This window comes from Barbus barbus (genome assembly GCF_936440315.1).
Source record: "Barbus barbus genome assembly, chromosome: 11".
Taxonomy (NCBI): Eukaryota; Metazoa; Chordata; class Actinopteri; order Cypriniformes; family Cyprinidae; genus Barbus; species Barbus barbus.
The window spans coordinates 1,360,709-1,504,887 of record NC_136739.1 but is presented as its reverse complement, the minus strand read 5'-3'; the positions used below and the strand labels follow the sequence as shown (position 1 = coordinate 1,504,887).

The 144,179-nt window shown below is 37.5% G+C and overlaps 7 protein-coding genes across 7 annotated transcripts; 5 read left to right on the top strand and 2 right to left on the bottom strand.

Annotated features, from left to right (window-relative positions):
• The first annotated feature begins 52,689 nt into the window (after nucleotides 1–52,689).
• Nucleotides 52,690–58,882, top strand: zc3h15 (zinc finger CCCH-type containing 15). The gene is made up of 10 exons (XM_079427867.1): nucleotides 52,690–52,901; nucleotides 53,392–53,493; nucleotides 53,565–53,673; nucleotides 54,386–54,538; nucleotides 54,755–54,846; nucleotides 54,945–55,130; nucleotides 55,239–55,385; nucleotides 55,526–55,663; nucleotides 55,832–55,964; nucleotides 57,123–58,882. Exons 1-10 carry the CDS (start codon nucleotides 52,827–52,829, stop codon nucleotides 57,308–57,310), a joined length of 1,323 nt encoding a protein of 440 aa, XP_079283993.1. The 5' UTR covers nucleotides 52,690–52,826; the 3' UTR covers nucleotides 57,311–58,882.
• A 3,260-nt stretch (nucleotides 58,883–62,142) lies between these two features.
• Nucleotides 62,143–87,149, top strand: itgav (integrin, alpha V). The gene is made up of 30 exons (XM_079428663.1): nucleotides 62,143–62,576; nucleotides 63,412–63,548; nucleotides 65,691–65,782; nucleotides 66,479–66,593; nucleotides 66,912–66,973; nucleotides 67,826–67,871; nucleotides 68,958–69,080; nucleotides 69,679–69,723; nucleotides 70,453–70,496; nucleotides 70,597–70,653; nucleotides 71,237–71,289; nucleotides 72,539–72,744; nucleotides 73,036–73,227; nucleotides 73,374–73,419; nucleotides 74,302–74,409; nucleotides 75,397–75,452; nucleotides 77,239–77,393; nucleotides 78,069–78,206; nucleotides 79,647–79,714; nucleotides 79,815–79,962; nucleotides 80,743–80,835; nucleotides 80,971–81,050; nucleotides 81,538–81,618; nucleotides 81,910–82,015; nucleotides 82,112–82,270; nucleotides 82,561–82,686; nucleotides 83,253–83,366; nucleotides 83,475–83,582; nucleotides 83,802–83,921; nucleotides 85,366–87,149. The coding sequence occupies exons 1-30, from the start codon at nucleotides 62,410–62,412 to the stop codon at nucleotides 85,462–85,464; spliced, it is 3,144 nt and encodes a 1,047-aa protein (XP_079284789.1). The 5' UTR covers nucleotides 62,143–62,409; the 3' UTR covers nucleotides 85,465–87,149.
• Nucleotides 86,966–90,797, bottom strand: LOC306877132 (alpha-aspartyl dipeptidase). Its single transcript, XM_079428665.1, has 9 exons — nucleotides 90,637–90,797; nucleotides 90,425–90,562; nucleotides 89,924–90,012; nucleotides 89,213–89,287; nucleotides 88,188–88,267; nucleotides 87,938–88,111; nucleotides 87,695–87,754; nucleotides 87,447–87,529; nucleotides 86,966–87,352 (listed from the first exon to the last, which is right to left on the bottom strand). Exons 2-9 carry the CDS (start codon nucleotides 90,517–90,519, stop codon nucleotides 87,286–87,288), a joined length of 723 nt encoding a protein of 240 aa, XP_079284791.1. The 5' UTR covers nucleotides 90,520–90,562; nucleotides 90,637–90,797; the 3' UTR covers nucleotides 86,966–87,285.
• Nucleotides 90,798–91,021: 224 nt separating this feature from the next.
• On the top strand, nucleotides 91,022–96,488 carry umps (uridine monophosphate synthetase). Its single transcript, XM_079428517.1, has 6 exons — nucleotides 91,022–91,256; nucleotides 92,068–92,221; nucleotides 92,670–93,341; nucleotides 94,508–94,683; nucleotides 94,830–94,944; nucleotides 95,713–96,488. Exons 1-6 carry the CDS (start codon nucleotides 91,107–91,109, stop codon nucleotides 95,886–95,888), a joined length of 1,443 nt encoding a protein of 480 aa, XP_079284643.1. The 5' UTR covers nucleotides 91,022–91,106; the 3' UTR covers nucleotides 95,889–96,488.
• A 4,294-nt stretch (nucleotides 96,489–100,782) lies between these two features.
• Nucleotides 100,783–102,957, top strand: LOC306876775 (beta-crystallin A2-like; the record flags this gene model as incomplete). The annotated part of the gene is made up of 4 exons (XM_079428178.1): nucleotides 100,783–100,943; nucleotides 101,754–101,895; nucleotides 102,003–102,145; nucleotides 102,810–102,957. 4 exons carry the CDS (start codon nucleotides 100,783–100,785, stop codon nucleotides 102,955–102,957), a joined length of 594 nt encoding a protein of 197 aa, XP_079284304.1.
• A 3,846-nt stretch (nucleotides 102,958–106,803) lies between these two features.
• fev (FEV transcription factor, ETS family member) lies at nucleotides 106,804–108,824 on the top strand (the record flags this gene model as incomplete). The annotated part of the gene is made up of 3 exons (XM_079428944.1): nucleotides 106,804–106,891; nucleotides 107,337–107,408; nucleotides 108,277–108,824. The coding sequence occupies 3 exons, from the start codon at nucleotides 106,804–106,806 to the stop codon at nucleotides 108,822–108,824; spliced, it is 708 nt and encodes a 235-aa protein (XP_079285070.1).
• Nucleotides 108,825–113,411: 4,587 nt separating this feature from the next.
• Nucleotides 113,412–115,530, bottom strand: cdk5r2b (cyclin dependent kinase 5, regulatory subunit 2b (p39)). Its single transcript, XM_079428344.1, has one exon. It carries the CDS (start codon nucleotides 115,277–115,279, stop codon nucleotides 114,404–114,406), a length of 876 nt encoding a protein of 291 aa, XP_079284470.1. The 5' UTR covers nucleotides 115,280–115,530; the 3' UTR covers nucleotides 113,412–114,403.
• Nucleotides 115,531–144,179: the final 28,649 nt, after the last annotated feature.

Below are 144,179 nucleotides of genomic sequence, written 5' to 3'. Positions count from 1 at the left end.
CTACATGAGGGTGAGTAATTGATGACATAATTTTAATTTTAGGGTGAACTATCCCTTTAAATTACAGTTATCGGTGCTGCGTTTATAATACAATGGCTGAGGGAGTGATGGCAAATTAATGTAATCAGTCTCTCAGTATTTATTTCATAGTTTGGAATACTTTATCTAAATGTTTAATTTATATATTTAGCTACTGGGGCAAATGTGGAAGCAAAAAATATTTGTTGTAGTTTCCAATCACCACTATAGAAGTTTAGCCAACTATCACGACTTCTGTCCAATAGACCCTTTTCCTATTTCCCAGAAGTTTGTCAGAAGCGGAAGCATCTCAAGAGGCAGATATGATTGAGGGAAAGTATTTCTAATGAGTTATCAGGTGACTGCATAGTTAAATATTTTGGTTCAGTCTATCCGAAGGATTTAAGACTACCACATGCTAGTCATTCAGCAGCTGATGTCTAACAAAGTTACTTTGAAAAACACATTATGTGTAATCTTTAGGATCAATATAAAGATTATATCCAGCCATTTTCCTAGAAATGTATTAGATATACAGACATTATCTAATAAAATGTGCCCATGTAACTTTATGTTCATATGGTAAGATTGTTGTTCTTGTCCTGGGGTGAGCACTGAGATAGTATTCCCAGTTATGTCTTCCCTGCACATCTGCTTTTGGGCACTGCACCAACATCAAATTAGGAAACACAAAGTGGGATTGATAGGACAGCTGTCAGACAGGGCCAGCCAGGAAAACTCATCACTGGCCCAGAGCCTCTGTGCTCTTTGATTGGCTCCTCAACTGGAAACATGGCTTCATCCAGCCAAACAAATGGCCCATGAGGAACAGGAGGAGAGTGCTGGCAGGACCGCTGGTAATGTTGAGGGAAAACATCTTGAGTCTTGTCCTGCGTGCTTTTCCATCATTTTAAATCTGACGCTAACTTTACTGTTCACTGCAGTTGGATTCTCTACAATGCTTATCACTGTCAGAAATATCTGACATCGAAATAATAGGAAAAAGCTATTTTTTAGGTATTTTTTTCTTTAGCACAAAATAAAAAAAACTATATTGTGGAAGTAAAAAAAAAAAAGAAAGGCAAATATGTTTTAGCTAGCATTCTGATATCCTCCAGTTCTCATTAAAATATCTGAAGATTATTTCTACCTTCAGATTTAGCATTGTAGTTTAATTTCTGCATTCAGTCTTAATCACACAGCACTATGTGAAGTGACATACGGCCAAGTATGGTGACCCATACTCGGAATTCGTGCTCTGCATTTAACCCATCCAACGTGTACACACACACACACACACACACACACACACTGGACATTCACTCCCTTCTACAATCCCGAGACTCGAACCCACAACCTTTGGATTACGAGTCCGACTCTCTAACCATTAGGCCACGACTACCCCTGCACTGGCATTATGTGTGAGCTATAAATAATATGCAATACAAGTCTGCTGGATAGCAGCATAATGATTACTCTCTGAAAATAACAATCTACTCCTTTTTTTTTTTTTTTTGGAATGGAAATTAATGTGAAATAATTTGTGCTTTCTGTGACAAGCTTTAGGAATGTAACTAAATTATCACCTACTATTGTTTTTACGTTTTTTTTTGCATTTGTATGTGTGTTATCCGTTTTCTTTTTTTAGCAAGGCAGGAACCACCACATCTTTTCATTTAAATCCAACACCTTCTTTAGAAGATGTGCAGTGGTTCTTTCTTGTTCTCAGGTTGTCACTTCATGAGAGCAGACACAGCACATGAGTTGGAAGGCCAGACATGCAGACAACTGTGTTAATTAAAATGCTCATAGGAGGTTTGCCATCCAAGAGGAAATGCCATGAAGGCTACAATGAAATGAGCATGAGTTCAGTAAGTGTTATTTCTGTGCCTTTTATTTCTCTGCTGTTCTGCTAGAGTCTTTTCTAAAACATCTCCTGGCATTTAGGGGAGAATGGGGCTAGTTGTCACATTTTTTATTCTTTATTCTTAATAATAAATCTTTGCAGTGTGGGTTTATTTTCTGTTTAAGTCAGTTTCTATGTAGGCAACTTTAAAGTCTTGGCTACAATAAATAAAAAATAAAAAACTATTGAACATTTCCACTATCTTTGCTAGAAAAAGTTTCTGTTCACTGAAAACAATCCAATGGCGGGTCAACGTGTGTAGAATAGAAACATTTGAAAGGTAAAAATCATCATTGTTTTGCCCAACAAATATTGTGATGTACACTACCGTTAACAAATTTGGGGTCAGAAATATTAGTTTTTTGTCTTTGAAAGTCTCTTATGCTCAATAAGGCTGCATTTATTTGATCAAAAATACAGTAAAACCAGTAATATTGTGAAATATTATTTTTCAAAACTTAATGTATTCCTGTGATGGTAAAGCTGTATTTTCAGCAGCCATTGCTTAATATTTTGTGGAAACCATGATACATTTTCTTTGATAAATAAAAAGTTCAAAATGACGGCATTTATTTGAAATAGAAATATTTAGCATTTTAATATTATTAATATCTTTCACTTCTGATCAATTTATTGTGTCCTTGCTTAATAAAAGCATTAATTTCTTTTGTTATTTAAAAAAGAAAAACCTTTGCCAGACATTTCGACGTAATTATGTAGATTCAATTTTTGGTGTTCAGATTTTTAAATGACATTTTAATCCTGTCATAATCACATATTATTTCCACCACATCATTTACTACTTTTAATAATATAAAGTTTTTCCAATGAAAATAACATGCAAATATGTTTTGGAAAACCTTGTTGCCAGAGGTCTAAATTACATTCTTGCTTGTTGCTTTGGCAAACAGATTCTGTTAATATAAAAGGATTTCAGCTTCTTGAAAATATGCTGGCTGCATCACAAACAATTTTCTGAGCACTGCATATAATATAGAACTGACAATTAGAAGTATTATGTCTACCATCTGTTGCTAATTGTGTGGCTGCTAGCTTCATAAACCATGGCAATGTTTGAGAACCATCTTGAGCAAAATAAGTGAATATTCATTCCTGCCATCATCGCAGAGTTCATCATCGCAGAGATTATGCATTTTGATGGTAGCATGTAGAAATTGGCAGTGTCAAAAATGAGGCTCAGAGATTTTTTTACTTACAACTAAGAAATTAAATGTTCTTTGGCGTTTCATTTTATTTAAAAAAAAAGATTTCACTTTTAAAGTAGTTTTCCTCTTGAATGGCTATACCAGCAATTCAGTTTGACGTAACAGTGGGTGACAAATTGATCTACGGTTTGCAATTGTTGCAATGATATCGAAACAATTAGTGATATGAGCAATGACATATTTTCAGAAAGAAAGCTGTCAGCTATATCTTGTGTCCTCAGGTCCTCTGTGCCTTTTCTACAGGGAGCAACTTCAGTTCACCTGTCACAGTTAGTACCTGTTAGTCTTAAGCCAGACCACAGGATGTCAGTCAACAGTTCACAAGTGACAGAGACGAATACTGCGCTGTCTCCCTCTGCTCTCAAAGCATACTGAAGAAAGCTGTCGGTATGATTTGGGCAACCTTTTCATTTGCAAAAGACAAACCATCCATCAACAGCTGAAAGCCAGGTAAATGTCATTTTAAACAATCAAATGGCTGCAAGGTTTACTGAGGTCCTATTATTGACTGTATGATATCTTTGTATATTTATATTCTTGACATCTGGAGATATACTATCTAGAATCTAAAATAGATATTTTAAAGCACTGCACACTGATCTCTGCTTACATACTTATTAGTATGAAAGAGGACCACGTTAACAATTACATCTGGTAATATTTTTGCATTTGATAACATTCTCATGCTGCAGTATGAGCTTTTTTTAAAATGCAAATATATGGCAGATGGGAGCAGGTGCCATGGGTCGTGTATCCTCTGACTTTCTCAAAGTTGGTAGGTTGCTATGCAGGTTGCGGCTGCAAGAATGAGACAGAGAAGAGCAATAAACTGTAAAATAGCCAATTGTATTAGTAACTGATAGCTTCAAGAACATCCTATATATGTTAAGCAAACCTATTTAATTAAAAAAGCTTAAGGAAGGTTTCTGCTATTCTCAAATAGAGATTTAGCTTCTACTAAACTTTCTGGAGACCAACAATCATTAGCTGGGTTATGCAAGAACACTGTTCTCATTATAGCATTTATTAGGCCTTCACCAAGTGCACTGCCCACACGGTTACATTTATTAAGACCTTTGTCTTTCTTTGACATTCTGTACCTTTCTATTCAACCTTTTGATTTACTGGCAAAACCAGTGCAAGATCTTCCAAAATGAAGCTATACAGACTAATGAATTAGATTTGTTTCTGTTGGATTCTCAAGTAGTTTTATGAGGTTGTGATACATCTCCTTGGTTCCCCTTATAACTCAATGTGAAATAAATATCGGAGATGTGTGGGGTATGTATTCAGAGAAGCATAGCGTCTCTCCAAATTATAGCTCTTTAGCGTTTCCCAGTCCTAATGCGGTTCATGTCTGATGGTTTTAACTGTGACCGCCTCAATTAATGCATCTTCAGACCTTTAATGTATCAGCTTTTACTGGTACTAATACACGCTCTGTGCTCTAATGTCATATTTACTGGAAGCCCGTCAGCGACGAGTCGCCACCATCCATCTCTCTTAGATCCCTCTATCACTCACCCCCAGGGGGCCATTCGGTATCAATACCGTGCATTATAGTGATAGAGTCGGGTGGCTTTCTCCTTTATCAGCATGACTTCGACTACGAATGTTAGAATGTTCTTGTCAAAGCCCATTATAGTTCAATGCTTTATTAAAAATGCTGATATGGGGTAAAGTGGCTGCTTGCCACTTGCTGCTTTTCTTTGAGCCATTGTCCATTGGCTGAGGGAAAGCTCTTTTCAGACCAGCTGCTGAAACGGGCTTGTTAGGCACTTAGTGAGATTGTTCATTAGCCGTCGTGATCAGGGTGAGGTGAGAAAAATGTGGCGGGAATAAGAAACAGAAAGAAAAGGCGCTGTCTATTCCTGTTGATTGTCTCACAGAAGAATGCAATCAAGATGGAGTGTTATTCTTTAGGCGTCGGGAGTGTGTGTGGCAGTGGGGGAGGGTGGAGATGGGCAGGGGAGTGGGGGGATGATGGGTTTGGTAGGTTATGTTTCTAGCATTGGTGGTTCTGAGTCTTTTCCTCCCTATCTCTCTCAACTGAGACGGCACATCAGAATGTAAGATTGTATGTAATTGGGGTGACGCTTTTTGTGTGAACTCCTATAGGTAAGCTCATTAAACCATAATCCAGCAGTAACACACTCGGTGGGTGACCTGATAATTGAGCTCAAGTGATAATAAGGTTAGACACGGTGCACCATGGGCACGGATCCGCAATAGGGCTACTGCTCACTCCTTTGAAGAGGGCAGAGAGGGCTTGGAGAAAGAGAGAGCACTACGGCGTCACACCACTTAACGACGAAACCGCAGAGACTGCAGAGTGAAGATCTTGATTACGCAGATGAGAGCATTCCTGCTATGACAGCAACAAATCATACCTACCTGTTAATTATCCACAGTTTCAGCGGCTGAATAATGCCAGCGTCTTATTCGCTGCCAGCCACAATTTGTCTCTTCCTTGTTTGTTGCGGACTTGAATGTGGAAAATGTTGTAATGTCAAAGTGTATTTGTGTGTAAGAGTAATGCCCATTACCATAATAGCATAATAACGTCCATTAACATTTTCAGAATTGCAACTGGACCAGATAAAGCATCCTAATGAAGGCTTTAGCAATTAGGAAAATGGATTGGTCACCAATAAGATTGTTTACATGGCTGCCTCCGTTAATGAAATTGTTATCCTAGAGGCTGCAAACATTCTTAATCATTGCGAAAGTAGGGAACAGGCACAGATCGTCAAACATGAACCGATAGCTGATAAAACGACACAACGCTGCAAGTCACGAGAGGGGGCGGCATTTAGGTAACTTTTGCTTCTGTGAACAACATATGTGTTTTTTTACACATCTGATTTAGTTAAAAGTCAAACAAGGATGTGAAAAACATTGTATTTTTGAAACTGACTAGGTCTTAAAGTCGTGGTATACAGATCTTTTATATCCGTGTTTTTTTTCGGGTGAGACTTGGTTCAGTCCATCAGTTACTTATTGGTTGGAGGCAGCTCTGAATGCACTGTCTATTGTAAGACAGTGGTGGGTTAATTTTTGTGAAATTCCTTATTTTATCTCAGACAATTCCATATTATGTTAATGTTTTTTCATTAAAACAGCAATAACTTGTATTGTGGCACAGAAGTCGTGTGCGTTTATTTTGCAGCCACAATCACAAACAATATAGATTAAATTTATGTTCAGATATATTTCAGTTCATCACTGAGATTTGCTCACAGATTTATAGCAAACAGACTGTCTGAATTACACTTTCATTTGAGCAAAATATCTCTGATGGGGGAAGATTGGGGGATTTAAACTCTTGACATCTGGCAACCGCGAGCATGAAAGCTTTTGAAGGCTTGTTACCAATGCAAGATAATGCAAATGTCAAATAAAAATAGAGTTACTTGAGTTGACACAGTGTCTTAAAAATGAAATGCTCATGGTTAGATGCTCAGAAAACAGTGTAATGCAACAACAAACGCAGTGTTAATCTTTGGCAGCAAAATTACAGTCCAAAATGTTCACAGGGTTCAAAGAGGGGTTTTCTTTTGTTCCATCAATAATGAAGATGAGGCTAAATGTGTCATTGTTATTATTGAAAAGGAAACATCTTTAAGATGAGATGTAATTAGTAATTGTGTGTAAGTCATGCTGTGAATACAACTACTGTAAATATCATGTCAGTGTTGGTCCTATTCAACCATACTAATAAGCAAAAATGACTATAGATTTGTGTTTGTAACATTGTAACATTTGCTACTGTTCAGACATGAATTTACATTTCCTTCAGTCTGGGGTTTCTTCATTTCACTTTTGGTGTGAAAGGGCTTTTACATTTGCCAAAAATATATTTTTTTATATTAAAAACAAACAAGCGAGTCCAGATTGAAAAAGTAACATAACGCATTAAAGGTAACTGATTAATGCAATTAGTTACTTTTTAGGGAGTAACATAATATTGTAATACACTACTTTTAAAAGTAACTTTCCCTAATACAGACAATTAATAACTTAAGCATTAATTTACTATTACTAATATCATTCTACAATGTAATGTTATTTCAGACAGAGTTTTCACAGCAAGGACAGTTTTCACATGATAAATATTTATACAAGCTTAAATTAATACCATTTTTAAAAGTTTGGTTAAATATTGTGAATGTTTTTGACTAAATTTAAAGGATATTTACATCAAAAGACTATTGTATTTTTGATGAATTCATTATTTAAATTGTATTTTTATTAATTAATTTACTTAATGACAAAATCAAAACTTTAAGACAGATATGCTTGTCTGGAAATGTTTTATTGGAGATGAATTTAAAGGTGCAGCTTTTACAAGAAGATTTTACAGTGCAAGCTGCCTAACGGATAAAAAGCACAGCATGCAATATCAATATCAATAAAATATGAAAAAACTCAGATAAAGTTGTCAACCTCATTCAACAGCCAACGGTTACCTATACATGACCTGTCCCTAACCCCAACCTCTGTAGTTTAGAGTGTTTAGGCTGTGAGAAAACTTGAACAGTAAATACACTTTGGCACAGCAAGAGATGGCATTCAAGCATGAGAAATGGCATTTAGCATTGCAGCGAGTTTGACACTTGGAGCCATGTCAGAGTGGGCGTTGTACACGCTTGAGCACTAATGGGCTACCCCAGAGTGCTAAGCCAATATGAACGGCATCCATATTCAGAGCCGCTGTTAATCACTGGCGTGGCTGCGGCCATATTTCAGTGCTAGCCCTTTCTGCCCCAGGAATCTAATCCCGCCGAGCGTCTGCGAGGTGAGGGAGATTGATGGATGCAGGGGGGAAGCCTAACCGAGCAAACCCTGCCAATGCTGCCTCTCCTTCTCTCTCTCAGGTTCTTAACACAAGAGGTACGCTTCCGTCCATGGACATCTGCCAAACCCTGCCTTTCCTCCGGCCATAAATGCAACGTCTTTACTGAAGGGAACTACCTGTGTGGGGGCAATAAAGCTCATTCCTTTCAAACGTAATCAGACGCAGACAGAAAGAAATGCCCTCAGTCCAATTGACTTGAACAACTGAAGCACACTGACTAATCCATTTCACAGTTCATTTCTGTCTCCCTGGATACCCGGAGCAGCGCAATTACGAGAAATAGAGAAATTATTACAAATGGTTTCTTTTTGGATGGCACTGTGAAGACACGAATGCATGCAGGAAGGGGAATACAATTCAAAGAGATTAACGCAGCTCGGTTTTCCCAAGCACAATAATTCTCTCTCTGTCTTCAGCGGGGTCACCATTGTACAGTCTAAATCATGCCTTATCAGGGCCAAACAGCCCCCCTGACTCCTGCGGTGTCGTCAGCGACCTGTTGTGTGAATCATACACTGAGCCGGGGACGGGGATCTCTGCAGGTCGTAGTGGGCAGGTTGAAAGGTAGGGGTGTGGCAAAATGTCATTCCAGCTGACAGAGAAAGCTGTTGATGACAAACTGGGCAGGGTAATAAGCAAATTTAGACATATTCTTAATGGTCTATAGTTGTATTGCAGTTATTGTTTGATCCTAAATATGGTTAAATGCAGTATTAATTAAAGCTATCGAAGAAGCTAAATGTTTTATTGTCCCTCTCATATTAAAAGTGAAATGTAAGTGCTTTATATGACTCTGCCTCTAGTAATTATTCAAATTATAATGTTTTTTGCTGGCTAACTACACAGACTGGAGCTTGAGTATTACCTACATAGCAATTTTTAGGCCTGTAATTTTGCAATGCAAATGGAGCCATTTTGCAGACTGTGATTATTATTTTATTTTATTTTTTGCACAAACCCCACCCTTGGCCAGGGACCCTGACCATGACTGTTAAAAAAAAGTTGGTTCTATGTAGTACGAATGTGTGTTGTATAAATGTAATCTGGATGTAGGGTAGAGTGGGAGAACCCCTCCCAACCCCCCCCCCAAAAAAAAAACAAACACTAGATAAAGTCAAGATGAATTTTGATTGTAAATATGGGCTACAAGAATGGTGTAGAAGTATTCACCATGAAGCTTACATGTACCTGATAGTAAATGGATTTCAAAAGTGTTTAATAGCTTTGTAGAACATCACAGTTATATATGATATGAGAATAGTGAGGCCTGTAGATATGGAGCATGTGTTATTTAAGAAAAATATAATTATATTTTCAGAATGGCATATTAAAATGCCCCCAGAGGGCATGGCTTAATTACTGAACATCAAAAAAAGGTAGGTAGCTGTTAAATTTAGGTATTGGGTAGGATTAGGGATGTAGAATAAGGTCATGCAGAATAAGGCAGTAATATGTACTTAATTACTACTAATAAATGGCTAATATTCTAGTAATATGCATGCTAATAAGCAGCTAGACCCTAAAATAAAGTGTTACCCTCTTTTCACATACTTTTTTCACTTACTATACAGAGGGGGAAGTATGCAACTTCGGATGCAGCCCCTAGCGTTTACCTCTGTATAACATTGATAGCAAAAATATTTCAAGACTTTTAATGACAATGAGCCTTGATAATGACTTTTCTGAAATGCCACCAGAATGTAAAGTTCTCAGACACTTAAATGCTTGTTAATTACAATTAAATGACGATGGTAGTATAATTTAAATATATATTTAATGCAGTCTGCACTGAACTTTTGACCCACTTAAGTAGGACTAAAGTAAAAAAAAAACTACAATGGATTACAACACGTCATGTCATCCAAAAAAAATGTTTGTTTGTGACACAAATGTCATAAGCAACAACTAGGGTTGCACTGACAGTTTGTAATGAATTAGATTTGATTAATGCAGCTGGGAGTGGCAGATGCAAAATCCTGGAGTGGAGTGATTATAGACTATTGTTAGAGAAGACATTTCTGTCCCACCACTCACATTTTTTACTGTGTTTCAGTCTCTGTTTTGCTTGGTGACATGCAAAAGATTGATGCTTCAGCTTCTTTTGGAACTATTTGCATTGATAGAGGAAACTAAATATACAAAGTAACTGAACAAATTCACTCTGAAATGTGTGTTACTCAGTATTTTTATAGCACTTTTATGGCCTCTGTGACTTTCTACTGTATATTAGTAAAAGCTGCATACAGTATCTTGGAGATGGCGTAAATACATTTGTGGCATAAAACAGTATATCTGTATATTATAATTATAGAAAAATAATGAAAATTCTGTGTCAGGCAGAAATGTCTTTTTTTCCTAACTTCTTTGTAGAAATTCTTGTTACTCTCAGTTTCTTTGTCTGCACAGGTCCCAGAAAGAACCTCTTTCCGCTGATAAAAGAAACCTTTCGTCACACCCCCTCTTTTTCGTCATGCTCACAACTCTGAGACCCATGCAGAGCCTCGTACCTGCTCAGTATAACCTCTGCCATACACCTGCTTTGTGGTTCAGGGCCTTTGGACCTCCTACAGGAGGAAAGTACAGTAAATGTTCGCTTGAGCCCAAAGAGCACACATACAGTATGACTAAATGCCATCCGTATATTACTAAAATGCAAGCCAGAAGGACTGTAATTGATTGGTGGTATAAATTAAATAAATAAGGACATGCATGCAAACAAACAGACTCATATAGCCATATGTTCCATCTACGATGCACATAATTTTTCCTATAGCTCTGCTGTTTGATCAGCAACCCTGAATAAATATAAGAACTTGCAGAGAGAAGAAGTGCTGAGAGTTTCTCTTATCTGAGTTTGTGGCCTGTTGGATTTAAATACATCAATGGTGAATGAAATTGAATGTTTCCCGATGCCTGTGCTCGGAGGAAATGGATTTCTTGCTTGCTGTCACTTTTTTCGAAAGTCTTTAAAAGACATCAGTTTTTTGCGACTGTTGTCTCCTTCCTTCCCAAAGCTTTTAATTTATATGCATGAAAAAGAAGGAAGCCCAAGAGACGAAATATCACAATGATAATCGTTTGTATTAATGTTTAATTATCAACCTAATTATTCAGGGGTTTATCACCCCCTTCCCCCCCCAGCGATGCTTCAGTGCAATCAAGTTGACTAGATTATATCCGTGACAATAATGTGCAAATTTGGTTGAATTCACTTCTCACAGATTGCTATAATAACTTCAAGTCAGCTAATTAATTACCCGAGCTATGGTATGATTCATTTAGCTGGCGTTTTTATTTGGATTGTTCTATCAGGTGTGTCGCGCTAAAATGGATGGGTACCTCGTGTGAATAAATCATGGCGTACATAATGCAGGACAAACAAACAAAAAGAGCTTGTCATCAGGAAGATGAGATGTCTTTGAGAGCTACTGATCCAGTACTTTGGCAGCCTGCGATTATTGTAAATTATACCCCTGGAATCCTTGCTGCGCAGAATTAGAATTGGTTCAGTGTCTAATTTGGACTTTGCAATCAGAATTTTGATTAAGCTTGATACTTTGTCTGCAATTAGAACTTCAGTGATTCAGAATAAACAAAGGTGCAGAGAAAGTAGTGCTTCTACAAAGAAGAAAAAAAAAAAAAGTGCTAATATTTTCAGAATCGCAATCAACAAAATTCCCTGCGTAGATCTGCTCTCGGGCCAAAATAATATTTTTCTTAACCACTGTCTGCTCCCATCAAGCAGACTTAGTGAGTAGAGGGAGCACCAGGGAAATTGTTTTTAGATTACATTTGGGCGGAGTTGGTTCCACTCCTGCCTTTTTCGCTTCCTCTGAGGTGAGACCGTGGTCACTTTTCATTAGCTCTGAACTTCCTCACGCAGAACAAGTGTTAGTGAGGAAACGTGCCCTGACATTATGCCTGATCTGAAGTGTAAAATGTAGCTTTTCCACCCACTGAGAAGTCATTTATCAGGCTGTCTGAAGGCTTAGCGAAAGTGGAACATGAGGGTAAAGTTTGATGGACTTCATTAAAGAAAGAACAAACATGAGAGCAACACATCAAGAGTTATTAATTACCCCTAGGGTGATTTGTCTTCAGACTCCCACAATCCATCTAAATTAGACTAATTTAGGAAAAGCTGTCAAGTAAACAGGTTTAATTTGTGAAGTGACCCATACTTGGCATAATTTGTCTAAATGGCCCACTGTTTGTGTATGTATAGCAAGTGTTATATCACATTATTTGTCCTCTCATCAGTTGCTAAGCAGTTAGTTAACATGAGAGAAGGTCATGTGGAATGATGGGAGGTTAACATTGAAGAATTAGCTTAATATGCTTACATATAACTGTATAAACATGATGAGATAAATCATTATTGTTTCTGTAATCTGAATGACAGCCACTGGTTATATTATTACACTATACAACACATTTCTATGACATCTAAATGTCCCACATTTATTTTAGAATATGGGTCAGGTTTGAATATTATATTCAGTTCTGTTGTCCCAAAAGAAAATTAAAAAGTTATTAAATGATACATTAACACTTTTAATGAAATATACAACAAAATACCTTAAAATTATAAATACATTGCAATTTTCTACACAGTATACCTTACACAATCATGCATTTTAATTATCATAAGATACACAAAGCTGATGAATTGCATCTTATACAATAATACATTCACAAACATGCAAAACATGTCAAACACCATAAAATAATGATAATTTTATTAATAATGATAATAATTGATCTGAGGTTACTTTAGCCAGTGTTTAGGTGTTTATGTCACTGAATATGACCATTCTCACAAAAGGTACTCTGAGCTCATGAAACTGCATCTTAACTATTTAAACATTAAACATCAAATACATTCACATATTAAAAATGTCAAAAACACCATCAAATGTAAAGAATGGGAGGTTACTTCACCCAGTGTTTAGAGTAATTTGTCATGAACTATACTATCCTCCCAAGAGGTGATTTGCATGAAATTGCATCTTTTTTGCATTTTTTTTTACGTATTGTCAAGTATGGTGACCCATACTCGAAATTGGTGCTCTGCGTTTAACCCATCCAAGTGCACACACACAGCAGTGAGTAGTGAACAAAATGCACACACACACACACACATGCGGAGCAGTGGACAGCCATGCTGCGGCGCCCGGGGAGCAATTGGGGGTTCGGTGACTTGCTCAAGGGCACCTCAGTCGTGGTATTGAGGGTGGAGAGAGCGCTGGACATTCACTCCCCCCACCTACAATTCCTGCCGGCTCGAGACTCGAACCCGCAACCTTTCGATTACGAGTCCGACTCTCTAACCATTAGGCCACGACTTCCACTTCAAATGTTTGCCAAAAAAAAAAAAAAACTCAAAAGAGGTACTTTGAGGTTAAAATTCTTTCATTCATTATCCTCATGTTGTTCCACATCCGACCGTTGTTTCATCAATTCATTATTGTATTTCATCAAAAATATCTTAATTTGTTTTCTGAAGATGAACAAAGGTCTAACGGGTTTGGAACGACATGAGGTAATTAATGACATAATTTTAATTTTTGGGTAAACTATCCCTTTAAGTCCTTGTTGTCCACCAGGACGAGTGCATACAATAGACCAAAGAAGTACATTAAAAGTAATTACAAAGTCTTCTAAGTTGTGAAGCACCAGCTCCTCTTCCAGGACAGCGGAGACATTCAGCACACTTGAGAGGGCCCTTGAAGTGCAACTGCTGCTGTTTACTATTTCAATAATTCCCATTTTCATTACAGTTGTGTGGTTCTCCAAAGGCTCTGTACTCTGTAAAAAAAAAAGTCTAGATTAGAATTAGCAGCCTACATTACACCGAGCCATGTCTAATAAGAGCTAATAGTATAGAATAAACATATATCCAATAAGAACTACTGTTAAATACTCACTGTGAAATTCGTAGTGCTTCCTTTTCTATTCCAAATGGTGCCTCGTGAGCTCAGACCTAGTAATGGTGGGTTGCACTAATGGAAACACAAAAAAAATGTTATAGCAGAAAAATATTCCTTGTGTCTCATACATTTCATATATTCATCATAAAGTGAGATAATTCAATAACTTTAGGTAACTGAGAGATAGGGGTGTGCGATATTGACAAAAATTATATCGCAATATTTTGGATTTTATCGATAATGATATTAGACAATATTTTGCTGTGTGTTATTGCGCTGATATCTTAAGGACTACTGTGGACAGCTGGCTCCTAAAATTGTTGATATGAATGATTTTTTGTTGGCGAAATAGAGCAAAAATAGGCAATAATGTTTCTGAAACTCATCTTGTTTATTGAACTGTTAAAAACTGAATAATGCAGTGAAAAAAACGCACTGTAAATGCACACATGCACTAGTCTAATCTTCATCACGTAACATTACTGTATCCGTGCACTCTGTAAGTTAGGCGTGTTTTGTTTGGTTCTTGCGATATACATGATAATGTCAAATCCCACATCGTTAAAACAACAATCACAATATTATCACAGACGATATAAGTATACTCACCATAACTTAACTTAAGACCTTCAGCTAAAATTACCACAATGCATTTTTTTGTTTGGGGGGCAATTATTGGGAAGCAATTTGTTGAGTCAATATTTATTTGTCAGTTCACAATATTTTTCAAAATGTAATTTTTTTACAGTGTTGCTAATAGGCTAAGCTATTCTATGTTATGTTAGCAGTATGCTAACGCTAGCTGAGCAGTTAGCTTGCAAAACATAAGCTAACTAACACACACACAAGATCTATATAACTTTGGTTATATACTATTATGAGTAAATGTATTAAGAGGGTGGAGAGCGCTCTTACCACGACTGAGGTGCCCTTGAGCAAGGCACCGAACCCCCAACTGCTCCCCGGGCGCCGCAGCATAAATGCCCACTGCTCCGGGTGTGTGTTCACGGTGTGTGTGTGTATGTGTTTGTGTGTGTGTGTGTGTGTGTGTAAATAAGGACTGCAAAGTTTGTCTGATTTGTCAAGCACATATCTCACATATTTGTGGTAGTTGTAGTCCTTATTTAGCCATTCTAAAACAGATATTCAGTCCCAAAAGGAACTCAAAGAACTAATGCTCTTCCAGGTTTCAGGACTACATTGTCCCAGCTCTATATCAGTGTATCGCTATTATAGTGGTTATGTGTAACACATAACCAAAGGTAATATGCTAATCCCATTGTTCTCTGAAACCTCTACTTGATAGCAATGAAAGCGACGTCTCACCCTCCCTGCAATCGCCATCCACGCCCCCTGAACGCTCCAAGAGCAGAATGCCAGAGACAATGTTAAATTACTACAATAGGCTACATCAATGGTTTCCAATTACAGTCCTCGCGCCCTCCCCGCTCTGCACATTTCATATGAATATCTTATCATGTCCGATGGTTGTTCTATTCGACCGTAAGTCATAAGTGCCCTGTGAAGTGGACATCACCAAATATTCCGTCATGATTCCAGTTCAAAGCGAGCGTGCGTGTTCCATTCAAAGGGCATTAAAGTGTGCGAGACGTGAATTTAAATTGTATTTATTTACAGAGGTATATTATGTCACACTTCACACTTTTCTAATGAATGTTCCGAAGTGAAATAAACTTCAACGGATTTTCCCTGCTCAGGGAGTAGGGAGCAATGAACACTGTGTAGGGAGCATGTCAATCAGAAAACGGTTCATGCAAGTAGCTCTCTTCTAATGAGCTGGTTATGTGAATTGGGTGTGAATCGACAATCTCCTAGTGCACCTTTAATGCAAATAACACTTTGAACATCAGATCAATACTGTTGCATGGAACAAGCATGGTCACCTTTCCGACCCATGTAAGGGCAGGTCTTTGAGGTTTCATCTAAAAGCAATTTCTAGCGAGGTCTGGGAAATGCTAAGCCAGCTTTATCCAGCTTGCTCTGGCGTTCTGGTTTCAGTGGAAGTCAAGGCCCTGCACTTTGTTCTCTTGGAGGACATGATATTGATCTGGTTTGGTGTCAAAGTAAACTCGACTGTAATGCTTCAAAAATGAGCGTGTGGTTTACTAAGTCAACACTTTCAGCAGTTCCGTTAGAACTTTTGGATTTATTTCGGAAAGGGTCCATACATCTGTAGAGTAAATCAATTGCACCCCGGGCAGGTTATTAAACGCTGAGAAGAAACGCTTCTGTGATTCCAGACATCATCATTATTTCTGCCAAAAAGAAACAAACATTTGTTCTGGGTTTCTAGGAGAGGCCGGCTATTTCTGCTTCGCAAGTATATATTCTTCAGAAACCCAGCACACATTTGTTTTCTTCAGGTCAGGCTCAAAATCATTTTACATCACTGTCCTCTCTAGTCCCCATGTATTACAACATCTATAGCAGTAGATTTAGAGGGGTTACTGAACTGTTGTATCAGACGATATCCATTTACAGTGCTTTAAAGAAATAGTTAAACCTAAAATACCATCTCTGTCATCATTTACTAAACCTTATGATGTTCTAAACCTGACTTTTACAAAAGGAGATTTTTTGTGGGATATGAATAATTCATTAGTCGATCTTTTCCATGCAAGGATCAAACATATCATAATAGTAGTCAATACAATGTTTATGTTATATTTTTAAGCATTCTGAAACCATTTTTGTGAAAAACAGGCTGATATTTAAGTCACTATTTCTCTAAGGCATGTCTATTAAAGAGTTCATGAGAGAAATTAATTTCATTTGTGATTTATGAATATGTGATTTTTATTATTTTGTGTCTATTACTTTTAAGATATCATATGGACATTGCATGAGAAAAAATGGCCAGTGCGTCAAAATTTCTTCCTTCATGTTTCATGAAAATGATTGTTATACAGTTTTGGAATGACATTGGGGTGAAATATAATTTATTTCCCTTTTTTCTGGATGAACTTCTCCTTCGCACAGTCACCAGTGTAGTTTGTAGATGAGAAAATTGTGAGAAACTTGTGATTTTCCGCCAAAATTTCACGTTTGATCGTGACGTTTTTTAAGATAACAAAAAACCAACCGCAGTAGATCGAGCAGCTTTTGCTTGTAAGTGACAAGTAAACAACAATCACACAAACTTACCTTTTTTTTCTTGTGGTTAATTGGAACCTTAATTTCTCGTCTCTGATGTACTCATTAAAACTCTCTGAACTGATTTCAAACATAACATAATCAACAATTCAGATGGAACGAAACACACCGCCGTGGCCTGCCACTGCTTGCCAAAGGGATTGGTTTCAAGATGGTGAAATATTAACGAGGGCTTGTGTTTGACACATTCACTCCCTGGCTGTCATGCTGTCCTGCTGCCAAATGCTTGGTGTACATGACTGTGGTTCATCATGCTTGTTTGTGTGTGCGTGTCGGTGTATGTGCGTGTTATCTATAGTCTGGACAGACTCAGGGCATCGCAGCAGGCAACACTGTGTTCCTGGTAAGCAGACTTGTGAATATAACACAAAGCTTTGAATCATGGAAGATAACAGGCCAGTTCACTAACGCACGCATGCACTCCTTGGCTCATTTCTCAGCACAGTGCAAAAGCAGCAGGATGAGGGAATGCAACAGGACACAGCTCCACAAGGCTTTCATTTACTCCCTAGGCAACAGAGCATGTCATACAGTTAGCGCAAAACTAAGCGTCTACTGCAGGGGCACCGCTGAAAATTCAGTGCAAAAATAAAAATATTAAGAAAGTGAAAGCAAATAGTGTGCAAAACTTGTTTTTCTGAAGTAGCACTGTGCAACAGTGACACCATGTTTCAGAGCAAGGCAGTGACTCTTCTGCCTCCTTTTGAGCTCATTAGGTTCCCATTGAGCTCTAAATCATGGCGTGAATGTGAGGGGGCTCATGGCAAGCAGTGCTCCCACCTCACTGTGATTGCTCCGTCAATGCGATATCAAGTTCGCAGCAGGTACACAAATTTGCCTGAATGGGTCAATCTGGTTGTATGGAAGTGCACTGACTAATTACAAAGTAAACAACTCACCCACTCAAACAGCATGACCTTTGGTCTCGTCCAGTTCAGAAGTAACTTGAAATGACTGAAATCATGATCTGTGAATGAGCTGTTTTTTTAGTGAGCACCCAGATGAGTAAATTAATGGTACTTGTGATCATCTTGAGCATCTGTTAATAGTAATAATCCTGCAAAACGGAAAATTATTTTGAAATAATTTCCCAAACACATAGTTACAAAGACAAGCTACATAAGACATGCTTTTTAGTGTATTATTTTTGCATTAAAACAAACATTTAAAACACTTTTACTGAGAATGTACTCACCCTAAAGCCGTGCAAGATGTGGATGAGTTTGTTTCTTCTTCAGAAGAGATTCAGAGTAATTTAGCATCACTTGCTCACCAGTGGACCCTCTGCAGTAAATGGGTGCCGTCAGAATGAGAGCATAAACAACTGATAAAAAACAAACAAAAAAACATCAGAATAATCCACAACACGACTCTAGTCCATCAATTAATGTCTTGTGAAGTGAAAAGTTGTTTGTAATAAACAAATCCATCATTATTAGGATGTTAAAGTATAAGTGCTCTATATTGCTTTCTACAGTGAAAAAATTAATCTCATCTGAATCACGAGAGAAGTGTGTATATAATACTAAATTTCTCAAAATCTGTTCCAATGAATAAACAAAATACAATCGCAATGCTATCTCACGACTAAGTTGTATGAATTGTATGAGGTGGCTAATTCATACTAATTCGTACGACCTCACTCGTTTGATTTTGTATGATTTGTCTAGACCCCAGTGACGGGTAGGGACGAGGTTAGGGTTAGGTCATTCATACGAATTCGCCACCTTGTAAAATATGTATGAATTGCCGTGAGATTCGGTTGACAATCTACATCTTGGATGGCCTAAGGATGAGTACATTTACATTTTGGGGTGAACTATTCCTTTAATGTAGCTGGCACAGAGTTGAATAATTATCTAATTACTATTTCCATATCAATAAGGCATTTTGATATGTTTGTATATATATATATATTCTTTAGAAATATAATATTTCATCAAGTCTGCTTAATCAGTTATCAAAGAAGCATGTCAAAAATATTCAGTAAAATAAGGTTTGTGTTACAAAAATTAGTACACCCTCCTGTAAATTACAAAATTAATCTAGAAAAAAAAAAAAAAAAAGTTTAAGTTTTAGTCAATTCAACAGGTATGTTAAACCAAAACTTAAAGAGAAGTAATTTGTTGAAAATGAAAAGTGTTATAGCCCACTGAATCATTCTCAGACTTAATGTTGACAACAATGGAACGACTTGGGAGAAACTGTCAAGAGACTTATTTCTTAGCACAAAAGAGGACAATGATAACAATTCATTGTTTTAAGTGTGAAAATACAGCTAAAGTAAAACAGAAATTCTAAATCAATGGATTTGTGACAAGGCCCCTGTTTTTTTTTTTATATAAAAAGAGCTGGAGAAATATCAAGCAAGTGTCTCAGAGCCGGCAAAGCTTTGAAAATAGTGACTGTTTATCTCACAGAGTAAGATGCTGCCTGCAGAAGTGATATGCATGGTTGTTGTCTACACTCACACTAGCCAAAGCACAATAAACACATGTAACCTTTTCCAGGGCCCATATTTACAAAATATAGAATTCATACTCTGGTCTCATGAGACCAAGTCAATCATTTCAGATCTAAAAGCATTCCAAATGTTATGGTGTTGCTAGAGGAGGAGTACAGTGAGAAGTGCAGCTCTTATAGGGATGTATGAGTGCTGAAGGTGTGAGGGAGTTGTGCTTTATCAATACTGTCATGAATTCACACACCACTGTGTGATGTAGTTAAAAAATGTGAAACATAAGATTTTACCTTCTCCTCTTTACCTGTGTTGTTGGGCATTCAACATCACAATGACAATATGCACTCTCCCAAGGTGAAAATCCTTCGGTGGACAAGTATTTCACCCAGTCTTCTTAACACTCTTGAGAACCTGTGGGGGATTCTGTAGAGATGAGTTAAGCAACACTCTTCATTAAAGACCAGGGCATTTAAAGAGGTCATCCTCCAGGGGTTAAAAGATGTGACAAGTTGTCATGAACTTGTACACTCAGTGCCAAGAAGGGTCATAGCAGTATAGAAGATGAACGGAGGTCTTACGGGTTTGGAATGACATGAGGGTGAGTAATTAATCACAGAATTTTCATTTTTGGGTGAACTATCCCTTTAAATCTAGGGTGTAATCATTTCTGCAATCCTTCATTTAAACAAAATTGGCTTATTTACTTATTTTACATATATCAATGACACATATATCTCTGTTTTTATTAAGTGTATGTTTAATACATTTAAATTTTTCATCTTTCCATGAATTGTATTTGTGATCATCTAGAATATGTGTGTGTGTGTGTGTGTGTGTGTGTGTGTGTGTGTGTGTGTGTGTGTGTGTGTGTGTGTAAATAAATTAAATAAATAAATTTTATAGTACTGCTTTCCCATTGCTATTGTAAGGTGAATGCATGTAAACATCAAGTAGCACTTGTCAATGAATTTACATTTCAGAAGTTCACCACACACCCACTGCTCCTACTATATGGTAAAGGGCACAATCCTCAGTTGTTTGTTAAACAGGACCAGATCTGAGACACCTCATTGCATAGCAAGCCCCTTTGAGTGACAGAAAGCATGTCACACTGTTGAACACACATGTGCACGGTAATGTTGAGCGTTCAAGGAATCAGCAGTAAATGCCAACATTAACCCAAAGCCCCGATATTAATTTGCCTGCTGAAAAGAAAAGTGCAATTATTTGTGCAGGCACTTTTCTCTCAAGCAGTGTGGCCCAGTTCAACCTTTCAACATCAACAAATCAACTGCATGCAATTCATTATGCTTATAAAAGGTTATGGCAGCCTGATAAATGGGAGCCTCTGACTCATGTATTAAGTCCCTGAGATAAAGCAAAATTATGTCATGAATTATTAACTGCAATTCAATAGGTTGAGCTTCTAATCTCACAGTCCGTCAGGGCGGCTTAAGAAAGAATTCTCAACAAGATGAGGGCGGCACAGGCAGAAAAGCAAATTCATTGCCGTGTTTTAGTGTAAGCATCTGACAACCCCAATAGCAGGAACCCTCAAACAGGACATGCATGAAGCGAACAACTGCATTTGGGTATTTTTGGGTGAAGAAAAACAGATGTATTACCGAAGGCTCCGGAGAAATGGATTTCCTATCAGTGTGACAAGAAAATCTGACACAGCCAGCAGAAATGCTTTGCTGTCGCTGCAAACCTGTTCAGGGAAATTTGTGTATTTATTCTCCCGGTGACACGGGGTAACACTTGAGTCTGGTGATCGGTCAGATGTGTAAAGAATATGTGAAATCTCTTGTTCCTGAAAAACTGGTAATGCTGTTCGCTGGAAAGCACTCATATCCCCTGTCAGATCCAGAAAACAGAGAGAGAGAGAGAGAAACACTCTCCGGCGCTCTCTTTTGTCCCCTGCAGAGCTATTGCCATGTGATTGAGGTTGAACTGGAAAAAAGAGAAATGTCATAGCTGCTAAAAATATAAAGTCCAAAAGCAGAGCTATAGGCGTATTTTGTTCTCCTCCAAATATTAGAAGTGCATTACAGATTCATTATTCATGAGGGTTGAGATGGATGGGGGGGCAGGGACATATGGTGCACACTGCGTGTGGTGAAATATTAAAAAGCCGTGTCAGCACTGAGGCCACAGTCCCAGCAGGTGGGCAGATCTGCCGGACGAAGACAGCTCTCTCCTGACAACGGGCCCCGGCGGACGCACGTCCCGTGGTTCTGTGCACAGAGACAAAGGCAGAGGGGACAGGCAGGTAGAGAGAGATGCTGCCGAAACATCCCATAGAGGTCAGACGTGGCGGTCAACGGTGCGACATCTGTGGTCTTGGTGGAGATTGGAGGGGGCAGAGGGAGAGAGAGTTAGGGGCCAAACAAATTAGAATAAAATGAACAGGTCAGAGGCTTGATTATTTGTGCGACCGGAGGTGCATTATAATCATCCTGCAGTGTTACTGTAGAGTTAGTGCATCCTAATACAACTGACTGGAAGGCTAAATGTGGTCTATTTGGGAGGCGACAGAATGATAGGAGAGAGAGATAATCGTTAGATGTGCTCTTCACCGTAAAAAAACAAAACAAATTGTAAGGTTTTACAAGACAATATTATTCTAGTCTTTCTATTTCCTAATTTCGTATTTAATTCAATGTGTTATTTGCCATTTATTTGTAATTATGCATGCAATTCGCTTGCAATTCGTGAGTAAACATTGTTTCAAAATAAACCATACATCATTTTCAGTATATGGACATTATCCTAAAAATAATACTTTTCTGGTAGATTACGGGAGACACATTATATATTAGAAATAAGGGGTGTGTTTGTAAGCCGTTGTTTATTAGGAATGAAAATGAGCAGGTTGGTAAATGACCATAATGAGTCAATAAAACCTAGCTCATTTATTGTTAATGGGAAATTTACGCAGATTCATGATGATGGATGCCTGTCCATCATATGCTCATTTGGATCATGCCCTAACCTGAACGGAGCACATTGGGCTACATTGAGACACAAAGCATGCTGGGTAATTAAATGAGAGCAGTCATAAGATCCTAGACACAAAGGTTTTGTTAAGCAGTGATGAGGACAGAAAATGGGTCTGCTCTAATTTAGGTACCTTCTTCTTTGCATGTAGTTAATGCTTATTCTATTTTACAGTTTTGCACAGCTGAACAATTAAATTATAGGTCTATTGTAGGGACACATCAATATTAAAATTATGGAAGCAATGATACACTTTTCTTAATTATTTTTGTGCCCATAACTGACAAACCAAAAAAATGTATATATATATTTTTTTTTTCATTCTGCAGAAAAATATAATTTTGCCGCCAAGCATGTGTCATATGAATTACGGTAAATAGACCTTTGACAACCCAAGTGCTGCTCAGAAGTTTGGGAGTCAGTAAGTTCTGATGAAAAGTAATACTTTTATTCACCAAGGACACACTGAACTGATCAAAGTGACAGTAAAGACTTTTTATAATGTTACAGAAGATTTCCATTTCAAATAAATGGTGTTCTTTTGAACTTTCTGTTCATTAAATAATCCTGAAAAAAAATTATCACTGTTTCATATCATATAAAAATATGAAACAGATGAGAAAAAGAAATGTTACTAGAGCATCGTATAAAACATTAAAAAACAAAATTAAAATTAAAAAAAACATTTTTTCAATTGTAGTAAAATTTCTAAATATTACTGTTTTTACTATATTATGGATCAAATAAATGCAGCCTTGGTAAACAGACTTCTTTCAAAAATATTTTTTAAAAATTATTTATTTCTTTGTGTAATTATTAGTATTATCTATATGCATTAGAGCTTCGAATGTTCCTCAACGAACTCAAGACAGAAAAAGAGAGAGACACAGACAGAGAGACAGGGATGCAGAAGGGGGCTAAGTATGTACCCACTCCCTCTGCCAAGCCTTGATCAGACCCTCATAAAAGGCTCTTTCCATGGCAAGCCAGCTTTCATGGATAGCGCTGATGACAGCCCCCAAATTTCCAGGCGCAGTGAAGTACTGCATGGGAATCACTGGTGGCGCCTAGCTTCACTGCTCTGATTAACCTCTTCCATACTGCTCGTCTGCTGTCAGATACTGTATTTCAGGAGGGACAGCCAGAGCCTGGCAAGATGATAGATGAACCCATCTGAAGAGCGGGATCTAAAGAGACTGAGAATGACGAGGTTTAGAGCTCCATCATCACTAGCTGTGTCTTTTATGTTGTAAATGGTTAAAGCCCCAGCAAGTCCATAAGGTGCCCGCGAGGGAGCAGTAAACAGGAGGAGACTGTAACTCAGAGGTCTGGGGACAGATAGAGAGGAATGTTCTCAACAGAGAGTGCAAATGTGAAATATCCATGATGCAACAAGATAAAGACAGCTGAGCCCCTGAAAACCTCTGAGTGAAATATAAATCTCTCTGTTCAGTTTGAGTTTCTGTCTGGCCGAATGTGAGCATTTGCCCACTCAAGTTGGTTTTGACGACGAACTGCAGTCAGGTCGAGACCCCGATGAGGACGACGAGCATGCAGATGAGATTCCTTGAGACGGTTTGTGCAGAAATTCTTTGGTTATGCAAACCGATTGTTGCAGCAGCTGTCCAGGTGGCTGGTCTCAGACGATCTTGGAGGTGAAGATGCTGGATGTGGAGGTCCTGGGCTGGTGTGGTTACACGTGGTCTGCGGTTGTGAGTCCAGTTGGATGTAATGCCAAATTCTCTGAAATGCCTTTGGAGACGGTTTATGGTAGAGAAATTAACATTCAATTCACAGGCAACAGCTCTGGTGGACATTCCTGCAGTCAGCATGCCAATTGCACGCTCCCTCAAAACTTGTGACATCTGTGGTATTGTGCTGTGTGATAAAACTGCACATTTTAGAGTGGCCTTTTATTGTGGCCAGCCTAAGGCACACCTGTGCAATAATCATGCTGTCTAATCAGCATCTTGATATGCCACACCTGTGAGGTGGATGGATTATCTCGGCAAAGGAGAAGTGCTCACTAACACAGATTTAGACAGATTTGTGAACAATATTTGAGAGAAAAAGGCCTTTTGTGTACATAGAAAAAGTCTTAGATCTTTGAGTTCAGCTCATGAAAAATGGGGGCAAAAACAAAAGCGTTGCGTTTATAATTTTGTTCAGTGTACATTGTTGTCATCCCGAGTTCCTAAAACTAAAAGCCTGATTTAAATGTGGGTGTGTCGAAACTATTTGCTAATTGGGCTGTAGTGTATGCACAGTTATACTTAATTAATCGCAGTACGTTCACAGAGTGCACACACACAATGTGTTAGGCTGCGCAAGCGAATTAGTAACATTTATTTGGGATCTCAGTAAATATGGGATACTGCATGTATCCTTTATTTAGAAATATTTTTATCTTGCTGTGTATGGTTTTTGACTGATTACACTCTCAGGGAAATGCTCATTGTTTTTTGCAGTTTTAATTTACATTGTAATTAGAACAGTGCAATTAATTAACCTCCACTAAGTACCACTTAATAATCCACATGGAGTGCTGTTAATTACTTCAGTGTGATAATAATAAACCGGTCATTCAGTCACAGCCACAATGGCGATTATTTTGTCCCAGATGGGGAAAAGCCCACTGTCCCAGATTTGGAGAAAAATAGATTAAAACTACCATCTACAGTAAAGCTCTCTGAGCACAGACGAGAATTTTATTGCTGGGAGGTTGTTCATTCATAGCTCTGGAGTCTCAGTGAGATTTCAGTTATAGTTCATATAACTTCCCAGCTGACAAAAATGTGTTCTAAGAACATTTAGCTAGTTTTTATTAAGTTCTGGAAATTTTATATGTTCTCTGAATGTTCAGTACATTTAAAAATGTGTTTTTCAATGTTATACAAACGTTAAGGGAGCATTCCATTTAATAATTTTGCATAGAGTTACTTTTGAAGGGTTTCTGAAACAAATAAAAACATTCAACAAACAATGTTTTTTTTTTCTCTCATCATTCTGTATATTTATATACAGAATTATAACAGAAATGTGTGAGCTCAAAAAATCACTCTTGGTGTCTGAGCAGCCAAATTTGAGGACAGTGTGAGACATCACTGAAATCTACTGAAACGCTATAGGAGACATATAAGTCTTTTCTATCTAGTTGCTGTTTAGGTGAAAGGGTTGAGATATTAAGGAGATCTTGTTTGTGCGTTATGTTTGGTTTTGGCATGTGGACCACTTTAACACCTCCACACTTTATAAGTTATATCATATCTCTGGCCATATCACTTAAATTCATGCAACCCTCATCACGAGCTCTGCATGCTGTTTCTGCATCTGTGGGCTGTAGTATTGAAAGACTGATCTGAACTTCCCTCTCAGGCCAGTAGCAAAAAAAAAATGCTTCAAAATCATGCATTCACAAGCAGAAGTGGAAGCTTTGAAAACCTTCACTGTATGCTTAATTAATGCAAGAGCAGCAGAAAGAGCGAGAGAGAAAAAGCATGACTGACCGGCAGAATTTTGGCTGGGGACAGAAGAACGGAAGCTGCCCCGTCATCAGCCCTTCACAGGAAAGCACAGCCACATTAGGCAGCGTGGCAGAACCACTTCGTCATGCTGCAGAATAATGTGGCTGCCATTGCAGTCCCATGCGTTCCAGCCGTAAGCCACAGGAGTGTGCGGCACCAAGCATGTCATTAGAAATTATAGTGCAGACACATAGATGCTAACGCTTTAACTTATCGTAACACACACACTTGCTCACGCGTACTTAGAATATTAATGATTTCTAAATGGAGTGGATAGTTCTCGCTTTGAATGTGGCTTATCCAATACAAAATAGATAATGTATGAACCCATGTGACTGTGCATCCTTTAAATTCTATGTTAATGTGTCAATAATTCGTTCACAGAATGATCTTGAATTGTTAAGATGCTTGGAAGCAGTAATGCATTGTGGTACATTAATGCTCTATCACAACAGTAACAATCAGCAAACCACTGAAACATTAAATTTGTTCAAATTGAAATGTCATTTCACTGATACGTCTGTGTAAATGGTTAACATGGAATATGAATTGCTGGTGCCTTTATCAGGTCACATGTCACAAAGGAATTATTGATACAGTTTATTATTTATTGAACACTGGCACTCGACTTTGCATCCTACCTACCAGTGCTTCTCAATTTATGGCTTTACAGACTGATTATTCTTATTAATCGTGATGCATCCAGTCTTGCACCCTGAATATGGAGTTACGTAATATATACGGCCAAATGGCAGGAAGTGTGGAGAGCGTGCTCGTGTGTTTTGGCTCAATCTGTGCTTGCAGTGTTGTGCCGTGGCATGACCGTCTGGACTGGACACAGGGATTACAAGCGTCCACTGTGAAGAGGGATGGGTCTCACAGGAAGTGACACGTGCTGTTCGCACCCCGCCCACTCTGTGCTAGCGGTAGAGTGACTGCTGGAGACGTTAAGGTTACTATTGCTGTTGAAATGTTTATCACACATAGGTCTCCCCACGTTTCATCCTACAACAGAAGCATATGCCTGTCTCTTAAAGGGATAGTTCAAATTTGTGTTTTTTTTTTCTCTTATGACGTTCCAAACCTGTATGACTTTCTTTTGTGAAATTCTAAAGAGTTGTTAATCACAGATTTTCTACACAGTGAATGGTGACCACTGTGATTTTCAGTGAATAACGGCTTAAATTTCTGTGCGTTTATCACTTAAAGCAATTGTATTGCTACAAAAGACATGTATATGTAGTGCATGTTTGTGTTCTTTTATAGTGTTTTTGTCCTTTATAGGATAGAAACAACATGAGGGTGAGTAAATAATGAAAGAATTGTCTTTTCTAAAAACAATTGTCCTTTAACTCATGCTGATTCTCCTTTGTTTGTCTCCATGAACATGTTTGTGATGGTAGCTGGTGACAGGCATCCGGTGCGGATGTCAAAAAACTGTCTCGGAGCCCAGGAATACTTATTTGAATTCTGACACTTGGGGATAAAACAGGTCAAGGCACATTTGTTTCAAGGACATATTGCAGAACAATTCCCATTTATCAGTGCATGTCCCCATTATCAGGGCTTTAGCCAGAGAAACTTTTGTCCACTGTATTTTACTAAAGTTTTGCTGTTAACACCAGTGGAAGGAGTTTGAATTCAAATCAGTTATTTCTAACATTTCTGGGCTCAGCGAATGTATTTGATTTATAACGTGGGTAATGTTGTTTGATGATTGAGCCCTTTGCAATATATTAAGACTCAGTGTGTTTGAGTCAATGGGTAGTTCTAACAGCAGTTGCAGACTGAGAAACTTGCTGTGTTGTTGAAGGTGCAAACCTGAGCCGTCTCTGAAGATAAGGCTTTTCCTCCATCTGCAGTGTCTGATATGCAGCTCCACTGTAACAGGCTTTGCGTTCAGAGAGTTTCCAAGCCGCTTTGGTGCCACAGCTGTCAGGGGACATCAGCCGAGGTTTCCTAAATTGATCAGGCGCTGAGAGATTATTGGTCAACAACAATCATTTCCCCCCAGTCTCTCAAATCTCTGCCCACACACACATACTAAAGCCTGGCCTCTAATGGAGGATAAATAGACAGGACTTTCTCTCAACATGAGCCTTCCTATCTAGACGTTGCGATACAAATGAGCATTATCGATCTGTCTTTTTTTATCTCGTCATAGGTTTATGCCATTCCATATGTGTGGATTTGATATACATTCAATGTTATTTTACTGTTTTAACTTTTATATAGAAGAAATTAATAATTTTATTCAACAGGGATGTATTAAATTAAAGACATTTCCATTGTTATAAATGGAATAAACTTTCCATTCATCAAAGTGTCCTGAAAAAAATGCATCAAGGTTTCCACAAAAATATTAAGCAATTCAACTGTTTTCAACTTTGATAATAACACTAATAATATTATTTTTTTTTAAGTTTATTGAGCAGCAAATAAGCTTATTAGAAGACTGGAGTAATGGCTGCTGAAAATTTCATACAACAAAAGACACTGGCTGCATGCTCCAAAAAGGACAAATGGGTTACACTTTATTTCGATAGTCCACTTTAGACATTCTACTAACTATAAGTAACTTTATAATGACATGTCAACTAATTCTCATTAATTTGCAGCTACATGTCTAATAACTCTCAGAGTAGACTGTTAGGGTAGGTTTGGGGTTAGTAGAATAAGTTGACGTATACTTGCGAAGTTTCTCATACTCAGTATGTTGTATGTTGTGGATCCATCAAAATAAAGTGTTAGAAGATATTAAGCAGACAGTCTACTAATACTCTAATGACTGATAGTTGACATGTAGTTGCAAAGTTACTTACTGTTAGTAGAATGTCTAAAGTGGACTATTGAAATAAAGTGTTACCGACAAATGCACCATTAAAGTATCATTCAAGTGTTCATATGGCTCTTTTACAAGTTGCCAAATCCTCTGAAGGCAGGCATATGATAGCTTAGAGGATCAAAGGCATTGTTCACCAAAGATTCACTGAAAAACTGTCCTTTTAGCCATTTATTTGTTTGGATATCTTCATTGATTCTTGTGTGTGTTTCTTGACATACCACATTTGCATGGTTTTCTTTACAACTGTCAGAATGACAGGCAGAATTTGGAATTAACCGTCAAGATTTGGTAAATAACAGAAGCATTTCGGTTACCACAGCCTTTGTTCCCATCTAACACTTGGATATATCATTCCCAGTCAACAAGAGCCAGAACATCCAAAACATGGATGTCATGAGCAATGTAAGCAAATTCTATTATCGTCAAGACAAGCAATACATTTTCACCACGTTTCTAAGAATAGATGCATTTTTCTCTGTTTTGGAGACACGTGCATCTTTATTTGGGTCGTGTTTTCCCCGAGCATGGAGCAATCTAATGAGAGTCAGGTCTTTTTCAACTCATTTTGCTTTCTATCGATTTTTATCGGCAGCTCAATTTTCACATCTGAAGCTTAATTGTTCATGCAATCCCCGTATGCCATATTCCAATTCACAAAGAGATGAAGCAGTTGGGAGGAAAGGATGTGTAACTCCGAGGGGGCTGTAGCTGTGCTGGTGACAGTGGCCTTGTACCATAGATTACAGTGCCCTCTGTTGACAGGTCCTTGAATTTTTGCAACATGCCTGAATGCAAATTGAAGGGAAATGTATTTATTTTATGCCACAAAACCACATTATGTCATCCTAGACTTGGTCTGTTTTCACTATCGCATTGATAATAATAGTATTTCTGGTGCTCTCATGTTATGACTCATGCATGAGGGAGAAACAGTGGGCAGTTTACAAGCAAATCCTCCTCCTTCCAGTAAAAATAAGTCCAGCTTTGATACATAACATGATTTCCCTTCTGAAACATGATTTGTGAGATGCCTTGAACTTGCTTTTGTGTGCACCAGATAAGCAGCGTGCATTTATTTCCTCTATAATTATCATGCGGGTCGGTGCAATCTGTGGTCAGGGACACAAAATGAAAGCATTAGGAAAAGAAACAAGCTTTCAGAAGAAGTATTTTTCCTGAATAAGCATCTATAAGGGCATTGACCTGTCAGTCCTTTCCCATGATCCATTCACCCAGGATATTTCATCACAGTTTTTTTTCTGAGTCATTCGTTTCAAGCACTCTAGGTATGGATAAAGGAGGAAATATGATTTCCACCGCTGTGTGTGGCAGATTTATCGACTTTCTTATGTGCTTGAGAATAATGAACTTCCATTCTGGGCTGAGGTTAAGTGGCAGTGTGTTTGTTTTGATCGCATGAATATCAAGCACTTTTGAACATACAGTGCTGCTTGAAAGTTTGTGAACCCTTTAGAATGTTCTATATTTCTGCATAAATATGACCCAAAACATCATCAAGTCCTGAAAGTAGACAAAGAGAACCGAATCAAACAAGTGAGAGAATTTGTCATTTATTTATTGACAAAAATGATCCAGTGTTACATATCTGTGCGTTACAAAAGTATGTGAATCTTTGCTTTTAGTATCTGGTGTGACCCCCTTTTGCTGCAGTAACTGAACGGAAAGTTTCTTGTAAATGCTGATCAGTTCTGCACAATAACATGTAGGAGTTTTAGCCCATTCCTTAGTGCAGAACCACTTAAACTCTGTGATGTTGGTGGGTTTCCTCCTATGATATGCTTGCCATTCCAAATTAATAATTCAGAATTTATTGTTCCATCAATGATGGCAGGCTGTCCTGGCCAAGATGCAGCAAAACAGGCCCAAGCCATGATACTACCAGCACCATGTTTTAGAGGTGGGATAAGATTCTTAAGCTGGAATGCAGTGTGTTCTTTTCTCCGAACATTCTTCTCATTTAAAGGAGCCATTGAATGCATCGATGCAATATTTTAAATTGTTCTCTGATATCTACATAGAAGGTATGTGGCTTAGGTAAGTGCAAAAATTCTCCAGAAACATGTCCATTTACAAACCTAAGATTTCTCCCCAGAATGAAATGGTCTGTTATTGGCTTATGTGGAAGGGTCATGAATAATAATGTTGAGCTCTACTCTGATTGGCTGTTTCACAGTGCAGCCCATTTCAGTAGCTCACAGGTAGGAAACACAGGGAAAATATATATTTCAATACTTTCTCGCGCAGTTATATCGTTGGGTAATTATAATGTTAATAAAATGCGAGCATCAGGGAGCCGCTATTAATATGCTGGGCATTGAAACTGTTTACGAATGCACGATCGCTTTTTACTTTCACTTTCGAGATTCGCGATCGCATGAACTCTATACTATGGAGTGGCAGCACTTACCACACATTTTACACGATCAGATGCTTGTCAGTGGTGCTCAAGATCTGTAAATCATTCGCCATCATCTCTCCTTACTCTGTTTATGTGGCAAGTGAAATCTTATGTACTGCAGTGTAACAGGCTACCGCTAGCAAGCAGCTAACCATGTCCCTTTAGTGGCTCGTGTTATTTTATTAGAACGCTTTATTTGCTTTCCGTGCCTTTCTGAATACAGACACCAACACATCCCTGCACTTCACATCTCCTGCACAGCCTGGAGCATTTATTTCCATGATCTGCCATTTTCGCTGTTGTCCTCGCTTGTTTCTTGACATTACCTGCAGAACTTCTGATGGTTCAGCTGGCGGCTGGCCTAGAACATGGGCAGGTTTATGCAAATGTTGGGGGTGTAATTATTAGTGATCCTGACTGTTACGTAACAGTCGGTGTTATGTTCTGATTCACCTATTTTTCAGTGGTCTTTTTTATTCACGAGATTTACATAAGAAGGAGGAAACAATGGTGTTTGAGGCTCATGGTATGTCACTTCCATGTACAGAACTCTTATTATTCAGCTATGCCAAGGTAAATACAGTTTTCCATTCTATGGCACCTTTACACCAATAAGTTTTAATTTGGTTTCATCCATCCATTAAACCTTTCTCCAATAGTCCTCTGGCTTGTCCACATGATATTTAGCAAACAATTTTCTTTTTGGAGAACAGTGACTTTCTTCTTGCAACTCTGCCATGCACACCAAGTTTGCTCAATGTTCTCCTGATGCTAGGCTCATGAACATTAACATTAACCAATGTGAGAAAGGCCTTTAGTTGCTTAGAAGTTACCCTGGGAGCCATGTTCTGCTTTGGAGTGATCTTTGTTGGTCGACCACTGCTCGGGAAGGTAACAGTGGTCTTGAATTTCTTCCATTTGTACACAATCTGTCTGACTGTGGATTTGTGGAGTCCAAACTCTTTAGAGATGGTTTTGTAACCTTTTCTAGCCTGATGAGCAACATCAACTCTTTTTCCTAGGTCCTCAGTAATCTCCTTTGTTCGTGACATGATTCACTTCAACAAACATGATCAGACTTTGATAGATCCCTGTTCTTTGAATAAAACTGGTCACATACTGACATTTGATAGTCATTGCACTGACTGAAAACACCTCTGTACAGATAAACTCTAATTTCACCTTTAAATTAACTGCTAATCCAAGAGATTCACATACTTTTGTCACTCACAGATATGCAATATTGGATCATTTTCCTGAATAAATAAATGACAAAGAAAATATTTTTGTCTCATTTGTTTGATTGGGTTCTCGTTGTCTACTTTCAGGACTTGTGCGAAAATCTGATTATGTTTTGGGTCATATTTATGCAGAAATATAGCAAATTCTAAAGGGTTCACAAACTTTCAAGCAGAACTGTATATTGCCTTGTAAAAAATGTGCCAGAATGTACCAAATCAAGGACAAGTCCCACTGTGGGCCATTAGAAATCGAATTAATGAAATGTAGCTTTGAGTTGCTTTCATGGCCCGTCCTAGTAAGTTGCAAGTTGAGTTTCATTTCAATTTTGCTCTCCCCTGCTGTCACTCATGATGTGCGTAACACAGCACTACATAATTGAAAACCATGCTGCATCCCAGAATGTCTCTCTCAGCAGATTTTGACGCTGTAAGCCCTTGACCAGCAGAGAATTAATAATTGTTACATGGGTTCCACTTGCTACAGTCACCCTCTATTTGAGCAAAACATTTAACCCTTGTTTTATAGTATTGCACAAATACACTGCAGAAAAATGCATCTGTTTGACACGTAACATGGGTTTGTGTGCGTGTGTGCTTTTCATTTAAGCCCTTTAATTGCCAAAGCCCTTCATTAGCACACAATATGTAATTATAGTAACATGACTGTGTGTCTCATGCTGATACACTGATGGAAAAGCAGACACTGAGAAGACAATAGGAGAGAAAATTGCAGTGTGTATACATCTTGGTGTGAACTGGGGTCTAGTAGGGACTTGCAAAGGGTATTTTTGAGAATATTTTTTAGGGCTGTTAAAGTTAATGTGCATTGTGCACCTAAGGTATTCATGAAATGTTTAACAAAATGCAATATGTTTAAAATGTATCAAATTTGATAACATAATTTCATTCTGTTTTATAAAGAGTGGTCAGAAATCATGAGATTAATAGTGGATATTTTGTTGTGTTTACTCCACTAGTTTTATAACTGAAAGACAAATTCTCATATCATTATATTAATAATAATAATAATAAAAACATAATAAAATAAAATTTTAACAATTGGCTTTGGTACAATGACAGTATTAAAGCCAATTATTGAAACATTTAATTAATTATGTTGTCTTTATAATATATTTCTCCCACAGTTTACAGTACTTTTCGAAAGTTTTTAATACTTTCATTCAGCAAAGACACAATAAATGAATCAAAAAGTGACAGTAAAGACTTTTATAATGTTTCAAAAGTTTCCTATTTTAAATAAATGTGGTTCTTTTGAACTGTCTAGTCATCAAAGAATATAAAAACATGGAATGTATCACTGAAAAAAGGATGTATCACAGTTTCCACAAAATTATTAGGCAGCACAACTGTTCTAAACATTAATAATACGAAATATTTTATGAACACCAATGATTTCTGAAAGATCATGTGACACTGAAGACTGAAGTAATGGTGTTGAAATTTCAGCTTTGCCATTACAGGAATAAATACAGTTACTGTAAATTGTAAGAATAGTTCAGTATCTTACTATTTTGTGTGTGTGTGTGTTTTGGTCAAATAAATGCAGCTATGGTGAGCAATCTGCTTTCAAAGTCATTAAACAATCTTACAGACTGCAAAACCTTTGAGTAGTGTATATGGGATTTTATTTATGAAAATATGTACACCTTCTTTTAAGATTTTTTTCAGATCATCTGTTCATAAGCGGAAAGACCTAAAGAGGTTATATCAGAAGGTTGATGGGTTTTAACCTTTTTCTTGTTTTACTTCTTTGAGCTTTTTCTTTACTTGCACTAACATACTGGCATAAGAAATGCATAGTCGCTATATCAGAGACCCTTCCTTCAAAACACAAGTCGCAAGTGGTCTCGTCTCAGCGCAGGAGTAAACAGCGAGACGTCTCGGCTGACCACTTGTGACCAAATCACTCCCTCTTAATAGCAGGTGTAAACAGTGCTTTAGTTAAATTGATGTAGAACGCGGAGATCTGGTTCATTTGAAAGTGTTTCTTCTGTCCTCTGCAAGCAATTAACCCACAGCACACAGAGCTCTTAAAAGAGGTCACAGTAATTGCTAGGAGGTGGGTGATAAAAACGAAACCAGTTAAATTATCATAGGCAGACAGGCCCGCGGTTTGCGACATCAGTTCTTCATCAATAAACTGCCTCTGTCGTTAACAGGGCCTGGGAGGGAGATTGGAGATTTAATATGGGTGTTATCTCCTTTGGAAAGCCTACTGAGGCATGTATCGTATTTTAGATCTTATGACTTTCCTCTTTCCTGGAGTTATAGATTCATAACAAATTCGTGTCTCGTAAATGGAAGACAACTCTGCTTTGCTTTTCTTGGCAATTCTGTCCGAGCGTTCCTGATGTCCGTCGAGTGAGTGATGTCGTCTCAGCCCCACAGTTAAAACAATTTAGAGATTTCAATAGAAAGCAACGGAATGAGAACAAAGACTGAAAGACGCTGAAAGACGCTGAAAGCCCGAGGAGCGGAGAGGTCTATCTGAGTGGTTTGAACATGGCAGATTCATAAAAATTTTGTAGTCATTTCTCCGGATCCAATATTGTGAGATGCGCATGAACGCACTTTATCATCAAACACAATGCCTGACAGCGATCAGAGAAGAGGAATCGAGTGTAATGGAAGGGCCATTACCGAAAGCTGTTCTTTTCTAACACTGAGAGTTTCCTTCACATAAAATCAAAAAAAAAACATGCTGTCTGGCTCAATTTGTGTGGAAAAAACACCTCCTAATGGTTGCGTTTGAAGTCTAAATTGTCATCTGTACAGTGTCTAATGATGGGATTTGCCCAACTCCATTACACCCAAAGGCTACTGGCAATCAAATACTATGCTGTGGATTATTTTCATAGGAAGCAACAAATCGCCACAGTTTAACCGTAAAAGAACCTCAGGATTGTATGTTTTCAATGTATATGAGAGTTTACCAATGTAAAGGAAGTTTATTCATCATTGGGGCTGTTTTAAAACAAAAAAGATTGATTTCGTGCTCATGCTTTATGGCTCCGATTGCTTCTCATGGGTAAAATCTTTATATAGCTGTTTATGAAATGCCATGCCAGGGTTTTATAATGCTTTTTCTGTTCTCTTGTTTATGGAGACATAAATCTTGTTATTCACTGACAGGAGTAATCAAATATTAACTATCAGACCCCATTTATTCAATCCACAAATTGAGTCAAAATGAGCATTTGATACAGAGGCAGCAGTAAAGCTGGGCAATCTTTGAAACTTTCCTGAGATGAGCAATCCAGTTTTAGTTTTTGTTGAGGCCTATGCCAGTTTTTTATGGCATTACGAATTAAATAAATCATAAGAGGTCTAATTTTCCTGTAAAGAAGCACTGTTGCTGACAGCTGTGTGGGCTAGAGAGGTCTGATTCCTGCAGGGCTCGGCAGTGTCTGTAGTTTGCGTTTAGAGGTTTTGAAGAGCGCTATGAAATTGGAGGTGTCTCAGAAACTGTCAGGACTTTGAGCTTGTTAATTTATGAGCTCGTCGTAGAGGAACTCCACCAGGCATAATGTGCCACGGCGTTATAGAGTATTGCATTGATCTGCTCACATTAAATATGTTCAAGACTCTCCGTCTGACAATTGATGAAATATCACTCACAAAGAGTCAGTTTGATCTCTCTTGCTTTTCCCAGAAACGTGTGGCATTTAAAATCACACAGTCTCTTTAATTAGACAGGTCTGGCCTCTCCTGTGACATCTCGCTTGTTTTTATATTATGCAGACCTCTTTTCTTTACCCCAGAATGTCCCAAATCAACAAAAATATTTGCCATACATAAATAATCCTTCCTGCTGGACTTGAGTCACTCTTTAATTCATGCTACTAAACTCCAGCGCAGCTAAAAGTGTTCACTTGGTTTCTGTCAGCAGAAAATCTTTATTTTTAACCTCAGAAACACCTTTAGCGACAAGCTTTCCACTGCTTATGAATAATTTAACATCATTCTCAAGCTCTGCAATTGACAGATCTGTATTTTTTATACAGTATATGCTTATTATCCCATCACTGGTCTGTAAAAAAAAAAAAAGTTGAGCCAACTTAAAATTTTAAGGCAACCAGCTCAAAAATCTTCTGAAGCTGGTTGCCTTCAAATTTGAAGTTGGCTCAACTTTTTTTTTTTTACAGTGTGGTCTGTAAAACTTTACTTAAAGGAACAGTTCATGCAAAAAAATGAAAACAGGCTATTATTATGTTGCTTCAAACCCCTGGAATATAATGCATGGCTCATATGTTGCTTTTTTGTTCTTCAAAGCCCCTGGTTCCAATCCACTTTCATTGTATGAAAATGAGAAGCTCAGTCATTCTAATAAACTTCTCATTTGTGACCCTGGAGCACAAAAGCAGTCTTAAGTCGCTGGGGTATATTTGTAGCAATAGCCAACAATACATTGTATGGATCAAAATTATTGATTTTTTTTTTTTTATGGCAAAAATCATTAGAACATTAAGTAAAAGATCATGTTCCATGAAGATATTTAGTGAATTTCCTACCATAAATATATAAAAACTTATTTGTTGATTAGTAATATGCATTGCTAAGAACTTCATTTGAACAACTTTAAAGGAGATTTTCTCAATATTTAGATTTTTTTGCTCCCTCAGATTCCAGATTTTCAAATAGTTGTGTCTCAGCCAAATATTATCCTATCATAACAAACCATACATCAATGGAAAGATTATTTATTCAGCTTTCAGATGATGACTTTTGTGGTCCAGGGTCACATTTAGTGTTTCATGGAAGTCATACAGGTTTGGAACGACATGAGGATCAGTGCATTTGAGTGTTAATTTTTGGGGGAATTATTCCAAAAAGTAAATTGAGTTCAAATACATATTAAGAAGTTTATTTATTTATTTATTTATTTGTTTATTATGATTTTGAAGGAATCTCTTATGCAAGGCTACATTTATTTGATCAAAAAGTCAGTAGAAAATAGTAATATTATCAAATATTACTACAATTTAAAATAAAATGTTTTCTATTTGAATATATTTGATGGCCAGGCTGAACTTCCAGCATCATTACTCCGGTCTTCAGTGTCACATGATCCTTCAGAAATCATTCTAATATAGAAAACTTTTTTTTTTATTGATTTTCAGTATTCTTTACTAAATATAAAGCATTTATTTGAAATAATGTGTATAGTTTACTCACTCTTAGATTAATTGCACTATCAGTGTGTGAAATTCTCAGTAGCAAAGTACTGATTGTATAGTTTGCGTGTCAACAATGTAAATTGAGTAGAAGCCTTTTAATTCTTCTCAGTGCTACTTGGTTTTCTGTTCTTCCCTCCATGTGGACATTTAGTGTATATTAAAGAAGATTGTGTTTGAAGTCGCCACTTCCTCAGGCTGTAATTCGCTTTTCATTTGAATCTCAACTCATGCGTAATGAAATAAAATGCACTCGTATGAAAGATAGCACAAAAAACTGCATCAAACCCTTCTCTTGACAATTCTCTTGACTACTATAATTTCTTTACTTGTTGTTGCTAGGCTACTTGCAAGAAGCACAAAAATAGCTAATAAACCTCTGGCATTTGTGTAGTTTTCGACTTCTGTATCCAAACTCACACACTGTGTCAGTGCTGCGGTTGGAAAGGCATGTGATAGCTGTAGCCAGAGACATCGTGATTGTGGGCAAAACGTTCTATATTTACAGCGGCATTTGAAGAATCCAAGGAAAGCTGAAACCGGTAAGGTGTCATGGAGCGAGCCGCAATATTGAAGCTGACAACTTCTCTGAAGGATTGCCTCGGGGGAAATTGCGAAGATGCCACTAGTGGTCTGTTTGATAAATCAGAGGCCTTAAACCAACGCAGCTGACGCGTGCCCGCCAGCCACTGTCAGAGGCGATTCAAACAGAGATTAAAGGGTCTGATTACAGCGCTGAAAGGAACAAACTTTAATTAGGAGAACACAAGTTTCTCCCTCTGTTTCCGCTCTCCCAGTCCCCATGCTGTCAAACTATTCCCATGCTTGATCACTGTCATCTATAACCCAAATCTCAGGCCATGCTATGTAACTTCGCTCTTACAGAATATCTGATTCGTATGAACAGCAAGTATAAAAGATAGGATATTGTCATTGACAAGTACATGTTCTGTCAGAATTAATATGGTGCGGTCACACTGTAGACTTGCACTCATGAACGAGGGCAGAAAGCGCATGAAGAACTTTCAAAGTTTAATTTTGGTGAACTTAATCTTTGGACAGATGTTTGACTTAAACATTGACCACAACATGTTTACCGTAGAGTATGGTGTCATATCCTGTGGCATCACAGCCCATATTTGTATCACCTTTATGATGTCTGTCTGTGCAACAAACCATTTGTCACATATATTTCTGCTGTACAGATTCTCAGCCTTAAAACCATAGTTCACCCAAAAAAGAAAAGTCTATCACCCATTACTCACCCTCATGTCCTTCCAAACCTGTTTGACTTTGCTTCTTCAATACATTTCCCTTATGAAAAATAAGTTTATTCAAATATGCTATTAGTATACTTCTTTTAAACTAAAAGTAAGAAAGTATACTTCTAGTTTACTTTTTATGTACTTCTCAGAAATATACTTAAAAGGACATTTAAGTATACTTGATTTAGAAAAAGTCTAAATATATTTGAGCTATACTGTGCTCCTAGAATCTGTGTTTTCATTGTTATACGGGGCGCTAGTACTCATCTTCTGTACAGAATTTCCACAAAAAAACACAAGTGAAGAAGAAACCGAAACAACAGATGCTTCCACATGTAATCTAACATGATCATCAGACATAAAACAGCATCAAAACTGTGTAACGTTATGAATAAAATGTCGACCGATGAAGATCTTTGGGGTGTAGATCGACTCCATCTACGTTTTGATTATCATTCTGAATCCAATTCACTAGTTGTGTACTCAAAGTTTACTACTTTTATACTTAAAGTATAATTTTCTATACTAGAAAGTGGGCCAATTTAGTCTCAAGGAATATTGAAATAGTACACTGATATTTGTATACTTACTACATAGAGTATACTTGAACTTTACTTAAGTATACTTAATAAAATAAACTAGAAGTATACTACTTTTTGGTAAGGGTTGTCAAAAGAAGATATTTTGAGGAACGCCAGGTACATGAAGGTCCTATCAAAACCTGTATCTTTGGTATTATTTTATATATGTTTGATGTTTGCTTTTGAAAGATGCATTTTTATATTTTACACATCTCTGAGAATCTCTTTGCAAACCGCTTGGATGCATTCTCTTACGTCAATATATAATTGAAATCTCAATTTGGGTGAATTTGGCTTCTTGGCCTGGACATTAATTAAAATAAATGTGCAGTTTATACACAATATTTTGCAGGCTCTTTGGAGATTATCGGTCGACAAAAATGCCATACTTTTCAATCTTGATAATTAGCTAATTCTAATTGGGATCACATGGTTCATGTGGTAAAGGGAGCAGGATTAGTCTGCAAAGCCTTATTGGGACAGATTTAAAGACAGTGCTTGTGCAAAGGCCTAGGAATGCATTGATTCTTTTGAACTGAGCTATAATGATTTACATCATTAATCAGGAATATACTGGAAGGTCATGTTGGTCACTCATGAATTGCAAATAGAAAATTTGCTGTGCTATAAATGTTACAACCAAATACATTCATTTGGTTTTGGACTGTAATGTGTGCTTTGCCTGATCTGACACTTAGGTCAACCCATCAGACATTAGGTTTGAGTTTAACTATTTTTGTATTATTATTACATAAAAACAGACTAATAATTTACATAAACCAAAGCTAAATTTAAAAATCTGAAGTTTAACTAAAGTGTGTTGAATGTAATGTTCAAGTATATTACTGAAATAATTTATTGTAATTGCTTTGCGGTGTAAGTATCATATTGTATGTATTAAGTAATGTTATACAACGGGATCCCTGCTCTGTCTCTCCATACACTGCGTTCTGGCCTTTAAATGGTTAAAAAACTGGTTTACACTTAGACTAACTACTTTCAGTAGTTCCTTCGATAGTTAATAGTTAAGGTTGGGGTTTGTGATGGATCCAAGAACACATTGTCTACTGTCACCCCGTTTTAGCCTGTTATTCTCCTAACTGCAAATTGTCCAGGATTGAACAATTATAAAAAGTCAGTTAACGTTATCTCAGAGCTGCTCCGGTGATGTAATTGCAGATCTTCCTCAAATCTCACACCAGCAGCTAAAGGTTAATTTGTTCAGCCGGGCTGCGTGTGCCTCATCAGCATTTCTGTAGCCCTGATGTTAAATGATGAAAACTGCGGGTGCCAAGTCAAACAAGAATTCTGAGGTTTAATCCTCCAGCAGAAGAGGAGCGTGTCTTACGGTCTCTTTTTGATATTTAAATGTATTCCCCACTGAAAGATGATGTTTGACTGAACTAGGACAAGCCAGTCTTGTTTAGAGGAGTTTTGGAACTTGTGGAAATCGCACAAATAAATAGCATCATGTGCAATCAGGGCATATGCTAAGACTGACAGAATGATCCAGCGTGGATGGACAATAAAGGCTGATGGCTGCGTGGTTGAATCTTCTTGTCAGTGCATGACGCCGGCCAACCGTTTGAATGAGTGTGCGCATGAATAATGGAGGAAACGTGACTTTGGTGGCAAAATGATGATTTTGCTGTGAAAACATCCTCTGCTCATCAGTGGCTGGTATGCAGTGTAATATTCTCATTTTTATGGTTATTTTGGAAGTCAAATTAATGTAATGTAAGGTGAGGTTGTTTTTTGAAGCTGCGCTGAATTAAATATTGCTTGGCACATTTAGTTTCTTCAGAAATGATGAACAGAAGGTCTATTTTTGCATCTGGAACAAAACAAATGCATTATGAATCAGTTTGGTGCACTGATATCGTGAGAGGATGGAGAGAGTACATGTCGTCCACTGGCAAGTGTTTAACAACCTTGACATAAATCGGAGATATACACAAACAAACAATATTTATCTCTTCCAGCCAGTTGCTCACAAATAGGTTTATGGCTTTATATGTACTTATATGTAAACCTAAGACATAAACTAATCTAACACAGGAACACAAGCATTCACACGTTGCAGAAAGAGAGAAAGTGAGGAAAGTATGAGTTTAAGAGAATGAAAATGTGAAATCCCAAGTTTATAGCAATATGTTCAATTGCATAGACCTGAATAACCATCAATCACTTATTTAACCCTCGCTTTGAGGCTAAAATGTATATTAACTGCACCTGATTCAGTTAGAACCTGGAGGTGTTACTTGCTTTGCCTGTGTTACGGGTTTGCTTTGTGTCGTCGTTGCAGACAGGGGGTTCCCCGAAGTGTCTGATTGGTTGAGAGTTCAGTAGACGTCTTGGGAAGCCAATGGAGTTGTGGCTGGTAGAGGTTTTGAGGCGGTCACAGACTCCAGTTGAACTCGGAGACGTGGCGGCAAAACTTAACTGAGTACACGAAACTCACAACGGAAAAGAAAATAAAGTAAAAGAATAAAAGGATGTAAAGAGACTATAGGTTGGTTTTCTTCTCATTATGGTAGCAGCTGGCACGTGGGCCAGAGCACGCTCAAAGAGCGGCGTCAAAACGAGAAGGGAGAGGACCAAGAGAGCATTTTTAAGAAGAAGAGCAAAGGGTGACTAAGAGAGAGTTTGATGGTGTCCTGAGTTTTTAAACTCGGCTTCTGGACACATCCCCTCTGGTGTCTTGACCAATTAGATAGGCTATTATCTTAGCTAGGGGTGTTCCTTCCATCATAAATCAGCATGTTATCAGTCACATGGTCCGAATTTTACACACTCTTGCAAAGTATAATTTTGATTTCTATAACCAGAATATGATACATTTGACAAAGAATTGATTGAACATTTAAAGCATGATTTTTCACACTCATACATACCAAACATGCATCTGAATCCTTCAGCTATTCAATAATGATTAAAAAGACATGCATAATATTTGATTAAAACATCATAGTCTAATATGTGGGTTACAAACATAATATGGGGTTCTGCATAGAAATGTCCTTTTAGGATGATTTTATGTGCATATGAAAAATAAAGTCTTTGTGTAGTTCTATGGAGAACGAAGGCATGTTCTTTAGACAAAGGAATTTGGTCTGTCTTCTATGTGTGGGAGAAGTCAGTCTAAGGAAGCTCGTGAATTCAATCGTGGAACATGTGATGGCCATCTCTTTGACCATCAGTCTTGATTATTTGCCCCAAATTTGACGATCTCTGATCGCATCTTAAATTTGTCTGATTCAGTCTCTGATATTCTACACTATATACATACATATACTGTATATATACCCCCCTCAAAGCTATGTGTTACAATATTTTGAGACGATGTAATAAAAAAAACGATTATGCCAAACTACTTAATGTTTTTTTTTTTTTGGGGGGGGGGGGGGTTGTTTTGTTTCTTTAACAACTTAAGTTTTAATGATATCGTTTATTATTCAAAATACATTAATCCAGTCAAAAATGTTAGAAATTAACAACTGTTACAAAATGTAACAGTTAAGGTTAAATTACTTTAAATAAAAGGAATTAATTTTTAATTAAAGTCTGAAAGCTTAAAAAAAACTTTCTTGAAGGAGTTCTTGTATTAATTTGTTATGATTTTAGTGTAATAACAATAATTTTCACTGTTATTTTGGTCACAGCTGTTACCATGGCAAAAGGCTCCATCTATTTTATCCTGTTTTATTGACGTTCTGCTTTTCCCTGTTTTATGTTTTTGCTGAGATCATTTCTAAGCCATGGCTTGCAGCTAACATTTTGAGCAAATAAATAAATAAATAAAAATGAGCATATCTTCCATCAGGCATGTCAGGTGAATTATGAAACCATATTTACATTAATCAGAACCATGTACACCGTGCTATTTTCCCATTGTGGCAGGTTTATTGTGGTTGAGGGGCATGTTTGTCACAGTCATATTAATCTATATGAAATCCAGTGCCGTGATTTGTGTTTGATGCATATGGTTTCCCAAGCAACATTTTAATACTTTGTACATGCTGCCAAAGAAGAATAAGCCATGAAAACTCCTTGAAAGTGGCGTCTTTTGTTTCCTGTCATTGTACCTTTGTTCTTTCACACTGGTGCTACAACACATGTTGAAAGGCATGCGTGTGGGATAAGACATGCTGTGGAAATCATATTCCCGCATCCAATCAAGTAAGTAGAGCTGTAACAGAGGGGTGTCTCTGAAACACCTGTTAACAGTTCTGCTGTATCGCCGCAGGGAGGAGGAACATCAATAAGCCACCGAATATCCTCAGGCAGATCTTTAAAACAACAAATTAAAAGGAGTAGAGGAAGAGAAGTGTGTGTGTGTGTGTGTGTGTGTGTGTGTGTGTGTGTGTGTGTGTGTGTGTGTGTGTGTGTGTGTGTGACAGGGCGGCTGATGAAGCTCTGGAGGATGGGCCGCGGCGCTCCTGTTTTCACGCTGATGGGAGATCGAGTCCCCAGCCATCTGCTTCTTGGCCCACTCCAGGGACGCCTGTCTAGCTGAATATGCTCAGCAAGCAGAAAGGGAGACGCTGTGGCAGCACTCCTCCTCTCCTGCCCTCTCAAACCCACTGCTACAGCGGCGCATGAGCCGGGTGACGGGCGACGAGGTGGCATCCGTGTGGGGGGTGAGGGTGACTGTCTTGTCTTGGCAGGGCTCCATTAGCTCACCATAGCCAAAGAGCTGGCAGGCACATCCACACACACTCATTCATAAAACACACAGATGTACACTCACAGGTACTCTCTATCTGTAGTCTATGTGACCTTTCACATGTGGTTTTCTTGTAAGCAAACTATAGTGCATTGAGATTTCTTGGATCAGGGTTTGATGGACCCAAGTAAATGTCAGTATGAAGATAAATATGAAGATCGTATTCCTTACTTGGTGGTGCTAGACAATATTCACCTCTAGATACATTTTTAAAAATGATATTTTGAAGAATGCAACAGTATTGAACCCAATTCACTTACATTATATGAACAAAAAAGGAGAAAGAAAGACATAGAGGTTTGGAAGAACATGAGGGTGAGTAAATTATAGCAGAATTTTCATTTTGGAGTGAATTATCCCTTTAAATTCTGTCAACAGCTTTTGTGACACATGGTCATATGGGCATTTGGCCAAGTGGCACCACGTCCGGAAGGGCTTTATGCAGGGCCCTATAAATATTCTCAAACAGCAGAAGAAGCTGCAATACAGTGACAGGATTACAACTGAAATAACACAATTTACACAGTCACTGTCACTGATTATTATTACCCCAATATATTAATGCATCAATACAAACATGTTTTTTTTTTTTTACATTTTAAGGATGGTTAGATAAGGACACTTTTCTGGTATCCTTGTACAAATTATGTGAAAGTTAATGGGTTAACTGGCTTTAAAAGTTCATTGCAGAAGTCGAAATATTGAAGAAGAAGAAAAAAAACATTGCATAAGTTACTAATAGTTTCTATCACACTATAGTCTCATATATAAACATGATGTTAAAGCTATACTTTTTTGTGGATTTTAATGTTTTTTCCTTTGGAATAATGACATCCATTGTCAATGCATTACTGTTGAGACATTTTAGTTTAGTTGTTTTGAATTTATTTTATTTATTATTTGCTATTTAACCATAAATCACAGATTTGGACACTACTGTTGGTGGATCTACTTTAAAGTCTGCATAAAATTAATATTTTTTTCTGATACATGTTAGAAATCTTATTGTGAACAATTTATTAATTTGTATGGTTATTTTAAATATATATGCTGTATACATTTTGACAATGCAATATTTAATCAATGTCAACTCGATCTTCAGACTTCTCTCTTGAGACGCACATACAGTACTTCTAAACCTACTCCTTTTTTAATCTTTGGATATACGTCACAATACAGAAAAAAGATCTGAGACTACTTGCAAACACACATCTGGAGCAGTGTTGGGCACTAACTAGTTACTAGTAACTTAGTTGCTGTAATAATATTACATTTTGCAGTAACTAGTAGTGTAACTAATTACTAATAAGATTTCAGTAATAATATTACAGTTACCATCCATAAAACAGCTTAGTTACTATTGATGCCTCAACCCTGCTGATTTAAAATCCAACATTTGAATAATTCCTAGATTTATTTTCATAATTTTCTGGACTCGCACATACGTGATGTCCCCAGTGCAGCAGGCAAGCTTGGAATATGGAAAAGCTTACATTCAACAGATAGAAATATTGCATTATATTGATTTTGTCGCAGAAAAAAAATTACATTACATCCCACCCACATCCCTCTGATCAGCATGTGGTACATTATATTACTATAATTACAAATCTTTTTGGAAAATTAAACAGTTTCTTACAAACTTATGTGATTTGATCAAATGCGTAATAAAATAGAATCGTATGTGGTAACAAATTACAATCAGCTTCAAGCTACACATGACAATTAATGAGATTAATACACATTTAATCTACTTGAATGTCAGAATCAATCACTAGTGAGTGTTTGTAATAACTTCTGACTGCGATCCAATGTGGATTTTGGTCAAATGATGAGGCAGAAATATGTTGTTATTAACAAATTTTATGTGGAAGATACACAGTTACAACTTCTGTGGGGCGTGCAGAAAAAGTAATGTAACTAGAAGTGTAACTAATTACTGTTGCCATAAAGTAATAAGTAGCAATATTACTTTTGAAAGGAGTAACTAGTAATGAGTAATATATTACATTCTTTGAGTAACTAGCCCAACACTGATCTTGAGACACCGAAATCCGTCCAGTGTTTGTTATCAAGCATTTTGATAGTATTTTTTGATTCGTGAAAACTGACCTATCCATTTCCATTTCAATAAATGATTCAGGTTTGTACCGGCGTGAGCCCGTGTGGTTATTTCAGGCGTTGCAGTGGTATTTCACCTGCTTCCTCTGCTGCATTAGAATTCCATTCCATCCAGTTCTCTCTGATTGTCTGATACACAGACACCTAAAGAGGATTCTGCTCCCACTGAAAGTAATTGGCAACTGCTATGCACGAATGAGCCAGACGTAATACACTAATGGCTCTGCGTGTGTGTGCGAGTGTGTGCCTCTCCTCGGGTGTATGCTAATCCCTAGAAGGAGTCGGACTTGTGATCGGCATGTTAGTTCCGTTAAGTGTGGAAGGAGAGATTCCATTCAGGACCACAGCAGAAGGATATCAGTGTCCCAGCAGAAGTGTAAGCAGCGCTATCAGGGGAGCCGGTAATGAGAACACGCTCTCTGTGGGCTGATTAAAAGGCCTGTCACTCCATTAGTTTAACACTCACATAAATGCACACACATAAACTTAGTAATGGCTGTAATAACATGTTGGGACACATTCCGAGGGAGACTGTCTCTCTGTATCGTGACGTGACTGATGGTCTTTCCATCTGAGCATGTTCAAGCTGAGCGCCATGTGGCTGCTAAATATTACTATTACAGGATTTGGTTAGCGATTCAGGCAGCAGGAGCGGCTGGTGTGTTCTGCACATCTGTCATACCCAGGGGACTCAGACTTGTAAACTCCATTAAGTGTTTGTGAGGGTAATAATGGATTCCTGTCTGATAAAGCAGAACGGCTGCTTTTCTCATCTTCTGCTTCTCCAACATCGACGCGCTGTTCCGGTCCAGCAATCTTCACAACTGAACAACACCATGGCTGTAGGTAAACTTTAAGCGCCGCTCCCATCCTCAAACCCTTATTGGTTCTTACAGGTATTTGGATTATATCCTTTCATATCACATATGTGGCTCTGGGCTGTTTATTTTTGTAGGCTTCCCCCTTTGCCCCTCTGAGGAATTCCATTAAGATAATGACACAGAGACTGCGCATCCACACTCCCCTGCAAACATGTTTACACCTGCGGGCCGCAGGTTATTGCAAACATTTTAAAATCAAATGATGAGGGTGATTGGCGGCCTGTGGGGGATCGCCGTTATTAAATATCCCATTACACTCAGAGATAGAGTAATAGTGTCGGGATCACAGGGGTGCACAAACACTCTAATCATTGGCCTCTGAGCTCCGATCTGCTTCCGTTTGAGTAAACAGCACTATTTAAGTATGAGGGACTGTGGTCAAATGCAATTTTGTCTGTTCCGAAAAGGGACTCAACCAGCTTGATGCCCCCAGGCTGGCTCATACGCATACGCATTCCTGGTCGGACAGGATCGGAATAATACATTTATTTTGGTATTTGTGGTATGTCCATAAACTCATCAGTAATGTAGATATGAAATATAAATGTTGATTAAAAAACATAGTTTCATTCACAAACAAACAAGGCCTTTCTTTCTCTCGACGGCCATAATGATGCTGTGATATCATTAAAGTATGCAGATATCCTCCCTGTAGAATCTTTCTATCCGTTTGTCTGTCATTGTGTCAATCTCTACAATCTCTATCTACTTATCCATTTTTTTCTTGCTCTATTAAACCGTAGGCTATTCACCGGACACATTCGTCTGATGGCAGTGAGGGGTCTTGACTCAGAGAATCTCTGGGCAAAGAGAAAATTAGACACGGGTGATTTAGATATGAGCGGCCGCGCTACGTCTTTCCTCCCACGCTTTCTCACGGCTACACTCGGTTGAGCAGCGACACAGAGCTGCAAGGCCACAGAGATACACAGCAGGAAGCCCTAATTACTGCCTCGGCCAAAAAGAGCTCTAAAAGACGGAAGGGAGGTGGTGACTATATGAGCATGCAGTTATGGAGCGGACGCTGAGATTAAGTGAATACTTACTGTTCCCTCATTCTTGGAAAAGTCTATCCATGCTCTCATCTAGATGAGCTACAACAATGTGGGCAATACACAGAAGAGATAATGACATTAATGTCACAGGTCATTTATCTGGAAGGTCATTTGATTTAACATTTAATTGACTCTTCCACTCACAGTGGAGATTCATTTGTGAACTATGCCTGGGTTAAGATGGTGTACACTGTGCCGAATAATGTATTTATGAAATAACTGAAACTGAAAATTTAAATATTACTAGCTAGACCTCTAGCTCCCTTTATATTTACATTATTTCAACACAAACTTTGCACTTACGTTCCTCTATGAAGCCTTGAAATAGCCTTTTCAAACAAATAAACACAAACTTTTGTCCTTAGACGAATGTAATAATCAGAACAATGTGATTGTTTGTGTTTTTGTGCAGTAACCACTCTTGTTTTTCTCTCAAGGTTGTATCACTGTTCTGTTTTAGAACTCTTTTCTTGTACCTTAGAGACTGGTGACTCATTGTAAGTACAAAGATTAGCGTGTGTGCTCGGACCTCCATTAAGAAATCATTTAAATGCCAGCCTAGTACATGAAAGTGCAAAAAAGATGAGTCATGGCCACCCTTTCATGACAAGCTGACAGTATAATGATAACATCCATAAGGCACATATTTAATGTTTCTGGGGGGAGTGACAGGGAAAGATATTAAGAGTCTGTGGGGGGTGTTCAATAAGAACCTGGATGGACGGTTGTAAATTAGGTTCAATATCAGGAGTGAAAGTACTGCAGGTGACATTGATCTATAGATGGATTGGTGATTTGGAAACTATCATTTCACAAAATAATTTTCCTTTTTGCTAAATGCATGTTACAAAACAAAAATGGATTTATGATATACGCAACCACACAATCTTTACAATGTACATGTGTTTTATATCAAATATGAATTTTGTAATGATCATAGTATGTAAGCACATATATTTGGTTAGGGTATGTGGCAGTGTATGAGGACCCAAAAGGCTTCACAGCATCTTCATATTTTTTTATATACATCAAGCTTTATAATCTTATCAAAACCGACAATTAAAAAAATTAATGAAAGAGAATTTTAAGCTGAAGTGATGGTAAAATACTTCCTGTTTCAGCTTAATATACACAGACAGCTATAAGCAAGCACACTGCGTCCCTGATAAAACAACAGCATCGTGGACTCAACACAATGGCATGAGTTTTGTGAGACTATCTGTTTGGGAAACCTGTGTAAAACTAATTTAGCAGCGCTGAAGGTCAGCTCCATTCAAACTCCAATTTTTTTAATTCAAACCAATTTATAATAATTGGTTATCTAATAATAAAAGCATTTCCCCATACTAAATAATGGACTCTATTAGAGCCAGAATGTTATTTAAAAGACAACATCAATGCTGCATATGTGTGTGCCTCTTGGACAATGAATTCAACAGGTGACTCAAAACATTTTGAGCATTAAACTAAAATAGTTCATATTAGGACTTGATGAATAGCTTAAATTAGTTTCTTGCTGTATTGGTCATTTTAGTTTCCTGCTCGAACACACATTTGAATTACTAACATTCGATGAGCATTTAACCTAAATCACACAACGAATGCCTTGTTCTTTTGTGTTCTGCTACTCTGCACTTTACTTGGCCACATCGGCAGTGTGTGTGCTGATAAATATTGCAGAGGGTTTGTGGGTTATTGCGCACTGCGCTGAGCCAGGAGGACATTGCAGAAGGCTTTGGATAATTTACTGTGCCGTAAAGGCAGCATGAGTGATTTTCTCTAGTATTCATTACCCCCACCCAATGAATTGCCAAACCATTTCATTCAGTTTATAGCTTTATGCTAATGTAGGAAAATCAAATTAAGTTGAGTTTGTTTATTTATTTCATTTTAAGTTGCTTCACTTTGTGATTTATTTGACATTTGAACAAATGGTGTATGATGGATAGCTAATAGCATCTGACACATTAAATAGAACTTCCTCGAAAACAATGAAAGTAACAAAGTAACAGTTCTGCAAGTTTGAATGTCTTTATGTATTGCACATCAACACAATCTTTGCTATATGTTTCTGGTCTTATTGTGAACACCTTATTCACTTTCATCAAACAATCTTTGATTGAATATAAATATTATTTCATTGTATAGTTAAAGACAATTAGAGCATGTTTTTCAAGAAAATACTATTTTAGTGTTTTTACCTCAAAATGATAGTTTAATTCAAGGTAATACTCATTTGTATCCATTTTTAGTGTAGGCTACTGTTAATCTTATGTTCAAACTTGTTTCAGCTGATTTCTGGCTCTTATATTTTCTATATATTAAAATGCAATGAAAGTTAAAGTTACTGTGCATGCATTATATGTAATAGTGTGTTGTTGGTGTAGTCACCCAAGCAGTTTTCTCAGTAATTTAACGCATTGTTGGACATCAGTGCAGGAAATATAATAAAGTTAATAAAATAACTGGAGTGTGCAGAGACACATCTATTTGTTTGAGAAATTAAATTAATACAATTGTATGCCAAAAAAAAAAGTTAACAGATTAGCTTTAAAACGATGTGTTGCCTATTAATAAAAGAGGCTGACCGCCCCCTAGTGGACAATAATGATATTTGTATCTGCACTCTATTCAAAACCTATTAAAATGCAAATCTATAGCAGACTTCCAGAACTGTGCTCTGATCGAATTATCTTGATTATTAACAAGATGACAAGAAAATAAACAGGTGCTCTGTGTGTGTGTGTGTGTGTGTGTGTGTGTGTGTGTGTGTGTGTGTGTGTGTGTGTGTGTGTGTGTGTGTGTGTGTGTGTGTGTTTAACCATCTTCTGAAAATGTTTCATTTTCATACCAATTTCTGTAATTTTATAAAGATAGAACGTTTAACTAAAGTCAACTAAATCCACAAATAAATAAAAGATTTCATAAAGTCCATTGCTATTTATTAATGTTGTCGTTGTTATTTTCACTTTCTAGAGGATAATGTTAATAAAATAAAAAAAAACTGGCTTACGATAGTAAAAGAGATTATAAAAAGGAAAGAACGTGATTTTGTTTAGAAAGGACACAACGTGAACATTTTGATACATTATTCTGAAATACCTGTAAAATATGAAGAAACTGAAATCTATTAATATGAAATATTCATGAACAAATAAACACTTCATGCAGTATATATTACAAAATATATGATGGGGGCATGGAAATCATCTGCATAGTAGAAATGATTCTGACGTATAACACAAATAAATGGGAGATGGCTAGAACAGGATGCTGCCTGTGTGAAATTAAATTCTAATTCTAGGTTTTAAAACTACAAAACAAACCTAACAACATTCCAGACAACACCAACTAAATCCATTCATACATTTATCCCCCATGTAATATAATGGACGAGCAGATGTATTAGCTGTGATGTCATTGTTACTCAAGCGTGTGTTTATCTGTTGGATTTCTCACAGAGAGCAGTGTTGCATCAGAATACCATCCGTCTGCTGAATCGGCAGAATAATAATGTAATGCAGTGGTCGGCAACAGCTTTTTTCTCAGAATTGCGTGATATAAACTCGAACATATCAGTCTCCCAGTGTTCAGACCAGACATAGAAAATAAAAATTCAATAGAAAAGGGTTTTAAAATTCATATAAGGCTACTTTTCTTTCCAGGCACCTCCAGTATTTCCTCAAAGCTCAAACATTAGAGTTTGTGTGTATTTCCGAGACTATCAGCTACATATTCTTCTAAAGCACCCAATATATTGTATGATATTATATTTTAAGTGTTGAAATTGTCATACCAAATTCAATCTATCAGTCATTCTTGAGAATTGTTGCACTGTGGAGCTACTGTCACTAAAACAAACCTGGCAATAAAGCTCATTCTGATTCTGAATGACTGCTATAATAACTCATGCATAAAAAGTGTTTAAAAAAACTTTTTGCATCAAACCTAAAAATCAAGTTGTCAATATTTCTGTAATTGCTATGATGTCAATCATTAAAAAAAAATAATCATGGAAAACTGAAAGTGATAGAAACACATTTTTGCTGGGACAGCAAAGGGAAAAAACTAAATTAATTTATTTTTCTTTTTTAAGAATTCGGGTTAGTTATATTAAAATGTTAAATATTATCCCATGCTTATCCTTTTTTTATATACTACTACTAATAATAATAATTTATTTATTTTATGGTCCACGTCATAGAAAACGAGCAGCATGTTCATCAGCAGCGCGCTAGATGGCGTTGTTGTAACCCACCACGTGCTCACATCATGCGCGCCCGGACCTCCCAGAATGCATCGCGGCTGCTAGTGCGGTTAGCCTGCGCTGACCAGTGAACATACGGCATTATACACACGGCGGCAGGGTTTCCTCAGTTTTTTAGTTTGTCTTAAGCGACATGCCTCCGAAAAAGCCAGCTCAAGCTACAGGCAGTAAGAAAACCCAAGAGAAGAAGAAAGAGAAGGTCATTGAGGTGAGGTTTGCGGTGTTTTAGCACTCAGGCAGCATGCTCCGCTCCGGGCCTAGTGCGCCTTTCTGAAGCTACTAATGACATTTAAAGCCTGAAATGAATGGAATAACAGATATGTGTTTGTTTAATTGGCTTAGACTAAACTGGCAGCCTGATATTGTCATCGTAGTGGTGAATAAAGCGGAAATGGCGATGTGCTAGTTTGCCTGATTCAGGCTGTGTCTGGAAACATAGCGAGCTGTCTGTAGTCATTATAGAAAGTGCCAGATTGATTAACAGAGTCAGGGTCCACCTGGCAGTTCTTATGTACCTATTTTTTGTTATTCAGTCTTGTTTGTAGGAATATTCTTTCTAGAAGAATTGGCTTGAAACAATATGACTGTTAATTTTGGTCTTATTTTGTTACCATCGCATGCTGTTCTGTTATCATCTGATTATGTAACCTATTTGTTTTGATGTGCTGTTTTTTTTATTGTTACTGTGACTCTGGCAGGATAAAACCTTTGGACTGAAAAACAAAAAGGGAGCTAAACAACAGAAGTTTATCAAAGCTGTGACACAGCAGGTCAAGCATGGACAGCAGAATTCACGACAGGTAATGATTGTGACCCTGATTTCAGTGCTTGAATTCCCAAAGGTCTGCAATGTGTTGTGTTGTATTTGTAGATTGCTGCTGAAGCTGAAAAGAGCAAAAAGAAGGATGACAAGAAGAAGGAGTTGTCTGAGTTGAACGAGCTCTTTAAGCCAGTGGTGGCAGCTCAGAAAGTCAGCAAAGGTAACCCATCCATCGAATAAGCCACGAAGCCAGGGGTGCATTTCCCAAAACATTGTTATTCAGCTACTCCTAATCAAAGTTTAACAATTCAGTGTTTTTTTTTTTTTCAAGACCAAAGTTTGCAAACCGCATCACCAACGAATTACATCTTTCCACCTGTGGTTAGAAGCATAGTCTCTTGTCAGTATGACTTGTGACATGCTGACCATGCTCTTGATGCTTACATGCAGTACAGTCTATCTTTTCTAGTTTGGCATAAAAATAAAAGAGGGAATCAGTGATTAAATTAGAGCTGCTCTCGACTAGTAGTCATTCATTTTAAGCATTAGTCGACTAACTGCACATTTATTAATACACCATTTAAATCATTATAATGAGCCTTTAATTGCATGCATAGCCTAATAAGCGCTCAAGCACACGTTGAGGTGTGCAATAGGACGATTTTTGATTGTGGATGATAAAAATATGAATTCTGCTGTTGAAAACAAATAAACAGTGTAGGAGAGTATTATAGTATATAACACACTCCAGCACAACTGTACATTTTATGGCCAACTGTATACTTTACTTTGGTCTTAGCTTGGTTTATGTAGCTTTTTGAGTAGGATTGTCCTGCTTTGATCAGTGCCCATCTGTTCATTTTGCTCTTCTGTTATGTTCTTTGTTTTGTCATCTGTGGTGATCATCTTCATGATTTCTGTTTTTATTTCAGGTGTTGATCCCAAGTCTGTGCTGTGTGCATTCTTTAAGCAAGGCCTGTGTACCAAAGGTGACAAGTGTAAATTCTCTCATGACCTCTCTTTGGAGAGGAAATGTGAGAAAAGAAGCTTGTATGTGGATGGCAGAGATGATGAGCTGGAGAAAGGCGAGTCCAATAGGATTTTTATGAGATTACATATTTTGCACGATATTATGTGCATTAATACATTTGAAAATAAATGATTTATGTACTGACAAGGTTTTCATTGGAATTGACATAAGTGGAACTAGCTTCTGTTTTTGGTTGATGGAATTAATCTCAAAAATAACATTGGTTGCTTTTATGTAGTTATTTTAATTGTTTTGATTTTTGTAATTGCAGACACTATGGAAAATTGGGATGAAAAGAAACTTGAGGAGGTGGTGAACCAAAAACATGGAGAGGATGAAAAGAAGAAATCAAAGACCCAAATTGTAGGTTCTGGCAAATTTACACTTAAATCTAGATCTAGATATTAGCATTGATGTGATTTGACCAGTGAATCAAATAAATTAATAATTTTTCATTTAAGGTGTGCAAGTTTTTCCTTGATGCTATTGAAAGCAACAAATACGGCTGGTTTTGGGTTTGTCCTGGCGGAGGTGACAACTGTATGTACCGCCACGCTCTTCCTGTGGGCTTTGTTCTGAAGAAAGACAAGAAGAAAGAAGAGACGAGTGAGGAGATGATCTCTCTAGAGGAATTGATAGAGACTGAGGTGAGAAGGAAGAGAAGAATGTTTAAGATCGTGATTGTGAAGTAACAGTGTCATTGAATCTGATAGTTATGTATCACAATTGTTATGATCATCTGTTCTTTATTGTAGCGAGCTGCTCTGGGAGCAGATGTCACCCGAATTACTCTGGAAACATTCTTGGCCTGGAAAAAACGGAAAAGGCAAGATAAACTGGCTAAAATAGAGCAGGACACGGAGAGAAAGAAAGCCGACTTCAAAGCTGGCAGAGCGCTTGGGGTGAGTGAAAAATACTGACCTCAAAATAAATAAAAAAAGATGCCGAGGTCTTGAAAAAGGACTTATTCTGAAAAAGTGTTGGGCTTTAAAAGTCCTGGTTGTTCAAGACTCTCCTCATCTCTTGCCTTCATGTCCTGCAGGTCAGTGGAAGGGAAGTGTTTGAGTTCAGACCTGAGCTTGTTGACGATGACGATGAGGAGGCCGATGACACAAAGTACGCTGCTGCTGATGATGATGATGATTATGATGATGATGATGATGCTGAGGTTTATAACGAGGTGAGAAAAAGTATTATTTAACAGGATGCAACATTACCTAATATAATCTATATAAACATTTTAGTCTATCACCTGATGTTTAATATTTGTTGCATGTAATACTTCATTGTGATTCACTTATTTAAAGTCTCAAGTCGTTTGGCGTTGTTAACATGATTGTCTCTCCAGGTGGAGGAAATAGACGAGGTTCAGGACATTGACATTGCTAGATTTATCCTTAAAGAGGTGGATAATGCGGGTATAACGGTGGCGTCCGCAGACAGGTTCGCTGCCAGAGCTCCTCCAAAAAATGACACCGATGGTGAGATGCTTCTGAATATCATCTTATGTTTTATTTTGTGTGCTAATTTGTGAGGTTAGTGACGGTACAATCTTGTTTGAACAGGCAGGCAGTGAAGTGTAGAATGATAATATAAGAAAAAGAGAGAAGTGGAATATATGAAGAGTTCATTTGATAAAAAATGATAAATGCCACTTTTAAAAAAAATTAACTCATTGCCGTGCGTTATTCTCCACATATAGCGCGATCTGAACCCTAAACACATTCAAAAAAGCTGGTATTGTCCACTTTCAAGGCATCGTGAGTTTATATTTTACTGCAGAAGCCGACAAGCTCCGTGTTGTTTTTGAACAGAAGCCGATAAGTCCATTCTAGCGAATCAGCGCGCTGTATTCAGGTCAGGTGACATGGCTACTTTCACTTTGAAAAGACATGAGAGCAGTTTCATCAAAGCTGACTAAAAGTGATCGAGGATGAATCATTTCCACGAACTTGATGAACCTGTGATATCTTCTTCAGGGCGTAAACGGAAAATAACGTTTTCATGATACCTTGCAAAACCAGCACGTTACAATGGAGAGGAAAAACTGCGTATAATCACATCCATACAGTTTATGATCACAACAACAACCTTTGTCAGGCATCTACACTGGTTTAATCTTTGCAATCTCCTCAGATGACAGTGTTTTTAAACTCTAAAACATGAAATGTGGAGTTATCTGCTTTTGTTATAAATCAAACTTTTAATATAAAAAAAACATACTTTCAATGAAGTCTAATTTTGTAAATTACCTGTATTTTTGTAAGTTATTATTACTTAAAACAACACAACTGCAGTTTGTTTGATATTACTTGGAATGCGCAATAAAAAATAAACTGATTTCTTTTAATGTTTTAATGTATTTCACTCTTTTCTACCCAGCTGTTTTCAGATGGTGAACCACATAAAAAAACACATTTAATATTAATATGTACTATTCAGCTATAGCTAAATTCAGTTACCCTTAAATCACCCAATTAACTTGCAGACCACAATTTCAGAACTACTGCTTTACAGTGGTCTATATTTTATGGTGCTTTAATCTTCACTACCTTTTTGTCTTAAATGAGCGTAATAACTCACAATCAGGTCACCGTTATCCATAAATGTCATTCTGACCTCTGTTTTTTTCTCCACAGATAATAAATTGAGCGAGGCGTCAGGTGGAACTGTGGAGAACGGAGAACACAGCGAGGACCAGACGCTGGAGGACGGAGAAACCAATGAGGAGGAGTCGGATGCGGTGCCTGTAGACGAGAACCTCTTCACCGGGGAGGATCTAGACGAACTAGAGGAGGAGCTGAACACACTGGACCTGGACGAGTGAAGACTGGGACTGTTGCATCATTCATGAACTACACATGGCTTGATGTGAATGACATTGTTTTCACAAATAACTACCACCAGAATTGCCATGTCAGAAGCCGCTCTGCCTGCAATATGCACCCTCATCACTCGATGTCCTGGGGCGCTACAGGAGAGACTGGATGTGGCTCTTGTTCTCTCTGATTTAAATTTGTTTTTTTTTAATTGCAGTCTACCCCAAAAGCACAGTCAGGTGAGGGTTTGGTTCTTCAGCAGGAACATACTTCAAATATTTATGAGGTTGTTGATTATTTGATATTTCTACGTTCTCTTTTGAAAGATTTAATTACATCAGTCTTTGTAAGGTCATGCCTATGAAACGATCCAGCAGAAATCCTCTTCAAGACATTCAAGCACTATTGGAATCTGGTTTCCTCTTCTCTGCTGTTGAAATGTTGCTTTAATGAAAACAAAGGTCTCATTTAAGTTTTTAACTTGTAACCAACTGCATGCCTGTATCAGGATCAGAATGTCAAGGTGAATAAGTGTTCAATAATCAGTTGATCAGATTGAGATGTTGAATGTGAAGTCTCTGGGATGGCATCTGGCCTTACAGAAGGAGATGAGGATGACATGACTAGTCAGATTTGATTTTTGAAGTGTGAGCGAAAGAGGTGAGCTTGAGAGATGAACTAGTAACGTGTCTGTCCTTTTGTATTCAATTGTTTTAAATTGCCCTCCCACCAACACACCACAAGAAATTGTAAATAAAAGGATATCAGATACTGGCTTTGAGTTGAAATGCCTAATTTGTAACTTTTGACTAAGAGTAGGTTTAAGCTTAACTAGAAATGAAGTCTGAAGTATGTTTCTGAAAAACCTGGTCTAGATATGGACTGCTTTGTCCTGTATCAAAAAATGAGTTATTGCATTGTGAAATATGGGTGTATAACAAACCCATGGCCATTAATTGTTACCTGAATACAGATGCATTGTTATACAGTCGTGCCGTTCTTAATGCATGGTGGTGCTGTATCACTAGTTCCACATAAAGCTTAAGATTTTAAATTAATTACATTTGCCTGGAATCACAATGGTTTTATGACATTTTAAACGATATACCAGTTCACTCCTGCCCAAGTCACGCTGGTGAGAACTGATGGCATTCATCGTGACGTGTTTCCTGTGGCTCTACCCGAGATTACATCGGTCCTGTCTTTAGAATCCACTTTTTTTTTTTGTTTACCAAAATACTGATGAAAATGTTGAAGACTCTTTATTTTGTCAACGGAAACGAAGATGCGACTAAACGTGAATCACAACAGTTTTAAACTTAATTTCAACACTGCAAATATAGAAAATAAAAATAACACCGCAAAATATCATTTCGCTGACGTTGTTTTTAGAGTACGAGTAAAACTACAGTTGCTTCAATTAATAAAAAGTTAAAAAAAGAACAGCATTTGTTCAAAATGGATATCTTTTATGACAATATACACTACTGTTAAAAATGTTGGGGTCACTAAATTTTTTTCTTTTTTTTAAGAAATTAACAATGTATTAAACTGATAAAAAAAATTAAAAAGTGATCAAAGTAAAGACTTGTATTGTATTTAAATATTTAAGCAAATGCTATTCATTCTAACTTTATTCATCAACGATTTCTGAAAATACGTATTGAACAAAATATGAAGCAGCACAACTATTGATAAATAGAAAACTTTTTGAATTGTAATATTTCATCACTGTATTTTTTCTGCATTTTTGATCAAATGAATGCAGTCTTGAGCAGGAGAGGCTTCTTTAAAAAATACAAAAACAATCTCAATCTTTTGAACGACTGTACATTGATCTTCCTCAACACCATTTGGCTATTTTTCTTTCATTTTAAATGAAATGTAAATCAGCAAATACGTATTTCCTTGATACTGATGGATTTTATTCCTGTGGGCTTTGTTCTAAAGAAGGAGAAAAATGACACGATCACTGGAGGATTTGATAGAGAATTGCTCTAATTACTCTTGAAACATTCTTGGCCTGGAGGAAAAGGAAAAGGCAGGAGAAACTGACTAAAGCAGGAGCAGGGCATGGAGAAGAAGAAGAAAGCTGGCAGAACACTTGGGGTGAGTGAGAATCATGACACTGATATATATATATGTTTGCATGTTCAAAAAAAAAAAAAGTGCATGAATTAGGTATTTTGGCGGCGATGCTGTGGTTTGACCAGAAGGTGGCAGTAAAGCTTCTGCTCTCAGATCCTGTGGTTGCTGTTTTACTGGGTCCTGGATCTTCAAGACTTTAATGTTGTTGTCTGTTGTGTTAAATGACCCTCTAGCCTTCATGTCCTGCAGGTCAGTGGAAGTGAAGTCTTTGTGAGCTTGTTAACGATGACGATGAGGAGGCTGATGAGACGTGAGATAGTGGAGATGCTGTACCCACAAATCACAAAGATGGTGAGGCACCTCTGAAAATCTTTAAGTTGATCTGTTTCATTTCAAGGAATTGTAAATAAAAAGTTTTCAGATACAGATTTTGAGTGAAGATGTGGTATTGAAATAAAAGAAATCTAATTGAAATGAAGCTGAGACATTTACTCCTCATTATGTTATGTGGTGTTTGGAGGTTCTTATAGATGTGAACATTTCCCTTCCTTAATTCAGAGGTAAGCTCATGCCACCTCAAAGCAATCATTGTTTAATCTGAAATCATATATCGATATAATGTACCATGCATCAGACAAATCGGTCCAGATGTTCAGCAACAGATCATAAGCATTCTTAGCATAGCACTGCTCCACTAATTGCTTGAGAGACGGCTGACATGGTCAGAGCACTGGCATTTCCTAAGATCTGCATGAGAAAGCATGACCACCCCTGCCTCGTTCACACAAATAGATATAAATCGCTTACAGAAACATTAGGTTTCCACAAAAGAATTCCAAAATATTTTTGGAAATTGTGCCATTTGAAATAGCGCATGCTTTTGTTATATATAAAAATAATTTTAAATATAGACAGACATTTTTTGCAGCGGCTGCAGTGAATTTCTCCATGGTTTTGACCTGAGGATTTTCTACCTTCGCCATCATCTTAAGCTTTGTAGTCTGTCTCAGATGTAAACAAATACAATAAAAAAACTGGGGATACAGGATGTATAGAGTTTTTTGCTTGTTTATTTGGGAAGGCTTTTCCTTTCTGTTTTTCTGACACACAGCTCCAGTTTTTAATACACAAAGGTATTAAGAAAGTCTTCTCTTTGTCACTGAAGCTAAATCAAATATATACTAGAATACTTTCATCTGATTGGTCAATAGTGCCATCCATTGTGTTGTATGTCGTAGTTAATATAATGTATTAAATCTATTAAAATTATTTAAACTATCACAATGTTTCATAATATTACTGTTTTACTGTACTTGCTGAGAAAAAAAGTGTGCTTCTGAAAATACAGACGATGTAGACACAGCTTTCTGTTAAATTAATCATGACTTTTCTGGCTTTTAAAGCTATAACATTTGCCCTATATGGCATTTTGTTAAACTTTAAAACATTTGCTTGATCTAGTAAGCCCTAAAAAGTCAGAACACCTTATTGGAAAATGATAAAATCATTCAAATTGAAGAACGTCTGTTGTACAGTAAGTCTAATTTTGATGTGCACCAGGCAAGCATTATTATTCTGCCACTCTGCCATGCATCACATGGTCCCAAAAGCCCCTTTGACCACGTGCATGGCTGGTCAGCTCTAAAACAAAAGTGACTTTGTTCCCTCGAGAGTGAGAATATCGTTTATGTTCCAATTTGTAACTGGTGCCTTTTATTTCCTCAGGAAACACAATCTTTTCAAGCCATTTACTAAACACCACTTGTTCCATATGTATTAGAATTAACGATATGTTAAGGGTCAAAAGCAAGGCTCTTTACTTGTAAGACAAGCCAAATGGACATAAAAATAATCTTCGTGCAGAATCTATGAGGGATCTCAGGGGGGTTTGCAGACTGCATTCTTGGAGGTGTACTTCACCAGTGTGTTTAACGTCATGAATCACTGACAAGCCCTTATATGAACAACATTTCCTCCAGCTCTGAACAGCGTTTGTAATAGTCACCGCTATCTGGAGATAAAGTGAGGCGCCAGGAGCTTTTCTTGCCAACTGTTATTTTTGTTTTAAATAATAATAATACAGATTTTATAATAATAATAAAATAAGATTTCTATTACATGTATGAAATTACTAGAAACTTTAGTTTAAATGTATAAATCCACGTTTGTTTATCACGTCTATTTACACTTAGAGGGTACAAACAGCCCTCCTTGTTGGCAGAGGCTCTTTACACTAGCTCCGCCCACCAGCATCTGATTGGGATAGTCAACATTAATAAACCGGTTATGAATTATCAGCTCTAATAGGCAGATGATAAAACATTTACTGTGGTCTTTTTTGACATGATGGACCCGGGAACCCACCAAACTTTTTTTTTTTTTTTCTCCTTTTTCAAATCTCATCACATCATAAAGGCATTTATTTGCAATAAAAATTAACCAAAAAGTTGAACATAAAGTATCGGGTCGGTGTAAGGAGGGCTTTATGCACCAATAAGGACGCATCCATTTAATAAATTGAATTAAAATGATAATTTACACTCAATACATTATTATCGCATACTGTTTTATAATGTAATGCAATACTGAAGTGCAGATAATTGCCACTATTTGCAACAAGTATCTATTTTAACAGCCGCTGCCTTTGTTCTAAATACAGATCAAATGCGTAACACGAGGTGGCGCAGTTCACCAGTTCTACATAAATCAAAAGACTTTAATAAAACAACGAATTCCTCTTGCCTGGAATCACAATGATTTAATGCCATTTAAAATGTGGAGCAGTTCAGTCGTGCCTATTTAAGTCCCTCAGTCCGCTTCTGTAGGTGGGTCTGTTGGCACTTCCGGTAGAGTGGGGCATCCCGAGGCTCCTTCCGAGCAGGCGACATCAGTCCCGTGTCCTACTTTTAGACTTTTGCTTCGATTTTCCAGCTCGGGGTGGTTTTATTGTTCAGTAATGTAACGGGCATCTCCGCGGAACAGTCGTGTTGTTATGGAGAGCTGCTGATCCAGATCAAACATGGCCAAACATCTCATCTGCTGCTGGGTTTGGGCTCTAGTGGCTCTTCTCTGCTCTCAACAAGCCCTTTCCTTTAATCTGGACATTAGCAAACCCACGGTTTTCTCTGGACCTCCAGGAAGTTACTTCGGGTTTTCTGTGGCTTTCTTCGATGCTGAAAACAAACAGTGAGTAAATGAAGTTAAATAGAGAGCTGGTTTGGATATTATAGGAGTCTGCAGCACTCTTTTGGGGAAAGAGGCATGATTGTTTTTAAATATGCATGATGAGAATTATAAAATATATATTTATTAACACGATGTTGAAAAACTGGGAGATCATTCTGTTGTGAAAAGGTTGATTTTACACTTTGGGGGAAGTTGGAGCCAAACTAACCTTTTTTGTTTTGTTTACAAACTATGTATACGTGGCATATATTTAGTATTTTATTCAATATATGTTCAACTGATTTATCATGTATAGGTTTTATTGTAATTTTTATAGAAATTTTACCATATATATGTCAATATCGGTTAATGGTAGATATACAAATAAACTATTTCTGTTTAGTTTTATTTTTTAATTTTAAATAATATATTAATTTTAATAAAAAAATATTTAATTATTATGTTTACATCAATTCACTAACCCACTGCAGTTCTTTAATAATGTTTAATGTATTTCCTGTTGTTCATATATATATATATATATATTAGTGCTGTCAAACAATTAATCACATAGAAAATAAAAGTTTTTTGAATAATATATGTTTGTGTTCTGTGTATATTTATAATTATGTATATATAATTAGTTACATTACTAACAACAATTTTCATCACAGTAAGGACTATAGTTTCTTAAATATGTATATATAGATTTTAATAGTAGTAATGCATAATATTTAGAATGTATAATGCAATTATTCAGTATTATGTAATTAAAAGACAGATTTCCTTGGTATATATAATATTATTGTGTTTGTGTTTAACAAAAGCATTAAAACGCATTCCCCTGTGCTTCCAGGTTAAATATACTGGTCGGCGCACCCCGGGCAAACACATCTGATCAAACCCCATCAACAGTCACTGAGAGGGGCGCTGTCTTCAGCTGTCCCTGGCACAAAAGTGGCTCATGCACCCAGATTGAGTTTGACAGCTCTGGTAAGATGCAGTTTCCAGCCGTCATAGTGCAGTCTTTGCTCCAACATGCTGTTATTCAAAGCTTTTACTGTCTGTATTGATTCACATTGCATGCTAGTGGTTGGGTTTGTCCGATTTATTAAAGGACCTTCTAGGTAGCCTGTGGCTTTTTAATGATTTATATATCAGCTTTGCTCTAAATATTTTCAATAGGTGGGGGCAAAATAACAGGCGAGGGAGTTTGGGATCATTTCAAGGCTCATCTAGGATTGTAAGATTGTTGTTGCAGAATGTTTTGAATTCACAAGCTTGGCAGCGACCTGCAACAGAGAAGGGGTTTTACCATTCACAAAATGTATGTTGCTGGCCTACTAACTAGTTTGCAGATGTACACAGTCTTCACACTAACAGGACTTTGTTCAGCCTTACATTGCTCTGAGCTGAGGTGAATATAGACACCAGTTTTTTGTGCCAGATCTCATTGGCATTCAATGACGGTTATATACTAGTCTGGCCTGATTTACCCTGCCAGCCAAGCTGGATTGCTAGAAGAGGAACTACCAGACAAACAAAAAGGTCTTCAGTTGGATTATCTCAGTATGCTTCGAGTTCTCACCAACGACTCCACTACTCTTTGTGTGCTTTTCAGCCTTAAAGAAATTCTTGGAAAAATAACCAAGTATAGTGTAGATTTAAAGAGAGCTGTGCACTCATGGTGGAGTAGGTAGACACGTTTGAAGTATATAATAATGTAATTAAATATATTTTGTGGGAGAAAATAAATAAATAATGGAATTTAGACTTTAGACTTACTCTGAGCTAATATGTTATTTTTTAATTACTAATAATAGTACAATAGTGGATTGCCAAGCTATACATATTTCTTTTTTTTTTTTTTTTTTTAAATTGACTTATTTGGTCATGATATTTTCCACTGACTTTCAAGATATTTTGTTGTTTTTCTTTCAGTGCACTTATTGCAGTAATGTTTATATTTGTTTCTTAACAATCGCTTTTGCAAGAAAGAAGCTTAAACATTCCTCTGTTAAGGAAGTGCTAAAGCATAACTGTGTCCTGACATGTTTTTACTGTGAGAGACGTGGCTCTACAATAGTGTTCTCTGTGCGTTTGAGGAGCTGGAAAAGTCTAGATTAGAGAAAAATGTCAGAAGTATGAGATGGAAAACACTGTGTATGGAACAACAAGCATGCTGAGCTTTTACAGCATGGTTATACAACTGTGTTTCCATTGAGCTGCTGTACCATCAACTCCCCTTTTGTGTTGTAATTAAGTGCTTAATTCTAGTAAAGCCTGGGTGTTGTTGACCGGCTGTATGACTCTGTTGACCATGAGAAACGCTGGGAAATCCCCAGCTCTGTAGCGCAGACAGATGAACAGCTGGGACGTCCTGAGGTTGAGACTGTGGCTGAGATGAACCAGCCGCAGGGAGGGAATATCTTTGTGGTTGTGTGTGTGTGTGTGTGTGTTTCGGGTGTGTGTGTGTGTAAGCATCATGGAGGTACTAGGAAGCCTTCAACTGCGAAGTATTGTTGGAAGAGCATTAGTTTTGAATCATAGAGTAAATATTACAGTGATTTTAATGATTAGAATAATGTTATAATGAACAAATAACTGACTTTTCTGTAGAAGCACTGAAAAAAAAAAACTTTCATTCTCCATTTTCTACAAATCATCCATCCCTTGATTTCAGTTACCATTAAGGTTAAGTAGATTTTCCCTTAAAATTAGCACAGAAAATGTAAAAGAAAAAACTTTTCTTATTATTGTCACTAGGAGTTCATTGTGCTTGTTAACCGCAGTAAATGTATTTAATTCTAACATGCCATGAATAGATTCAGCTGTCACTCTTCTTGACCTTGGATTGAACTTCAGTTGGTTTGGTAATGAAGAAGATGAGAGTGTTTTATATCAGCAAATCAACTCAGCCTTTGGAACTCTGATGCTTCTGTCATATCAGACTTGTTGAAATCAGAGGAGCATGCAGTAGATGAGATTGTAGTGATGGGAAGAGCAGTGTAGTCTACTACAAAGGAAATGATGACAGTCTGATGTTTCTAATTAACTGACCTAACTTATATTTCCGTTCCTCCCTCCATCTCCTGCTTTTCCGGTTCTCCCTTCCCCTGTCGTTTTCTATCACAGATGACAGGAAGAATCCCAATGGAGAGCAAATGGAGTTTAAGTCAAATCAATGGTTTGGGGCCACCGTGCGTTCCTCTGGGGACCATATTCTGGTGAGTCTGTCTGTGGAGGGTGTGAAAGTTGCAACGGATCACATTTTTGTTTTATGGGCCGTAAAAATATTTTAGTAGTTTTATATGCACCAGAAATCTCAAATTAAAAGGCAATCTGTGGCCATGGACCACAAAACCAGTCTTAATTGTCAATTATAGGACAAAATAGAACAATATTTGGCTGAGATGCAACTATTTGAAAATCTGGACTCTGAGGGTGCAAAAAAATCTAAATATTGAGAAAATCTCCTTTAAAGTTGTTCAAATGAAGTTCTTAGCAATGCATATTACTAATCAAAAATGAAGTTTTGAGATATTTACGGTATGAAATTTACAAAATATCTTCATGGAACATGATCTTGATTTTTGGCATAAGCCATACAATGTATTGTTGGCGATTGCTACAAATATACTCCAGCGACTCAAGACTGCTTTTGTGCTCCAGGGTCACATTTGTCAAATTGGAATTATGTAGTCTTTATTGCAATATTTTAAGAAGCTGTTGCCTCTCTTATTTCAAAGTACTTTGATCTTGTCTTTCAGTGTTGATGTGACACTAAAAATAAATAAGATTTAAATTAAGCAGATAGTTTCCAACATGCTGTTTGGAAGAACTGGGTTTGATCTGATTTACAGAAAGAACATGATTTCTACTCTTGTATTTATTTGCACATCTCTTTTGTTTTTTTCTTTCAGGCGTGTGCTCCTCTCTACCAGTGGAGCACATATGGATTATCAGAGAGAGAGCCTGTTGGGACGTGTTTCTTGAAGAAAGGCAATAACATCGTGGAATATTCACCGTGCCGCTCTAGTATGTACATGATCACCGCTCTTCACCTCACAGGATGCTCATGGCCTTATTAGGGCATATCTAGCAGCCTCCTTCAGAAATGTCTTAACTAAGATTAATGGAATATCATAGTTGTGTATCATCTAGTTATCACTCATGGTTTTAAGACATGTGTGAGTTAAGTTCTCACCAGACAATGTGCCAGTCTGCATGTGGTTATGACCGTTCCTCTGTCTGAAGTTTGCCTTCCTTTTTCTCACTTTTCCTTCTTTTTGAGACTTCCTTAAAACGATTTCTTATTGTTGTGAATATATGAATGACTGAATATTTCTCCACCAGCCTCAAACTCACCTGAGGGACAAGGATTTTGTCAAGCAGGTTTCAGTGCTGACTTTGTAAAGGTATTAAATTAACACAAATCTGCTTCTTTATATATTTATTCGTTACATTTTTATATGAATTTTAACCCCAAAATTTTTTAGGACACTTGATTTTCAATAATTTCAAAATTACATTATAACAAAATATAGAAACGACTCGTATCAAACCCCATTATATCCGTTGCTGTTTTTAATGAAATGTTTTTGAGTTTGCTCTTTCTTTGCAACATTAATAATGAAATTGTTTTAGTTATTTAGATTCTTAGATACAATGTCAACAGTAGTTTATATACTAAACAATTTTTGGCATATTTATAACAAGAATAATTAAAAGATCACAATGCAGCCCCCAAAAACTAATATAATGTAACTTTACCAGTTCTTTCCACCATCCGACAAACCACTAGGTCATCTAAAATATAATATTTTTAATCTTATAAAATACAATATATTATATTTTAGATGTATTTTCTTTTTTTAATTAAATTATATTTTAATCATCTAAAATAATAACATTCAGTATGATCACTTTGTCTTTTATATATTTTAATAAGTACATAAGTATGTTGATTATTTTGTACATAATTATATATTTAATGCTGAATAATCAGACTGTCACATTATTTCACCCATATTTTGACTTTTATTTTCACAAAAGGTATTTGAAACATGTATGTAGACATTTGCATTTAATGTTGTTTTTATGTATATAAGATCACTTTCGTAATTTAATTTGGCGTGGACATTAAAATGGGACATATATAGTCTTGGACTCGTATATAGCTGCTTTGACATTGCTGTGTGTGTGTTATTGCCTATTCTTGCCCAAACTTGTACCAAATGTATGAAAACATGTTTTTATGTCTCCTTCAGAAGAATCGGGTTGTTATTGGAGGACCAGGAAGCTTTTATTGGCAAGGTAAACTGATTTATTTTATTATCCCTCTGTGAATTTAACATTGAACAGCATAATGGAAGAAAGGGAAACAACAATGCGCTCTGTCAGGAGAATGTCTGCTGTGTCTTCAGATATAGCATTCACACAAACCAACCAGTGTCAGAGAAATGCTGCTCGGAGGAGAGGGAGCTGTGTTTTTGAGTCAGTAAATAATCCAGAATGATATGCTGTCTGGGCTGTTTACCCGATCTCAGCTCTGTTATGACCTCATAGGGTGGGTCATGGTAGGAAGCGTGCCCAGAAAAGGCGTTTAATCTCGAACACATCTTTCATGAATTTCATGACCTGCAGTGATCATTTTAAAGATTCCTTTTAAAAGCTTTCTAATAGGTGAAAACTGTTTAGTTGTTCTGCCGAGTCTCTTTTTCCTGGTGGTATGATAATTATACACCCTGCCGAGAGTAAAATGCTTTCAGAAATGTATGACACAGTGACCTAAGATAACCTTGGACAGACTTGAAATAAGTCTTTATTTTGTTGTGTTTACATTTGTTAATGAATTCCTATATAAGCCTCATGAGTTATTTTTCTCCAAAAAGATAAAAAAATGACTGATTACTCAATTTTTTTTATTTCCTGAAAATGTATAACTGTTTTTTTAGTGATGCATTTAAATGAACAACCGGAAGAAATGTAGCCACTGAAATAAATGAGACTTGAGCAAGAGATCATTTGAAGGGAGTGTGTTTGATTATTGCATCAGCTCGCTCTGTCGTAAGGCTGTGAGCAATAAAATGGAGTGTAAAACATGTTAATGTACTGTAAAAAAAAAATGCTTCCTGCTGAAAAAGCTACACTGTTTTAAAAAAAACCTGAGCGTAGCATCACAACATGCATGTACATCCATATTTATTGTAACAACACATGACTGAGGAAGACGTGACTGTTTAGAATACTTAAGCATGTTTTTAACATGCACATGTCTGCATATATTGACACCTACATATTTCTGGTCTGGTGAATATTGCATGCAGGCTGAAGAAATCTCTATTACCTGCACACTTCATTTCATATGTGTGTGTTTCATATTTGTGCTTTCCTAACTAGGTCAGCTGATCTCAGATGACATCACTGAGGTCATCAGCAGATACAATAAGGAGTTTTTTACTCCTTACGGTAACCAGTTATCAACCAAGTCAGCTGCAGCTCAGTATGATGACAGTTATTTGGGTAAGTCTGTTTGCGTCTTTTGTCTTGATGTTTATTAAAGTTGTAAATTTGTGCACTGTTACCTGGAAATCTGTGATATTGGGTTACATATGTGAAGTGAAGTGACATACTGCCAAGTATGGTGACCCATACTCGGAATTCGTGCTCTGCATTTAACCCATCCAACGTGAACACACACACAGCAGTGAACACACACACACACACACAGCAGTGAACACACACACAGCAGTGAACACACACACACCGTGAACACACACACAGCAGTGAACACACACACACACACACAGCAGTGAACACACACACACACCGTGAACACACACACACCGTGAACACAGACCCGGAGCAGTGGGCAGCATTTATGCTGCGGCGCCCGGGGAGCAGTTGGGGGTTCGGTGTCTTGCTCAAGGGCACCTCAGTCGTGGTATTGAGGGTGGAGAGAGCGCTGGACATTCACTCCCCCCACCTACAATCCCTGCCGGCCCGAGACTCGAACCCACAACCTTTGGATTACGAGTCCGACTCTCTAACCATTAGGCCACGAATGTTTAGGTGTTTTGAGTTGCAGTGATTTGAATGGCATCATTTGTTTCACTCTTAGGTTACTCTGTGGCCGTTGGTGATTTTAACGATGATGGCGAAGATGGTAAGATTTTTAATCATTTGTTTTATGGTTTATATTTTGGAAATGATAAATAGATGGGATCTGTTAAATACTGTTTTAAAGAAATTAATTATTTTATTTGGTAAGGACACATTAAATCAAAGTCGATAATGATGGTAAAGGCATTAATAATGTTACAAAAGATCACTATTTTGAATAAATACTGTTCTTTTGAACTTTCTGTTCAGCAAAGAATCCAGGAAAAAAGTCTAATATATAGTTTCAGAAATTATAAAGCAGCACAACTGTTTTTAACACTGATAATTATAATAGATTTTTCTTGAGCACCAGATCAGCATATTTGAATGATTGCTGAAGGATCATGTGACACTGGAGTAATGGCTGATTAAAAAAAAACAATTAGCTTTACATTACAGGAATAAATTGCATTTTAAAATGCATTCAAATAGAAAACGTTATTTTAAATGGTAATATTTCAGTTTTTTTTTTTTTTACAAATAAATGCAGATTTTTTCAAAAACATAAAAAAGGTTTGAACAGTAGTGTACTTTTAAGCACCCCACAACCACAAGTTTAGCTGGTCTTTACTGACCCGCTCTAAATACCAGCTCCGTAGTATTGCAAACTAAAGTAGTGCATTATGGGAATTGCTTAAATCAGATTTTTCTCTACTTTGAGATCAAGAAACGTCTCTGCTGAATGAAAGCATTGTTGTGTCCGACTCATTTCTAATTCTTCCTGCCTCTCTAGATTATGTCACTGGAGTTCCTAGAGGGGAGAAGGCTCTCGGTTATGTGAGTTTTATGCTATTTTTGGTCAGGAATCTGATGAGAACCTATAATGCAGCTCTGCTTGAAACAGCTTGCATGAATCTCTCTGGTTTTGTCTTGTTAGGTCAACATTTTTAATGGGAGGAACATGGAGTCTGTGTATAATTTCACAGGCACACAGGTGAGCATTACAAAAGTGTTTGTTCGACATTGTGATGTGTGGTAAATGACAGGATAAAAGCATATATGAGCAGTCTTGTCTGTGGGCAGCCTGCAGGTCACATGACATGCCCGTGCTTGTGGTCACGGCACAGTTATGTTCAACATTCGTTTACGAGCGTCAAGTTCATGTCCTAAATTCACTCGCACATCTGGAAGCTATTGAGAGCAGTGTTGCCAACACACGAGAGCAAGAAGGGAAAAGAGGTGTTTTTGGCTGATTGTGATTGCTGCAGTGATTCATCAACAGTTAATCGAGCTTAAGTCAACATGAGCTTAACAGAGATCTCAATAAGCTCAAAAACTGAATCTACGTGGATATGCTGTAGGGTGCACCACCAATACCAGTGATTATAATGATATATTATTATTAATAGCAGTATTATCGTTGGTTGATTTGAATGTTATGTCCAATAACTTTTATGTAGACAGTATTTACAATTTTTACTGTTTTTGTTTGACTTAAAAACAGTGATTAGTCTAAAGCTCCAGTCAAGTCGTCATGTCTACATAGTTTTTTTGCTTTTTTTCTCTGTCCATCTTAGATGGCTGCTTACTTCGGTCATTCTGTAGCAGCTGTTGACATCAATAATGACAGGTAAGTAATGCTTTACACTTACACGCTGTTGCATGTTTTTTTCTGAATGTAGGTTGTTGATTTGTCGTGTGAATTTTTGACAATCTTTTCCTTTAAGTATGTGGGTTCATGCACTAATGGATAACTTGCTTTAAATCAGTGGTTCACAACCGGCCTGGTTCTGGCTAGAAGGGATAGGTCTGCGACCGGAAGTGATGCAAAATCTTGCCGGATGGACAGGAAGATTTATTTATTTTTTTGGTGTACAGTATGAGGCTCTGCTCACACACAAGTCAATTACAAACCAAGAATCTTTCTATTGGTCCCCACAGCGAATTTGTGTGACCGACTTGAACATGAGTGAAATCTGCATGGGGAACGTTTATGCCCTCACACAAACCTCCCAATTGCATGGATTCCAACGGAAATTAATGGAATTTGCCCCCAAAATTTCACAGAGCCACTTAATGTACATTTTGATTATTGATGCACAACTAAGCACATTACACAGCGTTACACTGTCTTTCTAACGTGGAGTATGTTGTAATGTTGTTGCTGCTGCTGCGAGACTGCTCTTCTGCCAGCAACATCAGGCCAATCTGCTGCTGTCCAGAATCAGGTGGTTTGTCTGTTAAGGCCAGAATCACTATTAGAAACCTTTCTGTGTTAGTGGCTCATGAATGAATCGCTGCTTATGAACAAATCTTTTAAGTGAACAAAACATTCTTGTTCACTTCCTAGCACTGACTTGTTGAAGTAAATGACTGCAAAAACATCCAAAGCATTTCGTTGGTTGGACCTACTGTATGAATGTGATTGAATGACTAGAGGGCATGTAATCTGTTTTATGTGCGTTCAAGCAAACCATGGGTTCTTGGGTATTTTAATTTAATGTTTTTTTAGAAGCCAGTTGAGAACCATTGCTTTAAATTATATTTGTTAGCAATTCATTTTTATGACTCTGGGCCAAGTAAACCTAGCCTAAATATATGCACAGCAATGTTTTAAGAGCATTCACTGGCATGGTTTCAAAAAATGAGCTGAGATCTGAACATTGTGCAACAGTGAAGATAAAGTTCCCTGTGTTTCCCGACAAGTTGCTTTCTGCCTGAACATGTTGACCATTTATGTTCAGAAAGGCCCCTTTTGCAGCTTATCTTTTATAGTTCTGTGCATTTATTACTATCACTTTCGAAGTTTGGCATTTATTTAGCAGAATCTTCCAGCTGGTTGATAAGCCTTTGAATAAACCTTTTATTTCCCCCTTCAGGAAGATGGATTTGATGGTGGGGGCTCCTCTGTTCATGGACCGTGGCTCAGATGGGAAGCTGAGGGAGGTGGGTCAGGTCTATGTCTACCTAGGCAAAGGTGGCTTCGCTTTCAACAATGTCATCAAACTCACTGGTTCTGAGATCTATGCTCGATATGGAAGCTCCATCTGCAGCCTGGGAGACCTCAACATGGATGGATATAATGGTACTATTTTGTCTTTCTTCTGAATGTTTTCTGTATTTCTGCACTGTTCTTTCAGGACCAAACCTAGCTTGCAACACTGACAAATATACAGTACATATTTAGTCATTTGTGGTCATGGTCTGATGCTGTTGTCATTGTCTTCCTTGCCTCATTGTGCAACAGTAATCATGACTCATGAGCTTTTTGTGCAAAGGCTGCACAAGCAGATAAAAACACAGTACTGCCCATGGCAGTTATTCAATAACCTCGACTTAAAATGGTTTTAATTTTAATCCCTTTGTTTTTTCTCAGATGTGGCCATAGCGGCCCCATATGGTGGGCAGTTCCACCGTGGCCTGGTGTACATTCATAACGGGCGTCCCACAGGGCCCAATCCTGTGCCCTCTCAAGTTCTGGAAGGAACATGGGCGTCTGCTTCCATGCCTTCTAGCTTTGGTTACGCCATGAATGGAGGCACAGACGTCGATCAGAATGGATACCCTGGTTAGATTTCAGCAATCAGTCCTGTTTTACACATTCACATCTTTTGCAATTAACCGATTACAGTCACTTAAATTCAAAGCTACTTCCTCCCTCTTACTCTTCTATTGCCACTCATTCTGTTTCTCTCACACTCTCTCTTCTTATAGACCTGATTGTTGGGGTGTTTGGCGCTGACAAAGCTGTTCTATACAGGTACAGAATGCTTATGCTTCACTTTGAACTCACACATGCGTTTGATTGACTTTTATGATCAGGGCCGGGTAAGCTATTAAAGGTGGTCTCATTTAATTCAGCAGTATTTAATTTGCTTTATGTGCAAGTAGTGAAAGCAGTTACAGCCTGTATTAAAAGAAAATCACCGTGAAACATTTGCCATCTATTTTTGTTCATGAAAGACCACCAGGCTTAGATTTACATTGTATTACACATACTGTGTAAGCCATAATATACAGTCAGCTCATCATTATAACACATTAATAGCTGCAGAAATGTAGTTCAAGGAACGTACATACATTACAATGAAACTAAATTCATTGGCTGTTCACTGAACGCTCTCTCCTCCACATCATGAGTAGACACGCCCCTTACTGCTGATTGGCTACAAGTTTGTTTTGGTACTCGGCCCCGACCCAGTTTCCGAAAACGTTTTTGAAAAATTGCTTACCCTTCCTTTAATGGATACTAAGCTGCAAAAATAGGTGATTCAAGATCGCACACAGTATTGTTGTCACAAACAAGAACATAGTATAATTACCACCCACATATTAATATCAGTACTAATTTAGCATTCTACAGCTCTGGTTGGGTGCTTATTAATGGATGTGTGAATTAGGCATATCGCATATGCAATGAGGATAATCAATCATAACAGAGATAATTTACTTAAATAAGTCCCAAAGGTGCAACAGCAAAAATAGGCTGTTAAGTACAAAGGGTCAGGGAGTCAAAAACTACACTAAAATGATTTTATGCAAGTTTTCATGATTTTTCTGTGATTGTCTACCATCTTACAGTGTAAGGAACCTGTCTGAATTTTTAGACTGGTGATGATACCTGCTTGTGTTGTGTTATTAGGGCTCGTCCGGTCATCAGCGTGAACACCACACTGGATATCAGCCCACAGATCCTAAACCCTGAAGACAAGAGCTGCACCCTGCCTGGTACAACCACCACAGTTTCCTGGTGAGTCAGGGTTTCTTCATCAGTTTCAACCAAACATACATGGTGCAATTTTGTTCATGTAATGATGGAAATGTAATTGCCAAATAAGAAGTGCATTAAAATCATTACAATAATCACTTTGTTGCCTCTTGTATCACCAGTAAAATCATATCAAATATATTGTGAATATCCCTAATATATCACTGAGCTCGACTTTTATTTCTCTTTTTTTTTTTTTTTGAGGTTTGTTATTCTTGTAACAATCTGCTTCTGTTAAAACCACAGTTGTGCAAGAATACAGTAACAGAAGCATCGCCCTGCATGAATATGCTCTTGTTTAGAAACATCTGAACTCATTTCTTAAAGGGGGTTCATGACATGGATTTTTATTATTTTAATTTGTTCCTCGAGGTTTACTTATGTTAATAATGCAAAGTTTTTTTGCACAAAAAAACACAAATGTGTAGAAAAATTATTTTCAACCCTCATTCTGACCCTCTGTCTAAAACGACGTGATTTAAGGGGCGTGTCCTTTAAGCCTTCACATTAATCAGCCACTGTTTTGATTGGCTAGCGCCATTGCATAGGAAACAGTATCAACGCCCCCTCACTATTGCATGCGAGTGTTTCGACAACATGCTCAAAATTAGTCATTTCCAGACAAAGCATTATAAAATAATTTACTTACGGTTTGTGATGCAGCTGCAGTCAGATCAAGTACCGCTTCGTCTTTCAACAAATGTGTCTTTGTGACACTGTGCCTCGATTGCAAAACAAAATCCTCATGATTTTAAGATATGAAACGTGCAGGAAGTTTTAATGGTACAGAGACCTCTTATATGCCAAAAGATCAAGGCAAATTTGATTTCTCATGTCATGGCCCCTTTAAGCAGAACTGAGCGTACATATAGTTTATCATCAGTAATATCTTTAAGATGCTTTTCTTGACTATTATGCTTTGAGAATATCATGAAAATAATGGTAATCCTACTCAATTCTTTCCCTTAGCTTTATTGTGAAATACTGTCTGAAGGCAAATGGCAAGGGAGCGCCATCATCTCTTCGTAAGTACTTGTTTGTGTATATATGCAAATGTATAATATTCAGGGCAGTGGTAGTAGGAGCACAAGGTGGCTGTAAACGGAGTCCTGCTGTTGCGGTGTGTGTGTTATGAGCACTGCTGCGGGGGGAAACTAGAGCTCAACGTGTCGGGCATCAGTGTGTTTGGAGCCGGACGTACGGTGCAGAGCCGTTAAAAGCCCAGCGTCCGGCGCTCACAAAGCCTTCACAGTCTGGGGTGTAATGGCTACCAGACCCACAGCCCACTGTTCATAGACCACAGACCATGATGCCAATTCATTATTTCTCTGTGCGCTTTGAAGTTCTCCTATGCTCTGGTTGAGCTAATGCCTACCGTTATGCAAGCTTAAGGTGCGGATGTGTGTATGGTGCAAGGCCCGTCATAAATGGATCTGCCGCTTACAGCTGAAACACATAAACTGTATCAGTTCAGTTGTTTTGTTTTGAGTAGGACATGTAGTAGGCATGAATATACTGCTGTTGAAAAGTTATGGGTCTGTTAGATGTTAATTATTCAACAATAAATCTATCAGAAGAGACCGTGAAAGACATTGTTCAATTGCTAATAATCAAATGTTTCTTGAGTAGCAAATCAACATATTAGAATGATTTCTCAAGGATCACGTGACACTGAAGACAAAATGTCTCAATATGTATGGAAAAGTTATTTTGAATTATAATGATATTTTACAGCATTAGTTTTAATGTATTTTATCATAAAATAAACGTAACCTTGGTGAGCGCATAAGACTTATTTAGAAAACATTGCAATATTGTGAGTTTAGCCAAAAAAGTGAACATTTATTTCTTTAAATTTGAAATATTTCTTTAAACACGTAGTTTTTGTGACTTTGCATTTAGATTAGATTAGATTCAACTTTATTGTCATTTATGCAGAGTACAAGTACAGAGCTAATGAAATGCAGTGGCATCTATTTATGGCATCTATGCAAACCCCTCTTTGTATGTGAAATGAGCATCAGCACTTTTCTGTGCTTATTCAAAGGATTGCTGTCGGGTGAAATATAGTATAATAGATGTAAACACTAGTTCAGTCCTATGTGTTTGCCTCGCTATGACTAGGCAGAGAAAGTATCAGAATACTGAAGAACTGTTGTTAATGTGTCGGTGATATTTACTCATCCTCATGTCTCTCCAAACCTCTATGGCTTTCTTTGTTCTGTAGAACATAAAAGAAGAGATTCTGGGAAATGTCTCAGTGTTTGTCATGCAATTGTGTGTCATGAAGGTCCAGTATTACCTGGTCTCTTTTATATCCTCTTGTGTTACGCAAAAGAAAGTAAGTCATACAGGTTTGTAAGGGCATGAGTGGACTGTTCCTGTAAGGAGAATGTTCTTGAAGTATATTCTCAAAGTCAAGTGTCACCTTTAAGTGCAGCTGTGTTTATATATCTGTGCTTGTAACTAAAATCTCCATACTGAAAATCCAAGAGCCCATAACCATTGTGTCTTTTGAGCAAGACTGTTAAACCCAGGTTATTTCAGACAGACTGAACCTGAGCTTTGAAGCAGCTAAATGCTTACTGAGATTCAGGGCTATCACTGTGTTTAAAGGTTTGACTGCTTGTTTCATTAGCAGATTATATTTCTTTTCCTCGTTTCCTTTAAATTGCCTCTTTCTTTTAAAGGAGAAACTCTTGTGATGAGAAGAATGTAAATAGTTCCCTCATTCCTTCTGAATTTAGTGCTTTGTGTTACTATTTGTCTTTCTCTCCTTTATAATTGAGAAGAAAATGTGGCCTTTCACAGATTTCCAAGTGGATCTGACCCTGGACCGTCTCAAACACAAGGGAGCCATCAAACGGGTGCTGTTCCTCCATAACAAGATGTCTCATTATTCAAAGAACATGAGTGTCTCCAACAGCCAGGGACCGGCCTGTGAGGAGCTTCAGGCTTATTTAATAGTGAGCAAATCCATTCACGTTTATGCAGTTGATAGATTTTTTTATTATGCATTTTGCAGTGCTTGCTAGAGGAACTCAAACCGGTGACCTACACTGTAAAACAAATAAAATAAAATAAGTTGAGCAAACTTAAAAGTTTAAGGCAACCAGCTTTTTGAGTTTTCTCAACTTATTTTTTAGGAGATTTTTAAAAATCTGCTGAAGCTGGTTGCCTTAAACTTTTAAGTTTGCTCAACTTGCTAAACGGTGTAGGTATTTCTGATGTAATGCTCTACCAGCTGAGATACAGGAACACACAGAATCCTTATGTGACTCATTCACTTCTGCTGATCATGCCAGTACTGCTGTGAAAAGTTTAGTGTAGTTGTGCTTTACTTGGCCAAGTGCTCATGCATTTGTCATCAAATATGTGTTTGCTCTGTACATAAAGCTGTAGTGGCAGATAGCCCAGATGTTTGGCACTGGAATATACTGTTATTTTGTTTTCAAAAAGGAACAATGTGTTACAGAGCTAAAGAAGTATTTGACCTGGAAAGCCAAAGCTCTCTTTCCTGGACATAAAAGAGCATGTTGTAGAGCTTGTAAGCTGGACTGAAATTCTCCAGCCTTGAGCTCATTGAACCATAGGCCCCATTTCTCTCTCCAGCCACTGTCTACCTCTCTCTCTCTTAACAGGATGACTCCGAATTCAGGGATAAGATCACACCCATTTCTGCTTTTATGGAGTACAGTTTGAATTACAAAGCAGCAGCAGATAAGACCGGCCTGTTGCCCATCCTTGACCAGTCTACACCTACAAATATCACCAAGCAGGTACAGCTGTCTCCCACACTAGACCTCTGGTTACTGGGGCACTGCATATACACTGCTTTCCAAACGTTTGGGGTCTTTAAGATTTTTTATTTATTAATTCTCTTATGCTCACCTGTGCTGCATTTGTGTGATAACAGTATCTTGTGTAATATTATTACAATTCAAAATAAGTGTTTTCTATTTTAATGTTTTGAAATGTAATTTATTCCTGTGATGGCAAAGCTAAATTCTCAGCATCATTACTCCAGTGTCACATGATCCTTCATAGAAATCATTCTAATCATAAAATCTAGTCTTTACTGATATTTTTGATAAATTTAATACACCAAATTAATATATAAGTATACATTTCTTTCAAAGAAAAATCTTCCTGACCTCAGACTTTTGAGCGGTAGTGAAAGAGCACTGTTTGCTCATTGGGTGCGGCTGTCATGGGCTGAGTTGCATCTTTCATGTATTCTGGGAAGATCTCAGCGTCTGTAGGAAAGGATGATGATGGAATAGATGAACGTGGTTTATACTGTGTACCTGGCTGACACGGTTGAGTTAAAATCTTTTCACATGGACAAACTAAAAGTAGCAGGGAATTTTTAAATGTTTTCTATATTTAGAAAAGCCATGGAAATAATATCCTATTCCTAATATGTGACCCTGGAGCACAAAGCCAGTCTTAAGGGAAATTGAGATTTATACATCTGAAAGCTGAATACATAATCTTTCCATTGATGTATGGTTTGTTAGGATAGGACAATATTTGTCTGAGATACAACTATTTGAAAATCTGGAATCTGAGGGAGCAAAAAAATCTAAATATTGAGAAAATCTCCTTTAAAGTTGTTCAAATTAAGTTCTTAGCAATGCATATTACTAATCAAAAATTAAGTTTTGATACATTTACAGTAGGAAATTTGCTAAATATCTTCATGGAACATGATCTTTACTTAATATCCTAATGATTTTTGGCATAAAAGAAAAATCTATAATTTTGACCCAAACAATGTATTGTCTTTTGCTACAGATATACCTGTGCTACTCATGACTGGTTTTATGCTCCAGGGTCACATATGTGCTAATAAGTCTTTATTTTTTATGCAGTGTTCTGAATTTTTTTTCATTGTGAGAACTTTTGAGCCTTTTCAAGGAATTGGTGGAGCCAATTTGCAAATTGGTCCAAATAATTCATTTTTGAATTATTTTACCTTTTTTTTTTTTTTTTTTTTTTTTTTTTTTTCTCGTTATCACAAACGACTGGAAAACAATATGAATTAATTGGTCATAAAGTGTAGGAACCCTGAACGAGACATTACATTGTGCAGAAGCTGCTCAAATCTTCTACTAACCAAAGACTTACATGCTGACTTACATGAATAATTAACATTAAAAAGCACTGGATAAATATAGAATCTCACTTTATTTTCCTATAATCCCTTGATTTTCCAGGCCCACATACTCCTGGATTGTGGCGAAGACAATATTTGCAAGCCAGACTTGAAACTGTCTGTTATGAGGCGAGTCATTTGCTTCATTTAGCCTTAAATTCCATTGCATTTCCTGGAGGTGTGGAGCTGGAGATTAACTTGGTGCTTTTGATGTTGTTCTGTGCTCTAGTGACCAGAAAGAGATCTACATAGGTGACGATAACCCCCTGACCTTAGAGGTCACAGCAGAGAATGGAGGAGAGGGGGCATATGAGGCCGACCTTACCGTCACCCTACCGTCTCAGGCAGATTTCATTGGGGTCGTGCGTAACAGTGAGGTGAGCAGTGACCCTCCTACACCCCATAAAGTGCACTGTCCTCCCTACTGTGATCTCCTGTAACGACACAATTAACATTGTATTAAAAGAGCTGATTTAACCGATGTTCCAGGTTTAATAACAATTAAACTCTATGGACAATATCTGTGACATTGTGCTGGTAACTTGTTGCTCAATGTGCAAACACAAGCTTTGTTTGGATAGTAGTCAGATCACCTAAAGGAAGATTTATAAAAACGCAAGCTGCACATTGCTTTCAAAGGTTTTGGACACATTTCAAAGGTTTTCAAACACATTGCCAGTAACTCTGTCCATTGATGTATGGTTTGTTAGAATCGGACAATATTTGTCTGAGATGCAACTATTTGAAAATCTGGAATCTGAGGGTGCAAAAAAATCTAAATATTGAGAAAATCTCCTTTAAAGTTGTTCAAATGAAGTTCTTAGCAATGCATATTACTAATCAAAAATGAAGTTTTGATATTTATGGTAGGAAATTTACAAAATATCTTCATGGAATATGATCTTTACTTAATATCCTAATGATTTTTGGCTATTGCTAAAAATATACCCCAGCGAATTAAGACTGGTTTTGTGGTCCAGGGTCACAAATATATAATTACACTGTATCATAGACACCTTAAAATAACTCATAACTGCATTGCCTCGTTAAGACCATTTAGTGTTTTTACAAATGTTGGGACAAGGTAATATTTGTATGCTGTTCTGTGACATCATTTAGAACTGATTGAAGGTCCATATGTTATTTCTGTATCTCAGACACTGTCTAGACTGTCCTGTGCCTTCAAGAAAGAGAATCAGACCAGAGTGGTGGTTTGTGATCTCGGGAACCCAATGAAAGGAGGAACTAAGGTGACCAACAGACTTTCCGCACTAAAGTGTCTGCTTATTTATTCGTACCAAAAGTTAAATTTTTTTTGTGTTGCTGGTTGTAACATAAATGAGCTGCTTCATTTAATATTTTTTCAAATTGTGTTGTTTGTGTAGATAATAGCAGGATTGCGCTTCAGCGTGCACCAGCTGTCTGAACAGGATACAGAAGTCAAGTTTGACTTGCAGATAAAGAGGTATGTTAATTAATGCGTGCTATTACAGTAATATAGCTGATAGATTTGCTTGTGCAATGTTAATTATAATGAGTTTGGTGAGCCATTAGTAACCCAAGCAGGGCCATTAGAACAAATGTAAAGCAAAGACGCTCTAAACATTTATTTTCACTTTCTTTTTATTTAAATCAGTAAAACTTCAGACAGCATTTGCTTCTAATGCTACAGTTTCCTGCTGACTGCCAGTGGTTTTTTAGTGTTAATTACAGGGAACTGCTCTTTTTTTGTGTCTCTGTGAGAACATCCTGCTTTGCTTCCTGTCTCTCACTCTTTCCTTACACCCTCATGTCTTCGCCCATCTTTACCACAATGATCTGTAGTGCATTTCTGAAACACAAAGAGTGGTCCATGGCAATATTTTAAGTTTTGTCTGTAATTTAATGCAATATATCAGTTTTTAAACAACAGCACCACCTATTGGAAAAGACTAATTCCCTTCTGCTTTCAGCTCAAATCAGTTCAACAATACCAGCAACTTGGTCTCTGTTGTCACAAAGCTTGCTGTGCTGGCCAAAGTGAACTTAAGAGGGTATGATTATTTAAATGTTTTATCTGTTAAAATGGTGTGACATGTATTGTGTAAACAGATTTAAAATCAGCATGAAATGCCATTTAGAACACATTTGTGACCCTGAACCACAAAACCAGTCATAAGGGTTGTGTACAAACAATGTATTGTTGGCTATTGCTATAAATATACCCCAGCTACTTAAGACTGGTTTTGTGCTCCAGGGTCACATTTTACTTTGAAATTATGGATTGAATGTTAATATAAAAAACCCAATCTTCACTGTGTATTTATCTGAACTATCCTGTGCAGGGTGTCTGCGCCAGAGCAGGTGTTTTTACCCATCGCTAACTGGCAGCCAAAAGAGAGGCCTGTTCTGGAGGATGATATTGGACCTCTTGTACAGCACATCTATGAGGTAGAAAATGCATTGGTCATTATACATTTATTAAACTTTGGCAGTGCATAGTTTACAATTTTGTTCCTTTCTTTCTGTAATCGCTCATCTTCCTAGATAAGGAACACAGGTCCCAGTACTTTCAGTAAGGCTATTTTGGATGTGCAGTGGCCATACAGATTCAACAACGGCTCTCTGCTCTACATCACCAAGTTTGAAGTGGACGGAAACATGAATTGCAGCTCAAACAGGGAGCTCAACCCGCTTAATGTCACTGTATGTATCCCACAATCGAATCATGAAAGTATACATTTACTGTATATGTAAGACCGTTGTTAATAGCAGGCGTACACAGGACCCAAAACCCCACTCCTCACAAGCTGTATGTTAAATATCATCTGTTCTGACTGGCTGTGACATTTTGTAACATCCAACAAATAGGATTTTTTACAGTGTGACAGACAAATTAGTTACATGGATGGTTAAAAACTGTGTTCACAAATTGGTTGAAATAAGGATCTCATCTAATATTCCAGGGATAAACATATGCTTTTGCTTTCACCTAGAATCCCAGATTTGTTGACAAAAATGAGACCTCTGCCAGCGGAGACAGAGCTGAGGGGAGAAACAGACACAGCATCCACCGCAGAGACCTGGAGGACAAACAAGGGGAAGAGAACCTGGAGATTCTGGTGCGTTCACAGCTTTAACACTTGCCATTTGACAACCACCGTTGTCTGTGAAGTACCTGGAACTGTTTTATGTTGAATTTGAAATGTATACACTTCAATGTTCAAAAGTTGTTTAATCTTCAAAAGAAATGTAATATGTGAGCCTGGAGCACAAAAGCAGTAATTTATACATTTAGATGGCATTTAGACATTTTCACTTAGGGGTGTACTCACTTTTGTGGCCAGCGGTTTAGACATTAATGGCTGTGTGTTGAGTTATTTTGAGGGGACAGCAAATTTACTCTGTTATACAAGCTGTACACTCACTACTTTACACTGTAGCAAAGTGTCATTTCTTCAGTGTTGTCACATGAAAAGATAAAATATTTACAAATATGTGAGGGGGGTGATGCTGTATATAAAATATCCGAACTATTATTATGGTTATTATACCATCTAACCATTTTTTTCTGGGAACCGTTTTACCTTTCTACACATCAGTAGGTGCAGTCAGTATGTGTCATTGAACTGTTCTTTACACCAGTATGCGTGAATGCAAGTACAATGGTTTGTGTGCATCCACACAGGATTGTGGGAATGCGGAGTGTCAGGAGATTAAGTGTTGGGTCGGCCGGCTGGAGAAAGGCCAGAGTGCCATTCTATTTATTTACTCCAGACTCGCCGTGAGCACGTTTCTCAAGGTAAAAACAATTCATTTGACTGACATAGCAAAGCCTTAATCAGGATTTTAAAAATCTGCACAAATACTAATACATTTAAAACACAGCAGTGGTTTTCTTTCCTTTTAGGCTGAAAGTCAAAACAAATCGTACAATGTTCGCTCCTCGGCCTCCTTCAGTGTCATAGAGATGCCATATAAAAATCTGTATTCTGAGCTCCCAGCCAGCACGACATCGGTAAGTTCCTGTAATCATGAATGTGAACGGGATTTTGTTCTTGGATTTTCTTGGTCAGAAAGAGAGTAGAATAGTTAACTGCTATATTTATGAAACTTTTTAAAGCAAAGAAAAAAAGAATCATAACCAAAAAAAAGAGAACACATTTGTGCTTTAGTCACTGATCACGACTGAGGATTTTTGATGTCGGCGACATTATCATGCTTCTCTGTCCTGTAGGCCTCTCTGAAGGTGATCTGGAACTCAGAGAACCCTCAGCCTGTCCCAGGATGGGTGGTGGCTCTGGCTGTCCTGGCTGGACTTCTGCTCCTGGCTCTGCTCATCTTTGTCATGTATAAGGTGAACAGCTGTAAACTTTAGTTAAATAACTTGGACTGATTGATAGTTTGGACTATGGATGTCAGAATTGTGTGTTGCTAATTTTATAAACATTAAAAATATTTACATTTTCATTAGGGATGCACTATATTGTATTTTTGCTGATATTTTTCAACTCATTTTGATACCGATATATTTCCTTTTGTTTGGAAACAACACCAAGTCTCTCCTGTGCAGAAATATTATAAGCAAATTATTTAAAATTTTGGTTAAAATTATTTAATTTAAGTGACATGTTTGTTGTTTTGTTTTTTTCTTGTAAGGTTCAGCTTCAGAACTTTAAATCAAAACTTACTCATGATTTTATGGCATCAATTACTGCTTTATTTAATCAGAAACAGTCTTCTAAATATTATTTGTGTATTTTGCTTTCATTTTATTAGAAGTAGTGAATTAATGTATTACCATTATTGGGCCGATACCATATTTACATTTAAAACCATTATCGGGCCGATGCCCATATTTACATTTAAAGCCATGCCCATATTTACATTTAAAGCCATTATCGGGCCGATACCCATATTTACATTTAAAACCATTATCGGGCCGATGCCCATATTTACATTTAAAACCATTATCGGGCCGATGCCCATATTTACATTTAAAGCCATGCCCATATTTACATTTAAAACCATTATCGGGCCGATGCCCATATTTACATTTAAAACCATGCCCATATTTACATTTAAAGCCATGCCCATATTTACATTTAAAGCCATTATCGGGCCGATACCCATATTTACATTTAAAGCCATGCCCATATTTACATTTAAAACCATTATCGGGCCGATGCCCATATTTACATTTAAAACCATGCCCATATTTACATTTAAAGCCATGCCCATATTTACATTTAAAGCCATTATCGGGCCGATGCCCATATTTACATTTAAAGCCATGCCCATATTTACATTTAAAACCATTATCGGGCCGATGCCCATATTTACATTTAAAACCATGCCCATATTTACATTTAAAGCCATGCCCATATTTACATTTAAAGCCATTATCGGAATTATCGGAATCGGCCGATAATGGTTTTAAATGTAAATATGGGCATCGGCCCGATAATGGCTTTAAAATGTAAATATGGGCATCGGCCCGATGCCCATATTTACATTTAAAACCATTATCGGCCGATTCCGATATTGGTCCGATAATATTGTGCATCCCTAATTTCTATTTGTATTAACTGTAGCATTTTATTATTACTTGCATTTCCATAGCCTATTCAATTTATGTAAAAAAAAATAAAGTCTCCATGTCCCTTTTGTGGTTTTCTTGATGTTCAGTGCCTGAAGAGTCAATTTTCAATGGTATTTGTATGCATCAATGACGGAAGTTTTGGTATTGAACTATGCATACAAATATCATTGACTGGTTCCATCTTGATTTCTCTCCTCAGTTGGGCTTCTTTAAACGTGTGCGGCCGCCCCAGGACGACAGCATAGAGAAAGAGCAGCTTCAGCCTCAGGAGAATGGAGACAGAAACACAGAAGCCTGAGCTCTTCATCTTCACTAGTCAATCACAGCGCCAACTCAATAATGCCACATCAGCAGGCGCGTGCCTGATTTACAGCAATGCGGATGAGAGTACATCACATCCTTTATCTTTAATAGCAGGTCAGCATTTAATCATCCAGACAGCCCTGATGAGCGAGATGGCTGTCGTTGTTTGAATGGTACACAGCTGAGGTGGTTTGATTAACCATGATGCTCTGTTAATAGGACTAAAGCCCTGTGCCTGTCCCATTTCCCCTGTGCTCCTGTCCTTCTTTAACTGCACTGAGTCTTAAGACGAGATTTGATTTTGGGTTTTAAACGCATTTAAAATCAGATTACATTTCAAATTGTTTACAAGTAACAAAAATAATGATGATAATGAACCATAATAGAAAATGAGATCATGATTTTTACATGTAAAGATGTGACGTAGTTTGGTACATCATTAGATTGCTGGTTCTGCTTCTTCTGTGGGAGAAACTTTTGTTATATTGTTTATCACCGCTCAGTTTCTGCTGTTTGGGGGTTTCTAAGACTTTGGACTTGCAGTTCTTCTGTTTTCTTTGCAGTTGTTTCTGCTGTTGGGATTTGATTTTCTTATTTGGGCGTAAGGTGTATTATTTTGAGAAAATATTCTTATGTTTGTCTACTGTAAACACATTGTGTGTTTGTGCATTTAGAGCATTTGGTTGAATATCTTTGCACAATAGAGCAATAAAATGGTAGCATTTTTGTATTTTGAAAACCACCCCTTACAGAGCACCTTTATTATAATGTTTTAACTCTAAGTTTAAATATTCCTTTTGGTCAAAAGTATTTTTATAGATGAAACACTAGTCTGTTTTTTAAAGATCTTTTACCCAAATTCATGTTGATTTAGAATTAAAAAATCCATTTAGTGTGATGTATCCCGATTAATATTAATTGATAAAACAGTTTTGATGGAAAAACATATACATTTAGAAAACTGAGACTGGAACCCTTAACAGTATTGGCCTTTTAAAAATGTTTTTTCTTGTATTAAAAACATTTTATGGATTAAAGGTTGTGGTTCATAGTTACTGGTCTTAATTTTGACTTCAGATATACTGAAATACATAACCCATAACACTGAAACACACCTGGATTTCTTATGTTGCTGTATTATAGTAATGCTGCTGCCCATATGAATTTACCCATATTGGGTTGCCATAAGTATGTTGTCTAAATGAAAAATTGTATGCATTTATAATTCAATCAAAATTATGCATTTTCCACAAGTAAAATGATCCAGAATATATTCTCATTTGTAAAGTTTGTAAAAAAAAAAAAGAATAGAACATGATAATAGTGACAAATGTATTTTTGAGAATCTACCATGTTTAAAATTGATCACTGACTCTTGATTTTATTTTTGACTTTCCTTTTCTTTTTTTACCCCATGATTTTGTTTAGCAATATGTTAATGCGTCTGTAATTCAATAAATATACTGATATAGTAGCATTTATTTTTTCTTTCTTTTAGTTTGTCCTATTTATGAATATAGCTGGATTTGAATTTAGTACCTGTTTTTGCTGTCCAAAGGTCCTGTTATAACACCATTTTCTAATCTACAGTGATGAACCTGACCTCACAGGATATGATTATCTGGTTGATGAATAACCAACTGCAGGCTTTAAATACAAGAATAAACATCTTTAAATTCTACAGTGCTTCCATAGTTTTTGTGTACTTGAAACAAAACAGATGTAAATAAGTTCTGTGCTTATGATGAAGAAACGTAAACTTAATTGTGGATTTTATTTATTGTAAAAATGTTTGTCTTGCACATAATGTAGCAGCTCACTGTGCTTCTGTCAGTAAGAAGCTGAGATCACTGCCCGGGTCATACTCTGTAGTTTGCTTCCCCCTGAGAAAGAAATCCACAGTCTCACTTACTGTGCCTGTTTGGGATCATTTTTTGTAATATTTTCCATGTGCATGCACAAGAGTCTCTGCATTACCTCTGGAACAGCCGTGCTGTGGTGCTCCCTAGTAAGGTGGCTTTGTTTCCCTCCACTAAGAGCATTGAGCCTTCCCGAAGACCCTGCCATGAACCGCATATAGTGGTAGAGCTCAACTACTGCTGGAAATTACATTTTTAAAATATATGCAAAGAGAACGGCTTTTTCTTTTAAATTCACAATATTATTGTTTTTACTGTAATATTGATCAAATAAATGCAGACCCTAACAGTATTGTGTTAACGTACCAGCACGCATGGGGTGTCTGGCTCCTCGTGGTATTGGATAATTCTCTGTTCACGTGTTTCCTGGAAAATGCAAAATCAAATCTGAAGCCTAAAGAATCTAACTTAAAATTTGGTTTATTATATTCTGTATATTCAATAGGTTTCATTTTTGTATTTATGTAAAATACATGTTTTTTGGTGATTTTTATTGATATAATCTTGATTAATGGAGTCGTGGTGTTGTGCATGATTATTTGAAAGTACCCCCATATGCTTGCTGTTGGGATCAGCATCCAGAAAGTGAGGGTTAATGTTGAAGGGCACTAAACCAATGGCAGCAAATGTGGGTGGATAGACGATGGGCATGTCATTGGTGGTGTTGATGCTGATGGTGGAGACATTGGTACCTGCACTTGATCCCATGTAAGGTATCCCATCCTATAAGAAAACAACTACACCTGTTACAGGCAATTACACAGTATTTTTAGATTTTGATTAATAGACACTAACTCACCTCTAAAACTCTTTTTCTGATCTCAGTTACCAGCTTGTTGTCATAGAGAGCTTTCAGCAGGCGGAATGTATTCCCGCCACCTAGTTGATACAATACAGCACAAGCCTTATAAATTAAATAGTTTAGTGTTTTTAATGTTTAGTCATTTTGTTGTCAATTTTATTTTAAATATATATATATATAGTGCTGTCAAACGATTAATCGCATCCACAATACAAGTTTTTGTTTACATAATATATGTGTGTGTGCTGTGTATATTTATGTATAAATAAATACACACACATTAAATATTTTGAAAATATTGACATGTATTTACATCTATATATTTATATTCTTATATTTTATATTATATATAAATATATTTAACATATAAACGTAAATATATACATGCATGTGTTTGTATTTCTATATCACACACACATATATTATGTAAACAAAACTTTTATTTTTGATGCGATTAATCGTTTGACAGCACTAATATATATATATATATAAGAAAGAGATTTAATTTATTTCAATTTAATCATTTTAGAACTTATATTTCAATTAGTTGCAGAGGCAATATTTATAGTTTTTTTGTAATCTAATGTTTTTTATTTTATCTTTGTCAGTTAAGAACACTTTTTTTGAATAGTTTAGCTCTAGAGAACAATACCTTAATGTTATGATCTTAATTTTTATTTCTTCAAAACAAGAACATGATTATACATATAATAATAATTCCAAATAATTCATTCTGAGAGAGCTACGTTTCTGTAATGTCACCATACAGAGAGGGTTAAAGCTTCAGGATTTAAAAAAAAAGTACATAAGCGCTGTGACAAAGATTCTGCACTATTTCTGGGTGATTAATTAAATGTAAGCTAAATTTGTGACATTGAATTTGTGAATTTTTTTTAATCAAATTTAATTATTTTTACAATATTACATATATTTTATTATATTAAATATATTCTTCTGCTGATAATTGTAAGAAAATGTATATTTTAGTATAGCAATATATTTATTAAAAAAATCTTTCATACCAATGAATATTCCTTCAGCTTTCCTAACAGCATCCACAGGGTCTGGTGTCTCGTGGGCACTGTCCAGCTCATAGCCTGGGAAAAGAGAAAAGAAGAGATGAAGGCCAGTGTGGCAGTGACTGTGTGCAAGTAAGTCAATTGTATTTATATAGCACATTTAAACATAGCAAAGCTATCCAAAGTGCTTAACAATGTAACATAAATTTAAATGAGAAAAGAAGCAAACAAGACAACCAATAAAACATCAATAAAACTGGTAATGGAAGGTGCAAGGCGGCATTCTAGAGGCAACTGGTTCCATAGACGAGGGGCATTGACCGAAAAGGCTCTGTCACCCTTGGTTTTCAAACAGCAGCGAGGGACAGATAAAAGAGCCCTGTCAGTGGATCTTAAATGTCTGGTAGGTGACAAAGGGATAAGAAGAACTTGAAGATAAGATGGAGCTTGAAGACAAGTTAAGAGCTTTGAAGACAAACAGCAGAATCTTAAACTGAACTCTAAAATGGACGGGAAGCCAGTTTAATGAGGCTAAAATTGGTCATATTTCTTTGCCCCAGTCAGCAGCCTTGCAGCTGCATTTTGTACCAAATGGAGATGTGAAAGCGATGACTGAGGAATTACAGTAACCTAAACGTGAGGTAATAAAAGCATGAACAACTTTCTCCAAATCTTGAAAAGACATACATATATTAAAATCAACAACACACAAACCCAACGTCTTGAACTTGTCTCTGGCCGTCTTGGTATAGGCATCTCGATCATGCAGTGCATATGGGACAAACAGGATCCTCTTTACATTCCTGTTGAACAGAAAACAAAGTTATGTGCATTTATAACCGGGGTCAGTGCAGGTCAGATTAATTTGATGATTACAAAAACACAAAAGCTATAAATACAACTTCTTATATTAAAAAACAAATAGCCCTGCTCATATTTAAAAAGTAACGTAACGCATTACTTTCCATAAAAAAGTAGCTAAGTAACGCAATATTGCAATGCATTACTTTTAAAAGTAACTTCCCCCAACACTGCTCATAACTGGTGTTTAAGTTCAATTAATAGACTTGTACTTTGCTTCACTTATGCACTGACATGCCTGCATACAGATATAACATATCAAAATATAAATATGAAGGGTTTTATGACTGTAATTGCAAAACTATTCTTAGAACAGTTTTACCAAAATGCCTAGTTAAGCTGCTGGCAACTTACTGTCCAAACAAGTCTTGTATCTGCTGCTGACAGTGTTGAAGATATCCTCCTCCATGAAGAGTGGAGTTAGAGACCAGCAGAAGTCTTCTCTTCATGATGTGGATCAGTGCATAACCTCTGGTCAGACAGATGACAGACCTTCGGAAGAAACCTTGTCATGTTACTGGAATCACGTGATTAAAGCAAAACATCACAGAATGAACACAATTTACCGAGACTGCAGAAAAAGGCAGATCTTAAAGTGCCGATCACAGTTTCAAACCACTTTTTTAAAACAGACGCAATCGTTTGTTTTGTTTTATTTAAACTTTTGATTTGTGTTATTTTTACAGGTACTCGTCATCACAGGCAATCTGTTTTCAAAATAAAAGTCTAGTAGCGGGCCACCTATTCATCTCATTTTTTACAGATGAGAAAACGCCGTCATTTTTGCTGTAGATTGATCTAAATAAATAATACTTAGTTCAGTTATTATTGTGTGAAAGTGATTTATGTCTTTAAAAAGTACAGTCCCAGAGTTGTTGTGTCATTTCAACCGTTTTGAAATAGTTTTGTATTATGCTTTTAATTTGTCATGTGATTTACTCTGCGTCTGTCACGTGCACGCGCGCGTCTTCTTCAGTGTTTGGGATTGACCCGAGAGAGGGAAGCACTGCTCGTAGTGTACTCTAGTTAGTGAAACATGGCTGACACTAGTCTGGATACTTTAATCCTGAAGCTGCACGACATCCAAGCAGTCAAGTTTGGGACCTTCAAGCTAAAAAGTGGACTCAGTTCGCCGATATATTTTGATCTGAGAGTAATAGTTTCCCATCCAGAGCTGATGAATCAGGTAATATTAAACACGTGCTCACTCTGAGTAATGACTCTGGATTGGGACACCACACACACTAAGCGTTTTCCTACCAAATCTCTTTTATAGAAGTGAAAAATGCTCCTTTAGATGAATCTCATCTGTTGATAAAGTCAAGAATGTCACCAAAAATGATGTTGTGTAAGATATTTAAGATATAACAATATTGTTATATTCCACAATATTGCTGTTTTTACTGTATTTTTGTTCAGATAAGTGCAGCCTCGGTGAGCATGAGGCTTATTTAAAAAATATTACAAAATCGTACTAACCCCAAACTTGGTTTATTCATGTAATATTTATTTTAAATGGGTTAAACTGGTGGTTAAAAGTTCAAATGGATTGTGTTAGGTTCTGTTAATAAATCTGCCAGAAATAAATCTGCTAAAGTTTCACATTTAGGAGTACAGCAGCCTTTTACAAAAATTAACCATGGTTTTAGTACAATAACCACAGTATTTGTGGTAAATTTAGCATGGTAATAATACTAATATTACATTTTTAGTACTTATGTAACACCATGTTTATTTTTCATTAAAGGTGCACCGTTGTAACTTATCTACCCTTAAAGCATGCATACTTATATGGTACTAATATGCTCCCTTTTAGGGGTATAGGTGCATCTTTGAGGTTACTGCCCCAGTAAAGGGCTATAGTACAATTTTAGGGATTTGTAACTTTGTAGATCTTTATATGCCCAAATATACACATTACACACTGACTCAAATTCAACAAGTGAAAAAGCACAATAGGACCCGTTTAATCTGAGATGTGATTTGTTTGTGATCAGGTGGCCGGTCTTCTTCATAAGCGTGCTGAGGATGCAGGAGTTGTGTTTGAGAGTGTGTGTGGGGTCCCTTACACGGCTCTTCCTCTGGCCACCATCATCTGCTCTACCAAGCTATATCCCATGCTTATTCGACGAAAGGAGGCAAAGGACTATGGTACAATAATGCAAATTTAACTGAGCTCTATCAGTAATCGATGCATTGTATTATCAACCACCTGCTTTGGACACTTAAGACACATAACATAACTTTATGTACTAATATCTAAACAAAAACATGACTGAAAACTGTAAAGACATTGTTTTCTTTTAAGGAGAAAACTAATAAAAAAAAAAAAAACAGTTTTTTAGCTGGTTCCAATAGCAACATTTCTGGTTTGCATTTAGTTTAACCTGATGTAATAAAATATCTAAAACTGAAATAATTACCAAAAACTACAGAGGCATTTAAAAAATAATAATAAAACTAATCAAAATAGCAAAAACACAATAATTAAAATGGAAAATATAAAAAATAAATTCAAATGTTAATAAATGCTATAATAGTATCTTAATGATCCTAAAATAACACTGACCTGTATTGATTTGTATTGTGATCTCCCCAGGAACGAAACGTCTGATCGAGGGAACCGTCCACCCCGGTGACAGATGTCTGATCGTAGAGGATGTGGTGACCAGTGGCAGCAGTGTTCTAGAAACCGCTGAGGTGCTTGAGAAGGAAGGTCTGAAGATCACGGATGCCGTCGTGTTAATGGACAGAGAGCAGGGAGGCAGTGCCAGGCTAGCTGACCGTGGCATCACTCTACATTCAGTCATTTCTGTCTCCAGACTTCTGGATGTGCTACTTAAAGCTGGTCGCATAGACTCGGCCACTTCTCTGAGCGCTGAGAGGTTCATTCAAGAAAATAACACCTACATATCAACAAAGCAGAACAGGCTCTCAGCTCCTAAAAAGAGCTGTAAGGAGCTGAGTTATGGGGCTCGGGCTGCACTGCCAGACACTCACCCTCTCGCTGCCCGCCTGCTGAAGATCACGGAGGACAAGGAGACCAATCTGTGTGTGTCTGCAGATGTGACTCGTTCTGAGGAGCTGCTGGAGGTCGCGGATACGTTGGGGCCACTGATTTGTGTGTTAAAGACTCATGTGGACGTCCTGCAGGACTTCACTGCAGATGTCGCCAGCGGTCTGAAAGAGTTGGCTATAAAGCACAACTTCCTGATTTTCGAGGATCGCAAGTTTGCAGACATCGGAAACACAGTCAAGCATCAGTATGAAGGTTTGTTTCAGAGTGATGGAGCTCCTTACTAGTCTCAAGGTCCTTGCACACCGAGTCCCAAATTTTCGTATGCTTTTTTAAAAATTTTTTCGTACTGTTCACCATCCTTTCCTATCAAAATGCTTGCTACGGATGCGAAAACGCAGAAAATCGAACCGGTCCAAATTTTATATTTATTTTTTTATGAAGGATGAAAGTTTCGGAGGCAGTGTGTAAACGTGATTTAAATAAGGTGAGGACGTATTTATTTTTCAACGTGAAAATTTCGATGGCCTTTAAAAATGTTACTTTCACTTACCGTCTGCACCAGATATCCATAGAGCAAAGAGATTTTACATAGTGTTGGAATAGTGTCATGTTGTTTTTTTCTTCATCTAATTATTAAATTGGGTGTTACACACAGTCCCCTCATTGTCCACAACAATATTTAAAGGCGCCATGAGTTTTCTAGTTGATCATGATTCACTGGATAAAGATTTTTTTTAAATAATAATTTTTACTCGCAATTTCTACCCAGAATAATATTTTAGAGCTTGGCATAACTGAAATAATGCATATTCGTTATAAATATGCCCATGAAGTTATAAAGCCAATAATAACTTCATGTTATCATGTGTGCAAGGACCTTCCAATACTATATAAAGCCAATATAATGCCAATTTTCAAATTAAGCTACCTCACATATTGGGCTTTTCCAAAACAGTTATTTCCAAGAGTTTTGTGTCTTTTAAAGAGACTTCAAAGACACAAAACAGTGTTCTATATATATATATAGCTCTTTTTGGGGTGCCTTTGGAGGTTTGCTGAAGCCTCCTGGTTGAAAACCACTGCTCTACACTTCATTTTAATAAGTGTGCCATTTATAATGCCATTTTAATGAACTTTGCTATTTCTGCTTGATTGTATATAAATTGTCATAATTTACTCATCCTCATGTCCTTCAAAACCTGTATGACTTTCAGTGAAGCATAATCTTCATGCAGCGGTTCTCCATGCAAACATATTTTATAGTGTCCAAAATGGACAAAATAATTTTAAAAAACACCATAAAGATTCCTTTTGTGTTCAATAAAGTCATGCAATTCCGCAATGAGTAAATGATGACGAGGGGTTTATTTAGATTTCTGCACAAGCGTTCCTAATCAACACATTTTCTTTGTTTTAAGGCGGTCTTTATCGGATCTCCTCGTGGGCGCACATCATTAATGCCCATGCGTTGCCAGGCCCGGGTGTGCTGCAGGGTCTCGGTGCAGTCGGCAAGCCTCTGGGTCACGGCTGTTTGCTCATTGCTCAGATGAGCTCCCAGGGTTCCCTCGCGACGGGAGATTACACTCAAGCAGTGGTGCGTCTTCTGCTCTCTCTGAAGAACTTATGAACACTGCTCTCTGATAATACTTGTTTATTATTTCATAACCGTAATGTTCTTTGATGGCTACCAGAGCTCAGCTTCTTGTTTTCTCCGTTTGAGTTGATTGAAATGTCTTTTAGGTCAAGATGGCTGAAGACCATACAGATTTTGTGTTTGGATTCATAAGTGGATCAAAGATCAGTGAAAAGCCTGGTTTGGTTCACATGACTCCAGGAGTGCAAATGCTGACAGGAGGTATGTTTTACTGTGGGCTGGCATTAGCTTTTCTGTGTATCTTATGATAAAATAAGGAGTCTTGTCAGAGAAAGGCAATGCCACAACAGCACAAAAATGCATTATATTAGAACAGGGTTCCAACAAAATACAACAGATATTATAATCAGTGATGCTGTCTACACTGGATGCAAATCCCCGACAATAAACTGCTGACTCGTTCTATTTATAACGTACTGACACAAAGTTCAAATGATTTGCAATGCTTTGCCGCGTCCAGTGTAGATACTATGTGACCGCAAAAACATGGCAAGTGTTAAGTACAGAAGAGTGGACGCGGAAAATAGATGTGAATGGATTAAACAGTTTTGAGTGAGTAAACCATCTTTATTATGGATGTTGGTTCGCAGTGAGTTCACAGTTTTAACGTAAGTTTGCTTTATTTTCAAGATCTGAAGTAAAATATCTATTGTTGCTTTCACTATGGCTATAAACCTCACGCAAAATAATATTCAAGCTCACATTAGACACTTTTAACATTGAATAAAGCACATAATCATTACCTGAGATTATCACTGTCATATTTTGTATATTGTTCCTGCCGCGACGTGCAGAAAAATAATAATGGAGATACAGATGTACTTCTCAATTTCAAACAATTGACCCTTATGACTGGTTTTATGGTCCAGGGTCTCACATATTTTATTTTAACTCTTTAAATACTAAATATTTGTTCTTGTTTTACACATCTGAATCATGTGCTTAATTTATTAATCTGTTATTCTCCAGGGGATGGACTTGGACAGCAGTATTCAAGTCCAGAAGATGTGATCTACACTAAAGGCTCTGATATCATCATTGTGGGACGAGGTATTCTTGCCAGCTCGGATCGGCTCAGAGCTGCAGAAGAGTACAGAGCAGCAGGCTGGCAGGCATATCTGAAAAGACTCTCACAGGCCAGCTAATCAAAGCCCTTCAGGAAAGAGAACAAAGAAATGTGGGGCCAGTTGAATGACGTCTGGTCTATCTTAGTCATTCCATCCACTTGAATACTAACCTAATTCTGATTATTCCCTCCATGTTTTGTACACTAGTAAAATGCTGTTTAAACATGTCAGTCAAAATCTCACTACTATTATTAAAAAATATTTTTTTTGCAAAATTGTAATATAATGAACAGTGAAGACTGGGGTTTATGTTTCTTTGTCTTGTACACCTAGTTAATCTTGTATGCCTAGATATGCAAGTATACACTACCATTTAATGTCGGGAGAGTATTGAGGAAACTTTGTTGCTCAAGAAACATTTCATATCAATGTTGAAAGCAGTTGTGCTGCTTAGTGGGGTTATGTGTGTAAACGTGATACTTTAGAAGAAGATTAGAAGAATAAAAAAATGCATTCATTTGATTTGTTACATTATTTTTTGTAATTTCACTTTTGAGAAGCTGAATAAAGGTATTAATTTCTTCTAAAAAAATCTTTCTGACCCTCAGACTTTTAAAAAAAGAAGTGTACCTGAACAAAATTGAGCTTCAAAAATAAATAATGATGCATGAAAACGACAACTAATTCCTCTTCTGCCTTGAGCATGTATTAAATAAGTTATTGCAACCTTTGTCAAAGCCAAAAATACATTTTGAGATGTTATCTCTTGTTAAATCCAGTAGGGGGCAGAAACACATCAGCTATTATATGGCTGTTGCTGCCAATAAAGTGTTTAAATGATAAATAAAAGCGTTAAATGTTAAGCCTTTCATATAATTGAAAATATGGCCTTAAATTATTATTTCTGTCAGTCATTGTCCCCCTGCTTTTCTTTGACAACTGTGTTGCAGTTTAATGTCTTTAACAGCAGTGAGGCATACCACATTTAAAATATATATATGTATCTAATTCTTGTATAATTTATAAGGATATAAAAATTGATATGCATTTTCCGTGACCTCATTTGAACTTTTTTTTTTTTTCTTGTACAAAGAGCAAAAATAAAGAAATGCATGAAAATAAGATGAGCTGAGCAAACTTCACCTGCAGGAGAGAGCGCAGGTTTAAGGGGGTCACCTCGCGCGCTCCAGGTGTCTCCAAGCTTTTTATCTCGACGAAACGCGAGGTCGGTTTGCACAGAGCGACATGATTGACATAGCAGAAGTAATATACTCTGGCCCTCCCATTTGACTCCCTGTGTCAATATTGGAGGAGAGGAAAGTGCAGCGTGACAGGTGTGCAGGACAGAGTTCCGCGCGCTGGAGACGGAGATGCACTCGAAATACACCGCTTTAGAAAGCCAAAGTGCACTACTATTATAACTCTACTGATGCGCAGAACGACACGGTAAGAACACTTTAGTAGCCTAAATGTAGAATTATAATTAATAATTTGAATGCAGTATTATATGATTATTATATGATGTTTGTACTAGTTTATATTGTTGAAGAAAGTTATTACTTGAGAAAAGCATTGCTCACATTGTTCTTACTGGTTGTGTCTTTAAGGAGAGAAGACACGTCATATGAATGGATGTTCTGTGTGTTTTCTGTACTTGTCTCACGTTGAGCCACTCGCACAACACCTGCAGATGAAGAGGTTTTGTTCGTTCGGCTCGCGTTACGCAGATGCAGACACGCTTCAGTACAACACCACACTCTTCACCGAGGCCTAACCATTCTACAGCAACGCCAATCATTATAAAGGATGCTTAGGCTATCAAATATGCAGACAAATGTCTTATGTCTTATTTTCATAGCCTATTTATTTATTTGGCATTTAGACAAAAGGAACATGTTAAAATTATGTATTTATTTATTTTTAAACCAGAAGCATTAGGTGAAATAAACCTTTATATTATCATCTTATATAACCTTGTAATTGTATTTGTATTTTAAGAACAATATAAATGTAATAATCTGTATATTTCCAATAAAATATTGCCAGTAAAACTGAAATACAGAAATATTTCCTAGTCAGATCATTGAGAAAAGCCCCATTGTTTATGAGTGTGTACATATCCTTATTAAATATTTATATCCTTGTCAGAGTGTTTCTTTGAGTCAGCAGGTAATAGCATATTTAATCTCTATAAGGTTATTCAATGGGCATTATTTGAAAGAATATATACATTATTTTAATAAAACAGACTCAAAATCTGAATAAAATGTTAGAAACTTGCCAATTCGTTTTTAAGTGAAAACAAATGCTTTGTAAGTTTATTATTTATGTATTTACATTTGATGCATTTACAGTTCTGCTTATGTTGTGACTATTATATTGTGTCTGAATGAAGCATATCTTAAAGTATTATTCCATGAAGTTCTCAGCAAACAGTTACCTGCTGGGCAGGTGTTGCCAGTTACTGAAAGAGTTACTGTTGAAAATGCAAATGATCTTTTTTTCTTGCTTTTGGCAGTAGATAGAAATGTCTGTCTCTGTCTGTCGTGGCCATGATCTGCAGAAGTGCTCGGTTTGTGCTCAAACACATAAAGGACATTATCTGAGCAGATGTCACCTGCACTAGCTGTCTGGAGCTGTTCACATTTGCCCTGAGAAGGATTAGTTTCCATGGCACCCTAAAGAAAACCTCACCCAGCACTAACTATTCAGAGAGTACCGGCCAAGTAAATAAATGTCTATCAGGAAAAACAATATTCACACCTACATGGTTTGATGCAACAATAATAAACTAAAATAAATACTTAAGATGTTTATCTTCACATATGATGTGGATATTTTACAGTTCAATATTTAAACTTCAATTTTTTACGTAGGCCTATTGATAAACTAAACTTTTTATTTTGTTCAAATAGACTGATATGCCAAATCCTGCCACTATGAGGATACAATGACAGTTTACTTTTGGAATGAGACGGAAGTGTCACACCTTCTGATTTGCAAAAGGCTGATTTGCATGTCAAATCACTCTGACAGTTACACTGTGTTTTTGCATTTGGAGTGTGTACACTGAACACACACTTACAGATCATCATGATGTGTCCTCAGAATGCACCCAAAAGCTGCATTTATTTGATAACAAAACAGTAATATTGTAAAATAGTATTACAACACTCTCTCTCTCTCTCTCTCTCTGTATGCAGTCATTACTCCAGTCTTCAGTGTCACATGATCCTTCACAAATCATTCCTTTTTGCTGATTTTTCAGATTTTCTTGAAACTTTTGTATTGTTATAATACTTTTGGATTTAATGCATAATTTTTTTTTACTTTTGAGTACAACTATGTTGCAATTACTCTTGTGCTCTTATGAAATTAAATTATAGGTGCAACTTAATTATACATATATTGTTTCTCTCAGATCAGTAAAATCAGGATAACAGGACACCAGCTTTGTCATCCCTACAGCACCTGTTCTTACGCAAACAACACCTAACAGGTGAGAATTAGCACATGTGCATGCATGCATATTCATGCCTTGGCTCATCAGAATATTTCATAGGGTTGTGTTTCCAACATCATTGTAATAAATTTAGTTCTGCGAATAATACAAAATAATGCTGTGGTCATAAAGGTCCTACAAATGTTCAAATGTAGCCTACTGAAACCCAGCTATAGTGGTCATGCAGTAAAGTATTACACCACCAGATGTCATCAACAAGGACTGGACTAGCTCTAAAGTTTCAAATAAATTAAAATGGCTCTAAATAAAACAACACAGGCTTAATATGATAAATCTGCCTATGCAAATCAAATTTCAAATGTTTATCTCAATTATTTTTAACGATGTACCTATTATTTAAAGTTGTTTTAGCCTTTATTGTACAAAGACATAAAACGCCTGTATGTTTCTGAACAGCTGCAATTGTTACAGATAAAAAAAACTAAACGTATATCATTATCTGAGGTGTATTTAGCAAAGTGAATTATAGGCCTACTTCACCTTAGGCCTATTTTTAATGTAAGTGCGAGTGCAGGCATTTGTAACTCGAATGTGCAAGTCAAGCAAACGCTTCTAGTTACTTTAGCCGAACAGAAACAGCCTGTTATGCTGCTTGGTATTGCAAACTGGTATTTGTTATCATATTATTTTAATTCATTATCGTAATCATAAACACTAGGTTTTACAGTTTACTGCACTCTGTTATGAAGTATTCTTCTAGTTACAGCGACTATAAATGAATTGGAAGTCTTGCATGTTCACAGAAAATACTTTAGTTCTGCGTTGCCTAAATTAGGTGGATATTATGGATCAAATTATTTGTGAAATATCATTAAAGTGTGAAAGAAGTCCTCCTATTGGCCAACAGCAGCCAAGTTCTGCCCAGAGAGAGCATCCACAAGCAGGCCAGAGAGCGACCAGGGCTCAGTCTAATCTCCAGCAATTCTGCTATTATTTACTCGATCCGATCAAAGTCTCATGTCAAAGCATAGCCATTGTAAATAGCCAAGGGTCTGGCTTGGGGGCAGATAGTGGAGTTTTGATGAGTCAGTGGGTCTAAGACCTCCACAATAGGCTGCACAATAGCGAAGGCTAATGCAGTTTTTCTGTTGGCTGCTGCTGAGTGTGCAGGCCTGATGCGCATTCTGCACTAAATGAGGGGCCCTGTCCTATAAAAACACTGGACAAGGGCTTGGCCACCACATTGATTATACTGGATCTGTCCCACCTCAGTACGTGAGTATGCCACTGTCTTAGCCCTCAAAGTGAAACATCAGATTCCTAAAGAGCACAGACAGAGCAAATGAACAAGATCATGTGAGCAGCAAACATATGCTGTCTCAACACTCGATCCAGGAATCGATTTTCACTTGATCTATACCCAGGAATTTCTCACATGGGTGCATGAATTCACGTTATGCCCCTCTCCTCATTTTCCTGATATAGAGAGTGCGGTGATCGACAGCAGCCATGAATCCGCAGGAGCAGTTGGAGCAGAGGGGGACGTTTAGGATGACCGTGTTCGAGGAGGAATACTTCCAGGGCAAGAGCTGTGAATTCAGATTTGAGTGCCAGAACATTCTGGACAGAGACTTCAGAAAGATTCGCTCCATTAAGGTGGAGACCGGCCCGTAAGTGAAGCCTCTGGATGTTTGAATGTGCAAAATGTGAAGCAGAGAGGATATATGATTGCCATGAATAATATTACAGATATATTTTTATAGATCGAAACATTTGTAAAATTAGAAGTAGTATGTGCACAGATATAATATATATATCATATAATTTACATATAGATTATTTAAATTATGTGAAAAGAATAATATCATAATGATATCTGAAGGATCACGTGACACTAAAGACTGGAATAACGGCTGATGAAAATTCAGCTTTATTAAAATATATTAAAATAAAAAAACAGTTATTTTAAAATGTAATCACTGTATTTTTGACCTGGGTGAGCATAAGAGGCTAAATATAATTTTATATGTATTTTAAAAATTATTCTATTAATCTATAATAATAATAATAATTATTAGAATTATATTATTATTTTTTTTGATTGGTTAAAATATGCCTATATTAGAATTACAGGGACTATTTGTATCTCTTTACTTGATAGCAGTGCCCCACAAAACCACCTAATAATCATAAACAATATTTGCATCTGTAACTATATTCAATGCTGTTTTTTGTTATATTTATGTAAACTGGAACAAAGACAGAGAGATAGTGGCTATAGTCGGTGTGGCTGGCAGCTGCCTGCTGTGTTGCGTCTGTCAGTGATGACAGATGAGCTGATAAAGGAACATAGAGCCGCTCCATTCAGTCCACACCATTGTGTTTGCTTTGCTTTTGTGTCCTGATCAGTAGAGATCACTGCCATGTAAAACGCTGTTGTTTCCTGGTTTGCATTGACTATGACATTCTGTCTCTCTCAGCTGGGTGGGATACGAGTATCCTGAGTTCCAGGGCCAGCAGTTTATCCTGGAGAAAGGAGACTATCCCTGTTACCAGGCCTGGAGTGGCAACAGCAGTTACAGAACAGAGCACATGCTCTCTTTCAGACCTATTGAATGTGCTGTAAGTTTATCCCCGGGGGGCACAAGCAACAGTATGTCAAATCTGTGAAGATCCTCAAAATCATCACCTCTGTGATCTCATTTCCCATACTCACCTCTCCCCGACAGAACCACAGTGACAGTAAGATTACCCTCTATGAGTGTGAAGACTTCATGAGACGTAAATTTGAGATGTGTGAGGATTATCCCTCCCTTCAAGCCATGGGTTGGTGCAGCAAGGAAGTTCCCTCAATCAAAGTCAACTCTGGAGCGTAAGTCTGTCATTAAGAAACTAGCATAAATAATTAAATATTGAATAAATGTATTTAATTATTCAGTATTTTTTGAATGTTTACTAAAGCCAGACAAAAAAATATATATATTTTTTTAGATTTATATTATACATTTATTTGATATATTTTACTTTTTGTTTTATAGTGTATATTTATATATAATATATATTAGATTTTCAGTAAATGTTTTTTTTAAATGCATATCAGCAGTACATGCAATAAAAAAAATTACTTGTAAAAAACATTACAATTTTATTATACATTTTAAAATTTATAATTTCAAAATTTGTGTGTATACACACACACACACACACACACACAAAGAAGGTATCTTTTCGAAAGGAACAAATATGTACACTTTAGGTATTATTATGCACCTTCATGGTACTTATATGCACTCTTTAGGGGTAAATAATGTACAAATGTGTACCTTTTGAAAGGGTACCGCCCCTGCGACATCTTTTGTGCCTTTTTTCTGTGGGTATATATATATAATTGTCTTTAAAACTCATATTATACATGTTGTCCTTTGTGGATCTCCATTTCTTTGTGACAAATAATGTATCACTAATGCAGCAGCTCCCTGCTCGCAGTCTTATTTGTGTGCGGTGCAATAAATGAGATTTGCCCTTTTCTCTGGCAGCTGGGTAGGCTATCAGTTTCCCGGTTACCGTGGATATCAGTACATCTTTGAGAGGGACAGACACCAAGGAGAGTACAGATGCTACAACGAGTACGGCACCCAGGCACACACCAATCAGATCCAGTCTATGCGCAGAATTCAGCAATAAGACCCAACACCACCGTGTACACCGTGTCAATACTATAGGCAATAAAGACATTTAAACTATAGTAAAAGAGTGCTTGTGGCAATTCCTTGCTTCCTTACATCTCTGCTCAATTCATGGATCTGCAAAGTAGTAATTCTTGATGTAAAACAAGCAGATCTGAGGATTTTTTTAGTTATATGTAATTAGAGCTGGCCTCCCACATTTCTAGGTAAATGTAATCATGCAGACATTTTAAGAATATATATATATATTTTTTCTGAAATAGTCAGACTAGACTGATGGAGGAATACGCCACTTCATTATATTTAACAATTAGGATGTTTTATGCCAGCTGAACAACACCGACTCTTGCTTAATGATGTCCTACACCACCTATATGATGGATATGAGACTGTTATATCTATAATAAACAAGAGCATGAGTACCATTATCTTAATGCCTCATTATTTGTTCTTCGTGGGCCTGCTTTTTGAGGATTTCAGCTACATTCACATATAAATTCATATAAAATGTATATTATTTTTCTTTATATATAAGAAGTATATATACATTTCCAATTTTCATATATAAATGAGATATATAGAAAGTGCTGCTAATAACAAATCTAAATGTTTATATATAAAATTAAATGAAATATTTTTAGCAATTATATATTTAAAAATCATTTTCTTTTATAATTATTATATATACAGTATATATATATATATATATATATATATAAACAACATGTACTGTTATCACCAATAACAATGTCATCCATTTTTACTGCATTCATCTGTTTTGTCTACAGCAATGCATTGTATTTATAGAGGGGAATACTGTAATATACTGTACTTAGACTGAATTTGTCACTAAATAATTTAAAATATCATACTTTTTTCAGCATAACAGCCGTAAGCAACAACAATAAAAAAGCCTTTTATGAGCACAAACATCAGCTGTATTTGACATTTTTATTATATTTTTTTTTACATTTAAAGTGTGGTTAGCAATTACCAAACAGTAATATTTAAATTTCACGTTACAAACGTGGACTAAAAAACAGATAATATAAGTTTTACAGACACATATCATTACTGCCAGTCTTGAAATGTCCTATTGTTGGTTCTCCAGCCACGTTCAGGGTTGATGTCGATAAAGCAAGAAAAAAGTAAATATTATGTATATATAGGCAGAACATATGATACAGTCCATAAATATGGAAAATGAAGGGGTGGAAAGGTTAATGAATGATGAGGGGGAGGGCTTGTCTGGAGCTGTCCGAGGTCCTGACCTTTGTGCATTAAACACGTAGCACATGTTATTTTTTGATAATATATATATATATATATATATATATATATATTCACTGTTACAGCCTAGATCTAATGCAGTGGATGAATCTTTGTAACAATGATGGGCTAGCGGAAGTGCGGGTTCTTGTTCGACCAATGAAATGGTTGTAAAGCTGGGATCCGGGTGTGATCCGCCTCTATGTGTTTGCTGTGTAAGCGTTCAGGACTCCAGCAGTATTTGGCTGCACAGGATCAGATGTGAACGAGGCAGTTGCTGTTTAAACACCCGATCCCACACCCAGTCCAGGATCTCCTAATAAATGTTCAACTGTACACACCTTTATCAAATACACATATCATACGAGCTGATTAAAAGTGTGCCACTCGTTCTTAGTGCATGATTATAAGACAGAGGAGAGTGCTGAAAGCAGCTGGATCTGAGACAGGGTCTGACATAACAGGGTAAGTACTTACTGAGGGAGCAAAGCAGGACTCAGACCTGCACTATAGTGTGGTTTAGTGTAGGAAATAGCATGCATATGAATCACAAATCAAACCTTTTAAACTACACAGAATAACGTTTTAATAATTAACCGAAATATGCTACTTAAATGTATAACATCATGTAAAATATTTCATCAAAAATCGTGTTTATTAGAATTAAATCAACCTGACTAAAAGGTTACACCAACAAGAGACACAGTGTTGAATCACAATGCTGTTTGTGCTATGCATCTTAAATTTAGAAATAACTCACTTTCTGGTGTTTCAGATTAAAGTTGTTTAACGTTGCTTCTATCGAACTCTAAAATAAAATTAATAACAAATATAAAGGGTGCTGCTAGTACAATTCACCCCCTACTGGGGAAATTTGTAAGGAGATCATTTAAACATGGACATTTATATTTTGAGCGTCTATTTATGCTGGAAATTAGATTTTGTATTTGATTTTAACATTTTCATTTTTATAATTTTAACTCAAACGGTTGAATTCAAAACGCAAGTAAAATTCTCAGGAAGAAATAAAAATTATGGAAAAAATAAATAAACAAGAAAACCTGTGGATTCTCTTTAAATAAACAATTCACTTTTACAGTGTTTAATCATGCAGGTCCTTTACAGCTATAACCTGATATTAAAAACACAATGCAATCTCCAGATGTACTACATTCTCTTTACAGTTTGTATTTTCTAGTTTATTTTCCCTTAATTGTCTAATTATTGCATTTAGGAGCGCGCACCAGCATGAAGTGACCCATATGTCGCCTGGAGAAACTGAAGAACGCCTTGCATCCGAGGCTTGTTTTCAGTTGCCTGCGATCTAATTAATGACTCAGGCAGCTAAAGCAAGTCTGGGACGCCAGAGACAACACGACACGACAGACAGAGCGCGTCAGAACGATGCACAGAAGATGAGAACATTTTTACAGATGATATTAATGTTTGTTCATGTCGACAATGATGCTATTCTGACAGTTTAAACAATTTATACAGCTTAAATAAACACAATAAGTAGACTGCACACACAGTACCTACCTGACCTATTGCACGATCATAAGACTTCTTTACCCTTTATTACCAAATATTTACCTTTATTGTCAGGTTTAAACAATAAATACACACCCCTGTACAGACAGTCAGCATTAGCATGTTTACTTGGCACAAGAGAAAAAAATAAAGCATAATAAAACATTATCTTCCTTTTCAGTTTTTGTTACTATAGTTCACGAGTGGAATGTCGTATGAATTATTGTCAAATATAGGGTTCTGTTCTGTTATTGTTGTTGTTGCAACTAAAAAATCAGTGTAAAATATATACAACAGAATCTAAACTTGGTTTGGTTATTTGTTAAGATTTGTTTTTTGTAAAAAAGGTATAGCCTGCATGAATATACATGAAATTCAAGGACTTGTATAATACAAATGTGTTATCGTTATGATAAAATAACTAATTATTGTCTATTATGCTCAGTTTAGAAAGGTATAATGTTACGCGAATTTAGAAAGTTAGAATATTATGTGCTATATTAAAATGAAATAATAATAATAAGTTCAACCAGTACATGCATGCATTATGTAACAGTCCAAGAGAAGCGATCAGGGCAGATGCCATCTATTGCTCATTAAAGCAGCATAAGTTTGGGATCAAATGTTCTTGTTTACCATTATGCACTGAGGCATGGTTAAAAGGTAAATATTCTCAACCAACATGGAACAGGCCTTTCTGTTTGCACAGAGGTAAAAAGGCGGAAAAGAAAAAGCATCTGAACCGGTTTCCATGTCAAACACTTCAATTCTCCATAGAAACTCTGATCTTAACGCAGAAACTTTATTAAACCTTGATGGTGGATTGATAAGGCCGAATTTCTATCGGTTCCTTTTTATTGTGGAGACGGGGAGGGATGACAGAGGTAAATTGCTCTTTTAATTAAACCAATGCACCGAAGGAAATTGCTGTCTGAATATTGTCTCAGAGATGGGGCTTGTGACAGTTGCCTGGAAACTTCAATCTGTCTCGCATTTATTCCAGATCACAGTTTTGAGATAAAGTTTAATAAAAATCTTTGCGCCAATGAAAGCCTATCCTTTCTCGTCTACCACCGCCACCACAATGCGACAGAACTGCGGAGGAAGCCTTATGTTTAACATGTATCTCTCAGGTACACAATCTTTTTTTGTGCGTAAAATGAGCAATATTGCTGAAATGAGTGAAAAGGAAAGGGCGATGCTAGGGGTCCGCGGGTGCAGTGCTGCGCTCCGTCGCCGGCGTCTCTGACTTCTCCATCTGAAAACGCATGTCCTCTTTTGTCGGAAATCGGATATCCTTTTTCCTGGACGCGTTTCCTGACCTCAGCGCTGAAGTCTGGGCAAATACATCGAGCAGCAACACGACAATACTCATAATATTTAACCTCTTTTGCTGCGATTTGTTATTTACAGATGGGCGGCATTACGTGTTTTATCTAAAATTACGAATTACAAATACACAGACGGGGGGAAATGTTTCATGCATCTGTTGCGTTTTATGTTACTCCAGTATTTCAGAAAGCATTTATAATATCAATCACAGCAATGTCAGATGTATTTTCAAACGCTTTCTTTCAGACCCTACAGAAAATCTTTTGAAGGAAAGCAAAAGCTCTTCTTGGACCCACATCAACACAGGAGTGCAAAAAGGTGAGTGTTGCGATGAATTGCTGACAGGCAAATGCTCTCACTTTCGTGCAAAAAAAAAATAAATATATATATAAAAATACAAAAAATATATTATTGTGTGCATTGTTTTTATTTTATTTTATTGTATTGTTGTCATTTTTGTAACTGTGGTTTCTCTTTTCATGATTCATTGACATTGTTATTTATTATTGTTTAATTTATTGCTCTTGATGTACGGTGACCTTGAGTGATCTTATTATTATTATTTTTTTTCAAAGTGGTTTGACTGCTTATTTATGATTTCATTTCATTTTGATGAGGCCTACATTTTTTATTTTCATTTTTATATTTTTAAAATAATCTCTTAAAAATAAAAGTTCCAAAACAGGGTTTTCACGCGTGATGCCATAAGTGTTCCCAAAAGAAGGTTTCAGAATATGTCTTTAAAGAGCAATTTTTAGTTCTAATTTAAGAACCTTTTTACACAACAGAGAACGGTTCTTCATGGAAAATAGGAATTAAGAACCTTATTTTTTTTAGAACCAAGAAGCCAATACACCAAAGAACCTATAATGAAACATTAAAAAAAAAATCTCCAAAGAAACATATAGGCCTATATACTGTATAACCATCTCAAGAACTCAGTAGTAAAACTGTTTTTTTTGTGTGTGTGTTTTTTTTTTTTGTAAAAAGAATGATTTTGTCAAGCTTTTAAACAATGCTCTTTAAAGAATACTGATTATTTTTATTTTTATTTGATTCTATTGTCCTCATTTGTAAGTCGCTTTGGATAAAAGCGCCTGCTAAATGACTAAATGCAAATGATTACTAAAGGTCTGTCTGTTTGTTTTCCCTACATTCATGTAAGCTTACTTTACTTGCATTTTAGGAAGTGGACAAATCCAGCTATGGCAGTTTCTTCTGGAGCTGCTGTCTGACAGCGCCAACATGACCTGCATCGCCTGGGAGGGCACCAATGGAGAGTTTAAACTGATAGACCCGGACGAGGTGGCCAGACGGTGGGGGGAACGCAAGAGTAAACCGAACATGAACTATGACAAGCTGAGCCGAGCTCTGCGCTATTACTACGACAAAAACATCATGACCAAGGTGCACGGAAAGCGATACGCGTACAAATTTGACTTTAACGGCCTGGCGCAGGTGTGCCAGCCCTCCTCAACCGAACAAGCTATTTACAAATTCCAGAGCAACTTCGCTCCCCTCCAGTTTTCAGGCATTTCCAAACTCAGTCTGGTTGCTCCAGGTGCTGGTCCGTCGGGATTCTCATACTGGCCCGGATCTCCTCCGACCCTGTATCACAGCCACAACCTGCAGCCGCCAGGACCCTTCGGTGCCGTGTCTGCGTCACATATAAGCTGTGTTAACAATATCAACACCTTAAATAACCTCAATAATATCAATAGTCACTATAACTGATTTTTTTTTCATTTGCCTTAGGAGTGCGCGCTGAAGGCTAATATTCAAAAGCGCAGCTGATTTCAACATTAATAGTATTCCAATCATACCCCAGATAAAAAAAAAAATGAAAAGGCCTTTATTCGATTGAAAGGATAATTTGGGAGAACATTTGCTAGATTGGTAACGTTGATCACTTTAAGATAAGAAAGCAATTTAGCGCTTTGTGACTGGTTAATTGCTCATTAAAATCAGCTGGTCTTCGTAGTCTGCAGAAGTGAAGAGAAAATTAACGCAATGTTGGAGAAAAGCCTGCATGGTATGAGAACAAATGGTAAGAAGCAAAAATGAAGAGTTCAGATGCAAAAGCCTCTAAAGTGCCGTTTTCTTCTGAAATTATCATTTTCTCAGGCTCTCATGTTCAGGAGGCTAATTTCACTTTAATAATATTTAATCCCACCAGTCCCAATAGTAACCGTAAAAAAGGTTTTCATTTATAAAGCTCTAAAAACCTTACTGACTGATATTTTAGTGCATTTCCTGCAAATATGGAAAAAAATAAAGGGTCTCAATTAAATGTGCAGTTGTCACATGACCAGAGCAGATTATTTCCTGTTTGCACCTTGAGAAGATCATAACTGCATCAAAGCTTTAAAACAAAAGGCTTGTAAAGTATGTTAACATCTTTAAGGTGTCTAATATTAATCTATGAATGCACATATATTCAGTTTTGCTGTGTGGTCACAGAATGAGTAAACATGTTGATGGACACAATAGTGACCGCTGGGATAACAGTGAATTTAGGTAAACAATATAAATCCAAATGCAGTTGTTAGTGAAAATTACACTAAAATGTTGCAATGACAAAATATTGCACTTAATCATTGAAATATTGCAATTAATGATATATTTTACAAAAACGTAACACGTATTTTTTTGTCTTTTATCTCAGTATTAATGTTGTATAATGGGTTTCATGCATAATAATAATCCTAGAATATGATCAAACTGTTTAAAATAGCTGGGCTAAGATATATAACCATTTTTTATGACTGCAGAAATATGTTATTTCAGTACATACATTATCCCACCGGTCACAACTGTGACCGACCATAAAATACAATTTTTCACACACTTTTCCTAAAATAAAAAAAATATAAATATATCGATTAGGCTATTTCAAAGGGTTATGCTACTAATGCCACTGTTTGGATATTTTCATGTCTGGGAAAACTTTGGGATTAAACGGGTTAAAGTGAAAACTGAACATAGTAGCCTGAGAAAAATGCTCATTTTAGAAGAATATTGCATCTGAACTCTTCAAATGTGTTCGCTACTACACTTTTGTAATCGAGCATAGTTCACACTTATGTTATTTATTTAATGTGGAATATTGGGCATAGGGCTACATTTTAAGAAGCGTATGTCCCTAAATAATAATATTTTTTTTCATATGGTCCACTTAAGCACGCAAAGACTGATCACTAGTCTGTGTCCTTGCCTGGTTTTCATTCGATTGATTATTTAGTTATAATGTATTTTGCTTGTGACGGTACATTAAAATTATTAATGTAAAAATCATGACCTGTTATATTTGTTCTTTGTGTGTTTCTGTAGGCAAAGTTCTTCTCTCTCAAAATAGAAAACGCGGCGTCTGTGCTGTGCGCGCTCTTCGTTTCAGAATTACACAATCTGGACACAAGAGGGTGCCATGTCTCTATATTTGACCACAACCTCAACTATGAGAGAGACAGCGCCATAGGACATCCTTTCAGCTTCATATATCAAACAACTAAAAGGTACAAACAGGGGAAATACGGAGGAAATCCAGACCTTTTCCATGGCAAGATCCATGGCAATGCATTTCCTACATTGTGGCAAATGGCTTGTAATTTGATGTCATAGATGAGGAATTCCTTCAGCATTGTTGTGTATTGTGAGGAGATCCATAAGTCCCATCAGTGTGATCTGCATGTCAATAGCAGCTCTATATTTGCAGCAATAGCCAAAAATACATTGTATGGGTCAAAATTATCTATTTTTCTTTTATGCTAAAAATCATTAGGATATTAAGTAAAGATCATGTTCCATGAAGATATTTTGTAAATTACCTACCATAAATATATCAAAACTTAATTTTTGATTAGTAATATGCATTACATTTGAACAACCTTTAAGGTGATTTTCTCAATATTTAGATTTTTTTGCTCCCTCAGATTCCAGATATTCAAATAGTTGTATCTCAGACAAATATTGTCCTATCATAACAAACCATACAATGGAAAGATTATTTATTCAGCTTTCAGATGGTCTATAAATCTCAATTTTGAAAAATGGACACTTAAGGCTGGTTTTGTGGTCCAGGGTCACATATAAGGTCTACCCTCCGTAGGTCTCCTCAGTGCTCACTAAGATAAATCACTCTTATAATAAGCTCTCCTGAACTCTAGGGTGTCATTGAGTAGGTGAATGTACAAGAGTTAATCTGGACATTATCTGCTTAGTCCAGTGCAGCGGCTTCTGCATAACACACAGGTGGGAGGACAATATTTCCAATCTCTTCTGCCCTAAACGAGTATATAAAATTAAATGTTAAAATACTTTATACGTTATTCCTTCCTTAACTGGTAATGTTTTAAGGCACTTAAAAAGGCCCAATGCTTTAGTTTCTGATATGGTAGTTTGCATTTGCAAGCATGGTGCCACTTGCTGGTCATGTTGGGTCAAGGATAAATGCTATCATTAAAGGAAGCTGAAGAGTAATCAATCTAATTCAGGATTGGTAATGGTTATTAGCCCCCTAAAAGGCTGCTGAAGTAATTGTTTCTGGTAAACACAACCCTCTGTGACAGGAGATGCGTGTTGGCTGGTAGCCCCTAGAGAAACCTTAATGATCAGTACTGCTTTGATTCTGTCTGTGTGATCCAGTGACTAACTCCCAGCCAGTGGGTGGCACTGAATGTATCATCCATTCAAGTCAGTCACGAAACACCCACTCCACTCTATATATAGTCAACATCCTCCATCTGGCTCTCCCCCAGAGAAACTGGAGAAAAGAAAAAAGTGTAATCAAGTCTGTGGCTAATTATTTCATACTGAATGCTTCAAAAATATCCCGTTTGAAACATTCTATAATATTTATGTCATTTTTTAAAATCTGTTATCTGTTTTAATGGATGTTTACAACACGAGCGATAAATGTAAATAAAGGTAACTGTAACAATAACTATATTAGCATCCACACCAGCCAATGATAACATTCTGATTATTACAAGCATGTGCTAAGTCTGTAGCTTTAAATGCTTGAGTTCTTTAAAGCAGGGTGAATTCTGATTGGCTCTGTTTTATCGTTCATCAGCTATAGAAGTTATAGCTATAAAAGTGATTCCAACAATATTGTTCCTCCATGCCGTTAATGTTATTATCGTTGGGTTGTGAACTCTGCTATCTTTTACATTTAGAATGAAAACTATATCTCGAATGAGCCTTTTTATGGATTTCTGTCTTAATTCATTCACCTTCATGTCATTCCAAGCCTGCATGGATCATATGGACTCTTTTATGGCACTTTATTCTATTTGGAGCCCCTGGTCTCTATGCTTTCACTGGGTGATAAAGAGCAGCATGAACATTCTTCAAAATCTCTTATTTTTTGTTTCATAAAGACATAAATAACACTTTTTTTGGCTGAACTATTACTTAGAACAAAAAAATATTCTTCATTTTTGTTTGGAAAGGAGTGCTGGCTTGTCTTGACATGCTCATAGGAAAGGTGTTTATTCACTGACCTGCCAAAAGAGTATTATTGACACTTTGAATTCCAATGTGATACAACCTATTTCTACTAATCTGGGATCAGTTAGTGGAAAGTCTTAGATAAGACCTCTTATATACAGTATATATAGCCATGGCACAGTGTCATAAGGTCAAGATGACAGTAAGAAAGCCTCCTGACAGATTAAGGAACCATTTTAACAAGTTCAAAAAAGAACTAATCCTGTGCTTGGCACTTTGGTTAGGGTCTCTGAGGAAATCACTTGTTTACTGAGGATCCTGCAGTCCTCATAGGTGCAACTAATAAGGCACAGCCATTCAACAGACAGAACATATTAGCATCAGTGATATTGTGGCTGCATGTTTCTTAAAACAGAAGCTTTAAAAATTGTTCCAAAACTGGGACATGTGTTGATTGCGAGCTAATTTCCTTCTTGAAAACTACTTGACACATGTCTTCCTCTGACCCAGAGAAACCCTTCTCACAGACTACAGCAAATACCGGCCAATGAACTAGAAGATCATTCATGTCGAGTGTTTTATTCACAACTCTGCGAGACTCGCTCATTCTTGTTTTCAGCTGAACGGGACTGATTAATGATGAAAAACCTTGGAGTAAAGTCATAAACAGGATTGATCCATCTGTAAATTCACTGCAGACTAATAATTAATATTTCTTTCTATCCTTCCTTTTTTCAAAAACTATCATTAGGAATCAAAGGGCAACGAATATAAGGTCAAAATAAATATACAAACCTGTAGCATAAACAGAGAAAAAATGTAGCTTGTTAGTCAAACAAAAAAGTAAGAACAAGTGACTGCAAATGTAAGAGATTTGGAGTTTTATTGTACACTGCAGTGATAATGGATAGATGGCTTGTCCCAAAGATCATGTGAAGTTATGGATGCTATATAATCTTAAATTATGTCGTCAAATGGCACGTGGTCAGTGCATTAATGAGCTTGTGCATTATCGATCAAGAAAACCAGACTGGGTTTCATTTCATTCAAGAAAGAGTACTGAAGAATTATGTCACAGTATAAAATAAACTCCAAGCATGATCTGCCCATTTACCTTAAACCAATGTGAATCAAAACAGTAAGATCGCCCATGAATTGGCACATATAATATCTCAGTAAAGAGAAAACACTTTCAAGTTTCAAATCCAGAATGGCTGGAGACAGGCGTCTGTCAATAGAATAAATGAGCACATATAGGTCAGCACCTTGGATAGTTCCTTTCACATCTCTTCAAATGGAGCATCATCCTCCTGAGACCCATCAGTCTTTGTCCATGAAGTACCTTTGATATAGCAACTTTTTTAATAATAATGCGACCAATACAGTATAACATAAATGGTAGGCCTATATATATTGTGGAACTAAACAAATATTATGTTTGTTAGGCTACACCAAACACTTAAATTATATGTAAAACAATTCTAATGCAACATTAGATCTAAAATATACAACTTTTCTTTAGGTCTCAGGAGGATAGTGACCCAGATAGCTAACTTAGACATGAGGCTCACAATTATACAGAATAAACGTTGTGCCTTCCCTTTTTTATGAATGACTGTGAATCACAGCAACAGATGCAAATCTATACAACATGCATAAAACTGCAGCTACACCGGTGAAGCCATGCTGGCTATTACAGATCACTTCACCGGGGATACTTAATACTGTTCAAATAAAGCCAAACACAAGAGTGTCATAAATACTAAATTGATAAATCGGCTCAAGGTGCAACGAAACAGTCACTCAGGCAGAGCTGATTACAATAAATCAGAAATAACTGATCTCTGCTCAGATTCTGACCACACTCAGCGATCCAGTTCGCTTCCATCCTGCTTATAATCTCCTTCGTTTTTTAAGTCTTGGAAAACCTCCGTGAAAAAGTGCGGATCTATGTTAATCTGCAGCATTTTGCCGCTCAGTTTATCGATGACATCTAATGAACGCTCCCAGAACACGTCGTCCTTATTGGTGTCGACCATGAAGGGCTTGAGAGGGTACGAGATCTCGTTCCCTATGTAGGAATACGCCAGATAGAGGCAGGTCAGAAAGGTCCCGTGGAGTTCACGTGGATTGTAAACATCCTCGGTCACGGTTTCCCTAACGAGCAGATAGACGAACACGAGGTTGGCAGGCGTGATGAACACGTGGTCCTGCCAGCCCTGCATCAGCAGAGTCCTGTCCACGTTTCGGAACCAGAGGATAACCTCGTTTGGGGTGAGTTCCCTGACTTTGCAGCATCGTTTGCACAGGAATTCGCCCAGACAACGGAGCAGCTCCCCGGTGGAGGCCTGGACGATCACGCGCCTCGGCGAGACGAGCGACCGGCTGCTGGGCTGCTTCGCCTGGTCCTGATCCTGGTCCAGATGAGGAGGAACCGTGGGGATGGGCACCGCGAGAGGTCCATTTTTCGCTTTCTTCTCGGACTGTTGCGATTTCCTGGAGTTCTCCTGATTCAGATGCTCGACCTGACTGTCGCTGCTCGCTGGCAGAGGAAGAGGATTCGGACTTACTTTCTTGGCACTTTTTTTCTTACTTGATGCAGTCACTAGCCGCTTAAATGTGAGCGTGGACACGACCACTGACTGCTTTTTGAGGCTTTTCTCTATTTTGGCTTCGTCTCCTCCATCTTTCAGAATGGTCTCCTTAGTTGCTATAGGGGATATAGAGAGCACGGTCCCCATATCGCAGAGCGCGCCGGCAAAAATCTTATGTTACGGCCCTGCGAGCGCGGACACGTCGCGATGGAGATTGAATTGATCAGATCACAAGGGCAGCTCCATTTGGTTAGTAAAACAGGCAGGTTAGCAGGTGGACTGACAGCCCATCAGAAAGGAAATTCCAGAGCAGCCAGACTCCCTCCACTCCTTCTGCAGTAGTGACTGCAAGCCAGTCCTGCATTGCCTACCTCAACTAGAGGGGATTTGTGGTGAGCCAAACCAATCTGACATCAGCTTCTGCTAACCGGGATTATCTCAACGTGTCTGCGTGATTAGCCAACCTCAGAGCTACAGAAGACGAATGACAGACTAAAGCACCAATAGAAGCAAACGCCTGCCTTCACATTATCACTTCAGAAGGTGGAATGTTTAAACTGCATGAGCCAAGTATAGTCCTGTGATTCCCAGACAGGGCACAATTCTCTGCTCGGCTCTTCCATTTAACCTACTTAGCACTGAAATAGTGAGCCCAGTCTCATGAAAATGTGTATAAATAGTACGCCAAATAAAAACAAAAACTCGTGGTACTGATGCGCAAAAATGGGCTTTGGCGTGCATATGATAGGAAATTTGTTTGCGTGCATATGATACGCATCTACCCCACAACCCTAATCCTACCCATCGCGTAGCATATACACACCAAAATCAGTTTTTGCGTATCAATAACACGAGTTTTTGTTTTTATTTGGCGTACTATTTATACACACTTTAATGAGATCAGGGGCCTGTTTCATAAAACAAGTTTACCAAATAAGACAGGCTTATTTCAGTTAGTCTGACTTATTTTGAACCAAATAAGCCTGGTTTATTTCAATTAGTCTGAATTATTGTCAGCTGATTTGGTTCAAAATAAGTCAGACCAACTGAAATAAGCCTGGCTCATATGAACTTGTTTTATTAAACAGGCCCGGGTTGGAATAGTTGAAAAAGAAAACAATAACCATGCAGTGATTAACCAAGATAGATGTAATGACAAGTTGCATTTTAAAACAGGAAGATTGCTATTGTTATTAAAAATCTTTGGCCCAGAGGGTTTTCAAGACAATTAAGAAATAATTTTTAAAAACCATATAAAATAAATTATATTTTTTCCTAACTCTTTGCACGTTTTTGATGTTTGGAACAACTTACTGAAAGCAAATTAATCTGTCTTGGCAGAAACAGAGGTTACATGAGTACTCCTTTAAATTTCCATGAGATTATGAAAGGAAACCCACATTCATCAAGCTGCCATGTCACTAAAGCTGGATTAAAGCAGTCAACATTACCATTTGCTCTGTAAATAACCTATTCTTCATTTATTACAGTAATATTTGTCTGGAGACACCGATAAATGTCATACAGAGATTTTCCATTCATTCTGCTGATGATGCAGAAGATATGATGCAATATAACAGAATGCAATCCAAACACAAAATGTCTCAAATCCTGTTTACAGTTACAGCATACAGTTAAGCGACTTAGAAAAGAGGAGGAACAAAAGCAATTTGTCAAAGAGCCAAACGTTTTCATAATACATAATTCCAGGTTTATTAGACAGCTAGATCAACTTTCCCACTAACACACTGTTCATGTGTTCCTGTGCAAGTTTAATGGTATTGGTCTTTGTCTTCTTGCTACTGACCCCATGCTGGTCTCCCATCTGTGGCTCTGCTGAATGACAAAAGGCCTGTCTGATCATAACAGCTGGCGGGACAGATAAACTGTAATACACGCCAAGGTACCTTGGAATTATACAGTATTATAAGAAACAAAAGTCTTAAAGGTATTTGCAGAGTGTGTAATTGCATTTAAGAGGGGTTTAAAACAACTCAAGATAATCCAATATAATGACTTATTACTCATATTGAGAGTATTATCTTTGAAAATACGATATGTTACAGTGCACATTTTGTGATAACAAAACATGCTCCAGAACTAGGGAACCTGTGAGACTCAGAGGAATTGGCCACAATGCAGCGTCACATGTAGAACTGACAGTACTGCAGTCAGAGCAGCATTTCTGTCTAATGAATATGCAGGGAAGGGGTCATGAATATTCACCTCTTGCGGCAACCTTACACAGTTACTGTGAAAAGCAATGTGTCTAAAAAGAAAATTATTACTTTTTTCTCCTTCTCTATCTGTCAATCCAGTAAGCAACATTTCTACTAAAGCACAATGAAATGATGTGTTTTCATAATAACCAACCATAAATGTATTGACTGTCGTTAAGCATCTATTTTTGATTAATTATGTTACAGTCAGATGTGGCATTTGTCAAGTTTGTTAATATTACCTAATTACAAATATCAATCAGCATCACTCTATGGCAACAGTTGAGAGAGGAAGTACTTGCTGAGTCAAGGGAAGTACTGTATATACGAGTTACGTCTCAGATTTACAGCCAATTCTTTATTAGAACATTCTTCTATGAAGCCAGATAATTGGATAGATGAGTAAATCAAGGCTGTTTAGTACCACTGTCCTAATGTATTCTTAGAGGTCCCTCCCTGCACTCTCTCTCCACCTTGTGGTCAGTTATAAAAATGCAGCCTACAAACTAATAAGGCAAAGTTGGTCTAAAATTGGATGACACTGTCCAGCTGCATACTTCACACCACATATTGTTCATAAATATCTGATCTTATAAATGGGGATACATATATAGGGGTATTAATATGATTTTGAATGATTATTATTTTAAAATATTCCATACGTTGAAACAATGTATATATTAAAAAGCGTTATATTTTATCTAAATTAAAACATTAAAACAAAAATGATTTGTTTTAAATCATCACAACGTTGTACAACATACTGTACAGTATTAAAACTAAATAATTTTGAGATTTGTTTTGGATTACATTTAATAGTCTATTTATTACAACCCGAATTCCAGAAATGTTGGGACGTTTTTTAAATTTGAATAAAATTAAAACTAAAAGACTTTCAAATCACGTGAGCCAATATTTTATTCACAATAGAATATAGAGAACATAACAAATGTTTAAGTGGAGAAATTTTACTCTTTTATCCACTAAATGAGCTCATTTCAAATTTGATGCCTGCTACAAGTCTCAGAAAAGTTGGCATGGGACAACAAAGGGCTGAAAAGTAAGACATTTTGAAAAGATTCGGCTGGGAGAACATCTAGCAACTAATTAAGTTAATTGACATCAGGTCTGTAACATAAAAGGGATGTCTTAGAGAGTAAAGTAGTTAAGTACTCTCAGAAGTAAAGATGGGCAGAGGCTCTCCAAGTGCGTAAAAAGATTGTGGAATACTTTCAGAACAACGTTCCTCAACGTCAAATTCCAAAGGATTTGCAAATCTCATCATCTACAGTGCATAACATCATCAAAAGATTCAGAGAAATTGGAGAAATCTCTAGGTGTTAGGGACAAGGCCGAAGACCTTTGTAGGATGCCCGTGGTCTTCAGGCCCTCAGACGGCACTGCATCACTCATCGGCATGATTCTGTCATTGACATTACTAAATGGGCCCAGGAATACTTCCAGAAACCACTGTCAGTAAACACAATCCGCCGTGCCATCTGCAGATGCCAACTAAAGCTCTATCATGCAAAAAGGAAGCCATATGTGAACATTTAAAATGGACTGTTTCAAAGTGGAAAAGTGTTCTGTGGTCAGACGAGTCCAAATTTGACATTCTTGTTGGAAATCTTGTTGGATGCCGTGTCCTCCGGGCTAAAGAGGAGGGAGACCTTCCAGCGTGTCATCAGCGTTCAGTTCAAAAGCCAGCATCTGGGGTGCATAAGTGCATATGGTATGGGCAGGTTGCATGTTTTAGAAGGCACTATGAATGCTGAAAGGTATATAAAGGTTTTAGAGCAACATATGCTCCCCTCCAGATGACGTGTATTTCAGCAGGACAATGAAAAACCACATACTGCAGCTACTACAACAGCATGGCCTCGTAGTAGAAGAGTCCGGGTGCTGAATTGGTCTGCCTGCAGTCCAGATCTTTCACCTATAGAGAACATTTGGCGCATCATTAAACAAAAAATATTTCAAAGACGACCACGAACTCTTCAGCAGCTTGAAACATATATCAGGCAAGAATGGGACCAAATTCCAACACCAAAACTCCAGAAACTCATAACCTCGATGCCCAGACATCTTCAAACTGTTTTGAAGAGAAGAGGAGATGCTACACCATGGTAAACATGTCCCTGTCCCAACTATTTTGAGACCTGTAGCAGGCATCAAATTTGAAATGAGCTCATTTTGTACATAAAATTGTAAAATTTCTCAGTTTAAACATTTGTTATGTTATCTATGTTCTATTGTGAATAAAATATTGGCTCATGTGATTTGAAAGATTTTAATTTCATTCAAATTTAAAAAAACGTCCCAACATTTCCGGAATTCGGGTTGTAGTAAATGTATTAACTTTAGTAAGTGTTAGATGAATGCAAAAGCAATTTAAATGTATAAATAGGGAAAATAAACATGCACAATTAAATACGCAATATAGATACCGAAAAATGCTAATGCTAATAATAATAATAATAATAAATAATTTAATTTTGACCAATAACCAGTATGATACTACTGATCATGAATTCTGAATTACATAAATATATATCCTGGTTTTCTCATAGTATCTGAAACTCACATTTCAGTTAATTTAATCATGACATTATGCAAGGACAGAAGAGGGCACCATCTACTTAGTCTCAGGAGTGCAAGCGTTTGGAAGAAGTGCAAAATCCTGATGATAGGGAGAGCTGATGATAGCCCCTGTCAGCAACACCCTTCAGCACCTCAGGCTAATATTTAATAACCCCCAGGCAAGAGCTAGCGAAATTATACACCCCCGGGGTCCCTATCTGTCTAATATTCTCGCTCATGACAGAATCCTGCTTTCATCCGAGGCACTGCTGCCAACAGCCAAATCTCTGAACAAATGCTGACTATACCTCCGCAGCTGTTAGCAGAGGAAAAAGCTCTTTATGTGAAGGACAACCATTTATTCAATTTGTCCACATTTAGGTGGAAATGCTTGGAACAAGCACCATAAAATTTAAAGATGTTAAATACAGTTTATGGAATTGTGTAATACATATTTAAGAATGCTCACACAACTGCATGCATAGAGCACAAATACCACCCTACTGCAATTAATTAGCAAACATGTTAAGGGATTTATGGGAAAGAACTCTGAGCATATAATCTGTGTCAAGGTCAATAAAGAGAAAAACGCAATGAACTTAACTATGTCATAGTGCACAATAGGCTGTGGCTGTTTCATTTCTCTTGCCCTGTAAAGCACAAGAATCTGTCCACCTCTTTGTTGTGGGTCACATCAAAAGGAAACACAGAGATCATGTTGCTGCTCTTATCACAGGGTTGTCCATCAGGAATCCAGAAAGGGCTTAGCGGCACAGCCAGGGGCAGGTGGGTGGCACAGCACATCACTGATACTGCAGCTGGACAACATTGAGACGATAAGACAGACCGGCCTAAACAGATACACACACACACACACACACACACACACACATGTTGGTTTTTGTGGTTTATGGGGTCTCTCCATAGGCGTAATGGTTTTTATACTGAACAAACTGTGTGTGCTATTGCCCTACACCAACCCTACACCTAAACTTAGCCCTCACAGGAGACTTTGTGCATTTTTAGATTTTCAAAAAAAACACCATTTAGTATGTTTTTTAAGCCTTTTGAATTACGGGGACATAGGCAGTGTCCTCATAAACCACCTTCATATTGTAATACCTCTGCCATACCCATGTCATTATACAAATTTGTGTCCTCATAAACCACATAAACATGCACACACACACACACACACACACACACACACACACATGTACAGAGCATGAAAAAGTGTTCAAACAAATACACTGTAAAAGAGAAAGATTCTTTATTTGCATTATTAATTCTTTAACATCTATGGAAACTTTTCGTTGACTTTCCATTTCCATATCATTGTGGAAAAGGATAGATTACATTATTTAATTGTTCTCCACACTTAAAAAAAACTGTTCACTGAAAGGTTCCATGGAAAACCCAAAATGGTTCCTCTATGGGATTGCTGTGAAACCCTCTTTTTAAAACTAATTTTTTAAGAGCATAGAATGGAAAACGTATAAAATCACAAAGTAAAAACAGGAGGCACTATACTCGAAAAAGAGTAAAAGTTCCGGATGTTGACTTCACAAAACAGCCACAGCGTTTCATTTCGTCATTTATTTTGGGACAGGGCCACTGACGCATAGATTTTTGTGAGTAAAATGCCGAACAATTATTAGAAAGAACAAAACAAAAATATAGCAACTGTAGTTTGTATTTAAGAATGAAAAAACATAAACAAAAGCTGCCAGCTTTGTTTAACCTCACCGGGTCTGAATGAAGATCAAACACTGGTTAATATTAATAAAAGCTCAAAATGACCGGCTGAGCTCTCTTGAACACAGACACACCTGCCTTTGATCAAAGCTTGATGCTTGAAAGCCATGCACAGTGCGATGCGGTGTAGTCCTGTCATGCAAACAAACCTGACGCTATATTTAACTGGGCAGCTATCACTTGAAAGGTCTGTTTGTTTTTATCTGAGGCTGAAAGACATCAGACGGTATCTGCTGCCTCAGGAACATGAGGGGAGGAAATCTTTAACACTGACTGCTAAACTCAAAACTGCTTATAGCCTAATTATTAAAGCTGTCACACTTCGCTGATTATGTTGACTTATATAATAATTTCTAGTTTCGGTTCTCGAATGTTGGTTTTGTCTCACTCTGCTTCTCTGTGTAGCAGGTTACATCGGTAGGCCAGTAGGTGATGACAATAACTCTTTATGAGTAAATCATTTATTCATAAAATAAAAAAAATAACTGCTATGCTTGAATAAAATAGGAAACGCTCCTCAATAAACACAAAACAATTCCAAACCTAAAAAAAAGAAAAAAAAGAACAACAACAAAAAACAAAGACAGGGGAATATTGCACAAGGATGTAAAATCTGAACATAATTGGCCAAAATCACGAATAATCAAAACATGACTGTCTTGATGAGTGAGTCATTGAATTATTCACTGAACTGAATCAGTGTTTTTGAACCAAAATTATGAAAAGCAGCTATTACTGCTTGGAGATGTGCAACGGTTAAATGTATTGTGGCTTTCTGCTGAGATATTTTCTTTGGCAAAGCAACAAATAGACAAACAATGACTAATGTCTCTAAAATGTAATAGGCTTGCGTGTGTTATATTGTGTTATTGTTGTGCCGAAAGGAATTTGTTGAAATCATTTTGTTGTTTATATCATGTAATCCTTGGTGGAGATTTAAACTCAAGACTGATACACAGTTTGATCGCTAATTTATGAATAACATAAGGTGGATGAAAGATGCCAAGAGTGAGGTAAGCAATGCTTTACCTATGCCTACTCTATAGCTTATGATTGGGCAGATGAAGTTCACATTCTTCCTGAAGTTTGACTACTAGATGATTAGATTACAAGACAGTGGTAGATGTCATAACCACATCGCTTGATTCTAAATGCAGTTCTTTCTTTTTCTGGAGTGATTTGTTTTTTGGACATTTTCTCCATCTGTTGTCTTTAGTCACTGCTCAGGACACTAGTCACTACTGAAGCATTTGGCACATGACCGAATGGTGCCAATAGGGTGCTGCTAGTAGATCAGAAATTGTTATTGAAGAACATATTGATGAGTGACACATGCTATTAAAACAGTTCCAGAAATGCAAGCAATCTGCTTAATATTACTGGGGATATAATGTGGGATTTTGTGTATTTAAACTCACAGTAAATCAATATATCTTTCAAAGGCTCAGTGCAAATGCGTTGAAGTACACATTAACAAACTGCCTAAATGTCCCACTGATGAGTTCTTGCTGATGGTCTTTTGGGTGATTGGGTGCAGGTGATGCAGAGTGAGACCCCCCAGCTGGTGCTGTATTTAAATTCACGTCTCATAGTCTAACTACTAACGATGGAAACCATATAGGCACATTTTCCTCTTGATTCTACCTAAAGGTATCTAAATCAGCTGTACCGGATGGACAAGTTCAAGACGTTCAAGAACAGATGTTAGAGGCGTGCTAAAACTAGTGATCTTTCCTTCTATCATTTATTTCTGATTTGCACTGTTAGTGTATCTGCGCAAGGGCCTATCTTTCAATTGGTCTTATTCATAGCTCAGCAATTTTCAGATTAATACCTAGTTAAGTTAATTGTTTTTGCATGATTGTTTGATATTAACAAATGATTCTGACTTGAGGAAATTGAGGAATTCTATATGTTCTGGTTTTGTTATAATATATATTACATAGAACAATAATGTAAAATCAAATATGGATAAGGAAGAAATTAAAGGAGTATTTTAACTATTTGAATGTACATAAAAATCTTTTAAGAAGTCATATAGCCAATTAAGTAATTATCATTACTGTTATTAATGAAAATTTACAGTACCAACTATTTTATTAATAGATGAATTAATTCAAATAATTACAAATATTTATTTATTTTTGGGAGCTGATGGGTGATTCATTAGTTAAAATAACTTTAGGACTTGGGAAAATTATAGGGTTACAGCTTTTTGTTATTAATTTGTGTCTTTTTAATGATAGTTTTACGAAACAGAATTTCTCTATTTTGGGCTTGTCCCTTTGTGCATTGCACTTTTCACAACAACCTAAAATTGAGCTTCAAAAGTGTAATTAATTGGTTACATTTTTTAATATAGCAATTTTTTTTTATCAAAATATTAGCCATGATCTTTATACCAGGACATGTGAAATGATACCATGAAAAATGAAACTTCAAATTTAGTTTAAAGTAGTATTGAATAATCCTCCATATGGTAAAATCTGAGTAATGTATTCATTGTCTGCAGAGCTATGCAGGCATTTGGAGGCACTAGGTAGTCAGAATTGAGTTTCACCAGCAGATGGCATCGTTGTATGTTGATGGTATGCGTGATTGTTGAGTTTTATAAATCATGAGACAGCAAGGGCCATGTGTTTGGGGACAGGGTCACGCTGAATACTGTGCCACTGCCAGAATCAACAGACGGATCCCTGATTTCATCTAAGTAATGCGGCTCATGAAAGGCCAAAGCCCTGTGATAAATCCATTACCCACAACTCCTGTAGTCATTGTCCCACCTCTTACTGACCTCCCAAAATAAACCCAAAAATCTTCCTCTCCCAGGGCTGGGAAACTCACTCGGACGTCCGATCAGCCGGAGAAATGTTCAACGCTTCATTTCAGGGCAAATGTATAAATACGTTTATAAGATCATCACTTGGTGTCCTGTGGTCTTTTATGACACCAATGAATGACAGAGTGAGGGTGAGAGGCACAGTGAGCAGATTCCTGCGCCCCAGGCCCATTTATCAGCACGTTTGAAGTACCGGACTGACATGGAAAGCACATGAAGCACAACCACGTGTGTCCAGTAGTCGGTCTTCAGCAGAGAATCAAGATAGCGTTCTTCCAATGCAACACTAATTTAAAGAAAATGTAAAGATGTTATTGAATGCATAATTCAAACGATTTATCATCATATTTTAATAACCTTTTGTCATGCTTTAAGGAATTTGAAGTGCTGACTAAAATACTAAAGCACAGGTACAGTAGCCTACTGAATTATAATTTTAACTGTAGTGTGCTATTCAATATTAAATTGAATTTAAATACATATTAAAACATGTACTTCCTTCGCCAGCTGAGGAAGTTCAACCTGCCACAGGAGCTGCTGAAACAGTTCTACTCCGCCATCATTGAATCCATCCTCTGCACCTCAATAACTGTCTGGTTCAGGTCAGCTACCAAATCTGACCTCAGAAGACTACGGAGGGTAGTCCGGACTACTGAGTGAATCATTGGTACAACCCTCCCCACTCTCCAAGAGCTGTACTTATCCAGAGTGAGCAAAAGGGCTGGTAAAATCACTCTGGACCCCTCACATCCAGCACACTCCCTCTTTGAACTGTTACCGTCTGGTCGACGCTACAGAGCTCTGAGCACCAGAACGACCAGACACAGGAACAGTTTCTTCCCTCAGGCAATCCATCTCATGAACACTTGACAATAAGTGGAAAGTGAAAGTGACGTGACATATGGCCAAGTATGGTGACCCATACTCGGAATTCGTGCTCTGCATTTATCCCATCCAACGTGCACACACACACACAGCAGTGAACACACACACACCGTGAACACACACCGGAGCAGTAAAACGCGGAACACACAACTCTATTATTTATTCACCACACTTGCTTACTTTTTTATTTATCTAATTTTTTCATTTCAAATTTGCACATATCAGACCTTTACACACATAATTGTCTATATTATATATTGTCTTTTTGCTGTTTTGTACATTGCCTATTTGGATATTTGTATTTATTATCTGTGTCCTGTTGCTATCTCTCTGTTGCACTGTGGAGCTTCAGTCACTATAACAAATTCCTCGTATGTGTAAACATACCTGGCCAATAAAGCTCATTCTAATTCTGATTCTGAACATGTTTTAACAAAAAAAAATATATTGGTTTGCCATTAATGCTTGTCAGTATATTTGAAGTAATTATGAATTTACATTTAGAGGGACAGTTCACCCCAAAATTTAAATTCTATGAGTTTCTATCTTCTGTTGAAAAAGAACATATAAAATAATAATTTTTGTGGGTAATCAAACTATTATAGTCACAATAATATTTCCCCCTTTGGCAGTCAATGGAGACCATCAACTGTCTGGTTACTCAACATTCTTCAAAATATCTTCTTTTATGTTTTTAATGTGCATTTACTAATACATTTTTAATATTTAATGGTGTATAAAAGAACGCCCATTTAAGCAGTAAAAATGTCAATTCTGTAATTTACACACACATTTACACAAGTTGTTACACAAGCTGTATGACATTCTTCTGTTGAACGAATTGACATTTTGAAAAATGATTTTTTTTGATCTATACAATGAAAGTCCACAGTGCCTTTTAACCTGGGCAAAAACAGTTTAAACGTTCTTCACAATATCGTTTTCACAGAAAAAATAAAGTCATACAGGTCTGGAAAGATATGAGCACATGATAACAGAATTTTAATTTCTTTTGGTGAATTATCCCATGTAATAAAGCTTATTGTAAAGTGTTCCCCATTAAGACACCAGTCCAGTCCTAAAATACAGTGAGCACACCACTCATCATTTCATGCTGAGATCAACAAGATTTCCGCATTCCTGCTGTCAGGTGGTGGAACCGACCTCTGAATCGGTTCTGGCCGCGCACTGGGTTCTTTCACTGACACAGAGGGAAGGCTGGTTCCCTGGTCTGCAGAGTACTTCAAACACCTGGTCCAAAATCAACAGCACATGTTGAAAAGCACTAACAGCGGCCTGTTCCTCGCTGGGCAATGATGTCACCTGAGCCCACCATACTGCAACACTATGACTCGTCGAATTAAAGAGAGAAAACCACAGAGATGTGTACCCCTTGGAAGCGACGAGGCCTTTTTCTCCTTTCCTTCTGGGAAATGGAGATTGTGTGTCGGGAGGCCAGTTTCCAGAATCCACCTGCTGCCAAGCTTTAATGGCGCGATAAACAAAGTGAAATCGTTAGAGAGCATTAAAAACACAGGCCCTAACTCGCATGTGACTTCGGTTTATGAGAGAGGCAAATGCTCTACTCTCCAAAAGCTAAGAATAGAGGCTCTTCATTTCGTTTATATATCGGTTTACAATTTACACAGTGCACTAAAGCGGAGAAATTGCAACCTTGTAAACATTTTTCATTAAGCATCCTTAAAGCAGCTAGAATTAGAATAAACTTTCACAACAGAGCAGATACAGGCTATAAAACAGCCAGTATAGTGTATGAAATAAGGCTCTAAACTTTCCATCAAGTACTAAAAACAGCTTGTGTTTTGACCCAAAAACACTCACAGCAGCTATTCTTTATTTATGTATATTGTCTTTACTGTAGCAGCTATTAGCATTCTTAATGATTGTCCAACAGAGGGCAACACAGGCTCCCATATCAGATGAAAGTACAAAATACCAGCATAAACCAGCTTCATAGCCCATAATTGAGTCTCTATACGCACATAAAGTGACATTTCTTATTTTAACCATCACCCCTCTGCCCACAAGAATGATTCATCAAGCTGCCAAGTATAGGCCAAAACATAATCCGTGTCAAGATAACGATATAAAATAAAGCCAATAATTTCAGCATCTGTTCTCATTATTCCTAAACGGAGAGTAATTGTTTTCAAATTTGAAAAATATGGTGATGGAGTTGTCAGCTACTGCTAATGTGGCTGTTGTTATTTCAGAGGGACCCAGAGGAGTATTTAGGCAGCTGCCGAGGCCTCCGTCCCAGCCCTGGTATCATCCCCCCATCAGGCACTCCTTGAAGTGGTTTTATAAGACATGACGAGGGAGCCCGGGCCGAAAGTGATCAGCGGGCGACGCACATCTGAAACCCATTTCCCGCAATTAAAGGGGAGAGACTATCAGCTCTAAACATCGGCTGTTTCCACGGTATCGGTTCAAACATTCGCCTCATGCACACATTCCCATAAACAGTGACAGAACATTTCCAAATATATTTGTTTAGAGAAAAAACACAGTGGCCGTTCCAGCTGGGCCTGGAGGGGGGCTTCTATGGATCAAAAAAGGTTGTGTTTTTGACAGAGGTTTGAAAGTTTGTGAGCGGTCCCAGCATCTACACCTGGGGTGGGACGGGTCTTGATGTGCAGCGGCGTGTGTGTGTGTGTCCGGCTCGAGAAATGCTTCCCCCGTCGATGCCTTCGCTGGTTATTTTCTCTCTATTTATGAGCTCATCAGACTTCAAACACAATAAAACAAATACCAGACATGCAGCTAGTGATGATTGCTATCAGAAACTGCAATCAAGACAATTTAACTTGAAAATGCATTGTTATAATTCCAACATGCAAAGAGACTTGGCATTGTTAGGTTCACTGCTCCTCATGCTGAAGTCTAAAAATGCTTTGGCTGAGAGCATAACAACTTCTGAAACTAATGATAAAGAATCTGTTGCTGAAGAAGCGCTGTGAGACTCTTATACTCTTTCTTCAGTGTGTTTTTCTGGTCCATATTAAGGTGTTTATATGCGAGTGTGATAATGTGTGAAAGGGGGCAGTTTAGACCCTACATTGCGTAAAAGGTTCATTATTACATTAGAAACTAAGGGCAACAACAAAGTGATTCATAAAAAAGCCTCGTCATGCATACAAAGAAAAACATTGTTAAAGAAGATGTGTTCTCTAGGACCTCTAACTTTTGTTTCTTGGCAGTAGCTTTTCCTCATGAATTTTTTAACATTTGATATGGAAGTTGGTCACACTTTTATTTTAAGGTCCAATATTTGCCAATTACAAACCAGTAACTATAACTGTTGTTAATAATTAATAATTAGTAAGGTAGGCCTAGTTTAGGTTTTTAGGTATGTAGAATATGGTCATGCAGAATAAGTGCTTTATAAGTACTTATAAACAGCCATTGTGTTAAAAGCAAAAAGCAACTTGTTGATAGAGAATTGGTCCCTATTAAAGTGTCACAGAGAAGTGGAGTTTTATGACAATATTTAGTTGTCTGGACTCAAAGTCTGATTACTATAGATGGCAAAACATGATTAATCAGTATTATTAAATAAAAACAACTAAAACTATTACAAATTTTCATTAATGGAAATAAAGCTGAAATAAAATAAAATATTAGATGAAACATAAGTTGAAGTACTAAAACTGAAATTAAATTAATAGTAGATATATGAACTCAAATAAAATACTAAAATCAAAGCTCAGGATATTGACAACTACTGTGCTGTACTACTAAAATAACACTGGATCGAAACCACTTGCAAGTAAAATTAAATATATTTGAATTTGTCCTTTGGAATTTACGTTGAGCATACTGCAAACTTTAAAGCATCTGGGACTTGAAATTGAGCACTGCCAGTGAAATTATAATTGAAATAAAATGATTAAGGATGGCTTTAGCTCAGTCATATGAAACAGATTTCCCTGTGGTCAGACATGCTCTCCTCGGTGAAGGGTGGATGTCTCTGTGGACTCAACCACTTGATAGTGAAAGACAGAAATGTCAAAAGCTAAACTGTCAAGGGGGATGATCCTGGTTCATCTTTGGGGCAAACTGTGCCTAAGCTCATTACAAATATTAGGCAGGGGCCATTCCTCCGCTAACTAGCCTACCTAGTGTCTGGACTCAGTGATGAGATAGACATGCAGAGAGGATTCCCGTATAAAGTCTGTCAACTTTAAACTACACTTTCTTTGTAAAACTGTCATGTATGCCCTGTGCGGTCTCCTGTCATGAATGCGAAAGAAAGCAGCAGAAATTTGAAGCGTATCATGCTCATATAAAATGAAGGACAAAATAAGATATCTAAAGAAAATCCACTCTTTAAAACATGTATGAATGACATCCATCTCATTTTCTCCACTCAGCTTGGCAGGGCTTATTGAGCCTATCCCAGCCTATACGGTATAATAAAAAAATATATAATGGAGAATAAAGAAAAAATTTAATTTAATAATAATTCAATTAATTTAATTGGATAAACACATTTAAACATGTCACAAAAAAGTAGTTTCAAAGTTGAGAACAGTAAATGTAGTGTTGAAAATTTATATAAAAAGTTTTTAGAAACACTCAAACATATTCATATTTAATGTGACGAAGTGCTCCTACTGTATGTGAACGTGATTTTTATCTCCCTTAAATACAATTAGAAGTCACCGAGTAAAAAAGTCTTAGAAAAGAGAAAATTTGTTTCCAGATGCCACTTGGTTTGATATTTTGTATTTAATGTATATTTTAAATACTCGGTGTACAAATGTCTGTATTCAGACCTAAAGCTTCATTGAATTTGATGAGAAATGACAGAAACAAAAGAGTGAAGACATTTGAGTGTAGATAGCATTTCCGTCGTCTTCTTTAAATAAGATTTTTAAAACACTTGTTTTTGTTACTAAAGGTTTGTTTCAACCCATGCAACAATTCTAATATTTTAATAACATATCCTAGATTAATCTTAACCTGATTTTCATACATTTCATTAACAAATTGATATAAAACAAGTTGCAAATATATTGTGGTGACATATATGTCACATTGGGCTATTAATCGTATAAAAGTAGGTGGAATTTTGATGTGATGTATTTGTCACATTAAAGGGATAGTTCACCCAAAAATTAAAATTTGATGTTTATCTGCTTACCCCCAGGGCATCCAAGATGTAGGTGACTTTGCGTCTTCAGTAGAACACAAATTAAGATTTTTTAACTCAAACAGTTGCAGTCTGTCAGCCATATAATGGCAGTCAATGGGACTCACGGCTTTGAGAGGAAAAAAAAAACATACACAGACAAAACCAAATTAAACCCTGCAGCAACCCTGCAAACCGCTCATTATCAAGAAGAATAGGAGACGAGCCTCAAAAATTCTGGGACAAGGTTTTATGGACTGATTTTATGGACCAAAGTGATGGAAAGGCTAAAGTTTGGAGAAAGAAAGGATCTGCTCATGATCCCAAACAAACAAGCTCATCTGAAACACAGTGTACACAGGTGTACATTATAGTACACATTACACAAGTAATATAATGGCTTGGGCTTTTATTAACCCATTGACATCACCAAATGTTTGCATTCTTCTTTTGTGATGCTTTTCCAGGCTTTCACCGCAGCCTCTTTCAGTTTTGGGGGTTACTCCCTTCAGTCTCTTCTTTAGCAGGTAAAATGCATACCCAGGGTTTAAGTGGAGATTGACTTGGCAAGTTGTTGCTTTTTCAAAAACAACTGTATTGCTTCTGAAAAAGGTTTTTGTTTTATCTTCCCAGAAAATTAATCATTTTAATATATGTTGTGGAAAAGCAAATAAACCGAAAAAAACTAAAAAATTATAAAATGTATTTTTTTTTCAATTGAGAAATAAATGCCCAATGTAACATATATATAACATGAAAAATGTATCATAAACACCCGATGTGTCATATATGTAACATTACAGATTTTTCACAAGGAAGGGTTGTATTTAAAAAACAACTGCAGAAACATGTTATAAGTGGTCCATTTGGTTTGTTTTATATGCCCCATAATTTTCCTATAAGGAGAAATTGGTCCAGGTTCTTATGGGTTACGTCTACAATCCTGTGATTACATTTATGCCCAAATGACTCTGAGACATTGTTGCAGTCTTTGGAGGGCAGCGGTATGTGCCAGTGTCAGCCCATAAAATGGCCAGCAGCGAGGCCTCTGGTCGCTGTAAGGCAATATGAGAATCTCAGTGAGAGCCTGCTAGACTCATCCATCTCTGTCCAGCAGCATTGTCTGCCTGCTGGCTGGAGCTGCATCTGGTGTCACCGTCTCTGAGAGCGTCTGCCTGCAGCCCCATAAACAAACTAATCATTAACACAAGCTGCTTCAGCCAAGAGAGCTACACTCCCACAGCTGCTGAGAGCACTAAAGGCACACATAAATCTGTCCTGAGAAAAGCGAGCAGAGGACACGCTCTCTGGTGGGCACTGGGAAAATGGACATTTGCTGCCGTTGGGATGGTTGCCGTTGCTGACGGGAACAAAGGAAACCTTTTTGACTACGGAGAATGTTAGGTACCTCGTTGGGCATATGGTTTAATGTGTTTATGCTTACATTGAGCTTTCCAATGAGTTACCAAGCCTATCTGTTCCAGACCAAAAATTTGGAATGATACATGTCGTTAAAATACACGCAGATGCTCCAGATGTTGATTATTTTTGTGCTGGACTGAACTATGAAAAATGGGTCAAGGGTAATGCAGCATTTTGCCCCACTGAGAATTACTTGACTCTTTCACATTATTTGATTGTTTTCGGTATTTTCATAACTCCATACCAACTTCTGCCATGCTCGCTTGGCAGCCAATACCATCACTATTATGAAACAGCAATAATTGCAGGTGCCCAGAAGGAAAATACAGCTGCATAAAATAGCGCAGAGACATGTATTTCATCAGCTCATCAACTTCTGCAGAAAATCGAACCAATCAGAGGTGATGAGCTTAAATAGTTTGTTTGTGCGGTTTCTGAAGGCACCAGAAGTAAAAAAAACGCTTCCAGCCTTTGGCACAATATCAGTAGGATGCTTTGTGCCTCTAGGGATTCTATGAAGCTTTTGTTATTGAGTAAAATGTAAACTATATAGTTTATATATTGCTTTATATCTTATATAAGTAGTGTACATAACACTGAGACTGCTTAATATGTTTATACTTTTTATAAAGGACAAACTTAATCTAATTTGAACAGGACTATTTGTTAGAGAGTCAGCTAGTGATTCAGTTTCTTCTACTAGACCAGCTGTCACCAATGCAAAGGTAAGAATGAAGTTTAGACCTGTAATGCTCTTTGTGACCTGTAGAGGGGGGGCAACCTAAAGCTCTACACTGAAAAAGCCCTCCAGTGATGCTGAAACCCACCTGCCTGCCAGATGTCATTGTGCTTGTCCTCCATGATTCATAGAGCTTGTGTTTTTTTATTCTCTTTCTGCCCTCACTGCTGATGGTATTTCTCTTACCCTGGTATGTGTTTACAGTAGCGTATTAAACTTGAAAAAGGTGAGACTAGGTGAGGGAAATTACACCTGATGACAGGGTGACTTTGGGGAATCCCAGATACCTCACTTTGCTGAGGTTATGAGGCTATGGTATATCAAACTCTCCACACCTAAAAGTTTTTGGGGACACTTATACATCTTTTGGCACATACTGTATGCTGTGATTATTGTTGCTGTCATGGAGATCCAGGTGTGTATAATTTCTGCAATTTTTTCTGTTGGATTTTATAGCAGTTTTGTTTTACAAATCACACTCCATATGAGTTTGGAGGTGATCTAGGCATTGGTTTTATTCATTTAGTTGCACTATGAATTTTTTATTCAGTGTTTTGTCTATTGCTTACTCACCAACATATCGTACCATAAGTTATAAGACTTTCGTTTATCAAGTGTTTTTTTTAATTTTTTTTTTAAATTAAGGCTGATTTTGAACAACATGAAGGCGAGTAAAGGTCTCTTTAAGTTGTTGGCTGATGTAGTGGTTGTCTTGTTCTTATACTGACACCTATTGGCGTGGATGCAGCATTAAAGAGGTCATGAACCGAGAAATCTAAATTTCCTTTGATCTTTTGATATATAAGAGGTCATTGTTCTATAAAAACATCCTATAAGTTTCAGAACTCAAAACTTTCTTGTCAGTCTAAAAACAGCTTATATTGAAGCCAGTCTGCCAAAAATACAGCTTGTGGAATATACCACTCTATGATGTACGTCACGGGCGGGTGACGTAATCGGCCAGGAAGCATAAAAGCACGTTCGGTGGAACCGGCGTCAGCTTTTTGTCATTCAGCAACCGCTACTCTATGTGTGTGTCTGTCGATCTGTGTTGTGAGTCTTATTTAGTGTTGTTTGTCCCTACACAATCACTTGAAATAAGCTCCACAATGTCTAAAAGTCGTGGGGAAGGGGAAGTCGTGGCCTAATGGTTAGAGAGTCGGACTTGTAATCCGAAGGTTGCGGGTTCGAGTCTCCGGCCGGCAGGAATTGTAGGTGGGGGGAGTGAATGTCCAGCGCTCTCTCCACCCTCAATACCACGACTGAGTTGCCCTTGAGCAAGGCACCGAACCCCCAACTGCTCCCCGGGCGCTGCAGCATAAAATGGCTGCCCACTGCTCCAGGTGTGTGTTCACGGTGTGTGTGTGTTCACTGCTGTGTATGTGCACATTGGATGGGTTAAATGCAGAGCACGAATTCCGAGTATGGGTCACCATACTTGGCTGAATGTCACTTCACACTTCACTTCACTAAAAGTGCAGAGAAAATTAAGCACTTGGGCAAGAGCAGGTGGGTGTACAGCAATACACAATAAAGCGCTATATAAATGCCATATTCATTCATTCATTCATTCATTCATGCAAACGCAACATCACTGCTGGGGAAACACACAGTCCATATGAGGTCTGCTTGAGAGTAGAGCACGCAGAGTCCGTGCATATACTTGCTCCCGGAAGGCTCTTTTTGAGGAGTGAGCTTTCACCAGCGTTCCTCGCGGTGCTGAGGCGGAGCGGCGGCTGCGCCCATGGGAATCGCACATGGATCAGGTGGAGGGACTGAAGAAGGGCGAGCCCCTATCTTCTTCCTTTCCCATCAGATCCAGCGCCAGCTCTCTGGGATCGGAAGCACACCTCGCGGTTTCATCAACCCCTCATACAAGCTGGCGCCCCAGATCCTTGTGTGGTCCCAGGACAGACTCCTCTCGCTGAGAGCTGTCTACATTCCTGGACATCTCAATATGGGAGCAGACATCCTATCGAGGCAGGGGCTGAGGCCCGGGGAATGGATGCTTACGCCCGAGGTGGTGAAGCAGATATGGGGAGTTTTTCGCCAGGCTCAGGTGGACCTCTTTGCGACTCAGGAGACATCGCAATGTCCCCTCTGGTTCTCTCTGACTCCTCCAGCTCCTCTGGGACTGGATCCTATGGTTCAGACTTGGCCGAGGCTTCGTCTGTGCACGTTTTCTCCCGGGAGTTCTGGCGAGAGTGCGCCGGGACGGGGTCCGTCTGCTACTAGTAGCCCCGTTCTGGCAGGGCTGAGTATGGTTCTCGGACCTGATTTCTCTCCTCGACGGCACTCCATGGGAGATTCCCGTTAGGAGGGATCTCCTTTGACAGGCGGGGGGCACTGCTCATAGCTTCCGGTTTCTCAACTGAGGTTGTTGAGACCATCCTCCAATCTAGAACTCCCTCAATGAGGAAACTGTATGTCCTGAAGTGGAAACTCTTCACTTCATGGTGCATGACCCAGACAACTGCCCGATTGGTACAGTTCTGGAGTTCGTTCAGGCCTGCTCCTCCGCAGGGTTAACCCACTCCACCCTGAGGGTCTACGTGGCGACTATACCGGCCTACCGCGCCCTTCTCGGTGGCCTTTCAGTGGGTGGACTCCTCGTACTACATGTTTCCTCCAGAGGCTGAGGCCTCTGGTCAGAGAGCTTATGCTATGTGGTGGATCAGGATGCTATACCATAGCCTAGAGTCCTCTGCTTGGGGATCAAGACTCACTTCTCAGAAGTTGGCCTTTGAGACGCAGGCCCCGCCCACTTTAGCCACTCGTGGCCCTTTTTCTCTCGCCCTAGCTGTGCTCCATCCACATTGGGCAGGGATTTGGAAATCCGGTGGCGTGGGCATCTCGTTCCCATAGCGCTTCGACGCAGCTCGAGTTCCTGAAGAGGGATGTCTCTAGGTTACGTCTCGGGGCCATACTTCCCTGCAAGCGGTTGCTTCAATTCCTGAAGCTGATGCCGGTTCCACCGCACATGCTTTTATGCTTCCTAGCCGATTACGTCACCCGCCCGTGAGTTCTTGCCCATCCATTGGACAGATTACACATGTGATTCAGAGTGCTGTCACGCTGAAAAAGTTCCCATAGCGCTTCGACGCAGCGTCTCGTTCCCTCAAGGAACTGGGGTTACATGCGTAACCTAGAGACGTTTTTGTTACATATAATTTTTTTTCCATGGTCAGCCATTCTTAATTTATTCCACTAAGGAAAATGTCCAAAAATGGGGGGATTTCTGAAAAATGGCTGCTCCTATGAAGTAACCTGCTCCTGTAAAATAAAACGGCTTCATCTCACGTGAGTGCATTTCTTTTTCAAAGTTATATTCATTATGTGTAAAGAGACAGTTTAAAGTTAAAACGCCTTGATGGATTTTGCAGATTTTCCTTTAAAAAGATTGTTAATTGGACTGGAGTTGTGTTGTTGATTACTGTGATGTTATCAGCTGTTTGTCTGGCGCCCATTCACTGCATAGGATCCATTGGTGAACAAGTAATGTACTGCTAAATTTCTCTAAATCTGAAGAAGAAAAAACACATCCACATCTTAGATGGCCTGCCTGAGGGTGAGTACATTTTTAGCAAGTTTTCATTTTGGGGTGAACTCTTCTTACACAGTGATTGCAGAATATGTAGGACTGCAGAAACCCCTGTACAGATGAAAACATTTCCAGTTCTAGTTGGTTGAAGCACTAAGCACAAGCTCAGAGTAATTACCTTCTGTTTACCGATGAAAGTGGCTCGCAGTACAGCAACTTGGAAAAGAGGCAGAGTAATCCTCAGAGCGTTTTACAGTAGACTATAATCGCTTGCTTACTGTCAAGGAAACAAGCCAAGCACAATGCTAAGTTGATTACCTGTTGTATGAAATCACTTAAAGTTAGCTTAACTTCGCTGCATTACCATCCAGTAAACACTGCACTCACATACAATTTGGCAGTTAGAGTTTGAAGAGCTTACGGGAGCCAGAAATATAATTCTGACTGATTCACGACAGAAATGGAGCATCACTTAATGAATTGCTTACACAAACATGTTCCATGTTGTTATGGAGACTGTCTTTTTCATGCCCAGCATATTAGTATTGAGATACATTAGTCAGCACTGGCATCATTTTAGCATATGAACAAGTATGCTAATACACATTTTTGTTGTGAGTCAAAAGAGGGGAAAAAATGGAAAAGCACAGCAGAATGCGGCCAGCGAAAGTATTTCTGCAGCTGGTAAACAGAACATGTGCCTGTTTTCTTGTGTATTTTGAGATTTCACTAGATTCTCAGATATTAAACGTTCAAATGAATGAGTCCATGGCAGTTTTTATTTACACAACCACAAACTGGCAGGGCTAGAAAGAGCAGCCCTGTCCCTACGAAAGGAACGGTCTTTAATATTTGTAGAGAAAGCCACAGCGAGGGTGTTCCCCCCAGATCGGTGGCCAGCTGTGGTGGCTGGAGCCTATAGGCCGTTTGATCTCTGGTAAAGCTGGACTTCCCTCTGCCTTCCGAGTTCAAATGCTCCGGGTCGCCTGCTGGAAACGTTACGGTCCTGACAGCAGCAGCGGAGCGGCCCAGCTGCTCGCAGGCCACCGCTACCAGAACCACGCCAGATACTCAACATGTGTCATAGCCACAATTTACTGAGAGCAGTGTTGTGTAACAGATATATGATACCACAGTACTTATACAGTTATTTTTAACATGGTCAGCCTCCTGCCAGCAGCAATTAGGAACATCACATCAATGGGAAGCCCAAAGAGCCACAGAGGCTGATAGGATTGCTGTCAGCTGAAATAGGATGTTTTCTGTGTTCACTGTGGGACAAACACATGCTTTTCTCGCCATCTCCCTATTAGCCTCAAGCAAACACATGATTGGATTTGATCCATCTTTCTGTTTTTCCTTCAGTTTTTTTTTTTTTGTCAACAACAAACAATATTTCAGTTTTTCTTTATCATGTTTGAAATTTGCTCTAATGATCCAGATGACAAGCGCAGGTTCTTTTTTTTTAGCAATGAAATGTGTTCATGATACATGGGAACAAACACAATAATTCTCCACCATAATTAAGACAAGCTGTATCAGCGATTTCTGCTCAAGACTTTACGAGTCCAGAAAGAGATTTTGGAGACAAAAGAAGGATTATATCATTATGAGAATAGTTAGGTTTGATGGCAAAATTATAGAACGACATCCGATCGTAAACAGCAAAATGTAATGATATTACTAATATTAAATCAATGACATGTGGTTCAGTTTGCCACAGTGCTCTCTTTTTTTACCGTCTGGATCTGTTAATAGCAATTTATACATAGTGACTTAAATACACCACTTCTGTGATAAGCACGTTTTTAATTTCTGAATTAAAATTCATATTAATATTTTGTGGGTCCTTAAATTAAAAAATGTATGTAATCACCTGTCCTTACAGTATAATGAAGAAAAAAGCCTGACATTCTTGAAGACAAAACTCGTAAAACCATTTAACATGACATAATCTTTTATTATTATTTCGTAGAACAAATGTGCTCATTAATATTTTAAATATAATATATGAAATATATTTTATCTAAAGAATAAACCAGCTCATTAATGTTTTTATCTTAATACATCAAATATTTCAATATTTTATTACAAGGCATGGTTAGTTCACGGTGTAATATCATGTGTTGTGTCCCTCCAAAAACAATATATTTATGAATTAATCATTTGTAAATAATATTAAACCATGATAGAATGTAGAAGCTGTACATGCTCACATCTATACAAGCTGTAAGAAAAATGTTTTTACTTTTTACTTTATGGTTACCCCATATGACATTTCAACCTTATATGAATCCAACATGAATACAAAGACAACATTTCTACATTTCATGGACACTTTTATTTGTCATTGGCCCACATGTTACTATAATACCTCCTGTAAATAGAGAGCTTGGTTGTCTGCACACAGGCTGAGTGGGAAGTGAATCATTCCCTACAGACCACAGAGCATCTCACAGTGATGAGTGTGTGCTCCGGCCCCCTCGTGTTCCCATAGAGTCATCCTCACACACTCTCTGCCCTTAGACGTGTGTGTGAAGCGATGCTACCACATCAGTGCTGGTCCAGTGCAGCCTGCCTACATTCCCCTGCACACACACACACACACACACAAAACTTCTGAATGCTGGATGCCCCACCCAGCTAAAGACCGGAGGCAGTATTCAGACCCAAATACAACTACAGCATGCAGTCGTAAGAAGCTGCGAAGAGCTGCACTTGCATGCAGTCTAAGCTAGGGGCTTGTTTGCTGCTAATTACATAGCATACGCTTGTAAAACAACCAAAATTGATAGCAAAATGCTGGTCTAAAACACTTGATGTAGTATCATGATCGTGTAAGTCAGTCGATGAAAGCATGGTGGCAAACTGAGATGCTGTCTAGCACTGTGTTAGGAAGAGCCACCACAGTATGGAAGAGCAGACCTCCGTCTTGTCGCTAAATTCCACGGGTGATAATAAATGACACATCCTGAGTCACTGGGTGTTTAGAGGTGTTATGATGTGAGAGAGCGCACATCTTCAGTACAGCTCAGCTTTGAAAGGTGTTCAGCAATCACATGATACTTTTGGATTTTGGAATACTTGATCCTGATTGGTCAATTGAGGCATTCTGCAGTCAAATACTTTGAATAGTGACCACTAGATTATATGCAAACATGTGGCCTCTTTCTTCTTACATTACCATACAATAGTTTGGGGTCAGTAAGATCATTAATTATGCAATAAATTTAAATTAAAAGTGACAGTAAAGACCTTACTAAATATTATATTTAAAAACAATGCTGTTTCTATTTATCCAAGAATACTGAAAATATGTATCACAGTTTCAACAAAAATATTAATCATGACAAGTTTGATATTTTCAACTTTGAAATGTTTCTTGAGTAGCATATTAGAATGATTTCCGAAGGCACTGAAGACTGGTGTAATGGTAACTTAATACAATGTTTTTCTATTTAATTATGTATTTGTCTAGTTACTGTATAATAAGTGGAATAAAATTAGTCAGCTAGTCATTACTGCAAAATAACTTCTCTGAGAATGATGCAAGACCCCCCGCTCTGCCTGGGTTTGTTATGTGATAATGACCAGCTGACTGCACTTTATCCCTATGCAATCTTACAATAGTCAGCGGGCCTCTTATCAGTATAATAGGTAGTCTGGGTACTTGGCCAGAATAAGCAGCAAAGTGGAGCAGCCTTTATGCCTATTGCAAAAAGTTTGTCTCAGAAAGGCTAAATAATGGGTAAAAACTGAAAGAAAAAGGCCAATTCCTTTATAAAAGATGAATATGAGATGAGAGATTAACATTTCAGCTTTTATTTACAGGTATTTTCATCTGGATCTGATACACAACTTAGAAGATAGCACCTTTTGTTTGAACCCACCCATTTTTCATGTTTCGAAAAGTATTGGAACATGTGACTGACAGGTGTGTTTTCTTGCCCTGGTGTTTCCTATTAATTGATTATTCAAACAATAAATAGAAATGAATGTCTGCGATCAGTTTCAGATCCGTGCAGACTGCATTTATAGTTATTTAGACATGTAACCAACATGAAAACCAGAGAGGTGTCTATGGGTGAAAAACGAGCAATTGTGAAGCTGAGTGAAGATGAAAAATCAATCAAACCATTGCACAAACACTGGCAATAGCAAGTACAACCATTTGGAATCTCCTGAGGAAGAAAGAAACCATTGTTGTACTAAGTAACACCTCAAACGGGTAGATCAAGGAAAACATCTGCAGTTGATGACAGAAACATTGTGACAGCTGTAAAGAAAGACCCTAAAACAACTGTTAGTGACATCAGCAACAACCTCCAGAGGGCAGGAGTGAAGGCATCACAATCTACTGTTCGCAGAAGACTTCATGAACAAAAGTACAGAGGCTACACCAGAAGATGCAAACCACTCATTAGCCAGAAGAATAGGAGACGAGCCTCAGAAATTCTGGGTCAAGGTTTTATGGACTGATTTTATGGACCAAAGTGATGGAAAGGCTAAAGTTTGGAGAAAGAAAGGATCTGCTCATGATCCCAAACTTACAAGCTTATCTGAAACACAGTGTACACAGGTGTACATTATAGTACACATTACACAAGTAATATAATGGCTTGGGCTTTCATCGCTGCTTCTGGGACAGGCTCATTAATCTTCATTAATGATGTAACACATGATGGCAGCAGCAAAATTAACTCAGAAGTCTACAGAAATATTTTGTCTGTCAATTTACAGAAAGATGCAACCAAACTGATTGGGAGATCCTTCATCATGCAGCAAGATAATGACCCAAAACATAGTGCCAAAACAACAAAGGAGCTCATCAGGGGCAAGAAGTGGAAGGTTTTAGACTGGCCAAGTCAATCTCCACACTTAAACCCTGGGTATGCATTTTACCTGCTAAAGAAGAGACTGAAGGGAGTAACCCCCCAAAACTGAAAGAGGCTGCGGTGAAAGCCTGGAAAAGCATCACAAAAGAAGAATGCAAAAGTTTGGTGATGTCAATGGGTCACAGGCTTGATGCCGTTATTGAAAGTAAAGGATTTGCAACTAAATATTAAGTATTTTTCACTTTAATCTGTGTTAATTCTATCTGTTCCAATACGTTTGGAAACATGAAAAATGGGTGGGTTCAAACAAAAGGTGCTATCTTCTAAGTTGTGTATCAGATTCAGATGAAAATACCTGTAAATAAAAGCTGATGAATGTTAATCTCTCATCTCATATTCATCTTATGATGTCAAACTCAAATGTTTTCAGTCTACAGCAAAAATAAAGGAATTGGCCTTACTGTTACAATACTTCTGGAGGGCACTGTGTATGTATGTATATATATATATATGTATAGGGGAGGATGGGAGACAGTATCCCTCTTAAACGCAGTGTGCATTTGCTGCTAAATTGTATCATATGTAGAGATGAGTTTAGCATGTACTGTATATAAAAGTCAACAGAAGTTTAGTTGTCATGATAATCATGAAAGGGGACCATCTTGCCCCACTACTAAGGTAAGATGACCCCCTACAGGAGAGGAGGCTTTGGTATCCCAACTGTTATCTGAACTGCAATCTGATATCATTGTTAATTTTTTTTTTTTTTTTTTGAAGTCTGTTCGTCTGCTAATCTGACATACAGCATGTCTCAGGACTTAAAGTAGTTCCAAGTGGAGACCATTTTGGGGGAAATGTGTGTGAAAAAGAGTGTCGGTTAAATGAACTGCTGAAGAATGATGAACCTCTCTTGAACTCCAGAAGAACAATAGAATTGTTTTTTAAAATAGTTCTGGCAGATTTGTAGCTAATAATTAAAGTTATATATTACCAGCTCAGTCCAGCTAAGTGTTAATAGGTATTTTATGAGGCAATAACAAGCAGGTGTGCTCTGTGGAGCCGGACACAATGACATCCTCTAAGAAACTTCTCCTCTCAACGACGCCAACTGTAAATTAAAACTTAATTAACATTAACGTGACAGTCGATCAGTTAACTAGAAGAAAACCTCAGATGTAAAGCTGAGGCACTGCCATTGTTTGCTTTCTCTGAATCTCCCGTAACCTCTCGATCTGAGACAAACAGGTCTGCCCTTAAACGTCCCGCTCTGAGCACAAAGCGCTGCCTTCATTTGATCTTTCTCCACTCTAGACATGACAAAGGAGCTGTATGGTTGTAATTAGTGTGAGGAGGAGAGGACACACCTCCCTCGCTCTCTCCCTCCTCCCCAGCTGCCATCCAGGAGCTCAGATGAAAGGCTGGCTTTAGTGATTCAGATCTAAGTGATGTGGTCCAAAGAGGCAGCAACAACAGCAGGTTCACATGCCGGCCCCATAAATTGGCACCAAAGTGCACATGGAGCGTGGCGCTGGCTGATGAGTTATAAAAGACCCCGGCTTATCATCTGGATACAATTCTATCATTACAGCTTACTGCTGTCTGTGAGTGTGGGCACAGCTAAACATTCAGCTGATAGCGGTTGGAGAATGGCCCTCGTCCACCCGTGCAGACGAGGGGGCGAGATCGCGGAGCCACACAAGATGCAGTTTGGTGGGAAAACAAGTCTGGAGCACGAGCCCGTGACACGACCCCTCCTGACCTCCGGTTCGCCTGTAGGTCGGCCGCGAAATGGCAAAATAATTCACACGGGCGCTTACCGTAAAATCCACTCTCTCGTTCTCACCTTCTGCTAATTGAAAAGATGGAAGTCGTTCAGCTCTAATTATGTTTGAAAGTTGAGCTGCAGACGGATGGCAGCTGGTCTCACACAATTAGAGAGGATAATGTTTACAAACATAAATGGCAAATCTATAGGACAGCGAAAGGATTGATGTGCTGCTGTACAAAAAAGGAGAAAATGTAGGCCTGTTTTAAGAGCAATCAACAGCATTTGTGGCATCATGTTGATAAAGAACAAAAATCAAGGTTACAGCGAGACACTTAAACAGTAAGCAAAACAGGCCAATTTTTGAGGATTTAAAATGTGAAGCTTATGCTTTTTTTAAATAACGCATTGTTTGAGCTGCTATTCTCATCATTTTACGGTAGCTTTAGACTTTTAGGTGTTATGTTGCCAATGTAAACAAATGATTTAAGTTTCTTAGATTTACTAAAAACAATTTCCTTATGATCTGGTTAAACGATGCTGTTTAGTTTAGCTGAGAAATGGTTATGGTCTGAGAGACTTTGATTCATCTCCAATTAAAAAGAAATTATGATAATAATTGTAACTTTTCAAACCAAAGGTGTTTTCCATTGCCAGCGTGTAGCTGCAGTAAGAACCACCCTGTTATTTCACTCTTTAATGACCTGACAAATTCAAAATAAGATCCAGAACGAATAAGATTTGGTTTCTGTTTTGCTTGGAGAGATTTCAGTTAACTATTACAGATGTAATCATAGTCGCATCAGTCTTTGCTGTCCTGTGGTTCAGGATCTCACCTGAGCTCAAGTTGTTTTAGGCATGACTTCATCGCAGAATACTGATTCTTTCATCATAAACTCCGCCAACATGAGTCATTTAGCCACTCATCTTCCCCTGCTACACTGGTTTGAAAACTATTTATTCACTTGTACCCAGACATTTGGACAAGCAAACTTACTCTCTTTAAGCCCGGCCTCTGTTTTATCTAATGATGCTTGTGGTAATCGTCTTGCTTTATAATCAAAGGCTTAGGCTATTGCGAACAATTAACCCCCTCCTGTCAAGTGTTTCACCTCTGGAAGTCTCAGACTAGCAATTTTCAGTCTTTTTAGTCTTTTCAGGTCAGAAATTTTAGAGGAAGCCTGTGATAGATGCAGGCTTCTTAGTTTAGTGAGACTGATTGTTCAGATTGTGTGGTCTGATAGTCTCTCGCTGTCTACTGACTAGTGCTTGCTCATATAAAGGTTATGTCTTTGGAATTGCAGTGAGATGT

Coding starts and splice junctions, on each gene's coding strand:
- zc3h15 (XM_079427867.1), top strand. CDS start 52,827: ATGCCTCCGAAAAAGCCAGCTCAAGCTACAGGCAGTAAGAAAACCCAA. Junction 52,902..53,391: donor AGAAAGAGAAGGTCATTGAG/GTGAGGTTTGCG, acceptor TGACTCTGGCAG/GATAAAACCTTTGGACTGAA. Junction 55,386..55,525: donor AAGCTGGCAGAGCGCTTGGG/GTGAGTGAAAAA, acceptor CATGTCCTGCAG/GTCAGTGGAAGGGAAGTGTT.
- itgav (XM_079428663.1), top strand. CDS start 62,410: ATGGCCAAACATCTCATCTGCTGCTGGGTTTGGGCTCTAGTGGCTCTT. Junction 70,497..70,596: donor GGGAGAAGGCTCTCGGTTAT/GTGAGTTTTATG, acceptor TTGTCTTGTTAG/GTCAACATTTTTAATGGGAG. Junction 78,207..79,646: donor CTACAAATATCACCAAGCAG/GTACAGCTGTCT, acceptor TTGATTTTCCAG/GCCCACATACTCCTGGATTG.
- LOC306877132 (XM_079428665.1), bottom strand. CDS start 90,519: ATGAAGAGAAGACTTCTGCTGGTCTCTAACTCCACTCTTCATGGAGGA. Junction 90,013..90,424: donor ATACAAGACTTGTTTGGACA/GTAAGTTGCCAG, acceptor TCTGTTCAACAG/GAATGTAAAGAGGATCCTGT. Junction 89,288..89,923: donor AGACAAGTTCAAGACGTTGG/GTTTGTGTGTTG, acceptor CTCTTTTCCCAG/GCTATGAGCTGGACAGTGCC.
- umps (XM_079428517.1), top strand. CDS start 91,107: ATGGCTGACACTAGTCTGGATACTTTAATCCTGAAGCTGCACGACATC. Junction 91,257..92,067: donor ATCCAGAGCTGATGAATCAG/GTAATATTAAAC, acceptor GTTTGTGATCAG/GTGGCCGGTCTTCTTCATAA. Junction 93,342..94,507: donor AGTCAAGCATCAGTATGAAG/GTTTGTTTCAGA, acceptor CTTTGTTTTAAG/GCGGTCTTTATCGGATCTCC.
- cdk5r2b (XM_079428344.1), bottom strand. CDS start 115,279: ATGGGGACCGTGCTCTCTATATCCCCTATAGCAACTAAGGAGACCATT.